The sequence below is a fragment of the Sminthopsis crassicaudata genome, chromosome 1 (assembly GCF_048593235.1).
Source record: "Sminthopsis crassicaudata isolate SCR6 chromosome 1, ASM4859323v1, whole genome shotgun sequence".
Taxonomy (NCBI): domain Eukaryota; kingdom Metazoa; phylum Chordata; class Mammalia; order Dasyuromorphia; family Dasyuridae; genus Sminthopsis; species Sminthopsis crassicaudata.
In genome coordinates, this window is record NC_133617.1 from 397,033,913 (window position 1) to 397,156,852 (window position 122,940).

General features: G+C 38.8%; 1 protein-coding gene and 2 long non-coding RNA genes across 8 annotated transcripts; 2 read left to right on the plus strand and 1 right to left on the minus strand.

Moving 5' to 3' along the window:
* Nucleotides 1-868: 868 nt before the first annotated feature.
* Nucleotides 869-18,924, minus strand: SRRM2 (serine/arginine repetitive matrix 2). 6 transcript variants are annotated; one of them, XM_074279877.1, is made up of 15 exons: nt 18,595-18,920; nt 14,671-14,941; nt 13,804-13,911; nt 13,298-13,462; nt 13,027-13,104; nt 12,566-12,625; nt 12,448-12,480; nt 12,217-12,267; nt 11,932-12,024; nt 11,018-11,234; nt 3,707-10,644; nt 2,521-2,811; nt 2,133-2,246; nt 1,871-1,981; nt 869-1,477 (listed from the first exon to the last, which is right to left on the minus strand). In XM_074279877.1, the coding sequence occupies exons 2-15, from the start codon at nt 14,910-14,912 to the stop codon at nt 1,468-1,470; spliced, it is 8,511 nt and encodes a 2,836-aa protein (XP_074135978.1). In that variant the 5' UTR covers nt 14,913-14,941; nt 18,595-18,920; the 3' UTR covers nt 869-1,467. The 6 variants fall into 6 exon arrangements, with proteins under 6 accessions (XP_074135978.1, XP_074135977.1, XP_074135976.1 ...); XM_074279876.1 differs by having other exon boundaries at nt 1,871-1,978; nt 12,566-12,628; XM_074279875.1 differs by having other exon boundaries at nt 12,566-12,628; nt 18,603-18,919.
* A 39,649-nt stretch (nt 18,925-58,573) lies between these two features.
* LOC141549878 (uncharacterized) lies at nt 58,574-104,001 on the plus strand. Its single transcript, XR_012484457.1, has 3 exons — nt 58,574-58,811; nt 86,262-86,337; nt 103,457-104,001. It is a non-coding gene; the product is annotated as an uncharacterized LOC141549878 (long non-coding RNA).
* On the plus strand, nt 58,875-64,673 carry LOC141549879 (uncharacterized). The gene is made up of 2 exons (XR_012484458.1): nt 58,875-63,680; nt 64,259-64,673. It is a non-coding gene; the product is annotated as an uncharacterized LOC141549879 (long non-coding RNA).
* Nucleotides 104,002-122,940: the final 18,939 nt, after the last annotated feature.

Below are 122,940 nucleotides of genomic sequence, written 5' to 3' on the forward strand. Positions count from 1 at the left end.
AAAAACAGCAATATTTTAGTTTTTCTATAATTCAATTTAAATTTAGATAATCTTTAACATCTTTAAGGTTTTTTCAACTTTAGTGTACTAATCTATTAGTACAGCATTATGTATAAATTATACATACATTAGGGGGTAGATATGCAAAGTTGTTCACTGATAAAATATGATCAAAAGGTACTACTCTAATACAGCTCTGATAGTGGAGAAGAGAGAAATCACCCCTACAGCACAAGCTAGGGAACCTTAATATTATCTCTCAGTTGTAGCTTCTTTCAAATGGGAATACAGTTAATATCAATATTCCACATTCACCTCACAGGATTTTTGTGCTTTTTTTTCCCTCAGACTTTTAATGACAAGTTAACAAAGCAGCTTAAATTACTTAACTGCCCTTATATTCAAAGCATAACCCAATTCCATCTAATCTTTTATAACATGGTCCAGAGTTTCAATTCTATTTTCCTAATAACAGCAGTCAATTCTTCCATGACAATCCTTCACAGTCACTGTCAAATTTTACCCTGTCATCCAAATTGACTGGACTATTGATAGCATCTTGCTTGTGGTTTACAAGTGCCTCCCAGAAGAAGGAAAAAGACAGGGGATGAGAAATCACCAAAAGCTATGACCAAAGGCTTGCCATTTCTCTCATTCAGTAGGGGTGGTGGATAGTAAGGATGGGAGGGGGAAACAAACTACCCAAAGTACTTCAAGAAAAATGCATCCCCTCTAGATGGGATATGTTAATCAGTTTGGAAGGGCTAGATAGTCTGGCTTCCCTCCCCCATATTCCTACCTTGCTGAATAACCCAGGTCTCCAGCCCTTTTACCTTCAACAGCAAATAAATAGACCCCCACACCCAGCTCCTGCATTTCTCATTTTTATTCGACAGAAAAAGTCGCTCTCGCTGTACAGATTAAAAAAAACCAAAATGCCTTTAAGAAACGTGAAGAAAAGTTGGGGGGAGGGGCCCATGGCCAATCTGGGTGGGGGGGGGGGCGGCACATGGAGCTAACCAACACATTCCAATTTAACCCTGCCCCCCCCCTCAGGGAGCTTGCCAATAATCCCCTTCACCCAAGTTGCAAACCATCAACCCCTGGTAAACTCAGGAGCCTGAGAGGGGTAAGAGGGCAGCTCCCTCCTGTCATCATGAACTCAAGGTTGGGGAACCCCAAAACTGTACCTTTCCCTACTCATACCCTCCCACCCCAAACCCCCCAAAACACGTGAACCAGGAAAAAACTCACAGAGATCAACATTTCACAGGAACAAAGAAAAAAAAAACAAATTAAAGGGGGGAGGGGAAGAAAGGGGACCTCCCCCCAAGACGCTGCCAAAGTTCAAAGGAGAGGGAGGCAGATGGGGGTCCCCATCCCCTGCGGCTCTGTTAGGGAGATAAGAGGGGTGGCTCCCTGTGGCTCCAGGACTTGGGGTGCGATGTGATTCCCCCAAAAAAGGAACTATGGAGACCTGAAAAAGAGAAATTAAAGATACTGAGTTAAAATCCCACTTTCCATTTATATTCACTATGCAAATATCAAAAGAAAAGATAAAAAGAAATAAGCATTACAGATATATACTAGAGAAAAAAGACATTCCACTGAGTCTAAGAACAAAGTTAGTTAGAAATATTAAAAAGAACCCTGGGCTGGGTTAGAGTTCAGAGTCAAGACATGTGCACTAGTCCCAAATCCACCACTAAACTCCATGACCCTTGATTAAGCAAATTCTTTTCCCATTCTGACTCATCTATAAAGTGAGTTAGACTAAGGTTTCTTCCAATCTGACAACCTTCAAGATAGTCACACTTCAAAAAGATTCACAATTCAAGAGAATCCTCCTATATTCCCCTTTTGTGCATACCTGGAGGAGCGATGACGGACAGGTCGAGGGCTGGGTGTTTCTCTCCTACGCTTGTGGCCTGGGGAGCGGCTATCCCCACGTGGGCCCCGTCGGGATCCCCGCTCACTGCTACTGTAACACAAAACGGTATATAAAATATGCCTGCTACCAGTTATCTCTATTAAGTCTTCCCAGCCTAGAGATCTGGGGTTGGGGAACAAAGGAGTCCAATGGCACACTGTTAGGAGAGGATTAAAAAAACAACAAAATAACAAATTCCTACCTATGCTGGTCCCGCGGAGAGGGCTGTGGCGAAGGGCGGCGGCGCTCAGCAGGTGAGTAGCTAAGGGAACGGGAATCCCTAAGGGAATCTATGGGCTTCCTGGGGCTTCGGGATCTAAGGGGGAATAGAGGAGTCATCCAAAGCCCCCTCCTCCCTAAGCCTTCTCTATCTTCTCTCTAGTCACCTCTATCATCTTAACCAGATGTTAGCCTGAATCTGGTTTCCCAGGTCAAATGGTATATTCATTAGGACATTAAAAAAAAAAAAAAATTGGAACCACAAGCAGCCCGACTCTAAATGTTCCCACTCATCCACAACCCCAAGACAGATTAGGCAAAGACCTGGAGTCCCAAGGTAGACTAAGCCTGAAAATCTAAGCAGTACTTACCTCCTCTCCCCAGGGGACGGCTTCTTAGGACTTGCAGGTTTGGGCAAAGCCTGGGGACCAGGCTTGGCAGGGGAGGGAGAAGAGGAGGAAGAAGAGGAAGATGAAGAAGAGGAGGAAGAGGAGGAAGAGGAAGAGGAGGAAGAAGAAGAGGAAGAGGAAGAAGAGGAAGATGAAGAAGATGAAGAGCTGGAGCTGGAGCTACTAGAGCGCCGTTTCCGCTTGGCTGGGGTAGGCTCCAGGGGGCGCCCCTCTCGGACAACCTCCTTGGGGGCTGGGGAGGGGCTAGGGACCCTGTGAGAAAAAGATTTTTTTGTCAGATAGAGAACTGCCCCAACCCCAACCCTACCTTATTTGGCCTAGAGGAATGGCAGTGGAGGGGTAACTGAATGGATTTCAGTCTCCCCAAGCATTTATTCTCTGAAGAACAGTAAACTGGTATCCTCCAACCTCTTCTAATAGAAGCACAAAGTTGGAGCACCACAGCACAACAGAAAAAAGGTTAAACCTCAAGATTTCCCTGACAGAGGAATCCAAGAACCTGGCTCAGGTGTGGAAGGCTGGGTTATCTCCTTCCTTGGAAAGAGGGAAGCCCCTGTGTGTATGGGCTGGGGGAGGGGCTGGCCTGCCTAGAGGCAGGGAGAGGGATAGGATGACCTCTGAAGATCCTTCCAGCCCAGGGAGTTCCTCTTGAGGTCTAACTGCCATCCCTCCTGCTGCAAATTTAAGTCCATTTCCTCTAGTTCTGTCCTCTGTAGAGATGGAAAACTATCATTACCCTCGAGAGAGTAAACCTTTGGAGACTTGTGTACCCCACCACCCCAGCTTGAAGGATCAAGTTTCCCACATCTCCACAGAGCCAAGACCCTCCTCCCTTGCATAGCTTACCCTCCCCTCTTAGGAAAATAAGAGATTTAGAGCTGGAAGGGACCTTAAAATGTCATCTAGTCCAACTTCATTTCAAATGAGGAAACAGGCCTAGGTAAATTGCTTTGGCCAAGATAGTTAAATAAGAGCCCCAAATTTTGAACCCAAGCTAACTAAATCCAGCACTCTCCAAGACTTTTTGCCCTTCCCAACATTATTTCCAGACTTTCAATGCAACCATTAAGTATATGATATATGAAAAATATGAAACTTTTAATAAGCTTCCTCCCCCATTCCGTCCAAAAGCCCAACTTTTTCTCACCTTTTCAGTGCCACCTCAGGTTGACATGGGAGGCTAGAGGCCTCTGAGTCGCTGGAGCTAGATCCAGAAGACGACGAGGAAGAGGAGGAGGAGGAGGAGGAAGAGGAGCTAGATGATGATGAGGATGAAGAAGAGCTCCTCCGCTCCTTGGCAGGCTGCAAGCTGGCCAGTGGGGAGGAAGGCAGCTGGGAGCCAGCTGCAGAAATTGGTTCTGCACCATCAGAGCAGGGTCCCCCAGGAGTAGGACCAGAGAGGGTGCCATTATGATCACCTGCAGGTGGCATGGTCTTTGCCACTGCAGTAGGGGGTAGGGGCTGAGATCCTCCTAAAGGATGGGTCTGGGTAGATAAGGAATGGAGTTGGTCTGAAACAGGTGGTAGGGGGGACCTAGCCCGATCCTGAGGTGGAGGGAGAACAGACTGAGAAGGAGCTAGGGTCATCCGAGAGGCAAGGGGAGGAGGAGGAGAGCCAGCACGCTCAGAAGCCATTCTAGATTGGCTCGGAGCAGAGGGTGGGGTTCTAGAGCCTGGGATTCCAGGTGGGGTTCTAGAACGGGCTCGCTCAAGATGGGGTGGTGAGGTTCTGCCACCAACTCTGTCATAGGCAGAGAGCGCCATCCTTGATGGGGTAAGGTTTGCCCCCGACAATGCCGGTGGCATTCTAGAGCCAGCAAGGCTCGCAGGTGCCAGACCTGGCGGTGTTCTGGAGCTCGCAAGGTTCACAGGTGCTGGAGCATGAGCAGTCCGAGGACCCACGAGGCCTGCAGATGCTGGGGCTTGTGGTGTTCTGGAACCTGCATAGTTTGCAGCAGTTGGTGGAGTACCTGAGCCTGCAAGACTCAAGGCTGCTAGAGCAGAAGGGGTTCTAGCTCCAGCCAGGTTCACAGCTGCTGTAGCGGCAGGTGTTCTGGGATCAGCAAGGTTCACAGCAGAGGGTGCCACTGGTGTTCTGGGGCTGGCTAGATTCATGGCTGCTGCAGCTGCAGGTGTTCTAGATTCAGCTAAGTTCACAGCTGGTGGCATAGCTGATGTTCTAGCTCCGGCAAGGGTCATGGCTGCTGCTGAAGCAGCAGGTATTCTACTAGCAAGGTTTGCAGCTGGAGCCGTTCTAAGGCTCATCAGGGGGACTGGGGCTGGAACTTGAGCCATTCTAGCAGCCAGGCTTGCAGCTGACATAGAGGGAGGTGGTCGAGCTGTGCCAAGGCTAATGGCTGTCAAGGCAAGGGCAATTCTAGATTGAGCATGGTTTTCTGCCACAGAAGGGGTTCTAGGGTGATCAGGAATTCTAGGACCAGGTCCATCAAGCATAGAGGCACCAGCTTGTTGCAGAACAGATAATGGTGTTCTAGAGCTACCTAAGGCCCCAGAAATGCCAGAGCATTCAAGCATTCCAGGGGGAGTCCTACAGCGGTCTAGAGGAGTTGGTGAGATGCTAGGACGACTGAAGCAACTCATTCTTGAGCTGTTAAGCGCTACAGGAGGAGTCCTGGAGCCAGAATGATTCCGGGTTGCTGGAGGAGTGGCAGATCGAGAACGATCAGAGGAACTTCCAGATGCAGAGCGCCGTCGAATGGCCGGAGGAGACCGTGTTAGGGAACGCTTGCTACGACCTCCTCGTGGAGTACGGGATCTAGAACGCCGACGGATAGCAGGTGGTGAACGAGTTCGAGAACGTTTTCGGGTTAACAGAGGCGTCCGGGACCTGGAGCGACGACGGATAACTGGAGGTGTTCGAGATCGAGATCGACGCCGAGTCACTGGAGAGGTCCGTGAACGGGACCTCCTTCGAGTCACTGGAGAAGTACGTGAACGAGACCTTCTACGAGTCACTGGAGATGTTCTGGACCTTGACCTTCTGCGAGTGATTGGTGAAGTTCTGCTTCGAGACCGCCTTCTAGTCACAGGAGGTGTTCTAGATCGGGACCGCCTTCTAGTCACAGGAGGTGTTCTAGATCGGGACCGCCTGCGATTTGCTGGTGTTCTGGATCTTGATCGGCGACGAGTTACTGGGGGTGTTCTGGAACGGGACCTTCTACGATTAACTGGTGATGCCCTAGACCTAGACCTTCGTCGAGTAACTGGGGAAGTCCTAGACCTTGATCTCCTACGACTAACTGGGGAGGTTCGAGATCTTGACCTCCTCCTTGTCACTGGAGGTGTCCTTGACCTAGACCGCCGATGAGTAGCTGGAGAAGCTCGAGACCGAGAGCGATTCCAAGGAGCTGGTGATGTTCGAGAACGAGAGCGTTTGCGGCTAGTAGGGGGTGTTCGAGAACGCCCCCGGCGACGCCGAGATGATGTCCGAGAACTCTCTTGTCGAGTGGGTGACCGAGAGTGATAACCAGAGCCTCCTCGCCGTCGACGAGTAAGACGAGATCTTGAACGACTCCGCTGCCTCCTCCTTGAAGTTGATTGAGATGAGCCAGATCTGTCTCGACGACGGGTTGTTCTAGTCTTCTCCCTTCTAGAGCGGGAACGGGAACGCTGGAGTCCTCGAGGTTTTGGTGATGGAGAACGGCCTCTTCTTGAAGCTGTCTTACCCCTTGGGGAGGAACCGGACCTTCGGCGACGTGAAGACCTTGACTTCTCAGCAGGTTCTGGGGATGAAATTGATGGGCTTCGGTGGCGTCTTGGAGGGGTCCTAGAGCGGGCTGCTGGAGAAGATGAAGCAGAGCGACTTCGACGTGAAAGTCTGGCTTTCCTAGTCAGCTCAGGTGATGACCTGGAACTACGCCGCCGAGGTGGTGTACGAGACTTTGCCTTAGGTTCTGGAGAAGATCTAGAACTTCTGCGAGGTGTTCTGGATTTTGGTTGGTGCTCTGGAGAAGACTCAGAACTGCTGCTCCCTGCAGGTGACTGTCCCCTCCCTTTACTGGCTGGAGATGAACCTGACCGGCTTCGCCTAAGGAGAGTCCGAGGTACAGCAGCTTTGGGTTCAGGAGAGGACTCTGAGCCACTCTGGCCCCTGGGTGAAGCTCTTGACTTATCATTGACTTCTGGAGAAGAAACAGACCTACTGCGTCTAGGAACTAGTCGAGGTTTGCTGTCAACTTCTGGAGATGACCCAGAACGACTCCTTTGTCTGACTGGAGTTTGAGTTGTACCTTTTGGTTCTGGAGAAGAATCAGATTCACTTCTTCCCTGGGGAGGTGTTCTGGGTTTCACATCAAGTTCTGGAGAAGAACCAGAGCTTTGTCTAAGTGGAGTTCTAGGAACTCCCTTGTGTTCTATGGAAGATTCCGACCCACTTCTCTCTCTTTGCGGTGTCAGACATTTGTTGTTTAGTTCTGGGGATGATCCAGAATGACTCCCTTTTCTGGTTGGTGTATCAAGCATTTTTGATTCTGGAGAGGAATCTGAACCACTCCTTCCCCTGGAAGGTGTTCTTGGTATATCTTTAATTCCTGGTGAAGAACCACAATGGCTCTGTCTTGAAGGACTACCCGACCCATCTTTCAGTCCTGGAGAAGACCCAGACCTGCTCCTCCTTGATGGGGTTCTTGGTATATCTTTGAGTTCTGGAGAAGACCCAGAACCACTTCTTCCTCTTAAGGGTGTATCTGGTGCACCATCAAATCCACAAGGTGACCGAGTAATACTCTGAATTGAAAACATTCTGGATTTCTCTACTTCAGGAGATGACTCAGAACTGCTGTGCCTAGGTGTTCTAGATTGTTCATTTATAGCAAGACATGGACCTGACCCAAGTTGATTTAAGGAAGAGACTGCTAAATCCTCATTGATTTCAGGAGATAAGGCAGGTTTTGTTTCTGTAATGTTTGTTCTGAGTTCTGAAGGAGATCCAGAACTATGCTGTTTGAATGCAGTATTATGTGTATCTTTATGTTCTGGAGACTGTGATACCACAGTCCAGGTTTGGGTCACGGCTGGAATATCTGCCACATCTAAAGATATCTGTGGCAAAACCTGTCCAAGAGGCACAGCAAGGGTTTCTTTTATTTCTGGCGACTCAGAAATGGTTCCAGCCATACCTTTAAGTTCTGGAGATAAATGAGGCAAGCTTTCATTAACTTGCATTTCATATTTCTCTACCACTTCTGCAGACACCTCAATCTGATGTGGCCTAGGTAGTACAGTCTCTCTCTCTCTGACTTCTGGAGATGATTCTGAGCCATTTCTTTCCCTTGGAGGGCTCTTAGTTATGTCTATGTGCATTGGTGAGGACTCAGGGCTACCCTGAACTGAAGGAGGTCTAGATTTATCCCTTGGTCCTGGAGATGTGTCAAAGAGACTTTGCTTAAGGGGTGAACTAGCTTTCTCTTTTGGTTCTGGAGAAGATCCAGAGCTACTGAGTCTTGGAGGAGATTTAGAGTCCATTCTGGCACATGGTGAAAACTCAGACCTGGAACTGCTTTGCTGTGGAGGTGGTGTTATAGATTTCATCTTAGGACTTGAAGATTCTGTTCTCTGTCTTGGAGTTATGGATGCCACTTCAGGACTGGGAGATATGGACCTAGACCGGCTGCCCCTAGGAGATATCTGGGATGTTCTCTTCAAAGATGGAGAAGATTCAGAGCAGGTAGGTTTTAACAATGTTCTGGATATCTCTTCAGGACTTGGTGAAAATGAATCTGACTCATGACCCAGTAGAGTTGGAGATTTTGCTTTTGGTTGTGGAGAGTTAGAGCCTGATCTACTCCTCCTTGATGGTGTTCTAGACTTCACTTTGGGACAAGGGGAGTGAGATCCAGAGTGACTTAGACTTGGTGAGGTTTTTGATTTACTCTGTGGACATGGTGAACTTGATCGAGAATGGCTTTGCCTTGGAGGAGTTTTAGATTTTGCTTTGGGACACGGTGAAGTGGACCCTGAGTGACTTTCTCTTGGTGGCGTTTTAGATTTTACTTTGGTATCAGGTGAAGATGACCGAGAATGGCTCTGGCTTGGAGGTGTTCTAGACTTCACCTTGGGACATGGAGATCTTGATTTGCTTTGCCTTGGTGGTGTTCTAGAAGTCACTCTACTAGGGCTTGGAGAAGAAGAAGCAGAATGGCTATGCCTTGGTGAAGTTCTAGATTTCAAACTAGGACGTGGGGATGATCCAGACCTGCTACGTCTTGGAGATGTCCTAGATTTCACCTTTAGGTGGGGAGAAGAACCAGAACGACTGCGTCTCGATGGAGTCCTAGACTTTATCTCGGGTCCAGGAAAAGAACCAGAGCGGCTGCGTCTTGATTCCCCTTTGGCATGAGTAGAAGACCCAGATCTGCTTCGCCTTGGGGGTGTCCTAGATCTTGCATTTGTCATAGGACTTGATCCAGAATTCTGTTTGGGTGGAGTTCCTGATTTTCCTTTGGGGAGCGGAGAAGAACCTGACCGACTTCGTCTTGTTGGTGTCCTGGATTTCCGTTTTGGACATGGAGAAGATCCAGAACGACTTCGCCGTGGTGGAGATCTAGATTTCTGCTTTGGGGGTGATGATCCAGACCGACTTCGCCGGGGTGTGGTCCTAGATTTAACTTGAGGACGTGGAGAAGAACCAGACCTACTTCGCCTAGGAGGAGTTCTGGATTTTGCTTTAGGACGGGGAGATGATCCTGACCGGCTTCGTCTGGGTGGTGTTCTAGATTTAAGTTTAGGACGTGGAGAAGAGCCAGAGCGGCTTCGCCTCAAGGCTAGATGAGATTTTGCTTTGGGCCTTGGTGAAGAAAGAGAACGGCTACGCCTCAAGGAAACACGAGACTTTTTCATTTCTGGACTAGAATTAGATCTGCTCCTTCTCTGGGATGTTCTTGACTTATTTTTCCTCTCTGATGATGAGCCAGACCGGCCCCTTCTTTGTGGTGTCCTAGAATGAGATCTTCCACGTCGGACTGGGGTTCTAGTACGCGATCTCCCTCGTCTGGCTGGGGTTCTGGAACGGGATCGTCCACGTCTTGCTGGGGTCCTAGAACGAGATCTACCTCGCCTGGCAGGGGTCCTGGAACGGGATCTGCCACCTCGTCTAGCTGGAGTCCTAGAACGAGACCTTCCACCTCGTCTAGCTGGTGTTCTGGAACGGGACCTGCCACCTCGCCTGGCTGGTGACCTGGTGCGAGATCTCCTTCGTACTGGTGATCTGGTGCGAGATCTTCGTCTAGCAGGTGTTCTGGAACGAGACCTACCACGACGAGCTGGAGTTCTAGAACGAGACCTCCGTCTGGCAGGTGTCCTGGAGCGAGACCTCCGTCTGACAGGTGTTCTAGAGCGAGATCTACCTCTCCGAGCTGGTGTTCTAGAGCGAGACCTTCCCCTAGTAGCTGGGGATCTAGAGCGTGATCTGCCTCGCCTTGCTGCTGACCTGGACCTTCCTCGTCTCTGAGCATTTCTGCTCCTAGACCAGCCAGGCCGTTGAGGAGACCTAGAGCGGCCACGCCTCTGAGGACTTCTAGATCGCCCCCATCGCTGTGGAGACCGTGACCTACGCCACTGTGGGGTCCTGGATCGAGAACGGCCCCTCTTGTTAGGGGTTCGGGACCGTGATCGTCCCCTTCGGGTAGTGGCAGGGCTGCGAGACCTCCCCATCCTACGGGTGGGGGTGTGAGATCTTGATTTGTCCCGTTTTGCACGTCCCCGTGACCTGCTGCTCTTGGTTGTGGGGGAAGGAGAAAGCTCCCGGCGAGGGGCAGGAGCTGGTGCAGGTTTGGGGGGACTTTCAGGTGAGGAACTGCCATGTCGGGGAGCTTTGGCTGGTTGAGGAGATGCTGGGCAGCTTTCTGAGGAAGAGGATCGGGTAGGTTTCTCAGGAGACTTAGGGGGCGAGTGGCCCCGGGATGGGGAGGGTTCAGCTGAGGGCTTCACTGGTTCCTGACTCTGGGGAGTTGCTGCAGGGGGTTCCGGGGAACTGCGATTTCGCTCAGCAAGGAGCGGGGTAGGGGCAGGTCGATCTAGGCCTGTGTTGCTCCTCTCCGGGGAGGGGCTAGTTCGGGTTGCAGATTTCTGGGATTAGAAGAAAAAGTAGGGATGGGAATGCATAAACACCAAAATTTCAGAACATGCTTTATGAAGAAACCTTTTTTTCCTACTGTCCCAAGTACCCCTAACTAGTGATTTCTCTCCTGTAAGTTTTAACTATGTATAAAATATGAAAAAATAAAGCACATAAAAATTACATTTTAAAGTATTACTTTTATTCAATCCTAGCTCATTAGCTCTTGCTTCTTAATTTTCATCTAGTCTTGATCCCCAATAATTTTCATTTTACATGCCCAACACAAACTTAAGAACTCAAAATTTCTCATTTCTTGCAATTGTTCCTGTATACATTTCCTAAGTACTAAAACTTCAATCATAATTTTACTTATGGACTTACCTCCCTCTTGTCTTTGTCTTTTTCTTTATCTTTGTCCTCATGAGGACTGCTGGATCGTTGGATTGGAGGTGGCAGCTCAGGGCTGTGAGTCCGCTCTGTGCTGATGGCTGCAGATTCCCTCAATGGAGCATCTCCCTCTCCATGACGACGAGAAGTAGGAGAGGAACTGCGATGAGTCAAGGTGGTTGTACGGGGTTTAGTTGCAGCACTTCTAGACCTATGTATGGAATTTGGGGAAGGGGAGAAAATGGAGAATCAGCTAGTGGGAGAAGAGAAGGCCCCCTCCCCATCTCCCTCTTCATCTACCCATAATTCTTTGACCATATTACCTATTTTAAAGTTTTTTCCTAATCTTTTCATTGTTCTAACCAATTTAAACTACATTCAAACTGGGAAAAAATTCTTCCCTGCCTTATACCAACTCCTTGTTTCCCAATACAATCCCTCCCTTGGACCCTGGCCATACCACCCAGGCCATACCCACCACCTGGGAATGGCTTCCCCATACCCTCCACCCATTCCACTCCCTACCCCCCAACTCATTTCATAACTCACCTTAGAGCCCACCTCCTCCAGGAAGCCTTCCCTGTTTAAGCAGTCCAGGGTAAGGATTCCTTCCTCCCCCAGGGAATTGCTGACAAACCACCACCCCCCCTAGCCTGGCAGTCCATATACATCAGAACAAAAAAAATAAAATAAAACAAAATAAAATAACAAAATAAAAACAACAAAAAGAGAAGGGGTATGTATATGTCTGTCCATCCTGTCGCTTTAGCCTGTCAGCTCCTAGAGGGCAGGGACCGTGTCTTCGGAATGCTCTGTGCAGCGCCTAGCACACCGTGGGCGCTCAATAAATATTAAATTAATTAACCCATTAGACCCATTCCCTCCCTTCCTCTTGGATCACCTCTTACCGACTGCGGGAGGTGTCAGAAGATGAAGCAGAGTCAGCTGAGGTTGAACGATGACCCCGGCGGCTCTTTGGAGCAGGTGATGCACTTCGGGACCTGAAAGAGAAAGGAATATGAGTAGGACCATGTTTTCTATAGTGGTACTTTGGCTCTGGACCTCTCAAATGAGTTTTCTTCCTTCCACCAACACCACCACTAGCCACAAGTGTTCTTACTTTTTTCTGTCAAGTATGAGGAACCAAATACTATTGTTCCCCAAAACTCTTTCCTCTCAGATCATCAACTCACCGTTTCCGTTTCTTGTCCTTGGATTTGCGTTTGCTCTTTGGAGTGGGTGATCTGAGAATGCAAATGGAGAAATTAATAGGAAAGCAAAAAATAAAAATGAGAACACATATCTGAAAACAGTTGACTGAAAGTCTAAAGAGTCAATGAATCTAAAGAACATAAGGGAAAATAAAGCCCTGAACATGCCCATGCCGCCACCAGTTACCCCTACAAGAAAAGGGGAGCTCTCACCTATGCTTCCGTTTCTTGGACTCAGACTCTGACCTTTAAGTAGAAACATAAAAATTAATATCTGTTTCCCAAGATTTTTTCAAGGCCCCCAATCAAATCAAATACTCAGGCTTCATACCTGTGTTTCTTCTTCTTTGAACTCTTTTTCCTCTCCCTTCGAGGAGAGCTACTCTCTGACCTGCTAAAGATGTATTCAGAAGCACAGTCATTGGATGGGTCACACACCAATATTTTGCAATGATCTCCATTCACATTACCCCCCAAAAGATACTCTTTCAATGATTCCTAAACTACACGTACCTTTTTAATTTTCAATAAGAAGAGACAAAGAAAAACCCCTGAAATATTTTCTTCAGGAGATAAATACAAACAGGTCTCTGATAACCTACCAATTAGCTCTAGCTGGAAAAAAACACCCATCTCTTACAGGAGAAATTCAAATACAGCTCTCTGATGCACACGGCATCAACAAACATCTTTTCCATCAGAATTGAAGGTCACTAATAACCACACTCAAATTCACAGCAATAAACAATCCTTGATTATCCCTAAAAAGACACCTTTCCCAACATAACTCACCGGCCTCTGTCTTTCTTCTTTTTCTTCTTCTTTTGTTTTGGGGTAGGAGATCGTGAACTACTAGACTCCCGAACGAGACTAGAAAATAAAGTAAAATTGTTAACAAGGTCAGCTGCCTGGGACACTTGTATTCCAAGAGAAAAACAGCCTTTTACATCAAAAGGCAATCATTTCAGAAAAAGACATTTAAGGGAAACTAATACAGGAAACCTGGACTTAAAAGAGAAAGAAACAGACAGAAATGGAATCTGACACATCCATGTGTGAGTACCTGTAAGGTTTAGGAGGTTCTTGGGCTGGTTGCTTGGCCTCTCGAGCTCTACGCTGAGGGTCAAAGGAGCTACCATCGACATAGGAGTCACTGATACCAAAAGCAGCACGGAGCCGCTCATTCTTTTTCTCATTTAACTCTGCCAGCTGGTGAGTCTCAGTTACCCTGCAGAGAAAGAGAATCAGGGTCAAAGGTTGTACTGAAGCAAAGCTGGGACTGGGAGCTTAGGGAGATTGGGAACAAAGGGCAAAGGGGGAGAAAAAGCGCCACAGTGTATGCAAAAGGGAGCTAAAATAAGATAAATATAGCAATAGAAAGACTAAAGAACAAGGTACTCTTCAATATGCAAAGGATAATATAAGTAGAATCTTAGTAGGTATAGAAAGTAGGACCATTAGAAGACTTTGGAAAGATTACAGTGGAGTACAAAAGAAAGCAGAGATGGAAATGAAAACAAGCATAGTAGTCTAATGGCTGGAGAGATCAAAGAGGGACAAAACACTCACACAGGCCGCTGTGTGGAGGTTTCCTCCTTGCCCCCAGGGTTCACATCCTTTTCCAGCAACATGAGTCTGAAGGTTGCGACTTTCTCTTGAATCTGTTGTTCCTCGTACCTGTAGCACAAACTCCCCAGATTAGAGGTCAACATGATATCTCCCCTTGGTCCTATACCATATTCCCTTTTGTCTTCCGAAAGGATCTGAATTCCCCTCATATACACACTCTTTTTTATCCATTCACACAAACCTTTCATTCTCTGCCACCCAAAAGACCCAGGCTCTCCAATTTTCCATCTAACTATACCAGCCCTCTAACTTTCTCATCTGTGTGCTTATCCTTAATCACATTATCTTTTCACCACCCAGCTCCAAATTTTATCTATTCTGTCCCTCTTTTCCCTTTACAATTCTGTCATGTCAGTGCTTCATTCAACCCCAGTCCCTTTCACTTTATTTTTAAATCATTCCTGCCTCTGTAGTACCTTAGCTACCCTAAGATTTGTTCCAATTCCTATCGCTTATCCCTATCTGCTTTCTTATACTGCTTTATTTAAAGCAACACGTGCCTGTCCTTCCTTTTCTCTTGTTATATTTTATCCCCCACAAATTCTTCCTAATAACAAATTAGGAAATTCTCAGTTCCCCACCCTATTTATCTTCTCTCTGCTTCCATAACAGCACAACTATTCTACCATCTTCCCAAGTTTTCACTTAACTCCTCCCATTTCTTGCTTTTTTCTATTTCCCCAACTTCTCTTTCCATCTTTTTCCAACCAATCCTAAACTTCCTGCATTTTAACTTCAATCTCACTCCCAGCTCCCTCCTACTCTTCAATCACTCAGTCCTCAGCTCTCCCCAAGCCCTCCCCTCACCCCTGCTCTTCCATCATCTCTTCCAGCTCGAGGCATCGCAGCTCCACGCGCCGCTTGCGCTCGTGGTCCAGGATGTCAGGGTTAGGCCGCTTCACCAGGGCAGCCTCTAGGCGCCGCAGTTCTTCCTCGCCCTTGTAGTCAGGCCGCTCGCCCCTCCGACCCCGCACCAGGGACAGGTTGCGCTGGACGTAGCCGTTGGTGCCGCTGCCCCGGGGCGTCGGCAGCCCGATCCCGTTGTACATGGCCCCGTGCCCAGGGGGCACCACCGCTCCTGAAGGTGAGCGGGGAGACATGGGTCAGGCCCCTTATCCCATACTAACCACCACCCTCACAAATCCCTGTTTCTTTCTTTATAATAGACATACAAGAACCATCACCAAAGCGCTACTCTTCTGCCTTTTCCCCCCAAATCAGCCTTTCCTTGGTCCTTCTTACATCATCTCTTTTCCCCAAACTTTCATCATACTGAAACAGAATCCCCCAACCCCCCTTTCTCTTATATTTTCAATAGATCTGATCCCCTTCCAGACTACCCATTTCTGTCCTATTCCTTCACAAGTCAGAGACTCATTCTTCTTATCTTATCAGTCCTTGTTGCTTCTCTGGTCTCAGTACCCACAACTATCACTAACTTCAAACCTTTTGTTAGGTGATTGTGGCCTCCAGAAGAGGGCACCACATACACAAAAGCATAAATTTCAGAGGCACAAAAACTTCCCACCTCAAGACATCAGGGGGCCTTCAAAAATGTAAGCTGAGGCCTAAACAGGGATTCACAACACATAAGGTTATCTTTTAATAGGGCTGATGATTCTAGAAAAATCACAGACTAAACCATTATTGAGTAAACTCTAATGCTGTGTAGTCCCAGACAAGAACTAGAGGCTAACACCTGTATGAAATATAGTACTAGAATAAGTACTGTTCTTCCAGAAAATGTCAGCCTCTTACCACTAGTCATTTTCACATTCTTAGCCTTCTACTGCCTCCAATAGGACATATTTATGAAACCAAATACTTGCAATTTCTTATTCTTAATTTCCTTCACATGGAATCCTATCTATGACTTAGAAAAACATACTTTTCAAAAACCCAAAAACATTTTCCCCAAAGTACCAATGACCTTAATTTCTTTTCTATATTAATCTCATCCCTTCTTAATCAGCAGGTCATCTTTTCTCTATTCATTCCCTCAAAATATCCCCAGTCTTTCCAGTCCCTCACTTCGAAGAGTATTTAAATCCTATAATTACTTATTCAAATCATCTACTGTCCCCTACCTTTTACTTCCCCCTCAAAGTCCTGACCTATCATACTGTTCCTTTCTCTGGCAAAATGTTCTACCACCGTTTCCCTGTCTAAAACTGTGACATTCCCCCTCCCTCACAATGTTTACCTATATACACCCTGTTCCTTTCTCCCACTTTTCCAAAATGTTCTAAAGAGAGAAAAGATCAGAAAAGAGAAATTCCTAAGTGGAAAATGAAGGTATAGCCTCAAAAAAAAGTAAGAAGAAAAGACTAGTGGAGAAGCAAGGGAACTAAGTAAAACCATACATAATATATGCAAGAACAGAAATTTAGGAAAAACTGGGAAGAAAAAAGGTAAAGGATAATATGTATGAAAGACTATCCCAAGAGGAAGGACCTTTTCCATTAATTCTACTTACTCTGAAAAAGAGGTCTACAAGAGCCTGGGTTTTTCTTGCCCAAAGGTCTTTTTAAAAAGGACAAAAAGTAAAACCAGAGCAAAGAAAAAAGGGGCAAGCAATGGGAGAAACAAAGTAAATGAAAATAGAAGGAAACAGGAAAATCTTAAGTGAAAAGTTTCCTTAGTAGTCCAGAATCCCACCTTGTTATCTTCTCATGTCTCTTTCCTCATTCCTCAAAATCCCAAACATCCCCCCCCCCCTGTACTAAAATTTTTACTTCCTTCCCAAGATCCTGGAATGTTGTGTTTTTTCCCCTTCAAATTATTCAACCTATTCACTCACCCACACTTCCATACCACTTCACCCAAACTCCCTTCCAATCCCCTACTGAGAGAAAATCAAGTGACTTCATTTCAGGCAACAGTGGAGACTGGGAAAGGGAAAACTGTTAGGAAGCCCTTGGGGGTGGGGGCATCTAAAGCAGTGTGTTCAGCAAAGGCTGGGAGGGTGTAAGAAAAGATGAAAGGGTCAGAGGCAGTAGGAGTATGGGGAGAGAAGAGACATGCAGGAAAAAATATGAATCTAAAGAGTCAGGAATTATGTGGGCATTTATGGAAAAAAGTAAGAAAACCACAAAGGAAAAAAATTTCAGAAATAACAATTCAAAAGTAACAATAAACGACTAAGTGAAAGGGATCCACAAATAAAAGACTAACTAAAAGCAAAGATTATCAGAATACCATAAAGGAGGCCTGGATAAAGGACATATAAATTGGCTTTATAACTAAAGAAAAACCTGTTAAAGTTGGGAAAAGTCACTTATTTCTGACTGATCAGAACAGTAATATGAACTTAGAAATGCCCAAAGAATCATGCTAGACAAGTAACAATTCATCTAATCCAACCCCACACTCCACACTTTATAGTTGGGGAAAACAAATGGAAAGAAGTGACTTGCTCAAGGTCATACAACTGATCACAGGAAGCAATGTTTCCCAATTCCCCACTAAGGAGACTCCTTTGTCATTCCTATTCCCAGGGACATAATGATTCACATGAGATTATAAGCTCCTTGAGGGCAGAGACTTTTGCCTTCTTTAATATCTCTCCAGGTTTAGCACACAGCCTGGCACACAGTAGCTGATTATCAAAAAATATTATAAAGGGGTAATGGACAGACTACAGGAAAATCCTGAAATCAGGAGGACCTGAATCCAAACCCTCCTTAAAACACTTAACCCCAATTGCCTAGCCAAAAAAAAAAAAGTGGCAGCCCAGATTTGGTCTAGCCAGCCACGAAAAAGAGGGAATAGATCTAATCTTCACACGTGGCTATACGGAGTACATATTTCTTTTTAACATTTCTATCAGTTCATAGCAGAGACTTTCCTGTTCAAATTTTTAAGAAACCTTTTGGGAATTCCCAGTATAAAAGGCACATCCACCAACAGCTAACCATACACGTTTTTGGCAATTTTGAGCAGAAAGGAGAGAAATCCTCTAATATGACAGATGGGGAAAATTGAGTAATATTATTGGGTAAGATTAGGGACCACTAAAAAACATAAGAACAGAAAAAGGAACAAGAAGCTGACGGAGGAACTAGATAGAAAACACAATTAGCCCTGGGAAAAAGACTATATAGAGAAGGTAGTGTGGGAGGGAGTCAAGGACCTAAGGGGAGGTAGAAAGGGTTATAATTCACGGTGGATGAAACAGCTGAGTAGTAAAAATTAGCAGGGAGGGGAGCGTCAGAGTTGGCCTACTAGAGAGTACCCAGCTCCCCCACCGGAAGGTGCAGGGGAGCAGTAATTTTTTTTCATTTTGGAAGGAAAGGGTTTGGCCACAGGTCGAGTCACAAGCATATACAGTTCTCCAATTCTCCACAACTGGCACGTGGAACGGGGGGGGGGGGGGGGGGGGGGAAGAAGCGCGCACCCTTCTCTCGAGTCTCGGTCACCACACACACACACACACACACACACACACACACACACACACACACACACACATCCCCTCCCCCGCGCGCGCGAGACCGCGTTCGGTTGGCGACGCGCGCCGCAGCCGAAGAGGGGGAGGGAAAAGGAGTACGCGCGCCAGGGTCAGCTACGAGGAAAGAGGGAAGTGGGAAGAAAATAGGATATTGGAAAAGAGTAAGGAAGGAATAAGCGCGAGGCAGCGAGCGCGCGTGCGCGTATGCGGCCTGGTCGGTTCTCCTCGCGCCGGGGCCACCGCGCGGCCGCCCCTCCCCCCACCGCCCGGCTCTCTCTCACCCGCTCACCCGCCGCCGCCGACTCCTCCTCCGCCTCCGCCCGCCGGGCCGGGGGGGGAGGGGGGGAATTCTTCCGCGACTGCTTTGCGGGGTCCTGAGTCCTCCGGGACCTGGAGTTGCTGCCTTGCCTTGCCTCCTCTTCTACCTTGCCACAGCCGCCACCGCCTCCTCGCTTCCTCGGGGGCCGCAGCGGGCTCCGACTGCGCCACTCGCACCCCGCCTGGGCCGCGCTGCACGTCAGCACGACTAACAGAGGACGTCAGCACGCACGTACGTCGCGGGGATCGCCGGGAAGCGTAGTGTGAGACGCACTCTTCCTACGCTCTTTACACGGTTTCTTCGCGCAGTCGCAAGCCTCCGGTCTTTCTTTCTTTATTTAACCCCCCCCACACACACACACACACACCCCCGCAAGCTTTCGCATCGCGATGCCTTGAGGGAAGTGTAGTCCCATGAGCATGTACGTCTGCTTAATGCCGCCAGGAACTCACTGCGACTCCGTCATGCACCACGAGTTTGGGCGGGGGGTGGGGTTCGGGGAGTAAGAAAAGCAGCGGAAATGTATTCTGGAGACTGGCCACTGGGGGAAAGAGTGTTGTATTAACGCCACATCAATAGGATGCCCATAAGGCTTTGAGAAGCCCTAAACCACAGTTCCTCGATTCCCGAGGGAATTCTGGGAGTCGTAGTTTATCAGGGAAAGGAAACTTGTATCTTAGTATCACCCCAAGAGCAGGGATATGGGGGGGATGGGTTTTACCAATTTGTCTGTCGCCATCTTGAGAGGCGATGGCCCGACTCTCATTGACCCTTACCCATAATTCACTTGTGTGAAATGTTTATGGGAATAGTCTAGAAACATATCCAGGGTGGACTTGATGAAAATCATGGAAAACAAGCAGGTTTAAAACATGATTTTCTATAGCAGTCCATATAATTAGGGAAATTTCCCCAGTGGCCCATAGAATTTAGATAAACAGCCCCCAGCTGCTAAACCCAATAGTTATCTGTATATCTTTTAGACAGCCTCGTGCAGTACATAAAATCCTCACTTTTAACACTTGTTGTGTGACCTTGAGCGAGTCATTTCTAGTGTTAGCCTCATTCTCTAAAGTATAAAATGTGAGTGATAATACCTCCAAGCTTCCATTTAAAGTCCTATTTTATGCCACATCAAACATCACCCTAGTTTCTCCAAAGGCACAAAGCAGTCTGGCATATCCCAATAAGACATAAAAGTGTTGAGTAAAGTATAGGTGAGTGTCCTTTGCAGACCAGTCTAGCTGCCTTCACAAACACCTGTCACATAGAAATTGATTGATTTTTGGCCACAGGAACTCTGGTAATCCATGTCTGGAATTTATTAAAAGTTATGATCTGCTTCAATAAAAACGCTATCCACACAAAATTAAAGCTCCTTGATCCTACTACAGGCATCAAAAAGCCAGTGTGAGTAATCTTAAAGTGATATTGAAATATGAGTTATTTCACAGTACAAAAACATAATGGAAGTGCTACTGTTATGTAGGAATTAATTTTTAAATATATTCCAAAGGGAGAAATAATGGAAAAGGACAGGGATGGTATCATTCCCAGAAAAGATGATCAGGAAACATCAGCAACTATTCAATGGACATTTATTAGGTGCCTACTATGTGCAAAGTACTGTACTAGGTGCTAAGGATACAAGGACAAAAATTAAATTATTTTCCTATCTCTATAAAAATTTTATGAGATTGATCCACAGACATTTAGAGAGGGTCCTTAATTTAAAAAAAAATTACAAAGAAACAATGAAGCTTTCTTGAGCAATTTTATACAATAGATTTCATCTTCACAGTCATGCAATTAATTGAAAGGGACAGAGAATTCAAGATCCCAAAAAAGCATTAGATTCAGTCTTCTAAAAAAGAATGCTCCCAGTACCTGTTAAGATCATATGAATCTTTAACAAATACCATCTCTAAGTATCACTATCAAATAAGTAATAAAACAGAGTAGTATTTGTTCACTACTCTTAGTAAGGAGATTCTGTACAGAGTCTAGAAAGGGTATTCCCTATAGATGCCAAATTCCTACAGATGCCATTGCATGGAGATAAAATTGTGCTGGAGTAGATAATATTTGGGTTGATCTGCATAACATAGGTTAGAAGTCAAAGGTGAAAAAGAGGACAGAAAGTATTCCAAGCGGGGAGCAAAGGTGATATATAGAGGGTAAGAAAGGATATCCAGTTTGAAGAGAAGTAAGATTATAAAGAACTGAAAGAATCTGAGTTGGAAGAAAACTTAGAAAAATTTTAAAATATCCTTTCCCATTTTACAGATGAGTAAAATAAGACTAAAAGATATTTAAGTGACTCATCCAAAGTCACAAAGTTATTAAATGGCAAGGCTAGGTTTCAAACTCAGGTTTCCTAATTTCAAATCCAACAGCAAATTCATCCACCATGTTATCATACTACATAAGACTGAAAAGGTAGTAGTAAAAGCCTGATATATTCAAGACTTCTGACTCTATGACTTTCAATAAAAAAAACACTTTTCTGGATTCTGAAGTCCTTGAGACCAGGAATTGTGTCTTAAATTTATCTCTGTAGAAAAGCCTGTACTTATTAATTACAGTGCCCTCTACATGACAGGGCTTAATAAATGTTTGTTGAATTGAAAGTTCAACTGGGAATGAGAAAGTCTTCAGGGATATATTCTAACCATAAATTCAAAAATACCTTGTCACTAATTAAACCCCCTGAAATTTTTTCACATCAAAGGTTTTGTCACAAAAGACATACTCAATAGACACCATCATAGTGTATTGTTGTACCTTAGTAATCACATACTTAGGTTATAACTCCCTCAAACTCTTCAAGAACTGTGGTTTCATCAGTGTAGGGATCTAATCAATCAACAAGCATTTATTAAGATTCCATCAGACTTGATAATTCAACATCTCATGAGTACCCTCAGATGCTCTAACTAGAGAGCTGGAAAGCAGAGTAAATAGCTATGCCCAAAGCCTCCATTTAAAGAGAGCTCCCAAGCTAGCCATATCTTTATCTCCCATCAGCCTGGGTATCTTTCCCTCTACATAGTTTCCCACTCCTCTTTTCAGTTTCCTTTTGTGTGTTGTCTTCTTCCACTAGAGGAAGTTCCTTAAGGTTTATAAAAGCTCCTTCTTTTTTTGTTTTTATATCTTCAGCATTTAGCACAATGCCAGGTACATAGTAAGCATGTAATAAATATTTATTGACCAACTGATTTGCATTGCCCATTTCCAGACACTAGGTGACCAGTGCTAAGGATACAAAAGAAAAGAGAAATAGTCCCTACCCTCAAGATGTTTATATTATGAGAAGAGAAAAAACTACAAAGAGATATAGAAAATGCAAGATGTATTCAGATAGCTGTGAGAAAGGCTATTAAAATCTTAGGAAGTAGTGAGCAGACTGTTAAGATTAGATAGAAGTTTGAATTTTGGGTAATTAATATCTTTGACTTCATCCTTCACACTGGTTTACCATCTTTCTCTGGGCTACCCCTCAAATCCCCTATTTTTAGGTTGGATATCTAGAGAGATAACTATCCTAGAGGTTCAATGAGATCTGTACTTTTAAAACTACACCTCACCATCCTCCACTAGTATACTTACTTTTAATGACCGGCCAAAAGGTAACTTTAGCTCAAAGCAAAGGCCTATCTTGAGACAACATCAAAAGAACAATTGCAACAAACATTCCCTGGTAAACCTGAGGCTCAGTCTTCCACAGGTACACTTAGCTCCTTCTTCAATGGAAAGAGTGTGTACTCCACATAGAGTACCTTAATAAAGAGGCAAACACTTAAGGAACAAGGGTGGCCCAGGCAACTCATTGCTCCAGCACTGCAAGGTTTTTCTAACCTGTCCCTTCTGGAGTTTTCATCCTGTTTCCCTGGGAGTCAGCATCTCTCCTGGGCTCCCTGGGCTCTGCAGTTGAGTCTTCCACAGCCAGGTCTAATTCCTTCATCAGTGTACAGCTCATACCCCTCAAAGTTCTCTATTTTCATATCTGTCTATCTAGGCCTGCTCTTGCTGAGTTCGGTGTCTCCTACAAAAATGTAGTTCTGATATAAAACACCATAGCCAGTATGGAGGAGGACGATGAGAGAGATCCCCTCTACACAATGAGACACAATGGCGTCTCAAGAGCTGATTTCCTTCTATAGCTGTCTCTCTTCTCTACTGCCAGAGATTACCCTCCTGATAGTTTCTATGCCTCAACTCAATCTCTAGAGATTATAGCTTGCTTTTTAATGGGCCACCAGGGGGCAATGCTTTGGTCAGTCTATGGCCAACTGCCTTCCAATACTATAATTGACTTAAGAACTTCACACTTCAAAAAAGATAGGGTAGTACAAACATTTCTTTGCCCTTCATTTAAGACATTAACACTTTGTTGTCTTTGCTCTCCATCTGTATATTCAATAATTTCATGTTCCAATCTGGGGGAAAAGCAATTATTCATTCAAAGGTCTTCCTTTATTCCCACACACATACTAGTAACACAAACCAAGGACATTAGAATACCCTATGGAACATCAGCAAGTTCTGTTGACCTAGTTTGTTGGAAATTCTCTAAAAAGTTGGGATATAACATTATAATATAATGTAATACCAACATACATTAGCATTATATCATTTAGTTGTATTACACAGGGAGAAGGCCAAGAATGGGAGTTTTTTGTTATCATTAGTGAGTTTATTAACAGGAAGTAAAGACTTCCTGTTAATGAATTAAAGGAAAAACATTAAGTACTTATGTGTCAAACACTGGAATGCAAAATGAATAACATTCCCACTTCTCTCAAGGAACTCAATTCTAGTTCAGCTACAGGGAGGATGCAAAGGCTTGAAGATCCTAAGGGTTCAGTGGCAAGAAGGATGTCATGGCCCACAAGTCCTTAGGATCCATCAAGGCCCATTAGCAAACATTTGTATCAGCCTTTGGGCATCCTACAAGTAACCAGAATAACCATTTATCAGTCAGTTTCATAGAACCCCAGACTTCGGTGATTTCATCACACCCATTCTATATCACACATCCTATAATACCGTATAGGTGATGCAAGCTTAAAATGTGTTCCTCTGCTCTGTGTGTGTGTGTGTTTTGAGAAGAAGGAAGGCTGTTTGTTATATGTGTTCAAACAAGCAGAGATAATTGTCAGTTTAGAAAGATTTATGCCTTTGCTACTAGATTCTGCTAAGTGGTTAATTAACCTTCTAACTCTGTTAGGTTAAAAACTGTAAGATCATCAACAAATATTTATACTTTCACAGGTAAGATGAGGAAGTTGACCTTGATAATCTCTAAAGTATTTTCTAGCTCTAAATCTATGATTCTACAATAATAATAATAGTAATAATAATAATTGCTAGCATTTACATAGCTCTCTAAGGTAACAAGCAATTTGCATATCTTATGAGATTTAATCCTCACAACAGTCTTGTGAGGTAAGTGCTATTATTGACTCCATTTTATAAGAAACTGAGCCAGAGAGATTAAGAAACTTGCCCAAAATCACAAAAATAGTAACTGAGGCCAGAAATTGAACTCAGGTCTTTCTGCCTCCCAAATCTAATGTTGTAGCCACTTAGCTGCATATAATTCTACTAGAACTTGTACTATCCCTCCACATTAGGAAAGAGGTACAAAGATGGACAGGGAACTCTCCTAATTCCCAGTTTTATGGGTTTCAAATATTCCAAAAACACAAGTGACAATCCCATATTATTACAATGATGGCAGTTAAATTACCTGGGGGAACCTAGTTTTTAATTACTGAAGGCATGAGGAGTTGAGCTTTGGTGACTTTTGAGCTAGTCAGGATGTTACAACCAACCATCCCAGCAGGGAAGCCCCAAGGTGCCTGGGATATCAGCTCAAACAGGACTTTGAAGTTGTAGGCTTTATAGGAAAAAAGCTAAACTATAAATCCTTCTTCTCCTCATAGGCTGAGGCAGTATGGGCAGAAAATTATGTCTCTCTCCTATTGTGGAGCATGTTTGTATATTTGTTTTCACAGCTCTGAAATGAATGTTTCTTTGTGAAAGTTAATATACTATTAGTAGGTAAAAGAAATTGGCAGACTACTGGGTCTGTATCCCAAGGAAATCATAAAGGAAGGAAAAGAATCCATATGTGCAAAAATGTTTATAGCAGCTCTTTTTGTGGAGGCAGAGAACTGGAAAATGAGTAGATGCCCATCAGTTGGGAAATGGCTGAACAAGTTGTAGTATAGGTAATGGAATATTATTGTTCTATAAAAAATTATGAAGTCCTAGAAAGACCTGGAAAAATTTACATGAACTGATGCTCAGTGAAACGAGTAGAACCAGGAATACATTGTACACAGTAACAGCAAGAACATGCAATGATCAACAGTTAAAGACTTGGTTCTTCTCAGTGATTCAGTGATCTAAGACAATCCCAATAAACTTTGGATAGAAAATGACCTCTGCATCAAGAAAGAGAACTATGGAGACCGAATGTAAATCAACACATGCTATGTTCACTTCTTTTTTCTGTTTTATTTTTCTCTCCCATGATTTATCACTTTTGTTCTGATTTTTCTCTCCCAACATGATTCATAAAGAAATGTGTATTAAAAAGTTAATATACATATATAAGTGAACTGGGAGGAAAACTGTTCCCTTTACTGAAGCTGTGTTCCCTTTAAGATTATCACTCTCAAATTGTATTTCCTTTTGATCTGTGATTCCTTTTGGAGTCTCAGCCCCCCTTCCATATGGAAGGCATGGTCCCCCCAGATATGTTATCTTTCTAGGATGCCAGAGCCTTTGATTCAATTAGAAATCCTGGTCAAAAGGTACCTCTTTGAAGTATTGTTAATTCCAATAGGTTTGGGCTAGAAACTGATAGGCATATAACCTGGGAACCTGAGTCCTAAAGTCTCAAGACTGCTTTTAAAGGGCAGTTTCTGGACTCACTCCTTGCAGAGGCCCAAGCAATTTGTTAGAACCCTCTGCCCGCTGAGAAGGCTTTCTCTTCTCAGTGCCAGAATCCATTTCCCTACTAGGCCCTTGCCACTATAGAAGTCAGTCTCCTATCCAACAATAAACTTTCATTTCTGCCATTAATAATTCGGCGTAAGTGAATTCTTTTACTTTAAACCTGCAGCCAAGCTAATGGGGATTTTAACTTTTTTATTGCCACTAACTTCATCACCACTGGGAATTGAGGGGATACAAACTTCATCATAACCAGAAAATAATAAAAGAAATTGGCAGGACTGAAGGCCCTCTATACTTTAGTGAATACCATCAATAGAGAGTAGAGCCAATGGCAGAAAGTCTGGATACTTATTTAAAGGTCTAAAGAACCCTGGGAGAGCAGTGAGATATAACCTCAAATGCTTCTCTAATAATGGAGGGCTAAAAGTAAATGTTAGACTAGTGTTAAACACCTGTGATGTCATATAGCACTTTGTTTTACAATTCTATAATGTACTTAGTATATGTAATATTGTGGAATAGCAGTTCTCTATTGTATCTCCTCTTTTTTTTAAAATACTAGATTTGAAGAAACTGTCATCTAGAGAATTCAAAATGTTCCTTCCTCAATATAAGATGTTCAAAAGACTGGGTCCAGGGGCAGCTAGGTGGCGCAGTGGATAGAGCACCAGCCTTGAATTCAGGAGGACCAGAGTTCAAATCTGATCTCAGACATTTAACACTTCCTAGCTGTGTGACCCTGAGCAAGTCACTTAACCCCAGCCGCAGGGGGAAAAAAAAAAAAAAAAAAAAAAAAAAGACTGGGTCCAAAAATTCTTCACTCAGGCTCCATTTCATGTTCTTCTGCTATTCCCAGCGGTGGGTGGTTAGGAAGAAATTCGCCTTGCCACAGTTCTTCAAGGGAAGAAGGTGAAGAGATAGTCCTCAAAAATTACAGCTTCCTGAAGAACTCAGTTCTTCTTCTAGAATTAACTTCTAAAAGCTGACTTGAGTCTGCTCTTCATGCTGACTTATTCCTTGGGGCCAAGCTGCTCTTTAAAGGCCCAAAGCATGGTTGGGCAGTTGTCCTCATCCAATGGCCAATGCTCTATTATGTTATCATATTGTTTAGAAAGTACCTTTATGGGGGGCAGCTAGGTGGTGCAGTGGATAAAGCACCAGCCCTGAAGTCAGAAGGATCTGAGTTCAAATTTGACCTCAGACACTTAATGCTTCCTGGCTGTGTGACCCTGGGTAAGTCACTTAACCCCAATTGTCTTAGCAAAAAAAAAAAAAAAAAAAAAAAAGAAAGGAAAGAAAGCAAGCACCTTTATGTTCTATTAAAGAAGTGATTAGGAAACCTCTCCGTTTGGACAGGAGCTGCTTTGCTCTACCTTATCTATATCTGTATCATATATGCTCTATATATGTACATGTGTGTATTGTGTGTATATGTATAAACTGTGTACAAATGTGTGCACATGTGTGTGTCTTATGTCATCTATGTATATGTTCAACATATCAATGGCATTTATTAAATGCCTATATTATATACAAGGTAAATATACTGGACTTTAGTTTCCTTTTTTTTTTTTTTTTTTTTTTTTTTGCCCATCAACATATTTATTTATTTTTTTTATTTTATTTTATTTTATAATTATAACATTTTTTGACAGTACATATGCATGGGTAATTTTTTACAACATTATCCCTTGCACTTACTTCTATTCAGATTTTTTCCCTTCCTCCCCCAACCCCCTCCCCCTGATGGCAAGCAGTCTTATATATGTTAAATATATTACAGTATAATTTAGATACAATATATGTGTGTAGAACCGAATTTTTTGTTGCACAGGAAGAATTGGATTCAGAAGGTAAAAATAACAGTTTACATTCATTTCCCAGTCCTTTTCTGGATGTAGCTGGTTCTGTCCATCATTAATCAATTGGAATTGGATTAGCTCTTCTCTATGTTGAAGAAATCCACTTCCATCAGCATACATCCTCGTACAGTATCATTGTTGAAGTGTATAATGATCTTCTGGTTCTGCTCGTTTCACTCAGCATCAGTTGATGTAAGTCTCTCCAAGCCTCTCTGTATTTCTCCTGTTGGTCATTTCTTATAGAACAGTAATATTCCATAACATTCATATACCATAGTTTACCCAACCATTCTCCAATTGATGGACATCCATTCATCTTCCAGCTTCTAGCCACTATGAAAAGGGCTGCCACAAACATTTTGGCACATACAGGACCCTTTCCCTTCTCTAGTAGTTCCTTGGGGTATAAGCCCAGTAGTAGTATGGCTGGGTCAAAGGGTATGCACATTTTGATAACTTTTTGGGCATAATTCCAGATTGCTCTCCAGAATGGTTGGATTCTTTCACAACTCCACCAACAATGCATCAGTTGGACTTTAGTTTCCTATCTATAAACCATTTATCTATATACAGAGCAGTAAGACTAACTTCAAAGTCCCTCTAATTCTTAATCTATGTAGATTCAACAGTCCATAGGCCAACCTGTACCTAAAGAGGAATCCTCTCTACAAAATCTCCATTAAGCTTTCACATGAAGACCTTCAATGAGGTCTGACCTTTTAAGGTAGTATACTTTAAGACTATACCTGCTTCCCCAGAATTTCCAATTTTTGCCCCTATAAATCAAAAACATAAAACAAAATGAAAGGATCGAACTAGGTGATCACTAAATTACCTTCCAATGCTAAGCTTTATTATTTTACTCCAGGCAGAAGAATTTCTAAAGATATGAACTCTATAGCCAGAAAAATTCTTAGAGATTCCTAGGTAATAACCTTTCCTGATACTAGTTTAGCCCACTTGCAACTCAGAATCCCAGAGAAAGTCTGTATGTTGTCTTTCTACATCCTCACAGTTTCTATGCCAAGTTCCAGATGGAGTTTTCAGTCTTAATCTTTCACCAGCAAGCTCATTCATCTCCATGCAAGGAATTTTTTTTTCCCTGAGGCAATTGAGTTGCCCAGGGTCACACAGCCAGGAAGTGTTAAGTGTCAGAGGCCACATTTGAACCCAGGTCCTCCTGATTTCAAAGCTGATACTCTATCAACTACATCAACTAGCTGCCCCCAAGGGATATTTTTTTAAAACCTCATATTTTTCTCTATAAAGAAAAAAAAAAGGTTGATTTTTCCTAAAGCACATCGATTGGGAACTGTTGCTTATTACCCATGGGAGAGCGGGAAGGAACAGAATAGTAAAAAAAAAAATCCCCATTCCTTTTTGAAAGGATGCTTATAAGATTTTCAGGCTTGAAGAATTACACCTAAAAGTTAAGATAGAAAAGACAGCAGAATAAGTTTTTCCTCGAGCAAGGTTGCTCTTATTCTGCATATCTCAAGCTACAGCCTGAGATAGCCTTAGTCATAGATTTAAGATAATTCTAAAATGAGCTGCTGATTTGCAGAAAGAAATGGGTAAATTCAAGCATATTTTCTTAATCAGTAAATATTAAGTATAGAATTACAGAACAGTGTCACAACCAACTATCTCTCAAAACTATGCAAAGCTCTATATACTTAAGTCCTACTTTAAGAAACCCTCATGTAAAAATCACTCATTAAGTATTAATGGTATAATAGTATAAAGGTACATATTAAGTACCTACTATATTCTAGCTTCTGTAATAAATGAACAAAACTAAAGCAGTTCCTGCCCTCAAAGGAGTTTATATTCTACTGAGAAAATAACATATACCCATATAACTAAATACAAATTATAGCATAGAAAATGAACCTGATTAGCATAGAAAATTCCTTCTACTAATACAAATTGGATCTTCTCTACAATTTACAATAGCAAAGAGTTGTGTAGAGCACTGAGAAGTTTCATGACTAGACAAGGCCACATAGTAAATATCAAAATCAAGGACTTGAACTCAAGTCTTCTTGGCTCCTTAATACAAGGCAAAGTAAGTGTGTGTGTCTGTGAGTGTGTGTGTGTGTGTGTGTGTTTATAGAATGAATCCAATGTAATTTGAGGTGGCTGCACTAGCTTTGGAGATTAGGAAAATGCTTGCATAAGAGATGCCACATATACGAAGCTTTAAAGGGACTTTAAAATGCAGAGGTGAGGAGAGAGTTATTCCGGACATGGAATGGGAAGCCTATGTAAAGGCACAATGGCAAGAGAATCAATGCTGCATATACAAAAAACAAGATGCAAGTTTGACTGGAATGTAGTTTGCAACAAAAAACTTGACCGACAGGTCACAAAACAGGAAAGGGAGGCTGCAGTTAAGTTGTGAAGGGTTTGAAATGTCAAACCAAGGATTTAACATTTTATCTGGGGGTAACAGGGAGCCATTAGCACTCCTGAGCAGGGGAGTCATATGATCACATAGCACAGTGACAGCTGTTTGGAGGGTCTTTGAGAAAGGGAAGAAACTTGAGGCATGGAGATCAACAAGACTACTGCAGTAGCCCAGGCAAATTTCTACTTGGTATTATTCATCCCACCAAGTTACAAATGGAATTGCTAACTCATCTTTATCTGATGATTGGATAAATGTTCAAAGCATACTTGAGATTGGTTAAAATGAGCCCCTCAAAAACTGGATGAGATCTTCCCATCTAAAACTGAATTTGTACTGGTCCCAAAGGTGTAGAATATTGCACCAGTCCTTATTTTTTTTTTTTTAAGAAACTCATCTGCTTGGGACTCAGGAATACAACTTTAGGAAACCAGACTCTAATGAGAAATGGAATAGCCCATTTTTTTCATTCTTTTTGACTTAATAAACCTCTTGTCCTAGCACCCTGGGGGGAAAGAAATATTTAAAGCTGAGGTTTAGAAAATGCAAATCAAAACAACAGGTTTCTCTTAGTAGATGGGCAAAGTTGGCACACACTAATAAAGAGAAAATGACAAATACTAGACAAGCTGTGAGAAAACAGACACTGTCAGTAGAGTTTTAAACTGGTCCAATTCTTCTGGAAAGCAATTTAGAAGCATGCCCAAAGTTATTAAACTATACATACTATATGACTACATACCACTACTAGATCTATATCTCAAAGACATCAAAGAAAAAAAAGATCTTTCTATATATATATATATATATATATATATATATATTAATTATCGTTTTTATTTACCAGACATATGCATGGGTAATTTTACAACAATGACAATTGCCAAACCTTTTGTTCCAATTTTTCCCCACCTTCCCCCCCCCCAAGATGGCAGGTTGACCAATACATGTTAAATATGTTAAAGTATAAGTTAAATACAATATAATGTATACATGTCCAAACAGTTGTTTTGCTGCACAAAAAGAATCAGACTTTGAAATAGTGTACAATTAGCTTGTGAAGGAAATCCAAAATGCAGGTGACAAAAATAGAGGAATTGGGAATTCTATGTAGTGGTTCATAGTCATCTCCCAGAGTTCTTTCGATGGGTGTAGCTGGTTCAGTTCATTACTGCTCTATTGAAACTGATTTGGTTCATCTCATTGTTGGAAAGAGCCACGTCCATCAGAATTGATCATCATACAGCATTGTTGTTGAAGTGTATAGTGATCTCCTGGTTCTGCTCATTTCACTCAGCATCAGTTGATTTAAGTCTCTCCAGGCCTTTCTGAAATCATCCTGTTGGTCTTTTCTTACAGAACAATAATATTCCATAATATTCATATACCACAATTTATTCAGCCATTCTCCAATTGATGGGCATCCGTTCAGTTTCCAGTTTCTGGCCACTACAAAGAGGGCTGCCACAAACATTCTTGCACATACAGGTCCCTTTCCTTTCTTTAAAATCTCTTTGGGATATAAGCCCAGTAGTAACACTGCTAAGTCAAAAGGTATGAACAGTTTGATAACTCTTTGAGCATAGTTCCCAATCTCTCTCCAGAATGGCTGGATGTATTCACAATTCCACCAACAATGTATTAGTGTCCCTGTTTTCCCACATTCCCTCCAACATTGCACATTATCTTTCCCTGTCATTCTAGCCAATCTGACAGGTATGTAGTGGTAAGATCTTTATATTTAAAAAATTACAGAAGTTTTTGTTGTGGTGGTTTTGTTTGTTTTTTTACAGTGACAAAGAATTGGAAAGTAGGGGGATATCAATTAAATAGGGAATGGCCCAACTAGCTAGGTTTTATGAATATGATAGAATACTATGAAGAAATTATGAAGGAGATAATTTTAGAAAAATCTGAGACTTATATAAACTGAAATATAATGAAATGAGACGAACCAGAAGAATATATACATAATAATAGCAACAGGCACATTTCTGAAACATTTAAGAACTCTTATGGAGGCAATGAGTAATTATCATTCTAGGGGAGTGATGAAACAAGCTACCTACCTCCTATCAAAAGAGGTAAGATTCCCCCAAATGTGTCATATTGAAAAGTATTCAATGTACAATATGAATCATACATAATATTATTTCCTCTACACAAAAAAGTGCCAAAACACTAAAAATGCTCTCACATAGGAATATACTAATAAAAGTTCTTACAACACAATTAAATTTCATCTACATTAGTAACACTTTCTTAAATTTAAACAACTAAAAAAAACCCAATCAATCTCTAATTTGCAGAGTTTGCAGATTTCTAAGGTAGAAATGCTTACAATGAAAATATAACAATCAATTCTCAGGGCTGGCTCCATTATATCACACATACCTCTTTTTTATATGAGGCAATCAGGGTTAGGTGACTTGGCCAGGGACACACAGCTAGTACGAGTCAGGTGTCAGGCTGCATTTGAACTCAGATCCTCCTAATTCATGGTGCCACCTGGTTACCCCCACATCATTTCTTCACACAGGTGACAGTATTTCAATTCTACCTTTAACTTCCCTTATGGGATTATTGTAAGAAAAGAACTTGGCAAACTGAAAAGGCCTGATTATTATATTTATCCAAGGGCAAAAGGGGGAGGGAGATGATTTCTTTGTTATTGAGGGCTTTCCATATACTTTCTGGTTTCTTTTTCTAGGAGAGAAGTCAACAACAGTGGCTCAAAGGCTTCATGTGTTTATTTTAGCTATAATAAGTTATATGTAGCATGTGTCAATTCAGTAACCAAATATGAGTTACTTAATATAAACAATAAATCATTTATCTTGGAAGTATTTCTAACTGTTAGAGATGTCTAATATTAACTATGTTAATAATAGAATATTTTAAACTATATTTTGTTAACTAACTTCAATAGTTAAAACAAGGGGTGAATTTATCTGTGTGAACATTCCCTCTGTTGGCAGAGACCACAAACTTTCTATGATGGCTATGGCCAATAAAAATTATTACATGGTGGCAACAAGCCTCTCCAATCTTATCATGGTGATCCTTAGACAAGAAATGCACCATCCATTCCAAGGTCAGTACTTAGCAACTTAGTTAATACTTAGCTGAGTTTGAACTCTAATAGCAAAGCATTTGAAAACCCAAAGTCAGTGCTGCATCAGGATGAGGTGTCAGAACAGAATAGAGCACCAGCCCTGAAGTCAAATTTGACCTCAGAAACTTAACACTTCCTGGCCATGTGACCCTGGGCAAGTCACATAACCCCAATTGCTTCAGGGAAGAAAAAAAAGCACCATAAGCATTAAATAATAAAAATATTTAAACCATTATAATTGAGGTTAATGTAAAATCTGTCATCAATTTTTAAATATATATTTTAAATAATGAATATATTAAAATGTACATGTATATGTGTATAAAAATGGATATGTGAACATACATATAAATTCAGCTTTAAAAATTATATTCTAACCTTAAAAGATTGCTGATGACCAGGTTTATCACTTTACTCCAATATGAGAGAATTTCCTCATAAGATTCTATTTAGTTGATATATCTTAGAAACACAGTACCAATAATCAGTTTGGCCCTGGATTAAAGCACAAGATCTAATCCTGTTTTCACAGGTTTATTGAGTCCTAAACAGTTTTAACTATCATGTACTTTAGTACACTGTCCTTGAACTTTTGGGGCTTAAAACCATTGATACATACATACTATTAGATCAAGCTAAAAAGGGAAATTAAAATAACCAGAGCACAGAATATCAGAGCTAGAAGCAACTTTAGAATGTTAGAGCTGGAAGGAATTTTAGGTAGCCAGAGGAAACCTTCAGGAAAATCTACTCTAACCCTCTCATTTTACAGGTGAGTAAACAAAGGCCCAAAGAAAAAAAAGTCATTTGTGGCACTATGGCCTACAATAGTCATAAGTATGGCTAGAAGCAGTTTAAAATATAATTGGGAAATATTTAACAAAGTTTTTTAAAATGCATAATTCATCATAGATAATATTACTATTTAAAACTAAATCTATATCTAGCCTTCAAGGCTTTTTATATAGGGATGTATGTAATCCCTTTATAAAACCTTCTTTCAAGAAAACTCACCCAATCTCTCTAAGTATGATACAACTAGCACAACCTTGAACCCAGAATTCTTGACTCCTAACACAGGATTCTTTCTACCAGACCACATTTATTCTAATTCTTGTGGTTATTCCATCCCTGATTCCATTATGCAAAAGCCAGTTGAGTTGTCATTTTAGCACCATTTCTTTTTTTTTCCCCCCTGAGGCTGGGGTTAAGTGACTTGCCCAGGGTCACACAGCTAGGAAGTGTTAAGTGTCTGAGACCAGATTTGAACTGGGGTCCTCCTGAATTCAGGGCTGGTGTTCTATTCACTGCGCCACCTAGCTGCCCCAGCACCATTTCTGATGTCTGGAGAATGTTTCTTAGTTGTCTGCCTCTTCTCTGACAAGTGGTTTCAATAGCTCTGTATTAAAACACATAGAATATTCTCTTTTCATTTTCTTCCGATTTTTCTATCAGTGAGCTATGTCCCTCCCCCTTCCCTCCAACTACCATCTCATATGGAATTTTAAAAAATTACATTTTTAGTTATGACTTTTTTTTAAAAGCAAGTCTTTTTTCCCCAATGTATCCTTTTCCTTCCTTGATCCCAACATCATCCCTTATAATAAACATTTTTAAAAGAGAGGAGGAAAACTGCAACAAAATTAACCAACATATTGTTAAATCTGACTGCAATATTCTACATTCAGAACTGTTCCTACCCTCATATCTCTTCTTTGGGGTAAAACTTAATACTTGTGATTTCAACATTCAGTTTCAGTTTTTTCAATTTACATTTTCCTAGTTCTATTTACTTCTCATTGTATCAGTTCCTATGAATCTTCCAGTGCTTCTCTGCACTCATGTTTCTAATGCAGCTTTAAAAATTATTAATATAAATAATAATATAATAAAATATAAAACAATATAAATATTTTCTATATGACATAAAATGTTATAAGTATATTAAATGTAATATAAATTAACATAGATAGTATAAAATATAATAAACAAATATTAATAAAAGATTATTATATACTAAATGATCAGTCATTTCTCCCCCTTTTCCTTTTCTCTATTTTTACAATATTCACTATTTCTTACAGTATAATAGTATTTATTAAATTATTATATATAATTTATATCCACCTAGCTCAAATATCCTCCAGCTTGAGATATTATATCTCGCATAGATTCAAGACCTTACAATACATATATGCACTTGTTTTACTAACTCTTCTTGATGTCTTTTTGTTTTTAAATCATATCTGTTTCCTATTATACCAACCTCCCTTACTTAGCAAATCTTTCCTTGTTAAAAAAAAAAAAAAATTTTTAAAGCAGACTAACATATCAATTTTTTCTAAGGGTCATGTATCATATTCAGTATCTGTAATCCCCCCCATATCTTCAATGAGAAAGGGAGGTACAATGCTGTGTTACCTTGGCCATGTCACTTAACCCCAATTACCTCAGAAAAAAAAAGAAAAAGGGAAGTGCATCTTCTCATTACTTCTTGGTGTAAAGCTTGGTCTGAATGCGCATGTTAAAGACAACTTTACTAATTCTCCTTCCCCCTCCCCATATGTTAGTGCCTTTCTTCCCAAATTACTTTTTATTTATTTTGTCTATAACTTGCACATAATTAAATAGGTATATAACCTGCCTTTCAAGGCACAACAGTGATAGGATGCCTAGTAATAAGCATATAGATATATAGAGATGTATATGACAGGTATGGGTTTGTATCGAAGTCTAAGAAGAGAAAGATGCTCAAAGTTTCAGAGGAATTAACATTTTTCACCATGAGTTGGAGAAAATTTTGGGAACACTTGTTTTTTCCCCAGTAAAACTAAACAAGACAGAAATATTGATGACAATATAGTTGTGTTATGAAGAATTCTTTCCAGTTAGGTAAGATAAGCCCTCACAGACATTATCCTCTAATTGGCCCCTTCACTGCTACTCCAATGAAGTATCTCTCTCTAGTATATAAAGCAGAAAGCCCTTCTGGCTCCCTCAAGTAAGATGCTGCTATACATTAACTATGCTAGTTAGCTCTTATCCTCTCCACTGAGCATTCCTCCAATCCCCTTTTTGTTCTAACTTATCTTCTCTGATACACAGAATTTTTTTTTTTTTTTTAAGCATGCTATTTTTGGCAAGAGGAGGTAAGATTAGATAGTCCAGAAAGAAGACAAGAGATTCACTCAGTGCTCAGTTGGCAAGAAAGATCTAGGACTAAAGTAGAACAATGAGCTTTCTTCCACATGAGCATCAGCCACATTCCCCATTGAGTTTTAAGCCAGTCTAAAGTAACAGATGAGAGATAAAGGAAGAACAGATAGAACACTATAATCAAACCCTGTATTCATCTCTAGATACAATGTTAGAAGTTGTTCAGCAAAAGAGAGAGACAGACAGGAAGGCAAAAGAGAAATTATGCTGACTTCCCCTGGGTTCTTCTGTCCCTGGAACTCAACCTTATTTACTCCAAATGAGCCATGAAAGCCTCACTGCAAAGAGATCCTAAACCTCTATTACACATTTATACCATCTCCCTCTGGAATAGAATGTTAAGTCTTTAAAAGCAGAAACTGTCTGGTCATTGTATTTTTATCCGAAGCCCCTAATTCAGTGCCCAACAATGGTGTTTCATTAATACCAGATTGACTTAGTCCAGAATAGCAAAAAAGGTACAGCAAGGGGTTGTGTGAGAAGAGATGAGAAAGGTAGGCTGATGCTTGATTCAGTAGAGTTTTCAATACAGGATGAGAGATTTCATCCAACATTTAATTAATGCCTATGATGTGCAGCTGTTGGGCACAGGAGGGATATTCCATGAGAATGAGAAGCCAGTGAAGGTTGGCACTATACATAAGGAAGATTAACCTAGCAGGTTGTGAAAGATGGATCAGAAGAGGAAGAGATTAGAAGCAGTAAGGTAATTTTGGGAGGTTTTTTCAGTCAAGTGAGAAGCTATCAATAAGTATTTATTAAGCACCTGCATTGGAGGAGGAAATGAAGACCTGAACAGAGGAAGAAGTAATGAGGATGAATCACATCTCTGGAATCTGTCTGCTCCTACTCCGTTTAGATTCAGAAGCACAGAACTTGCTGGATTTAAGCATCTTTTCAGGGCAGGATTTTCTAACCTTAATTTTGAACATCAAGGGAGGAGAGCAAATTAGCTATTTTGTGTGGGTGTGTAACCCTAGGCTGGAACATTGCCACTACCTCCTTCCTTTGGCTTTATAAGAATTCCTATCACATGATTTCAGAGAAGTTCCCTAGACAGCTACATCAGAAAGGTTAGGAGCAGCCCCCAAACTTAACCCTGTCCTAACCCAATCCATTCCCCTTTGTCCAATTGTTGAAGAGAGAGACAAAGACAGGAACCTCAGAACCCTTATTGGAGGGGCTTGGACCAAAAGAATCAAGAATTATTATGTAGGGGTCCAAGGCCAAGGAACCAGATGATTGAACTGTAATTAAAAGGGAATGGGAATGTGAGAGAGCTAGAAACTAAGAAGAAATTAGATGGGTTCTGAGAAAATAGTGGAGCTTGGAGGGCAATATTTCTGCCTATTAACCAGCTGTATAACTATATAACTTTCTTTGTACCTTAGTTTCTTCCTCTGTAAATGAGAAGTAAGGAGTCAGGAGTCATTGATGTAAATAGGCTAGGGTATAGTTTTACTTGTAGAAAGAAGGTGGTAGATATCAGAATAAGGCATCTTGAACACAGATTGTTAATATTGTTTACTTGTCTTTAAATATATAAAGATATGGATATATATTTAATAGATCTGAGGTAAATAATAAGTACTTTAATATTTGGCAGTTTAGTCTTAATCTTGTAGTAATAGAGTAATCTATTTAAATGTGAACAATTTTAAAATTCTTATATGCATGTTTTCACATCCGTTATTTTGTTTGGTCAAATCTGTGATGCAGAAGAGGGCAGGGAAGATCATGACCATTGTACAAGTCCAGAAGGGCCAAGGTCATGAGGTCACATAGTTGAACCTCCAAAGTTTTCTTATTCACTTAGCTCAGACATAGTAAACTCAGCTCTTCCCATAGCATCCTCTGAGAATCCTTGTTTGTTTCTATGTTATAAAGACTGCTCTATTTCAAGTTCAAAAACCTAAGTTCAAATCCTGACTCTGGTCCTTATTCCCTGTGTAACTAAGGACAAGTCATTTATTTTTACTTTCTGGTGCCCAGTTTTACCTGTAAAATGAGGGAGTTGAATTGAATAACCCTCTTCCCCACTCCCCATCTCTTTTTAAATGTACAGTACTTTGCTTCCATAATACTTCTCAGGTTCCTTCTATCTTCTGGGGCTCATTGTGTCTAAAGGAATTCTTGATTTGGGCCTTGCCCTAGTCAATAAGGCAAACTCAAGAAATATGGCAAAAGTAGTTTATAAATATACCAAGTTAGCAAACAATCAGGGTACAGCTTGTCCCAATTACAAACAGGGCAGGGCTTTTATAGACAAGAACAAACAACTTCCATACACAGGCAAAAAAATGATGATTGTTACTCATATTATAAAAAAATAGGTTTGAAGTTTTCCCCCCAAGTACACATGTGCAAGTGTACTTTTAGACTGCCATTTTCTACAGGCTGTTTGAGCAAGTTCCCAAAGTTCAAGCAAGGTTTAACCGTGAAGTCCCTTAAGCTAACTTTGATCAACTGGAACTTAATTTTCTCCTGAAAAATGTCATTACCCTTCCAAAGGCTGGGTTCTCCCATCATTCACGGGGAGATACAGACCAGGAAGGGACATTAGCTTTTTGTTGCTCTCCTCACACCCTGACACTGTAACCATCTCTCTTCCTTATATAATCCCTCCAGTGATGAAACAAAATGAGGTTCTTGACTTTTTTTAACTTTCTAAAATCAGCTTATTCATAATTTTTATAGAATAATAATATTCCATTATCTTCATATATTATAACTTATTCAGCTATTCCTCAATTGATAGGATATTCATTGTATATAGCAACCTTTTTCTCACTTTCATACTATAGGAAAAACCTGGAAAGATTTACATGAACTGATACTGAGAGAAACAAGCAGAACCAGGAATACATTGTACACAAGTAACAACAAGAATGTGCAGTGATCAACTATGAAAGCCTTGATTCTTCTCAGTGGTCCAGTGATCCAAAGCAATCCCAATAAACTTTAGACAAAATTCCATTTGCATCCAGAAAAAGAATGATGGAAAATGAATGTAAATCAACACATGCTGTGTTCACTTCTTTTTTCGATTTTTTTCCTCTCCCATGGTTTTTCCCTTTTGCTCTGATTTTTCTCTGCCAACATGATTCATAAAGCAATGTATATTAAAAATAAATTTTTTAAAAAGCTTGACAGAAATGTGGTATACATACACATCCATATGTACATGCGCATATGCACACATATACAAATTTGGCTGTACTAACCTATAATCCAATTTTCAAACAAATAATCAGGGAAAATATTTAGTAAAAAACAATAAATGTATACTCCTTACTCCTTAGGGATTGTTGTTATTATTCATTTACTTGTGTCTGCCTCTTTGTGACTCCATGGACCACAGCACACCAGCCTTTCAATCTTCCACTCTCAGTCTAAATTACATTCCTTGTTTCTATGACACTATCTATACATCTCATTCTCATCTATCCACTTTTCCCTTTGCCTTCATTCTTTTCTAACTTCAGTGTCTTTTCCCCTGAGTTCTCTTGATGTGGCAAAAGTATTTGAGTTTCAGCTTCAGAATTTGATTTCCCAGTTAACAGGCTGAATGAATTTCTTTAGGGATTTACTTATTTCCATAAAGGAGGGAAAAGGACCCACCTGTGCAAAAATGTTTGTAGCAGCTCTTCTTGTGGTAGCAAAGATTTGGAAAATGAGTAGATGCCATTCATTGGGGAATGGCTGAATAAATCGTGGTATATAATGGTAGTGGAATATTATTGTTCTATTAAAAAATGATGAACAATGGACAGAACCAGCTACATCCAGAAAAGGAACACTGGGAAATGAATGTAAACTGTTATTTTTACCTTCTGAATCCAATTCTTCCTGTGCAACAAAAAAATTCGGTTTTACACACATATATTGTATCTAAATTATACTGTAATATATTTAACATATATAAGACTGCTTGCCATCTGGGGGAGGGCGTTGGGGGAGGAAGGGAAAAAAATCTGAATAGAAGTAAGTGCAAGGGATAATGTTGTAAAAAATTACCCATGCATATGTACTGTCAAAAAATGTTATAATTATAAAATAAAATAAAAAATTAAAAAAAAAAAAAAATGAAGAACAAGCTGATTTTAGAAAGGCCTGGAAAGATTTTCATGAACTGATACTCAATGAAACAGGCAAAACCAGGAATACATTGTACAGAAAGCAGCAAGAATGTGTGATCAACTATGAAAGACTTGGTTCTTCTCAGTAGTTCAATGATCTAAGGAAGTTCCAATAAACTTTGGATTGAAAATGCCATCTGCATCCAGAAAAAGAACTATAAAGAGTGAATGTAAATCAACACACCTATGTTTACTTTTTTCTGTTTTTTCCTCTCCCGTGGTTTTTCCCTTTTGCTCTCATTTTTCTCTCTCAACATGATTCATAAAGCAATGTGTATTTAAAAAATTTAATTTAAAAGGTATTCACATATTTCTTGCTGTCCAAAGGACTCTCAAAAGTTTTCTCTAGCAATCTTTGGGAAGTGGAAAGTTAAAGGGAGAGATTCTTTGAGGATTGTTAGATCTCTTAGTAAGAGTGTTTTCCAGTAAGGATTACTTTTGCACATTTAGGTTTGGAAGCACAGAAGTGAAACTTTAGACCCTGCTTTGATCTTCTGGTTTCTCACTAGGGTTGTCTCCAATTCTAGCACTCTTATTTGGCTATTCTATATGGGTGCTTCTGTTCTCCCTGTGCTCAATATATATGATCCAATAACTCTGGTCTGCAGTCTTCCTCAAGATACTCCATTTACTTGCTGGTGGAGTTGCGAAAGAATCCAGCCATTCTGGAGAGCAATCTGGAATTATGCCCAAAAAGTTATCAAACTGTGCATACCCTTTGACCCAGCAGCGCGCTACTACTGGGATTATATCCCAAGGAAATACTAAAAAGCGGAAAGAGACATATATGTGCCAAAATGTTTGTGGCAGCTCTTTTTGTTGTAGCTAGAAACTGGAAGATGAATGGATGTCCATCATTTGGAGAATGGTTGGGTAAATTGTGGTATATGAAGGTTATGGAATATTATTGCTCTGTAAGAAATGACCAGCAGGAGGAATAGAGAGAGGCCTGGAGAGACTTAAATCAACTGATGCTGAGTGAAATGAGCAGAACCAGAAGATCACTGTACACCTCAACAACAATACTGTATGAGGATGTATTCTGATGGAAGTGGAAATCTTCAACATAAAGAAGATCCAACTCACTTCCAGCTGATCAATGATGGACAGAAACAACTACACCCAGAGAAGGAACACTGAGAAATGAATGTAAATTGTTAGCACTAATATCTGTCTGCCCAGGTTGCATGTACCTTCGGATTCTAATGTTTATTGTGCAACAAGAAAATGATATTCACACACATGTATTGTACCTAGACTATATTGTAACACATGTAAAATGTATGGGATTGCCTGTCATCGGGGGGAGGGAATAGAGGGAAGGGGGGTAATTTGGAAAAATGAATACAAGGGATAATATTATTAAAATATATATATATATATATTTTATATATAATTTATATATATATATATAATTTATATAAATAATTTTATAATATATAAATAATAAATAAAATATATATAATTTATATAAATAATTTAAAAAAAAATACAGATTAAAAAAAAAAAAAAAAGATACTCCATTTACTCATTTAACCTATTTTCACGATCCATTCCATTTCAGGAATTCTCTCCCTCCTCATTCTAGCCTCCTGTTTTCCTTCAAGCCCCGGCTAAAACCCTTCTTCTGAAAGAAACCTTTCCCAAACCTTCCCCTTAATATTGTGATTTCCGTCATTTAACTATTTCCAATTTTCCTTTATTATGTGTCCATAGTTGCTTTCCTGTTGTCCCTCACTAAATTGTGAGTTCCTTGAGAATAGGAATTTTGTATTCCCAGTGCTTAGCACATCATCCAGCACATAGTAGGTGCTTAATAAAAAAATGTTGACTTATCTCTTACCTTACTTCCTCCAGCCCACTTACCTTAATATTCCACAACGATGAAATGACTTTCTCCCAATCTCTCATTTGGTCTCATCTATTTTTTTCCAGAAAAAAAGAAAAAGGGCATCAAAATTAAGACCAAGTGTCACAGCAAGGGCCCCTGGGAAAATGTGCGGTGTATTGGAGTGGTTCCTCTTTGCTGTGGGAATGTGTATTATTTCTGTTCATTTATTTATCCAAAAAAAAAAAAAAACTATTGTGTGCACCTATATCTCACCCCTGCGTTCTGCCTGGGTTCATGGGCCACCTCCCTCCCTTCCCTAACTTTATCAGTTCGAAACAATTTCTCCCAGCTCCGAACTCCTTAGTCAGGATGTTCCTGACTCACTTGACAGGACATATAATGATCTTTCCCTATGTGTCTATCTCACCTGCCCAGGTGTATGATAAACTCTGAAAATGTCAGTGTCTTATTGATGCCTGATACAAGGCTGGCCTTGCCCCTCCCCCCAGCTCTCTGTTTATTGAGAAAGGACTTCTTCACGTCTTTTGCCAGAATGCTACCCAGGGAAAAGTGGGACGTTTAACCACGACCTTCCCCGGCGCCCTTAGGCGTCCTCGCACCTTCCGGTCATTGCATCTTTGCATACCCCTCAGGGTCTGTACGGGAGGGGTGATGGACAGCTAACTGAGCCTGGAGAGGAACCTGGACCCTTCGATTCTGGGGGAGATCTACAGAGTACAGCACACGTGGCTACTGCACCTGGGGAAAGACCTAGCCGAAACCGATCCGTCTGGGCGGCCTGGCCCCAGACCCGGCGAGTTCCAGGGTCCCACGCGCCTGCCCAGGACTCTTCCCAGTCTCACGCCTCCTACCCCTCCCCGACCCGGAGAGGGTCAACCGCTCGCCAGGCCCCGCCCCTACCAGATTGCGTTCACTCCTTCCCCTCCCGCTCTGCTTCTACGCAGGCGCTCTAGTGAGGGCTCCGAATCCTGGCCTAGAGGCCAAAGCTCTGGAGGGCTGCGCCTGGGCTGACACCTAGACACCGGAGAGCGGGCTTCCGGGTGTCCCCCGACACAGGAAAAAGCCCCTCGTTAAATATTAACGCCCTGGAAAATGAACTTTAAGCAGCAAGTTTCCCCAAAATTTTTACTTGAATTGTTCATTTTCTTTTCTGGATTTACCGAATACCAGACTAAATTCATACTAAAAATCCATACATAAGTAATGGGTCCTCTTAATTTTTCCAGAATTATTTATATTTCTAGAAAATGATGTATTGATCAAGATAAATCTCATAATCTCCAAAATTTCTGACTCTGAGGTTACTTCGGAGCTTTAAGAGTAAGGGGTCACTGTGAGTCCTCGAGATCTCTGTAAGGTCTTCTTTGCTAGGAGAGATCAGGAAGTTTTCAGGGCAGCCTCAGACAGGTTTCTGTCCAATTCAGAAAAGTCAGATTTCGGTTTGTGTCGCGGCCCGTGAATTCTGCTTCCTTTGCAGTGGGCAGACTCAGTGATTCTGAGCCTCGGGCCACCTCCGAGCCGCTCTGGAGACGCAGATAAAAAGCTGCGGGTTCTGTTTCTGGGACCTAGGAATTCTGTGAGTCAGTGTTGAAAGGAATAGGCTCTTTTATATCTTGGTTAAAGGAAGAGTTTGTGCCGTAACTGGAGACATCCGAGGGATAGATCACCATAGGGTGGCGGGGGTAAGAGGGAAGGGGACTCTGGCCGCGTCCACTCTCACAACTGGGGCAGCACTGACGCCGCCCATACCTCCGACCACCAGCCCCGGACCAGACCCGCGCTCCCATAGCAGGGCCGGCAGGAAGTTGGGGGAGGGGGTCTCAGAGAACTCTGGGTGTGATCGTAGCCCGGACATGGCAGGAAAAGGGAGTCCATGAGCGTGTTACGAAAGTCCGCTCCCAGCTCTTAAAGCATTAACTATCCTGAATTCCCCGGGAAAGATTCCTAGATCCATTTTCAGTCTGCGCTTCAATGCACGCAAAGTAACCTGAACAAGTCCAGATATTTTTGACAAGGAGAGGGGAGAGCTCTCTTTGGCCATTCTATCCGGTTTTCCCTTTCCATATGACGGGAAGTGACAATATAAAACTTTGGGTATAGAAGATTCAGAATACCCAGGAAAGCTTGGGAGACTCTCCCTGGAATTGCAGGGCCTCTGGAGGATCAAAGATCAAAAAGACTATAGTGTGTGCACATAAACACACAAGTACTTCCCAGACTTATCCAGGGCTTTCAGCCTTGAGAGAATTTTTTTCTAAGAAAAGGGAATGGCAATGTCATCATCCCCCTTCACTGGAAAGCTGGAGCTGAGATTCCCTTACTGAGCGGGTCCGTGAAAACGGCCCGAGGAGAACACATCGAGCACAATCTGCAGCCTATGGCTGCTGCAATGAACAAAATCCAGCCTATAGTTCATCAGTTCTCTCCTTTCCTAGAGCTCATTTTAATTCCTCTATTTTTTTTTTTTTTAATTTCCTGTTGTCCCTCAGAATGGTGGGAAAGACTGAATTGGGAAAGAAAAGAAAACTTGAATTCTGACTGCATCTCCTTGTTATAATGTCTCTACATTTTTAGCACCTTTAATAAGGAACATGACCATTATCAATGAGTTTGTTTTATTCTCTTTAATCTAGGCTGTGAGAATGAGAGAGGGAGCTAGTCCACAGAAGAATGAAAAAAGCTAACTGTTCAAAGTCAAAGATAGAGGTTTGCTTTAGGGAGTATATTTTTCAGATCAATTTAAATTATCTTTGAACCTAGAGAGAACATTGATATTCAGAAAAAGCTCAGAGTGTGGTGTTGTCTCTAAGTGTTCCTTTCTGAAGGCCTAGAATTTGGGACATTTCTGCATCACACAAGAAAAGGTACAGGATAAAAGTGTGCCTAAATCAGAGACAACCTACACCAAAAAGGCTAGTCCTGACAATAGCAGGGTTTTCTGGACTATAATAAAACCTGGGTATTTAATCTCAAATGGCAAGTTCTTTAGGTATGCTTCATCCCTGCCTCTATCCTCAGTCCCTGAAAAAGCTTGGTACTCAAGGCCACGGATTAGGTAATGGCAGTTCCTTTTCCCACTTCTGTACCAAACTGGTTTCAACTGGAACAAAGTTATCAGTTCTGTAGCTTATTCCCAAGAGCCTAGGTGTAGCCATTTTGCTAGCACTAGCCAGGCAATTTAATCAAGCCAACAAGCTTTTTAATTTAATTAATTTTATTTCCAAACCCCACTACACACACAGAGTACCTCATGAAAAGATAAGAAAAGCAGTCCATTACAAATCATATACAGCTATGCAAAAGAGATTCCTGCATTTGCTATGTCTGAAAAGAAAAGAAAATATATTTCAATATAGACTCAAGAGTCCATCAGTTCTGTCTCTGGAGATAGATAGTATGTTTCATCTAAAGTCCTTTGGAATAAGCATTTTTCTTTTCTTTTTTTTTTTTTAATTTTATAATTATAATTTTTTTGACAGTACATATGCATAGATAATTTTTTACAGCATTATCCCTAGTACTCCCTTCTGTTCTGAATTTTCCCCTCCTTCCCTCTACCCCCTCCCCTAGATGGCAGGCATTCTCATACATGTTAAATATATTATAGTATATGCTAGATATGTGTGCAGAAACGAATTTCTTGTTGCATAGGAAGAATTGGATTCAGAAGGTAAAGATAACCTGGGAAGAAAAACAAAAATGCAAACAGTTTATATTCATTTCCCAGTGTTCCTTCTCTGGGTGTAGCTGATTCTGTCCATCATTGATTAATTGGAATTGGATTAGCTCTTCTCTATGTTGAAGACATCCACTTCCATCAGAATATATCCTCATACAGTATTGTTATTGAAGTGTATAATGATCTCCTAGTTCTGCTCGTTTCACTCGGCATCAGTTGATGTAAGTCTCTCCAGGCCTCTCTGTATTCCTCCTGTTGGTCATTTCTTACAGAGCAATAATATTCCATAACCTTCATATACCACAATTTACCCAACCATTCTCCAACTGATGGACATCCATTCATCTTCCAGTTTCTAGCTACAACAAAAAGGGCTGCCACAAACATTTTGGCACATACAGGTCCCTTTCCCTTTTTTAGTATTTCTTTGGGATATAAGCTGAGTAGTAGCACTGCTGGATCAAAAGGTATTCACAGTTTGATAACTTTTTGGGCATAATGGAATAAGCATTTTTCAAATACATACCATGGGCCAGTCAATATGGTAAGCAATAAGCAAGAGCCATTGCCATCAAGGAGTTCACAGAGCAATGTAGGAACCCCTTACAAACAACTATACTAATAAGATGTATACAAGAAAAGTTGGTAATAATCACAACCAGAAGATATTGACATTAAAGTAGACTGGAGACATTTTTTCCCTTAGCTTTCAACATTCATTTTTGTAAGATTTTGTGTTCCAAATTTTTTCTCCCTCCCCAAGAGAGCAAGCAATCTGATACAGGTACAATACTTTTAAACATATTTCCATATTTGTCACGCTGTACAAGAGAAAACAAACCAAAGGAGAAAAATACCACAAGAAAGTAAGAGCAAATTAGCAACCAAACAAACAAAAACTATATAAATACTATTCTTCTATCCATATTCTGTCTCCATAGTTGTCTCTCTAGATGGAGATGGTATTTTCCCTCCCGAGTCTATTGGAATTGTCTTGGATCACTGCATAGCTGAGAAGAACTAACTCTATCATAGATAATCATCACACAATCTTGCTGTTACTATTTATAATGTTCTCCTGGTTCTGCTCACTTCACTCAACATCAGTTCATATAAATCCAAGTTTTTCTGAAATCAGCCTGCTCATCATTTCTTATAGAATAATACATTTAATATTGCATTTATATACTATAACTTATTCAGCCATTCCCCAATTGATGGGCTACTCCAAATATTCTTGTGCCTACATATCCTTTTCTTTCTTTTATGATCTCTTTGGGATACAGACTCAGTAGTGAGGCTGCTGATTCAAAAGGTATACACAATTTTATAATCCTTTGGACATAGTTCCAAACTGCTCTCCAGAATGGTTGGATAAGTTCACAATTCCACCAACAGTGCATTAATTTTGGGAAAGACTTCTTACAGAAGGTGGGATTTTATCTGAGATTTGAAGGAAGACAAGTAATTTACAAAACAAGTTTCAGGCATAAGAGACAAACAGTAAACATGTTTGTAGTTAGGAAATAGAACTTTGTGCAAGGAATAGCAAGTGAACCAGAATCCCTGGATCATAGGGTATGTGGAAAAGAGGAGTAAGGTATAAGAATATTGAAAAGGTAGGAAGGGGTCAGGTTAGAAAGGGCTTGGAATATTAAACAGAGGACTTTATATTTAATTTTTGAGGCAGGGAACCATTGGAATTTTTTAAATAGGGGAATGACATGGTCAGACCTTCACATTAGAAAGTAGACTTTGATAGATGAATGGAAGATAGGGAGGCTGACCAGGAGATTATTGCAACATTCCAGGTGGGAAGTGATGGTGGTCTACACCAGGATGGTGTGAGGGCCAAAGAGGCATATAAGAGATATTTCAAAGGCAGAATTATTAAGATTTGGCAACTGATTAAATAATAGGGAATAAGAGAGAATGAGGAGTGAAGGCTGACAACCAAGTTGAAATCATAGGTGACTGGGAGGATGGTAAAATAATAGTTTAATTGTAAACATTAAATATAAGATGTCAAAATTTTCAATATGCAATTAGAAATGTGAGATTAGAGGTCAGCAGTAAATTAGGGCTGGATAGGTAGATCTGAGAATCATCAGCATATATATGACCATTGAATTCATGAAAACTAATGAGATCAAAAGGTGAAATTGTATCAGAAAATGGAAGGACCTAGGACAGAACCTTGTGAGATAACTTAAGGTTAGGAAGGGTTACTTGGATGAAAATCCATCAAAGGTCAAGAGAGAATGAGAAGGAGCTATCAGACAGTAAGAGAACTAGATTAGAGAACTAAGTCACAGGAACCTAGAGGGAAGAAAGTACAATATCAGAGAGAAGTTAGATGACAGTGTCAAAGACTGCAAAGAAGTCAAGAAGGATGAGGATTAAGAAAGGGGCCATTTAAAAAAAAAAAAAAGAAGAAAAGAAAAGATCTTTAGTTTTGATAACTAAAAGATCATTGGTAGTTTTATTAGAGAGAATAGTTTGGGGTTGAATGATGAAGTTAGAGCTGGATTGTAGAGAGTTAAAAAGAGAATGAGAGGAAAGGAAAGGAGGCACTAAATGTAGATAATCTCAAAGAATTCAACCATCAAAGAGAGAAATATGAAACAGTAGCTATGGAGGATGTTCAGATAAAGGAAGGGTTTTTTGACAACCAGGGAGACTCCTGCCATGTTTGTAAACAGTGGGAAAATAGCCAAGGAAAAAGTGAGAAAGCCAGCATAATAAAGGGGACAACAATCTACCGGAGAAAAAGAGATGGAATAGAATAATTTACACATGTAAAGGTGTTTGCCTTGGCAAGTAGAAGGCCACCTGTTCATGTGAGAGAGGGGTGAAGGATGAAATATTGGGAGAAGGTGTTTTTTCCTAATTAGAAAGATATAGAAGAGGAAATTCTCAGCCAGTGGTAGAATTTCTTGGGAAGATTTGTATTTGTATAAATTGTCTAGCATACTATAAAGACTGTTTCCTTTTATTCCTAAAACCCAGCAGAGGTGATTGCCTCTTTCTCCCCAATTTATAATTATAGCAACTGATATGTTACAAAAGATCCTTCATTATTCTCCCTTGTTTAAAAATTTGAATCAGTCTGAAAACATTCCAATTTCAGATTTTTGTTCTCTTCAACAAATTGCTGAGTTTGAAGATCTTAAAGTGTAGATCTGGAAACAAAGGTAACAAATAATCCTTGCCCCTCACCAATTACTGTTGTGCAAAAGAAAGCGCATTTCTAACACATGTAAGAGATAGTATTTTACTATTCACAAAAAGGAAGATAGGAAAGCATCTTCACAACTGTTATACTATCACATCATTCAGATTTGAATTGGGATTTGAAAACTATTCCCATTTCCATCTCCATCTAGACATTACAAAATCTTTTAATAAATCTCTTTTGGAAATGTTAAATATTGAACACAGATTGTCTTTTCCAATCGTCAATATGCACACTTAGTTATCACATAATCATTCATCTGGAGAAGCATTCATTGGCTACTAAATAAAGAAATTGAAATGGGTAAGAGAAATTATTTAAGTTTCCCTTTTTATTTTTAAATTCCTCAAACACAGAAAGCTCTGGTTCCAAACTCTCATTCTTTCAGTGAATGGCCTAATTTAATAATAACATGCTTGTTATTTTCCTAATGTTGAACACTTGAAGTCCTAGTACAGATCCAAATTGGTCATAATGAATACATTTATATATTTAGTATAGACTCTAATCTTTTTTTTTAAACCAGTATTTTATTTACTTTTTAATCAATATTCATTAGTGATTTTGGGTTATAGTTCTCTTTTTCTTTATCATGACTTTGGGAAACAAAACCAAGCTTGTGTCATAGATTTTCTTCTTTCCATATTTTTGAAAAGTTTAGCATAGATTGTTCATTAAATGTTAAATATAATTTATTTGTATATTGATACACATAAGAGTTCATTTGTGGTTTCCTCATGTTATTCATTCTAAGATTGTGTTATTTAACCTCCCTATTTCCTATAATTGTTTACTTTAGTATTAAATTTTTGCAAAGATAAATTTCATTTAAATTTTCAATGTTTTACCAGATAATTCAATATGGTAGCTTTTATAAATCTTGTGATTTCCTTCTTGTTTATTTCTTGGTTGAGTTTACCAAATTGACCAAGAATGTTCAAGTTCCTCGGAATTATATATGATAAACTAAATAAGCAGAACCAGGAATACATTGTTCACAATAACAGCAAGAATATGCGATGATCAATTATGAAAGACTTGGTTCTTCTCAAGAGTTCAATGTTTCAAAGCAATCTCAATAGACTTTGGACAGAAAATGCCATCTGCATCCAGAAAAAGAACTAAGGAGACTGAATGTAAATCAATACATGCTATATTCACTTCTTTTTTCTGTTTTTTTTAATCTATCCCATGGTTTTTCCATTTTGTTCTGATTTCCCCAACATGATTCATAAAGCAAAGTGTGTTTAAAATGAACTAATTTCTAAAAAGAATTATATATATATATGTGTGTGTGTTTTGATTGCTATATTACTCAATACTAATATCAATATTGTTCCATTACATCTAAGGTGCCTCTTGTTATCTTTAGTATGCTCAGTTTTTCGAAATAGCTAACTTTGGGGCATTGGTCAATTTTCCTTACTTTTCAAGATATATTTCAGCTTTTTTAATACTTATGCTCACTGAGATAAATGATATACTTCATAAAGATGCTTTTTTATTTTGTACTTAGAAAAATCTAGCCCCTACGAGTGTGGATTCGATCCTTTAGGCTCTGCTCTACTACCATTCTCAATAAAATTCTTTCTAGTTGCCATCACATTTCTTCTCTTGGACCTAGAAATTGCTTTCCTTTTACCAGTCCCAAGGGCCATTCAACTCCCAACAACTGGAACTTTGCTCATTTTATCATTCTCCCTAATTATCCTACTCACAGGTGGTTTAGCATATGAATAGTTTCAAAAAGGTCTTGAATGAACCACATAGGTTTTTAATCTAAGTAAGATAATTGATTTCCACTCAATAAATCATGGTTCTACCCCATGAATACCTCATGCTTCCTGTTAACTTAAATCTGATAGTGGCTTTCCTGTTAGCCCTCATAGGAGTCCTAATTTATCGATTTCACCTAATATCAACCCTCTTATGCTTATTCATTTCAAACTTTAAAATAACATTCCCATGTGCAGAGTATAACACAAAAAGAAGATTCAATATGAAACATGAATCTCCATTTCAGTTTACTTTAAAAAAAAAAAAGGCATTTATGTACTAAATGCTATACTGTTGTCTTTAAAACTATTCTGCTTTTCTGAGCTTCCTTCCGATTTTCTTTTATTCTTTTGCTGTGCACATATTTTTTGGTTTCTTTACCCTGCAATAGAGAAGGCCACACACATACATACATATATAGATGTATAAATGTATACATAATATATATATATATATATACACATACATACTTTAACTTATCAGTTTTCTTGTCTAGAGATAGCCTCTTCCTCCATAAAATGCAAAATAACTAAGACAATATCTCACACCTACCAGATTAACTAAGAAAATGATAAATGTGGGAAGGAATGTGAGAAAAGTGGGACACTAAAGTATTGTTAAGGAGTTATGAACTGATCTAACCATTCTGGAGAGCAATATGGAACTATGCCAAAAGGGCTATAAAGTTGTGCATACTCATTGATCCAGAACTATCACTAGGTCTTTATCCCAAAAAGGTTACAAAAAAGGGAAAAAGACTTATTTATACAAAAATATTTATAACAGCTCTTTTTCTGGTGCAAAGAATTAGTAATTAAGGTGATGTCCATCAAATGGGGAATAACTTAACAAGTTATGGTATAAGATTGTGATGGAATATTATTGTGCTATGAGAAATGATGAGCTGGATGATTTCAGAAAAATCTGGTAAGACACAAACTGATGCAGAGAGAAGTGAGCAGAACTAGGAGAACATTGTATACAGTAACTGCAATATTATATGATGATTAACTGTGAATAACACAACCAACATGTATCATTTTCTTCTACAAGTTAGCCAATCTGGTAGATGTAGGGCAGTACCTCATATTTGTTTTAAATTGTATTTCTCTAATCAATAGTGATTTAAAACATTTTTTCAAATGAGTATAGATTGCTTTAATTTCTTCATCTGAAATCTGTCTGTTCATATTCTTTGACTATTTATCAATTGGGGAATGACTTGTATTTTTATAAATCTGACTCAGTTCTCTATACACTTTAGTGTTTCTTAATCAGAAACACTAGCTGTAAAAATTTTCCTAGCTTTCTACTTCTTTTCTAATCTCAGCTGCCTTGTTTGTCACTGGTACTTCAAAATTGGAGAAAGAATAAGAGTGTGAGAAGGCAAGGGTAAAGGGGAAGAGAACTGGAGATGATCCTAGAGAGGAACAAGGGCTAAAGTTGAGTCTGGGAGAAAAAATAATTGAAATCTAGTGACCTAGGAAGATCATAGAAACAAAAATGTATGGTCCTATGGATGGAAAAGACTGAAGAAAAGGCTCCCTTGCTTGCCTCTTGTTCTACCCTTCTCTCTTTACACTTCACCATGGGCATGTTTCCCTCTGTCAGCAATATCTAGATTGGCATAAAGTAACACACATGTTCTCTTGCTTTGGTGCAGAGTCAGATAACCTTCTCTAAGTGTTTTAGAAGTTTTCTAACGCTGAGAAGGACAGGGCATACCAAGAAGTCATACTTCTATGGAATTTTTATTGTTATTGTTGTTCAGTCACATAAGTTGTATCTGACTTTGCGACCCCATTTAGGGATTGTTTTTGTTTTGTTTTGTTTTTTGACAAAGATACTACAGTGGTTTGCCATTTCCTTGTCCAGCTCATTTTGCAGATGAGGAAACTGAGGAAAACACAGAGGCAGAGGCAAACTTGGGGAGTAAATGCCATTACATTTTACACTTGAGGAAACTGAGGTAAACAGATTAAGTGACTTTCCTACTGTCATGCAGCTAGTAAATGTCTGAGACTGGATTTGAAATCAGTTCTTTCTGATTCCAGGCCCAGTGTTCTATCCACTGCCACTCAGTTGTCTCTCCTGTGTGAAGTATTATCTACTTTAGAAAAAGGCAAAATTTCAAGCATCATTATATGTGTTGAGAAGGGAGGTCTACAGCACAGATTCCTCACCTGTAAAATGAGAAGATAGGCCAGGATAATCTCTAAGTTCTCTTTAAGTCAGTCATTTGATGATCTCTGGTCTAAAGGCTTATAAATTCTAATATTCTATGAGTTATTGGTTTTTGGTAAGTAAATTCTGACCCTTTAAGTGCTAAACTATGAAATAGACTAGCAGAATGCAAAGAGAAGAGGCCCAAAGGCAACAAATTTTTTTTGGGGGGGAGCCAACAGAATTTTGTTTTGGTTCCCAACTTTGCTAAAATCTTGCTGTGCAGCTTCAAAGAAGCCATTTTCTTCTCTGTGAGCCTCCGTTTCTTCATATGTAAAAGGGGATAATTCAATAAAATAATCTCCAAGATCCTTTTCAACTTTGTTTTCCAAAACATTCAAATTTTAACTAGTTCGCATGGACCCACACTTAACACCACATACTAAGATAAGATCAAAATGGGTCCATGATTTAGACATAAAGAACGAGATCATAAATAAATTAGAGGAACATAGGATAGTTTACCCCTCAGACTTGTGGAAGAGGAAGGAATTTGTAACCAAAGGCGAACTAGAGATCATTATTGATCACAAAATAGAAAATTTTGATTACATCAAATTAAAAAGCTTTTGTACAAACAAAACTAATGCAAACAAGATTAGAAGGGAAGTAACAAATTGGGAAAACATTTTTATAGTTAAAGGTTCTGATAAAGGCCTCATCTCCAAAATATACAGAAAATTGACTCTAATTTATAAGAAATCAAGCCATTCTCCAATTGATAAATGGTCAAAGGATATGAACAGATGATGAAATTGGAATTCTTTTCACTCATATGAAAGAGTGTTCCAAATCACTATTGATCAGAGAAATGCAAATTAAGACAACTCTGAGATACCACTACACACCTGTCAGATTGGCTAAGATGACAGGAACAAATAATGATGAATGTTGGAGGGGATGTGGGAAAACTGGGACATTAATACATTGTTGGTGGAGTTGTGAAAGAACCCAACCATTCTGGAGAGCAATCTGGAACTATGCCCAAAAAGTTATCAAACTGTGCATACCCTTTGATACAGCAGTGCTACTACTGGGCTTATATCCCAAGGAAATACTAAAGAAGGGAAAGGGACCTGTATGTGCCAAAATGTTTGTGGCAGCCCTTTTTGTAGCGGCTAGAAACTGGAAAATGAATGGATGTCCATCAATTGGAGAATGGTTGGGTAAATTATGGTATATGAATGTTATGGAATATTATTGCTCTGTAAGAAATGACCAGCAGGATGAATACAGAGAGGCTTGGAAAGACTTACATGAACTAATGCTGAGTGAAATGAGCAGAACTAGGAGATCATTATACAGTTCAACAACAATACTATATGAGGATGTATTCTGATGGAAGTGGATATCTTCAACAAAGAGAAGAGTTAATTCAATTCCAATTGATCAATGATGGACAGAATCAGCTACACCCAGAGAAGAAACACTGGGAAATGCAACAACAACAACAACAACAAAATTCGGTTCTGCACATATATATTGTACCTAGGATATACTATAACATATTTAATATGTATGGGAATGCCTGCCATCTAGGGGAGGGGGTGGAGGAAAGGAGGGGAAAATTCAGAACAGAAGGGAGTACAAGGGATAATGTTGTAAAAAATTACCTATACATATGTACTATCAAAAAATGTTATAATTATAAAATTAATTTTTAAAAAATTTAACTAGTTCAAAGAAGCCAGAGATTTCTGTGGATTTTATAGAAAAGAAGACAATCAAATCCAGAATGGATGTGGTAGGGATTAGGAGGTCATTGGAAGTTTTAAGCAAGGTAATGAAAGAGTCAACGCTTAGAATATGAAAACATAACAATGAAAACAGTTTTAAAGGAAATGTGCTACAGTTATTCAACAGAAGAGACTATAGAAATATTCCCCTGATTTAATTTAATTCCTCAATTGTTCCTCAACCTATGGGCCTGGCTTGTAGTCCTCAAATACTAGCCCTCTGTCCCAGTTCTTTGAGACTTTCCTAAACCTTGCATATTCAATCTGCTTCATGCAGCTTTACTTAGACTGTATCCTTCAACCTAAAATAACCCTTCTTTTCTTCCCTTATCTAAACCAATCATCTCTCAAGGCCCCATTTGTTTCACCTGTTTCATGAACCCTTCTCCAATTTCTCCAGCCCACCTGGATCTCTCCCTTCTCTGATTTCCAATTGCACTTAAAATCATGTCATGCAATTCCAATGATCTTATGATGATGAGAGCCACCTACATTCAGAGAGAGATCTGTAGGAACTGATTGTAGATCACAACATAGCATTTTCACTTCTTTTGTTGCTGTTTGCTTGAATTTTATTTTCTCTCTCATATTTTTTCCTTTTTGATCTGATTTTCCTTTTGCAGCAAGATAATCATTTAAATACCAATGCCTATACTGGATTTACATATATATATATTTTATCATATTTAACATATATTGAATTACTTGCCATCTAGGGGAGGGGGAGGGAAGGAGAGGGAAATTAACGCACAAGGTTTGCAAGGGTCAATGGTAAAAAATTATCCTTGCATATGTTTTGAAAATAAAAAGCTTCAATTTAAAAAAATAATAAAATCATGGCACATCAGAGCTGAAAGAAACCTACTCAGGAACACTAAAGTTCCAAGATCTGCTCATCTTCTAATGGATTGAAGATTGGACTTTTTGTCTCCTTGACTCTTTATATTCCTTAAAAGATTCTTGATATACCTTAAAAAACTTTGTTCCTCACAACTCGAGGTGCTCTGGACAATGTCAGCAGGCTCTCTGTGAGAAAATATTGATACTATTATATGGCTTGAAATGTTGGGGAGGAGGAAGGATTTGGGAATTTTAAAAAACCCAAACTGATTCCAGGACCACCATGTTTGTGGCTTTACTCATTCTGCCCAGGATTTGAAAGCTTCAGCCATAAAAAACACTGAGAGCCTTTTCACAGTCCCTTCCTCATAGGCTTTACACTACAATTCTAGAATTCCCTGTGCTCAAATACCACATATCCATTCAGATCACACACACACACACACACACACACACACACACACACACACACACACACACACACACATTTCATATTGAATCTTTGACCCCTCTTCCCCCCCACACCCTCTATCATCTACATGCTCCTTTATCTTTTGCCATGCCTTCTCATAGCAGATGTTCTGATTTATATCTAACCAAATTTCTAACAAAACCCAAGGTATTTGAGTACAGCTATATATTAAACAACAACAACAACAACAACAACAAATAACTATGGTTCCAGAGAGAATGCAGATATAAATCTTTTGTACCTGTGTAAGGGATTTACTGAGTGTGCCAGAGCTGCTAGGGAAAGAAGTAGAGATGGTTCCAGAGACTCCTCAGGGGAGATCTATGTGGATAGAGAAATTGCAGTTATAAAAGGGAATCTGGTTTCTCAGCATGACCCTAAAAACTGCTAGAATGGCCCTCCTGGAGGAGATCAGGCCTTCTCTTGTGGTTTGAGCTGAAATCTATTCTCAGCCCAAGGTAAAGAATTTTTTTTGGTAGATTTTTGTACATTTTATCTTGGTAGATTTCTTTGTACATTCTAATCTACATAACTTTAATTTCTGTTTGATATTTGCTTGGATGAACAGATTTATTATTTTTGAAAATGTTGTCTTTTGAAGGTGTTTATGAAACTAACATGGTGAGTCTAAACTAAGGGCTACCTCTCCTTTTAAGAATAACATGAGAAGCAGCTTTCCTTCTGAACCACTCTTACACTTCTAGATTACTAATATTTGAGGGGGCAGAGACATATAATTCTAGTCCAACAATCTTCTTGGAGATAGGGAGGAAATAGCAGATATCTATCTACATATCTTCTGTTCCCTTTCAGGTGGAAATCGCAGGTTCCCTCTTGGAGAAGGATGGGCCAAACTTCGAGATTTTTTAAATTAATCAATTTCTTTAATTAATTATGCCAGTGAACTGCTTTTTTATGTTTAGACAGTCTGTGTAGATATATACACAGACATCCGTATGTTACAGGAAGCATGCATATTTTGTACATATAAGCCATCTTCAAATATTTTCTGACAAACACACTATAGTATTTTTTCATGCTATGTTAATTGATACAGCTGGGCGTAGGTGACAATCCAATTTTTTTTTCATTAATCAAACACAAATGCATACATAGAATTCGGGGAAAGAGCACAATCTGGACAAAAACAATGTGTACTGTGACAAGGCCAGAGAGCCTCCCCTGAGTATCACTGAATATGATATACTCATGTATAGCCAAGAACCAGAGGTAGAAAGCATTTTGGAAAGCGTTTTAGTTGAAGGATATTGGAAGCAGAAAGAAGGTGGATTCTGTCCTTGGAATATAAAATAGTCCACCTAGAGAGAGGAAATAGATGAGGAATCTGGGAAGCAGATCTTTTTTGCACACAGGCAATGATACACAAGTTCTGGGGGACTTGTTATTTGGGTATCTGGGAGCTCTTGTCCTTTTCCCAAAACACTGATTTCTTTTGCTTTATTTCAGTTTTCCAAAAGTGGAAGAACTGAGAGAAATGTCTCTTTTCATCGGATACTGATCAAAAGGAAGGACTGACTGCTGGGGTAGAAATGATAGGAAGGAATCTTGGGGGAAGTGACTACCTACAACTTGTAGTTTGTGATAAAAGGGAGGAAAGCAAGGCATAATCTGACACACACCACTAAGTGTGGCAGGGGTAATATATGTAATTGAATATATAGGTAAAGCCAGATTGTGAAAGGCCTTAAAAGCTAAAGGGAAGTGAAGGAGCTTACGAAACCACAGGCCTTTTGAAGTAGGTTTAGACCAGTTAACTTGAGATGGAGGTACTGTTACTCTCCAGCAGAAATTTTGTGGGCCGGACGAGGCTAATTTGACAAGTGTCTGAGCACGACTGGCCCGGTGCTAGGACTAGCCTCTGTTGCACGAGGCTTCCTCACTCCCACCTCGGGCCTCCAGCTCTCGGGATGGGGGAGGGTAAAAGCCGTGGGGCTCCAGGCCCGGGAGTTAGAAGCAGTTTCGCTTTTGATATATTCAATGTTGTCCTTATACTACGTTACATAAAGCCTTGAGACTTCAGGAGAGCTTTTTTTTGTTTAAATAAAGACAAATACAGCAGCCCTCTGTGCCTGTGGTTTTAAGAAAGACGCTCGATAATGTGTACATTTTGATTACTGCCCCATTAGGAATATGTAATCCAAGCTTTTGGTTTTTTAAATTAATAAGGATAATGTTGAGTCTCGGTGTTTGCATGAATTTCTGAGAAGATGATTTGATTTTCCTTCATAGTACTGTAATTTTTCTTTTATCTGCATCGTGCTAGATGAATTCCTTAAATAATGTTTGTAAAAACTGCAAAGGAAAAAAAAAAGCGAGTGTTCTACACGCTAACCCAGGGAGGCAGCGGAGGAGCGGTGGGGGAAGGGCGCAGGAGAGACAGGCTGCGTCCGGATGGAGAGGGAGGGGCGCTGCCTCCGGCCTAGGTTAGCGGGGTAGCCGGGCCCGGTAGTTCCGCGAAGATGGAACTACGCACCTCTCGCGACCCTAGCAGCCGAGAGGTTCTAGGCACGCGGACTGCACTTCAGACACACCCACACTTGGAGCCGCGAAATTGGGACTGGGGGGGAGCAGCAGAGGCCAGGAGGGGACGGGCCACCGAGTGACTGACATTCTCAGGGGCCAATGAGCAGCATGGTGAGTGTCTAGCTAGGGTGGGCAGCGCTTGAGTGGGGGTTGGGGGTAGGGGTGAGACTCGAATGCGTGGCTATTTTAATTCTTTTGGTTCCTTAGCCCGCTGAGATTAAGCGCTTTGCTGCTGAGTTGTGGCAGGAGGGGGCGTGGTCGGTGAAGAGGGCGGAGCAGGCGGGGAGGAGTGGGAAATATGAATGCGTTCCCTGGAGCCGCGAAGAAAACCCCGCGTTTCACAGGAACGGGAGCCCCAGAATGCGCAGGGAGGCCGGAGCGGGGAATTCAGGGAAGGGGAAAGGGGCAGAAGTCGGAAAGGTAGGGAGTTGGGAAGGAGGGGCAGGAGGTAGGCCGCCTCCCTCAGGGGGCAGCCAATGCCTGCCCTCCTTGGGGTCAGGTGATGTGTTGCTAGGCAGATTTTCCTTAGATTTAGCCGTCGGAGAGTCGGTTTTACTTCTCTGTTCTTTCTTTTCCTTTCCCAATTCTTTGATCTCGGGAATAAGACAAACTCCGACAAAGAAGTGTTCTCTTGAGGGGCGGAGGGCTGAGGAAGGTCATGTGAGCCCCCAGGAACTGCTAGCTGATGAGGGGGAGGGGAGACAGTTTTCTTAATTGCGCCTGCGCTGGCATGCAAGCCCAGAATGTCATTGCCCCTGACGACGTTGACTAGGGCGCTTGGGCTCGGGGCCAGTCGATGGCTCTGACAAGCTAGGGCTCCCCCTGCCGATCCTCAACTCTTAGTCCCAGGTCGTCTTCGCCTCCTGTGGTGCTTGACTAGGAGGAAATGTTGGGAATTCTGTGCAGTGTCCGATTCCCAGGCAACACAAACCAGCTCTGTCTGCCACAGGGCAGCCTTTGTCTGGTCTTTCAGTTTACATACCTGCTCTGGGCCCGCCCATCCTCTGCTGCCTCTGGCAACAAACAAACATCCAGACCCGAAGCTGAACCCTTAGGCATCGAGAAAATCGACTCATTGAAAGCTGATTGTTTCTACTTTAAACGGATAGAGTTTAAACTCCTTTTTTCCATTATTTTTTAACATGCATAGCTCAAAGTTTGTCGGGTTCTATGTTTAAAGGTTGAAGATATGTTACCAACAGTAAAAATTTAAATCCTGGGACAATTATCAAAAAAGATTGGGAAAAACCGCAGAAAGACCCTCAAGTCCCAAAAATTGATATTTAAATTGTAAAGGGATATGCAATGTCAAGGATTATTATGATTAGGCAGTTAGGTGGTACAGTGGATAGAGCACCAGCCCTGAAGTCAGGAGGACCCGAGTTTACATCTGCTCTCAGACACTTAGCACTTCCTAGCTGTGTGACCCTGGGCAAGTCACTTAACCCCAGCCTCAGGGAAAAAAAAAAAAAAAAGATTATTATGATTTATTCCCTGGATGCCCTGGTTCTTAGTCTATAGGGATTGCCTTGGACAAAGTTAGTGCCTATGGTCTTTTTCCTTTTGTGTGGGATGAGACCCCGGCTCAAATAAATCAAAGGAGATTTCTCAAGGCAAGGGCAGAATTTTATTATGATCCCTCAAGAAAGGGCATCTCCCTCCTCACAAGCAGTTAGGAAGGAGAGGTGAGGCCCAGGTAACAGACAAAAATTATAGAGGGGCCTGGGCTAACACCCCCTATAGGCTGGGTCTTTGCCCTCATTAGGCAGGGCAAATGACCTCACATTCTAAGTGAGTACAACCTTCCACCCAACCACATCTTTAGGATTGCTAAATTACCTTACGTGGGAGTTTCAATGCCAAGGTGCCCCAACAGTCTCAAAGAAAAAGTCCCACTCCTTGTAAACTATGTGATTTCTGGGGAAAGAAACCTGGCTCTGGGGCAGAGCCTACCTGCGCTCAGTCTTCAGAACACTTGTGAGACGGCTTTCACAGTTCACTTCATTCACTTTGATAGATTTAAAAATTAAAGGAAGGTCTCTTGGCCAAATTTCTGGCATCATAAGTAGCTTTGCCTCTCATAAGTTAGCAAATAGTTAATAGTTTTGGTGCCCAGGCTGTGTTTGGGGGTCTTGAAAAGGGAACAAGCAAGATAGGCTAGGGAATTAGAATATACCTCATTTATCACATTTATTTCATTTGGACCAGACCTTGGTTATGTGAGCTCTTCTTCCCTCTTTCAGAGTTCCCACCCTTTCTCTAGACCAGTGGTCCTCAACTTTTTAAACAGGGGCCAGTTCCCTGTCCCTCAGACTGTGGGAGGGCCCGACTATAGTAAAAACAAAACTTCACACTGTCTCTGCCCCTCAGCCCATTTGCCATAACCTGGCGGGCCGCATCTGCCTCGGGCCATAGTGTGAGAACCCTGTCTAGATACTATCCTACCTTGGTCTTTCAACCATAAGATTCAATATTTCTCTGATTCTACCTTTAGGGTTCCAGGTTTTCCTCACTAACCGCTTTTTACATCATCTTCTAGGAGACAAAATGTCTTTGGAACTTGTTTATAAAATCAGTTTCTTTGTGTATGACTCTTTTTTTTCTACAAGAATGAAGCATCCATAGGAGACAAATAGAGTGCAAATGCTGGGCCATGCAGAACATTCCTATAGGGGCATATTGATCTCTAAATTTGAGAGAGTTACCATGATGGATAAGGGGCCATTATCTTGTTCCTTTCATAGAAAATCTGTCAGCAATGAGAGACTAGGAAGAGATCACCAAATATGGTTCTAAGGAAACAGGCAGCCAGTCCTCAGAGCTCATGGGGTTCTTGCTACAAAGTCTTTGGCTATTCTTTATCTATGCAGATGCTTAGTCCTGAAGGTTGGGAACATCTAGAGTATATAGACAAGAAGAAGGTACAAGTGACTCCAGCTGAATTCCCAAGGTCTAGGTGACAGGTAAGCTTTTTCTTTTCCCTGATTTTGGTCACAAGTCATGTATCCTATCAGACATAGAGCTGAGCATTCCCAAATGGCAGATGGATCCCTTCTCTATAAGAGACTCTATATTGAGTTGGCCCTGCAATGCCATTTCAAGAGTTTTACATAAATTAGCATAGTATGGTTTACCCTATTGACCTGTTTCCTTAACAGCATTAGGAGTTATATTCCAGTATAGCTGAATAGCTTAGTCATTAGGGATACACATAAACAATTCAAAACAGTTGATCAAACAAAATGTTATTTCTCTTTCATCTCAGTTCTTCCATGAATAGCATTTGTTTGTTCGGTGATAACTTTAAAAAAGATAAAACTTTTTAATACTTGGCAAAATGTATTCTTCTGGAGGTCATATAGTCACTCATATCTTAAGCTTTCATATACTTCACATTCTGGTCATTCGGTGGAAACGGTCAACAAAAATTATTAAGCATCCGTTTTGTGAAGAGCCTTGCACTAGATATTGAAAGAGATAGAATTTGGATAAGGTCATTACCTTCCTGGACCTTGCAGTTTAACAGGAGGATATGCATAAAGAAATAACTGAGGTGCATAACAAAGTATCATATAAAGCCTGAAGGAATCACAGGTTAATTATACACTATTTCAAAGTCCGATTCTTTTTGTACAGCAAAACAACTGTTTGGACATGTATACGTATATTGTATTTAACTTATTGGTCAACCTGCCATCTGGGAGAGGGGGTGGGGAGAAGGAGGGGAAAAACTAGAACAAAAGGTTTTGCAATTGTCAATGCTGAAAAACTACCCATGCATATATCTTGTAAATGAAAAGCTAATAAAAAAAAAAACAAAAAAAACCGAACCCTGAAGAAAAAGTAGTTGTTGTCAACTGATATGAGGAATCTATGGAAGAAGCAGAATTTGATTTGATTTTAAAGATTTTAATCAGTGAATGAAAGTAAGAAACTCATTCAAATTTGCCATTCCCTCAAAATGTCATCTTATACCATTCATCCTTTGTATTCTTAAATTATTAGATTACTTTTTTATTTTTTACTTTAGATTGCTCTTTAGTCTTGTATTTTCTCATTGCCTCCTCACTTTTTAACCCATTTCTTCTGTTCTCCTAAGTCTACTGAAATTCCTTTCTTAAAGTTCAACAGTGATCTAATGGCTAAATCTTTTTTTGTTGTTGTTGCCCTTATACAAAATTTTTTTTTTATTTTTTAATTTCTTCAACATTAACCTTTGCAAAACCTTGTGTTGCAATTTTCCCCCCTTTCTCCAACCCCTTCCCTAGATGGCAAGTAGTCTAATATATAGTAAATATGGTAGAAATATATGTTAAATCCAATATATGCATATATATTTATACAATTATCTTGCTGCACAAGAAAAATCAAATCATACCAGAAAAAAAAAGAGAAAAAAAATGCAAACAAAAAGAGTAAAAATGCTGTGTTATGAGCCACACTTAATCCCCCCATAGTTCTCTCTCTGTATACAGATGGCTCTCTCCATTACAAGTGTATTGGCCAGAATCACTTTGTTGAAAAGAGCCAAGCGTATTACAGTTGTACATCAAATCCTTTGACACCAAGAGGAGTGTCATTGGGGGGAAAAGTACAGTTAAATTTGTCTAACTGTTGTATTCTAGAAAATTTTAGGTAGAGACTCCACAACTTTTTTAAAAACTCAGTTATATTGTATATCACAATAAGACTATACTATAATCAATTCTGATGGATGTCACTCTCTTCAATGATGATGATTTAGCTCACTTCCAATGATCTTGTGATGAAGAGAGTCATTAGAGAGAACTGTAAAACCAGAAAGAGAACTGTAGGAACTGAGTGTGGACCACAATATAGCATTGTTACTCTTTTTGTTGTTGTTTGCTTGCATTTTGTTGTCTTTCTCAGTTTTTTTTTTCTTTCTTGATCTGATTTTTCTTGTGCAGCAAGGTAACTATGTAAATATATTGGATTTAACATGTATTTTAGCATTAACAGGTATTGGATTACCTGCTATCTAGGGGAGGAGAGAGGAAAGGAGGGGAAAATTTGGAACACAAGGTTTTGCAAGGATCAATGTTGAAAAATTACCCATATATGTTTTGTAAATAAAAATCTTTAATTAAAAAGAGAGAGAGAGAGAAAGAGAGAGAGAACCATCTACAACCAGAAAGAGGACTCTGGGAACTGAATGTGGACCACAATATAGCATTGTCACTCTTTTTGTAGTTGTTTGCTTACATTTTGTTTTCTTTCTCATTTTTTTCCCTTTTTGATCTGATTTTTCTTGTGCATACATATATTGGATTTAACATATTTTACCATGTTTAACATATATTAGGTTACTTACCATCTAGGAGATGGGGTTGGGAAAAGGGGGGAAATTTGGAACACAAAGTTTTGTAAGGGTCAGTGTTGAAAAATTATCCATGCATATGTTTTGAAAATTAAAATCTCTAATAAAATTTTTAAAAATTAATTGTTATTTCTGAAAATACATGCAAAGATAGTTTTCTTACAAAACCTTGTTCCATGTTTTTCTCCTTCCTCCCTTACCTCTCCCCTTTCCTAGATAGCAAGTAATCCAATATAGGTCAAACATGTACATTTCTTCTAAACTTATTTCCACATTTATCATGTTACACAAGAACAATGGGTGCTGATTTCAGGGAATAGTTAGTGGTCCAGTTTGGTTTGCTGTATAATATATAAGGGTATATATTAGGAAGAACTTAGAAAACAAAGCTAAAACTGTGTATTTTAGGCAATTTGGAGCTATTCTTTAGATCTGTTCCTTAGGAAGATTATTTTGGCAACTATATGAAGAAAGGATTGGAGAAGGAAGTGGAGATAGGGAAGCCATTTAGGAAACTATTACATTAACCCTGATCAGTGATGATGAGTTTGAAATTGTAGCTGGAGAGAAAGGGACCCATTTAAGAGTTAATGTCAATAAGTGAGCAACTGATTGGAAATGGGAAAAAGAATAAAGAATTAATAAGGACTAAGGATTCCAACATGGGTTCCTAGGAGAACACAGAAATAGGAAAATGTAAAGGAAGGAATGTGCTGAGGATTCAGGTTCAGTATTATTCATGTTGAATTTCAGGTGCTGGCAGACCTGGTAGAAATGTTAAGCAGACTCTGGGTCCTGATGTCCAGGAAAGAAGATGAGTGTGTAGGGGGTGTTCAAAGGACAGTGAGGCAGTTTGGCATGTGACAAAGCTGGAAAGGTTGTGGCATCAAATCGTGGGATGTCTTGTTCTGGCAAAGAAATGTGAATTTTACTTAATATTTGGGAGTCATGGAGAATTCTTTAGTGACATGAACAAATCTTTGCATAAGGCAGATTAGTTTCACTGGAGCTTAAAGAATGAATTAGAAAAGGAAAAGAATGAAAATTATGTTATCTATTGAAATAGTTCAGATTACTGAAGCTATATCAGGGTAGTGGTTGTGGGAACAAAGAGGAGAAGGATATGAGATATATTGCTGGGGTAGAATCAATAGGCTTAGGTAACCAGCTGGGAATAAGAGAAAAAAGAGCAAAAGGTAATTCCAATTTTCAAAGATGAGAGATTGAACGAATTTTACTGCCAGTAAGTAGAATCAGAAGTAAGGGAAGAGATTTAGAGGAAAAGTTTTGGTTTCTCATATAGTAAGTTTGAGGTGCTGCTAGGACACCCAAATAGAAATGTCCTGTTAACAGTTTCATTTCTGGGACTTGAAAGGAGAAATACTGAATCCCAAAGAGATTATAAAAAGGAAAAGGGACCCACATGTGCAAAAATGTGCAGTGGCCAGAAACTGGAAACTGAGTGGATGCCCATCAATTGGAGAATGGCTGAATAAGTTGTACTATATGAATGTTATGGAATAAAGTTGTACTATGTGAATGTTATGGAATATTATTGTTCTGTAAGAAATGACCAGCAGGATGATTTCAGAAAGGCCTGGAGAGACTTACATGAAGTGATGCTAAGTGAAGTGAGTAGAACCAGGAGATCATTGTACAAAATTATATAATGATCAACTGTGATAGATTTGGCTCTTTTCAACAATGAAGTGATTCAGGCCAGTTCCAATGATCTTGTGATAGAGAGAGCCATCTGCACCCAGAGAGAGGACTGTGGGGACTGGGTATAGATCACAACATAGTATTTTCATCTTGTTGTTTGCTTGCTTTTTGCTTTTTTTTTTTCTTATTTTCCCCTCATTTTTGATCTGATTTTTCTTGTGCAGCTTGATAAGTGTGGAAATATGTTTAGAAGAATTGCACATATTTAACCTATATTATTTGTTGTCTAGGGGAGAGGGTTGAAGGGGAGGGGAGGGAGAGCAATTCAGAACACAGGTTTTGCAAGAGTGGATATTGAAAGCTATCTTTGTATGTTATTTTGAAAATAAAAGGCTATTTAAAAAAAAAAAAAGAAAGAAAAGAAAGGAGACACCATGATTAAAGAGAGAGACTAGGGAGTCACCTCTGCATTAGCATAGCTAATGTTGTAGGAGTAGATATGATTGTGAAGGGAGAGCAAAAACTGGCAGGGGCAGAAACTTGGGGGACACTCCCTTTAAGGAATTTGAAAGAGGATAAGAAGGCTAGGAAGAAACCAGAAAAGGAGGAATTAGAGATAAAATATTCAGAAGAAGGGAAGAGAGAATACTCCAGAGGAATGGATAGTAAGTGTCATAAGGGGAAAGAAAAGGAAAGGGAAAAATGCCTTTGGAGATAGTTCTGAGAAAGTAACTGGTGACTTTGAAGAGAGCAGTTTCAGTAGAATGGAAATGAAACAAAAGTTCAAGTGTTTTAGGGTAGAGTAAATTATTGAGTATTGGAGACATTGGGTGTTGATAACTCTCTCAAAATATATGGTAGTGAAGAAAAAAGAGTGAGTCAAAAGAAAGGGTTTTGGTTTTATTCTTTTTCTTAGAATAAGAGATGTCTGAATGTGTTTGTAGGCAGTTAAAAAGAAGCCAATGATAAGAAAGTAATTGAAGATACAAGAGACAATAGGAATGATTGCTGAAATGAGGTCCTAGGTGAGGGAGAGAAAGAAGAACAAGGTTATAGATGGAGGGATCAGTTTTAGTAAGAAGATAAAGAAGGCAAGGAGAGTATTGATAGTATATTAAAATTTGGAGGAGGGGAGTTGAGGGAACTTCATTTGTATGATTTCAATCTTTTCAAGTGAAGTAAGAATTATCTGGGAAGATTTAATCTGAGGACAGAAACTCAGAAATTGTTCTGGGCAAGACGTCTTCAGATCTTTGAATGTGATTTGGATAAGAATTTGGGATGACCCATTTGTATTTTGAGTATTCAAGAAGCAGAGCTTATTGAACTTTTTCCACTTATATAAAATAGATAAACAAATCAAACATTTATTGATAATATACCATAATTTTACAACCCTCACGTTCAATTATGAGACTTGAGATGGGGTTACAACCTACAGTCTTCTAAGAAACTGGGATTTAGAGTACAAGGATTAAGTTTGAGATTGTGTTCCAGGATTTGGTTCTTCTTGGAGAGGAAATGTAGAAAGAGGCCAACACAGTAGCCTAATAAATATTGGTTACATAAGTAAAAAAGATACAAGGAATTCCTTCAAATCCTAAAAACTTCACTGATAAAAAGGAGCTTTGAAAAGCCAGGTATTAACAGATCATTCACATAAACCTAATTTATAACCTTTGAATCTGGATTTGGGGCATATAAACTATAAACTCAGCACTGACTCTTAAACATCTCATGCCCAGAGAACTGGGGTATTATCAGGATATGGGGCCACACTGGGCCTTCTCTCTTTATGGCCTATGCTCAGAGTAGCTTATCATTTTAGTAGTAGGATCCTTCAACCCTCCACCCTTCCTCAGGCATGGATTTGGTGATGAGTTGGTAGATATTAAAAAATATTAAAAGATTCAGATCTAAAAATGATGTTATCCATCTTCAGAGAAACAGAATAAAAATATGTGTGTATATCTCTGTATTTGTATGGATCTATGTATATGTATATACATATGTGTTTGTTTTTATGTATGTATATGTAAATATATCTGTGATTAACTGTAGCCTGTTTGGGGGAAGAAAAGAAAAAAAAGAATAAAGTAAAAAGTGCACAGTACAGAACAAAAGAAAACCTACAGAGAAGCAAAAAGTTTAGAATACAATGTGTAGAATTTATTATATATACTTTCTTGAAGTGGAAATTTATTGTTTCTGATTTGAATCGTCTTATGTTCTGCTGTGCATATAACAATGATTTTTTATTTTTATATTTTGTATCTAAGCTTTAAATAAGTACACTTTTTAAAAAAGACATGGATATGATTACCCAAGGGTAATTCATGGCTTAACATTATTTGTTACACTCTTATTGGTTCCATGTGTTCAGAATTCCCAAGGACTTTCCTCATGTATGACTGCTTTCTCTGTAAGAAAAAGGAACCCCCGGGGGCAGGATCTGCTAGAAGTACTTGATTATGCTTAGTATGAGTAGAAAAGCCTAGTCATGAAGGACAAGGATAATTGTGATGAAGGCGCACTCCAGATATGGAGGACTTGGCATCCAGTTGGAATTGAGAGACATTTGCTTAGACACTTAGGAGAAAGTGAAGGATCCCTTCAGTGTAAAGTGTAAAACTATGTTTAGTTGTAGAGGGCTGGAACTCTGGAGAAGTATACTTGAAATAATGTGTTAACTCAGTGGAATTGATGAGATGATGATTCTCTAGTTCACATATATACGTAATACTTAGTATGATGATGTAATGTTCTCTAGTTCACACATATTCAATGTGCTATAATGATGTAATTGTACTAAGGCAGATAAGGGCTGAGAAGGACTGGAAATGAGAAATTCCATTTTTGACCAGTCTCATGGTGGCTCTCCTGCCTTCATCACTTCTCCACCAAAAAGACCAAGGCCTGTCCAAAGGACCTCCAAGAAAGCTAGCCTGAACGTTACATTTAGTTATTTGGATGTGAAGCACTGGAGAGCATGTACCAGGACTTTCTGGGGGTCAAGGGACAAGGACAAAGGAAGTCAGCCACAGCCTCTGAAAAAACATATCAAGATAGAGGCAGTTAAGTGTACTTTCTTTTTAAGTCTGGCAAAGAAATATTTGTAAAACTCTGCCTCCCCAAAAACATTTTTGGGGAGACACTTCAAATAGGAGACTTGAGTAGCTTGTATGCAGTCAGCTAGATGGTATGGGGATAGAACACTAGTCTTGGAATCAGGATGACCTGAGTTCAAATCTCTGCCTCAGATTTTTATTAATTATGTGATCACAGCCTCTGTACCTCCATCTTGTCACTGTTGATTTATTCCTATTCCTGTTCTCAGCTCCTTCCCTTGTATAATTTGTTAAAGGTGACAAGGAACTTGATTGCCTTTTTCCTCAAATTCTTACCAAGAAATCTTCTAGTTTCACAGCAAGACTGTTGTGAGGCCAGGTCACCTCTCACAAGAAAAGAATAATTCCATTCAATGAATGTTCATTAGCACTAACTGTGCTTGTGTGCCCTGTATCCAGGTTGCATGAGATCTGTGGGCACATAAGTTACATGGGCACAGCCTTCAGAAGGACAGTGTGTATTGGGGGAAGCAGTTTATGCATACACAAACAACTTTTCGTTGGTTATTCAGTAGTTTCTGCCATGTCTGATTCTTCATGATCCTGCTTGGAGTTTTCTTGGCAGAGATTCTGAAGTGATTTGCCATTTCTTCCTCTAGCTCATTTTACACATGAGGAAACTGAGGCACACAGAGTTAAGTGACTTGCTCAGGGTTACACAGCTAGTAAGGGTCTAAGGCCAGATTTAAACTCAGGAAGAAGTATTACTCTCCATTGTGCCACCTCACTGTCTATACACAAATAACTACAATGCAATATAAAACAAAACAAGGATATGAGAGAAGACCTAAGCGCCATGTGCTGTCTTAGGGATAAGTGGTATTGACTAGGAGGCGGGAAGTTGGGAAGAGAGTCTGAAGCAAGTGATGTTTGAATTAAGTTTTAAAATATAGGTAGGAGTTTAGTTCCACAGACAGGAAGGGGTGGGAGGGGAATTTCAGTCATAAAGAGCAGTATGAACATAGGAACAGGGGCAAGGAAGATGTGTAAGGATCTGCACACTAGGGATATACTGACAGGATTTAGATGAAACAACCCCCAAAAGGCAAGGTGTCATAGTGGGCAGGGCCTAGGATGCCAAGCTGAAGAATTTGAAGAAGTTCCTCGAAGCTAATTTTAGATCAGGCTCTGATTGGAGAGCTAGTGAAGGATTTTTTTTTAACAGAAGAGTATATATACATTTATATGCATATAAATAGATGTATGCATAATAAAGATCCATGGTGATGTCAAGAAGGATAAATTGGAGGGAGAGGAATCCAGAAAAAGTCAGATCATTTAGGATTTTGTTGTAGCAGTCCAGTGAGTTACTAGGTTGGTGACAATCAAAATAAAGAGGCAGCGGCAGATGCAAGGCATATTGTGGAAGTGGAACCAACAGGTCTTGTTAACTGATTTGTGAAAGACAGGGAAGAGTCACAAAAAACACAAAGATTTCCCACCTAGAAGATAAGTTTAATTGATGTTACTGAATACATCAATGAAGTCAGAAAGAGAAAGATTGTAAATAAAATGTAAACTATTGAAAAATCTCATGTGCATCTATAAGCAGAGTATCCCAAAAGTCTTCTTGAAGTCTTAAACTATTAAAAGCTTATTTTTAAAAAATAGTTTATTTTTTAAACTCTATGCTATTAGAGCTTAAAGCTGCAGAAAAACTTTTGAGACACAGTGTAAAGTTTTTCCTTGCATCAAGCCTAAATTTTCCTCTCTAAATTTCAAACACCATTCTTAGTTCTGTCCTTGAGGCCAATGAAAATGAATCTAGTCCTTCTTCCATTCCCCTCAGGTACTTGATGATAACTGTTATCATCTGTTATAACTTCCCCTGAAGCCTTCCTATCTCCCCATCTTGAGGTTTAATATACTCTTTTTCTTTTAAACTCCAGGAGTTTTTAACCTGGGGCTCATAAACTTTTTTCATAAAATATTTTGATAAATATATTTTAATATAATTCATTTCCTGTGTAATCTTATATATTTTATTTTATACATTTAATAACATTATTCTGAGAATATGTCCATAGGCTTTACCAGGCTTAGAAGAGAGTCCATGGCACAAGAAAGTTTAAGATCCCCTGCTTTAATTGATCCTCATGTAGCAGAATCTCTAAGCCCTTCATCAGCCTGGTTGCCTTTTTTTGGATACTTGCCTGCTTATCAGTGTTCTTCTTAAAATATGATGCTTAGGTCTATATATATTGTTGATATGATTGACAAATGAGAATTTGATAACTATGTGGTAAGACACTGAATTTGACTGGATACAGAAATGTGCTAAAGCAATAAGTTTGTCAATGTGTAATATTAAAAAAAATTCTTTTTTCTTGTCATCTTAGTAACAATCAACAAAAATAAACATCAAAATATAAAAGTAAAAGTATGAAAAAACAGGCCTGTTATTTATAGTTTTTAAAGTATTTATTTACAATTAACAAAAAAAAGTCTTGTTTCTCTGTCTCATTTTGAACTTTTAAAGAAAGAGACCCTTTCTAACAAAAGAGAATTCAAGAGGCTGAGTATTTATTTCCTAGTTGTACACACTGCCACAATCTACTTTTGGGGTTCTTACTTACACAGTCTAGCTTGAAGTTCCTGTATGACAGAAAGCTCATCCTTTGTTCTATTTAACTGTGCTGCTTAAATTTTCCTCCATTTAAGGAATTCCTGAAAAATTGTTAGAAGGGCAGGTACAACTCCTACAAGAAGCAAAAAGCCGTGGTACACAGTTTACTGGGAGTGCCATAACCATGTCCAATGTTGTGAACTCATATAGCAAGGGCTTATTGAGAACAAAAGGTACTGTTTATGATGAGGGAACATTGCCATTCTCTAGAGTTAGAGGATTTTGGCTGCCAGGAAAACAAGAAAAATCATCAGTTCCACAAAAAGCAATACAATTTTAGAAGAGAGAAGAGGATTTATTTAGGAGCATTGATAATTTGTTGTCTTCTCAGATACTGTGCATTGAAGCCTTTTCCAGGATCCTACAAGGGAAATGACCAATGGACAAGGGCCTCAGCCATAGCCTCAGTCCCTGGAAAAGCATTCTATTAAGTATTACAAGGTGGAGACAGGTGAGATCACTTTTTCCCTGAATAAAATATACATTTGTAGAGTATGGTTCCTCTTGGGCACCAGCCTGATTGTGCACTCACTTTCCTCCCTTCCCCTGCCCCTTAAATAATAACTTTCTAAGGGAATCAGGGTTGTTCCCATGTTAATTTAGCTGATATAAGATGATATGATGTTGCAGGATTGCTCTTAGGTCCTGATTCTAGGACAGTGGAAAACCATAAAGCTACAATAACTAATTATGACATAGAGTTGCAGTCCTAGCTCAACTGAGCTAAAAATGGAGGACCCATACTATGCCCCTTCCACAATCTCAACTTTTTTCTCTTCCATTAGCTTTTTCTATTTCCTCTTCTTTTTCCTTCCTTTCTATCTCCTCTCTCTTTAGAAAGAACTAAGTTCTGAGACAGCTTTTCTCATCCTCGCTACAGGCTTTTATTAGGATACAAATGAAACCTTTCTTTCCCTTATATTTTAAAGTCAGGCAATGTACAGTTGATGTTAAAATTTGAAGGAACATTATCTAGCCCTACTCATTCATTTTAAAGAAAAGAAAACTGAGACGTAGAGAAGGGAAATGACCATTCAATTTTGTGTAGAAATGAGTTCAGTCCAGTTCTCCCCTCTTTCACACTTCTCCAATATTATGGTAAATTTACCAAAAGGCCATGACCTGAAAAAGCCTGCTCTGGTGGGTGGCACATTGAACCAGAAGCCAAGTGTTGCTAGCACCATTGAATTGCATGATCTTGGGCAAGTTATTTCACCCTTCTGAGTAATCTACTCCATTTGTAAAATAGAAATAGTACCATAGGGATGTCATAAGGATATTTATTTCAGTAATTCCAAAATAAATGACTTTAATCTTAAAACTTTTTTTTCACTAGCATAGATCACAACCCTCTGCACTTTAGTAAATGCTCTTCATGTTGCTTTGGCCAAAAAATAATAATTTTTAGCCAACCCAATGATAAGTCTGAATTTAGCTAAGCTGGTCCTTGGATTGTGACAGATTGAAGTCCAGTCTTGGTTCACTGGCTTAGCTATCAAGAGCCCAAGTTCATCCCCCAACCTCCCTAGAGTGAGGTCTTGGAGGACTAGTGGAAGAGAAAGAAAAGAGTACAGAAACACATACTACATAGTAATGATAGTAACATTTGCCTAAAGCTATAAGGTTTACAAAGTTCCAGTGGAGAATCCATTTTGTTTGATCATGAATATTAGTTCTTTTGTTTATTTATTTATTTATTTGAAGAAACAGAATAAGCAAAAAAAAAAAAAAAACCAACAACAACAGAAATGCAATACAAACCAAAGGAGAACATTATCATGTCCCCAGCAAATCAGGGAGTATTCAAAATTTGTAACAACAAATACCAGTTTAAGAAAGTATACGTATTAGTAGAAGAAATTCTATTCATGAGTGTCCATCATTTCTTTACTTCTTTGTAAATTGCTCTTTTGTTCTCTGCTGTGCACCTTATTTACTTTATTGTTTTTTTTCCTCCTTTTATTCCCCCCTCCACTCCCCTGCCCCAGGCTATAGTTAAGAAAGGACAGACACACACAGAGAAACACACAAAAGGAGATACCTTTCATTCTCTTGACCATATGTACACATATATTTATGCATAAATAGATGCACACACATAGGTCTTTCATCTTTTCAAGTTGAATCTGGAGGACCCCTGTTCTGCCCCAAGTCTTCTTAATTTTTCACCAATAGATGTTTGCCCTGAAGTACAAATTTCTCCTGTTTGTGAGGGAAATTGGGAGAGCTTGAAATTTACCAACCTACTCCACTATCTTCCCAGAATCCTTTGCATATTTGTTACAAAGACTGTTTTTCTTTTCTCTTGTAGATGAGGGAAGAGGAAAAAGAGAAGGGAGGAAAAATAAAATGAAGTGAAAAATGTATAAAGTCTTTCCTTCATAAGATATAATTATCTTGGACATGTTGAGGACAAATAAGTGCATTTAGAGATAGAAAGCAAAGTAAATGATGCATGCAGTCTCATAAGCTTATGAGCTATGGCTTCCCCTTAACTGTAATCATACTAATTAAGCTTTCTTAGCAGTTTTATTACCCATGGAATTCCTAAGGTTAAGGGCAAGTTCCTGGTAAATGGTCCCTTTTTCTACAAGAAGGAAAAAGCCCTGGAGACCAGAGTCTATGGAAGGGCAGAACCTATGCTCTTTATGGATGCAGAGATCAAGGCCAATAAGAGGGTAACTAATGAAGGAAGCACTGCATGCTCCAGACCTAGAGGACATGGCAGCCATAAGGAAACAAGAGTAAAGCATTAGGATGGTTCTACAGGAAGCAACAGACAGTACTTAGAAAGAATAAATACTTGCTCCAAGGTGGAGATTGGGTCCTACCTGTCTGGATGCCCAGCTCCATGTCACTCACAAAGACTATCCAGGGAGGTCCAGCTGACAGTTTTTTTTTTTTTTTTTTAAAGGGGGACTTCCATTTGAAATCCCAGTACTTACCAAAGACTCCACTTAAGAACAAGAACAAGAAAACTAGAACATGAGTTCATTCTTTTTTGTGACTGATGAAGACCAAATACAAAATGTACATATCATAGACACTTACTAAATTCTATGTGAAGGGTATTATGCTTAATCCTGGAGGAAATATAAAATTTAGCTATGGGTCAAATTGAGGAATTTACTCTTAGGTGTCTGGGAGGGGCGAAAGTCACAAATGTGGATAACTCATGTAATAATATATGCTAAGTGCATTAGAGAATGACAATATTCTCCGTGGCCCTGACTCTGGGTGGGACAATGTTAGAGAAGACCTCTTCAGCCTCCTCAGTTCATGTAACCACGTGCATCTTCTTTCTACCTCAGCCACACAAATAATGATACCCTGGAACCTCATTTTCACCCAGGAATGTTTTGCTTGTTTGAGGTTTGTTTGGTTGTTTTTGGTTTTGTTTTTTGCTAGGCAATTGCAGTTAAGTGCCTTGCTCAGGCAAATTAAGTGTCTGAAGCTAGATTTGAACTCAAGTCCTCCAGACTCCAGTCCTTGTGCTCCATCCACTGTACCACCTCACTATCCTCACCTCCATGATCCCCAGCCCTGAAGTTGCTTTTTGGACATAACCTGTTGTTCCATTTCTCCCTGAATCTTTTTGTATGAAGCCTATAACTTGTCCTCACTACAGCCTCCATTCTTTCCATCCGCTTTTTCAGACCCTAGCTCCTACTCTGGCCTCGCCTCCCTCCCTTGAAAACCTGTAGTTGACCAGTTTAACCTGGTACAGCCCTCACCTGGGTTACTCTCACCATCCGAACTTGGCTGTCCCTCCTTCATTCTCAGCAGAATAGCTCTTCGTTAGGATGCCACAGAGCACTACTCTAGGTTTTCAGGCCACCTCCCGGGTTACCCTCCCACTCTGAAGAAGACCTCATGTCAGTCTTTCCTAAGAGCACTGAGGCCACCTATCAAGAGTTCCCTCTTCCAACTCTAGACCTCAATTCCCTTCAACATCCTCTCCTTGCCCTTTACTTCCATCTGTAAGATATAGTGGTTTTTCCCCCAAGCCACCTCTACTTGAGCCCTTGTCCCATTTTCTCTTCCAAAATCTTTCCCCTTCAGTTGTACTCTCTTTCTTTGTAACCGCTAGGCTCTCTTTTTCTGCTGGCTCCTTATCTGTTTTCCACAAATTCACTGTTGAAAAGAGCCAAGTTCATCACAGTTGATCATATAATCTAATTGTTATTGTGTATGATGAATATTCTCTTGGTTCTGCTTACTTCACTCAGCATCATTTCATGTAAGACTTTCCAGGTTTTTCTGAAATCCAGCCTGCTCAACATTTCTTATAGAACAATAATATTCTATTACCTGTATATACCATAACTTACTCAGCCATTCTCCAGTTGATGGGAATCTATTAATTTCCAATTCTTTGCTACCACAAAAAGGGCTGCTACAAACATTTTTGCACATGTGGGTCCTTTTCCCTTTTTTATGTTCTCTTTAGTATACATGCCCAATAGTGAGACTACTAGATCAAAGAGTATGCACAGTTATAGCCCGTTTAGGCATAAGAACTCATTATCTTTCTCCCAGAATCTTTTTCTTTTCCAAACTTCCTTGTTTCGGTGGAGAGAACCACAAACCCTCCAAGCACCCAGTGTGCAAACTTAGTCATGTATTATCAAAGGCCCAGACTTGTCCATTCTAACTCCACTCCTTCCCACACAGCTCTTTGTCTCCAGTTATAGGACCACCACCCCAGATCAGGCACTCATTACTCATTGATTGCTGAAGCCTTCTAACTGCTTCAATTCTTGCTCCTGTCAAATTGAAATTTCTTTTTGAAAAGGTTATTTATTTAGTATATTTTTTCCTAGTTACATGTAAAAACAATTTTTAACATTTTTTTTTAAACTTTTGATTTCCAAATTCTTTCCCTCCTTCTACTTCCCCTCATTAAGAAGGTATACAATTTGCTATAGGTTATATATAAGTCATGAAAATATTTCCAGATTATATACTGAATTTCTTAAAGTACAGTTTGGATTATTTCTTTTTCCTTGCTCTGTGAACTGTTCCTTTAACCCAGGCAACCAAGTTGTTGTTGTTTTGACTAACTGTTTTTAAAAGATTTTGCGGCTAGGCTACTGTCTGAAAAAGATTCTGTTTTTAGCAGCGTTAGTACCCCTGTCATGGCTTAGAGCCAATATTATGGTATATAAACTTTCTTTTCCCATCCTAATAGCTAATTATTTACTTATGCTATTTGGTCTGCCTGTTTTGGCAAAATAAAGCTTTGACTTATATAGAGAATCCTGCACAAGTGTTCTCACTCTGACTGAACCAATTTGTTCTTGGACAAGAGTACGATTAAATGTTTTTTATTCTCCCTTACCCTCTCCACTCTAGGCAGATTGGTCTACTTGCCTGAACAAGACAGTCTGTTTTCTGCCTCTTTTCTTTTGCACAGGCTGTCCCCCCACTAGAATGTATACTTCTTAAGAATGTAGACTGTTTATATATATATTTGGCTCAGTATTCCTAATATCTTCCCATAACAGAGTAGACATTTAAATGCTTGAAGATAAAAGGAAAGTTAGAATGGGTCCAAGTTATAAGGATCCTTGAATATTAAGGAGAGGAGGTTGAACCTTCTAGGGAAGCAAAGGGGTGCCAATAATTAGCCTTGGAAAGAGAAATAGCATAACCAGATCTATAAAAAAGAAATAGAAACTCTTCCTGCTGGCCATAGATTTGAGCCTCTATCTTTAGCAGAAGTGCTATCTTCTTTCAAGAGAACTTTTTGAGTTTGAGACCAATTCATATTTATTTCCCTTTGAGGTTTCATATGTAGGCATTTTGCCATTGTAGACCTCTTCTAAGTTTGTATTCTGATCTTCCCTGTTGCCACAGTAGCTTTCTATGGCCAGGGCTCTTTTGGGGTTTTTTGCTCATTTTTAAAAGTTGAGCTCTGCTCCTAGCACTCAGGGGATTCTGTCCCAAGCTTCTTTTGCTGGAAGACAGAGATCTGGCCTTTGGCTTTCTGTGCTGGAGCCTGAAGTGCTGGCAGCTTGCCCACTGCACTGGGGGGCCCTTCTTAGTTGCACCTGTTTTGCCTTCTGCTGAAAGGCCACATGTGTAATATAGTGGAAAGCCCTTGGGGTGACCAAGGATATGTAGTATTCTAGGGCCTTGGCCAAATTATTTTGATTTCTGTGTCTCTGTTTCCTCACCTGTAAAAGAGATATAATAAGCCTGTACTGTCTACATCACAACATTGTTGTGAGGAAAATGCTTTGTAAAGTGTAAGCAAGAATGGTGGTTACTATTCTAGCCAGCAGAGCCTGAGTCCCTCTCCTTGCTATGGCAACAGTTGTCCCCTAAGGCCTAGTATTAGGACAATATTATATAGGACTGGGGCAGTAACAGTCCTGGTGGACAGGATAACACTTTTATATATATAGGAACTAAAGGCAGTTTTAGGTGTGGAAGGAAAGGGAGAGGAGTACAGTCCTGAGTGAAGCTTTTCATTCTGACAAAAAAGTAGGATGGTAGAGAATAAGTCAAGTCTAGAGCAAAAGAAGTGATCATCATAATCCCTTTTTGTCAGATCATACATGGAGTATTGTGTGCAACATGAGGTTTCTAATATTTTAGAAAGAAGTTGAGAAAATGTCCAGAGAAGGATAAGCAGCAGCATAGAGTGAGTGGGCGCTAGAGTTCCATTGAACTATCCAGTTTTAAACTGGATGAGAAAAGACTTAGATCTGGGAGGAGATGATGACTATGGAAGTGTAATTAGATTTTGGTAGGGGGAGGGGGAGAAAGCCCTAAAGAGCAGAAAATTTAGATTTGATGTAAAGAAAATTTTCTTAATAATTAGATTTATCCAAAAGTGGAAGGACCTACTTCTGGTGATAAAACGCTCCCTATTGTTGAAGTTGGGAAGAGGACCCCAAACTTTGGGGTCATAGACTGATGTTGCAAGGTGTCTCAAAAGAATTTGCAGTCTTGAACCCATTTCCTAGTCAAGGGGCAAAGTTTATTGTAATTGCATTGCCGTTACAAGCAGGCTAAATTCCAAAAGAAATTAGCAAAGTCCTAAGAGAGAGGAGACCCCTTTATCCAACTTTCTATCATTGATATTATAATTCTATAGCCCAAAGAGTGGTCTCCAGATTTTCATTTTTACTGACCAGATTATCAGTCAGCAATGAATTGAGCGGTGGTCTATTCAGAATCAGACAGATTGTTATTCTTAAATTGGGAGTGTGGAAGACCCTGAGGATTATTGACTGATTGTTAGAATAGAAGTCCCCCTTAAAATCAGGGGTCCTCAAATGCTATATTACATCACTATCACTGGTGGTCTTCAAGTAGCAACGTGTGATCACTTGTCAGAAATTTTATAGAGGAGTTTCCTATTTGGGTACAGATTTGACAAAATGACCTCTGAGAGCCCTCTCAGTTCTGAGATTCTGGGATTGAGGATCTAAGACATGAAGATAGAAGTTAGGTTTTAGGGTGAGTTCCAAGTGTTGTAGTCATGGTGTTCTATGAGAAGCTCTCTGAGGGTAGAAGAGTTGAAGGGATATGGAGATTCTGGGAAGAAGGAGTCAGTTACCCTCATACCACTAAGACATAGTAGGGTGGTTATCCCTTTTAGTCTAAGAATTAGAAATCTGGTCTGAATAATGAGATGACAGTGAGAGTGAGCCACATGGTACCAGAGCCATAAGGACAAAACTAGATAAAATAAAGGATAAAAAGGAAAATTCTTGAATCTGAAACAAAATCATGCTATGTTCAAGGCACAAAAATGAAACTCCATTCCCCCTTTAATCTGGTCCACGGTCCTATTCATATCAGTACTCACTTCTTTCCCAGTTAGCTACAAATAATTCTCTTGAGAGTCACCTCCTAGGAACTCAGAATTCTCAGTTTGGAAGACATGGCAAAGCAGAAAAACTTGGGGGTTGAGGGCCATCTAAGATGGGTAGAGTAAAATAGAAATATAATGTGGGAACCTTGAGACAAGATGTCTGCATTCTGGGGGAAGAGGAGGATCATGATAATGAGGGAAAGGAAAGGGGGAAACGCCATTTTTCGGCGCATAGATAATCCCATAAGGTGCAGTGTCTCCTGTAAAATGAATTTACAGGCCCGAAAACATAGATTGATAAATAAAAAGGTTTATTGTAGGAATTTGAAAGTAAAGTTCAGTTAGAGAGACGCCAGGGCCAGAGGTGGCCGCTGGACGGGCAGGAACCCCTACATGGCTGGAAGGATACCATGTGTTGGCTGGGAGGGCTCCTGCAAAGAGGGCATTCCTGCTCACCTCTTTTATACTCAAAAGATGATGGGCGGTACCCCTAAGTTCTCCGCGATTTTTTCAGTTAGCTCAGATCAGGTGAGGGCTGGGGGAAGCTGAGCTGAGAGTGGGGGCTGGGCCCGGATATTCAAAGGGTACATTTGACCAAGATTTGTGAATCAAGGTCAACCTGGTTTGGGCAATTAGAAAGGAATCTTAAAGGGACTTCAACCCCCATCAATGATAAAGTCAGGCCAGTGATAGGACATCTAGCTTTAAGTAAAGGGATCAGGAATGGGGAGCAAGATTCTAGCATATATTCAAATTGTCAGAGTTGCTATGGGAAAACAGACATATTGATACACTGCTGGTGGAAAGTGGTTTAACTATTCTGGATTTCATTCTGGAATTAGGCAAAATCAATGACAACTTGTGTCTATCCCCTTTGACCCAGCAGTTCTACTAGGCTTATATCTTAATGAAGTAATGAAAAAGTATTAAGTTCTTACTATGTGACAAGCACTATATTAAGAACTGGGTATACAAATAGAAAAATAAGACAGTCCTTGCTTTCAAAGGGCTCATATTCTAATTGAGAGAGTAAACAAATAAGGGAAGGGTTAGATAGAAGTAAGTCAGGACAGAAATAAAGATCCACTATATACCAAAATATTAATAGTGCTGCTTGTTAGCAAAAACTGGAAGTAAGTTGTGCTTTCACTTGAGGAGTAGATGAAAATTGTCTAATATATGTTGTGCATTAATAAATGACAAATATGAAGAATTTAGAGAAATATGGGATTGCTTATGTAATAGAGAAATAGAGCCAAAACAAGAGAATAATAGATGTAATGTTATCACACTGTAAATAAGAGATCACCAAAAGAAGTTGAATCCTGAATAATTGAAAAACTAATGAAGGTTGTGGAGAAGGCAGAATGAAATAAACTTCTTCCTTTATGGAAGAGAGGTGGAAGACTTCTAGGACAGAATATTTCATATATTGCCAGATACGATATTGGATCGTTTACTCATTGTTTTTCTTTGTCAAATGGGAGAGTTCAGTCTGGAAGATTGGAATAGGAAATGACTGATGTAAATACAAAAGATAGCATTCATTTAAATCTTTCCCTTTGCTTTTCCCTGTTCATTATATTCATTGTTTCTTACTGCACAATAGAATTAACATTAAAGGTGTACCTTAAACATTTGGCCACTCCCTGATTGATGGGCACCTACTTGGTCTCCAGCTCTTTGCTACTTACAAAAAGTCCTGCTATAAATATTTGGAGGCCTTTCTATCATTATTCCATGTATATATAAATACTATTGAAATATAAGGTGTATTTTAAAATAAGGAACATTGAATGGTTTTATTTGCAAAAATAACAGAATCTAGTAGTTTCAATTTTTCTGTATTTGATAATAAAAATAAATAAAATAACAAAGAAAAAATTAATTTTTATTTTGAGATATAACATGGTTGTTCAAAAATTGGCTTTTGATGAGCTTGGATTAGAAGATCTTGCCAAGATTGCATCTTGTCACTTATGAAGGAATTTTGTGAGAATGAAAGCAGAAAGCCAGAAAAATTTTCTCTGTGTTTAAAGGCAGAACATCCAAAATTAGAAAGCAAACTAATCAATTTTTAAAAATAAAAAAGCCTAAAGGGCAATGTCAACATAGTTCTTTAAGAATGTTTGTTAATCACCATTGATCAGAGAAATGCAAATTAAGACAACTGAGATACCACTACACACCTGTCAGATTGGCTAAGGTGACAGGAACAAATAATGATGAATGTTGGAGGGGATGTGGGAAAACTGGGACACTGATGCATTGTTGGTGGAGTTGTGAAAGAATCCAACCATTCTGGAGAGCAATCTGGAACTATGCCTAAAAAGTTATCAAACTGTGCATACCCTTTGATCCAGCAGTGCTACTACTGGGCTTATATCCCAAGGAAATAAAGAAGGGAAAGGGACCTGTATGTGCCAAAATGTTTGTGGCAGCCCTTTTGTGGTGGCTAGAAACTAGAAAATGAATGGATGCCCATCAATTGGAGAATGGTTGGGTAAATTATGGTATATGAATGTTATAGAATATTATTGTTTTGTAAGAAATGACCAACAGGATGAATATAGAGAGGCTTGGAGAGACTTACATCAACTGATTCTGAGTGAAACGAGCAGAACTAAGAGATCATTTTACACTTGATATAACAATGATACTGTATGAGGATGTATTCTGATGGAAGTGGATATCTTCAACATAGAGAAGAGCTAATCCAATTCCAATTGATCAATGATGGACAGAATCAGCTACACCCAGAAAAGGAACACTGGGAAATGAGTGTAAACTGTTAGCATTTTTTTGTTTTTCTCCCCAGATTATTTTTACCTTCGAATCCAATTCTTCCTTTGCAACAACAACAACAAAATTCGGTTCTGCACATATATATTGTACCTAGGATATACTATAACATATTTAATATGTATGGGAATGCCTGCTATCTAGGGGAGGGGGTGGAGGGAAGGAGGGGAAAAATTCGGAACAGAAGGGAGTACAAGGGATAATGTTGTAAAAAAATTACCTATGCATATGTACTGTCAAAAAAATGTTATAATTATAAAATTAATTTAAAAAAAAAAGAAAGAAAGAAAGGGAGAAGGATGGTGTGGAGAAAAAAAAATCTTTACAAAGAAAAATTCCTGCTTAAAGCTTCTTATTTGTTTTGCTAAATGCTAAATTTGTAAATGCTAAATGAAGGTGATAAAAATCTAAGTAAAAGAAATTTTTTCCCTTCTGCCTCTTAAATTCATAAGAAGTTAGTAAGAAAAAACAAACATACCAGTTAATTTCAAATTATTATGGTTATTACAATCTCATTGCACTCCAAGGAGTGTGTGGGGTCCTAAGCAAGAAGTAAGGAAAACCTGGAACAAAAGAGGGAGTTCCAAGTAGTATGGTCCTTTCCCTATTTGAGGCAAGGACTTTCAGAATGAAAGCTAATTGAGTGTCCCAGCCCTTAGCCTCTACCCAGAGCTGCCCAGCTCAAACTTTCTAGAAGTCCTAAATCACAAAATTACTTGATTAAGAAGCTTACAATATCCACCCTACCCCTGCCCCTGGGATTTTCCTTTTTTTTTGAATCCTGACTCTTTCCATTTTTCAAACTCAAAACAGCTACATTCCTCTCATCCCTCAAGAATGTATATTCTAGAACTCGAGAGGAAATATTTTTAGAAATCATGAGGATTAGGATACACAATCTCAGATATATGTGTATGAATGTGTGTGTATATGTATCTTTCAATATAATTTCTTAATAAGTCATAAATGTAGATTATGTGCATACTTTGTAATGCCAGAGAAACTGAAGCAAGGCAGAGATTGGTATTTAATCTTTTAATGTGGAGAATTTTAGGCTAGCAACCAGAATGGGACTCTTGTCCTAAAATCATTCCAGCCTGTAGGAAGTGAGGCAGAGAACTCATATAGGGTTTTAGCTAACTGGGGTTTGCAAACAGAATACATAACCTGAGTATACAATCTTATAGGCAAAACAAAGGCAGGTAAAGGTGAGAACACTGGGTGGGCAGACAAGCCATAATTCCAGGAAAGGAGTTCTAACAGGATAGGGGTTAAGATAAGAAGGTTGAGGGCAGGAGGGGTGGCCAGGGGCAATACTCAAATGGAGGGGGAATTATCCTAGTAAGGTTTGACATAATGCACCTGGAGTTTATGACAAAATGGTATGTAAAGTGGCCAGAGCTTCAAGATTTTTTCTGACTCAATTCTCCTAGTCCTAATGGCTTACTTTGATAGTAAGGTTAGTCTAAACTATCTTGTGTGCTTCCTTCCAAAAGCCTACTCTAAATAATGGATCACTTTATTAATTCACCAACAGGGAAATCTTACAGATGTTACCCCCCTAACCTCAAATAAAGGCAGCTGAGTGGTTTGGAGTTAGGAAAATCCACTTTCTTTGTTCCAATCTAGCCTGTGACCCTGGGCAAATAAGTTTAACCCTGTTTGCCTCTATTCCTCATCTGTACTAGAAAAGGAAATGGCAAACCATTCCAATATCCCTGCCAAGAAAACCCCTAATGGGATTATGAAGAGTTGGATATGACTAAAAGAACATCAAATAATATACTTAACAATATACTCTAAGCCCTGATATCTAAGGAGAATATTTTTTTGATTGAATTAGTCACTCAAATGTGTGAACTAGCTGTGAATGTTTCTTAGACTCCTTTCTTAAATCAGTTGTCCAGTCAAGTGCACAATTTAGATCAAAGAACCCAGTTAATTAAATTGGGAAGGAATGAAATGTTTTTAGCCTGGATAGAATCAGATGATAAAATGAATTAGGACTGTTGAAAGGATTAGCTCACTTCCTTGACTACTTAGAGAAGATTCCAGCAAAGAGTTGCTAAAATTAAGCTCCAGCTGAGAGTTAATCTTTGGAGGAGGTAGACAGACCCTTGTACCTGTAACCAGAGGAGGTGGAGGAGTCCAGAGAGAGTGTGATACTTCCCCCTTCCTCCATCTCAGACACCCGTCAGACTGTGTCATCTGAGAGCCTGGACTATGTTTCCAGCCAGAAACCAAGATAAAACAAGCTATACACACTGAGGAAATGGTCTCTTAAGATAGAGAGACCTACAGCTTCAGGATTCTAGTAGGGCCTAGGAAAGTACCCTCCAAAGAATAAAAGAACTTCTATCCAAACAAGATTCACTCTGATACAGTAAATAGCTAATTTTAACCTTAGGAAAATTATGATTCCTAAGGTTTTTGTGGATTTTGTCCTCTTCCAGTTTATTTTGTTTTTGTTTCCTCTTGTTTTGGGTAGGATGGGGAGAAGCAATTGGGGCTAAGTGACTTGTTCAGGGTCACGTAGCTAAATCTGAGGTCAGATTTAGAATCAGGTCTTTCTGATTCCAGGGCTAGTGCCCTATCCCCTGTGCCATCTAGTTGACCCAGGAAATTTATTTTAGACAAAAAAATTAGTACAATTTTTTTTGTCTCAATATTTTATTTTTCCAATTAAGATAGTTTTCAACATTCATTTTTGTAAGATTGTGAATTCTATATTTATTCTGCCTTCCTCTCTCCCTCCTCAAAACAGGAAGCCATTTGATATAGGTTATATGTGTAGAATCATTTAAAACATATTTCCCTATTAGTTATATTGAGAAAGAACAGACAAAAGGAGAAATCCAAAAAAGAAAGAAAAAAGCAAATAAACAAATCCTCCCCAAAAGGTGAAAATACTATGCTTCAATCAGTCTCCATAGTTCACTTTTTGGATGTGGATGGTATTTTCCATCCAAAGTTTATGGAAATTGTTATTAAAAAAAAAAATTGTCTTAGATTATAACATTGCTGAGAACTAAATCCATCACAGTTGATCATCACATAATTTTGCTATTTCTATGTACAATGTTCACCTGGTTCTGTTTAATTCACCAATATAACTTCATGTTAAGTCTTTCCAGTCTTTTTTGAAATCAGCTTGCTCATCATTTCTTATAGATCAATGATATTTCATTACATTCATATACCATAATTTATTCAGTCATTCTCCAACTGATGGGCAGCCACTCAGTTTCCAGTTTTTTGCCACCACAAAATTAGCTGCTACAAATATTTTTGCACATGTGAGTCCCTTTCCCTCCTTTAAGATCTTTGAGATAAGACTCAGTAGTGACACTACTGAATCAAAGTGTATACAGAGTTTTATAGCCCTTTTGAGTATAATCCCAAATTACTGTGAGTTCAATTTCTATCCTTCAGAGTCCCCACTTAGGAAATTTTATTAACATTTTGGTAGTCTGGACTTTCTAACTCTAAATTTATATCTGTTTTTAGTTAATCCATAGCTTCTTTCTTGCATGTGTTTTAGTTTTGATTTTTTATTTAATTTTTTAATCCTTTTATTCATGTCTTTGTGGTTTAGACAACATTCAGTTTACTAGAAATATTTGAAATATTGAAAAACAAGGGATTATCTCATAGCACCTGTATAAAGCACATGGAAGGAAACTTGAAGGTTCCTGTGGTCTTCAGTTTCCCTTTTCTGTCACTTGGCCATCCTGCCTTTCCTTATCACGAGCATGTTAAAATGCTCTCATCTGATCATTACTGCTGCAACTTCCTAATCACAGCAAATAATTGGATGATTTTTTTTCCCCTCTAAAGCTGGGGTTAAGTGACTTGCCCAGAGTCACACAGCTAGGAAGTGTTAAGTGTCTGAGACCAGATTTGAACTCGGGTCCTCCTGACTTCAGAGCTGGTACTCTATTCACTGCACCACCTAGCTGCCCAGCATCACTGCACTTTATAAAATGGTTTTCAAAAACATTCACACTTAGTTTAATGCCTATGATTTGAATGTAAGTGAGGGAGGGCTGTACAAAGTCACCAGCCTTACTTTTTCTTCCTGAACCATTTAGGTGCAGGGACAAGATATAGATCGAAATGACTGGAGATTGCCCTCACTTAAATCTAACTTGCATGTGTCACCTCCCTTATGTTACAGTCTTCTTCTGAAAATGAAGAATGAACAACTCTGAGTAGTAATAGGAGCTGCCCTACTGGGGACCCAACTGGAACTGGTGAGCAGTACAGCTCTTCATGATTATATTACTGAAACTCCTCTAATATCTATTGGTCATGAAGGGTGATGAAAGGTGTGAAACAGTGCTTCTGACTAGGGCTTAATTCTAACATGGAAGAAACAGGATGGGTTCTAAAAGACAGACATCTCCTGGTTTCTGTAGCTGCTGAGATTTTTGGAAGCTGCTCTCTGGGTTTGGAATACCTCACATGCTAATTACCACTGTGACTCTTGTCTGGTTTTTAGCCAGGGTCTCACTTTTGCAATTTTTTGGTGTCATTGCTACCCCAGGGTCTCGACTTCTACTGTATTGATCTCCAGGGTCAATTCCAGTTCTGCACTTTCACTGTAGGTCATTACATTAGAAAATAGTGACTACTGCTTATAAAGTCCAACTAGCACCTGTCCGTCTCTGTGTTCTTTATTTCTGAAGAGAATGACTGATAAGTCTTTCAAAGCACAAAGGAAGGAAGGGGAGATCCTATTGGATGGCTCATCTTATTCTAAGCATATGTTCAGTAAAGTACTGATTTTTCTTGATGAGAGAGAAGAGGAAAATATGGTGATTGTCATTAGCACTCTATAGTCTTCTTTCTGTATCCCATATACCATTACTTGGGGCATTGGGACAGAATAATAATTTAAGGGAGAGGGCATAGCATAAACCAATTACATTAATGGGGATGTTTTGTTTTTTTAGTGATAAAATAATTTTTAAAAGGTTTAGATACATTTTATTCTGTTTATTGAACATTTTAATAAATATATGCACATTTCAGATCTAGATCCCCCAAAATAGACATGTACTTCATAGACCAATAACATGAAATATGTGTAGAACTTGGCTTTGAGAGAGACTTAGGTAAATCCAGCCTCTATGATAGGAGCAATATCCTAAGACCCTATCCCATGTAGGTCAGACTAGTTTTTTTTTTTACTTTAGAGTCAAGCCATCCATAAGATTTAATTGCCTAAGGGGAGCAAAGCCTTGTACTATTGATGATACTCCTGATGGGCTAAAGGCATAAGAACTCATTGGGCTCCTTCCTCAGGCTTTTGACCAGAAGACCAGTTTGACCAGCATCGATAACAGGAAATCTGGGTTCAATTAAAACAATCCTGTCTTCTGCCTGGATATACTTTCTCTGCCCTGAATATCCTGTTTCTGTTCTTAATATCCTAATGCTATGGCTCAGAAAATATGCCTTTGTAACTGTCAGATATTGTCATTGTCTCATTTTGTTCTAATCTTGAACCTGAGATGGTAGACTAGCATGAGTCAGGCCTGCTACATAACTTCTTGTCCCAGGGGAGACTTTTGAGGACTGAGAAAATGATTCATGGAAAAAAAGGAGGCTGAAGAGCAAATTCTGAGATTTCATTCTGGAATCAATGATATTTTTTACAACAAGATCAGAAGTTGGTGTGATGGAATTATGTACTTACTGTTCTTTATTTTTCTACTCTTTATTTTCTCAACTTCTCTCATCCTTGGATATGGAATTCCATTGGGAAGATAGTCATTATCAGGAAACTAATCAATATGAGCAGTGGGTATCCTAGGGACATTGGCATGTCTGGACTGACTCAGGCAGCTGGAGCAGATACTTTACCATCAGAGTCTGATGAGAACTCAGAATAACTTCAAATCTTGCTTTTGGTTATCAACAAGAAAACCTTAACTCCTTTGAAATTCCTTCAATTCATGAATCTGAACCAGAGGAATAAAAGACAGGAATTTTAATCCTGTTATTAAAAACTATGTGATTAGACAACCTAGTAAATAGCTGAAATCCGTAGGTGTACTTTAGTGCAAAATACCCTTAAAAGGTTAATGTGAAAAATACTCCTTTAGCATTGTTTGAATTCTCAATATTTGAAGTCATAGTTTACATGGGACAGACTGATGATGAGATTGACCTAATTCTCTGAGAATATTCTCAATCTTGGGCATCACCCCACCCAACAAAGAGACTTTACTTCTGATTAAAGTATCAATAAGAATCTAATCTAGGTAAATTCTAGCCACTAAAAACCAAAAAAGCTTTAGCCGTTGACACAATCCTTCTTCCACCTCCCACAATTGTTCAACTTGAGTGATTTGAGTGGAGATACCTTTGTCCAGATAGCTGGAGATGCCAATCTCATGATCCATTCATGGTTCTCAGTAGAAGGAGCTGAAGACTTTTGGTCCACTTCCTTATTAATTTGTTTACCCCCCCCCCCTTACTAATAGTTCACCAATTCACTCTGCCTATCAGAGGTGTCTTATTTTCCAAAGGTATTTAAGCAATTAGTAATCTCCACAGACCATTAATTTATTGATTATTTGTCAGCCTACATAATAAGTTGATTATTAATTTCCCAGGAAAAAAAGAAGTTATAGTTCATATTTAAAATGTGGGAATAGTTACAATTTAGTGGAAATAAGCAATGAAAATTTTAAACTTAAGTTTTTTAAAACCATTCATTAATATAGTAAAGGTTAAGAAAATTTATTATGAATATGTTATAGAAAGCAAAATTTTAAAAAATTAAATTATAATATAATAGCTAAATTTAAACCTAAGCTGATGATGTGAAAAAACATTATCATCATTTAAGATATTCTAGCTTTGAATAGAGCAGTAATGAACTGAACCAGTTATACCCAGCAAAAGAACTCTAAGAGATGACTATGAGCCACTACATAGAATTCCCAATCCCTCTATTTTTGTCCACCTGAATTTTTTATTTCCTTCATAAGCTAATTGTACTATTTCAAAGTCCGATTCTTTTTGCACAGCAAAATAACTGTTTGGACATGTATATATATATTGCATTTTACATATACTTTAACATATTTAACATATATTGGTCAACCTGACATGTGGGGAAAGGGACAGGGGGAGGGAAAAGTTGGAACAAAAAGGCTTTGCAATTGTCAATGCTGAAAAATCACCCATGCATATATCTTGTAAATAAAAAACTATAATTAAAAAAAAAGAAAAAGAAATAAAAATAAAATTGATATTAAAAAAAAAAGATATTTTAGCTTTGAACTTTCTACTTTTTTTAAATCTTCATACAAACAGACATTGTTAGGTACACAGAACTTTATCCACATCTTGAGAAATTTCCATGCTCCCATTCGTATAATGAATCAAGTACAACTGGATAACTTAGCACATTATTTAAAATCAGTAATGCTTTAAATCCAATATTGTTATTCTCTCAATATTTTTCCTTAAGTAGGCTAAAGTAACTTGAAAATCAGGCTTTAGGTGGGAAGGTAGGAACCAAAACATTAATCCCCATGCTTTCTTATTTGACTATCTAAAACTAGAAACAATCAGTGGTTGACTCTCAGAGTACAAGGATTTCTTAGTTTTTTTCTTTCTTAGAAATGTAAGTTCTGGGGGAGAGGATTCTGGGAAGATGAAGGAGTAGGTCAGAAAAGTTTTGGGTTCTCCAAATTTCCTCCACCAAAAAAGACAGAACATCACCTCAGAGCAACAGATATAAACACAAGGAAAAGGAGTTGTCCTGCCAAGTTATTTGGAGAAGACCCCAGTACAGATCTGACCTTGGGTCTGGCCCAAGTGAAGTGCAAACACCTCCAGGCCAGCTCTGTAGAATCAATAAATCCCAGGGGCAGCTGGTTTGGGAGACTATCTTAGAAACTTGGATCTCATCCCAATTTGGGGTCTTAATGGTTGAGTGGAAATTGAATGACCTTTCACTATCAAGATATGTCAAGCACTGTTGTGTTTGTAGGAAGGTGTAAACACACACTGGATGAGTGCAGTAGTGAGGGTCAGGGATCCTGTTGGCTGTGGGCACTTGTAGGGGAGCAGAATCCCTGGTTTTAGTTCTGGGGCAGAGAGAACAGCTGTAGTTTGAAGCTATCAAAGACCCTGTACAGAGCAAGTTCATTTTGGGGACAGTGAGGCTGGGGACTCTAGCCATGATTTAGGATTAGAAAGGAGAGCACAAGTATGGGCCCCAAAATAGACTTCAGAAAATAACACTAAAAAGTACCTAAATTTTGGGGCATTATTCCCTGTCTCAGGATTACAATTGATTGATTATACAATAACTGCTAAAATTAATGTTTTATTTATTAATAACAAATTATTTTTAATAAATAAATTGACTTTATTTTAAATAACTTAAAATTTTGTTTTATTTATTTATACTAAATTAAATAAAAATTAATCACAAATAATAAATGAAATAAAACAATAAATAAAAATGAGAAAACAAGGGAGAAAGAATTCAACATATTGAGGGATAAAGAAAATCTAGGTTTGTATTTAGAGGAAGATAATGGAGCTCCAGAAACCATCCCTTTTTCAATAAGAAACATCAAATGGTCACGTCAAAAAAAAAAAATTCTTGGAAGGACTTAAAAGGGAGTTTAAAAATCCAAGATCAAGGAAAAATTAGGGAAAAAAAATAAGAGCAATCTAAGAAAATTATGAAAAGAAAGCCAACTAGAAAAAGAAAATAAAAAACTTAAGAAGGAAAATAATTCCATGAAAATTAAAATTGGACAAGGTGCAGCTGATGGTATCTAAGACACTAAGAAAATCAAAAGAAATGTAAGTTTAGGAAGCTATTTCGTCCATGTTAAACATTTGTTCATCAGTGTACCCCATCTTCAAATGTTTTCTTCAAAATATCAGCATACTTAGCTGCTGCATCTTTATCTCTTTTTCCCTTTTTTGGTAATTTCAACATTATGTGATTAAACTTGATTTTTAAAGTGATTGAACCAACCACTACTTGCACTAAATTTCTTTATTAATAATTTCCTTTCCATTTTCTTTCATTGCCTTAAGTAAATGTTAATCTTTTCTCTGAATGGCTGCTAATCAATTAAAGACCATCAGACAGAGATCTCCAATTAAATCATAGACTTTTTCCAGAGTTTGGGAATCTCCTGGAAGGGATCTGGACTACCCTCCTCAAAGATCTATTTCAATGGAGGATAATTTGACCAAAATCTTCAATTGAATAAAGTCACTTAACTTGGGAGGGGCTTGTCTGGGAAAGATATACTTTTCCCAGCGTTTGGGAGTATGGGGGGGAGGGGCAAAGATTACATCATTTTCCCCAAAAAGATCTCAAATTACATTAGTTCCATTTGAGGTTTTCATGGCAAAGACATTGGTGTGGTTTGGCACTTCTCCAGCTTGTTTTATAGATGAGGAAACTGAGATAAAGTTAATTGACTTGCTCAGGGTCACAGAATAAATTAGGTCAGATTTTGAACTTGTCTTCCTAATTTCAGAGCTGGCATTCTATTCACTAAGCCATCTAGCTATTCCATGTAGCTAAACAAGGATCCATATCTATCACTGTAACATTTCCATTCCTTACAGTTGTTAGTTAGTAAGCCACAAAAAGCTGGTACAATGCTATCCTCTTTTATTTTTCCTCCACATTTTATAATATTTTATACCTTAGATTCAGGAATCCTGACATCTAATTTCTGCCATTCTATTACATCAAGTTTTTTTCTTCACATAATAATATGCCTCTTATCCGTAAGTTGTTCATGCTCCTTGCTCCTCTAGAATTTACTTTGTATTTTACATGTTTAAGAGTTTAAATTTTGGTCATGGGGCCATGGGTGGCTCATATTGCAGTAATATTGGGTATCTGGAATCTCTTAAATTTCATAGATTGAGATTTCCCCCTTTGTGGAAAGTTTGTTATCTGTCTGTAATTACTCATTTATCTATGTGTATTTCCCTCAATAAGTAAGTAAGCTCCTTGAAGGCTAGGGAGGTTTAGAGGTTGGGTTGTTTTTTGTTGTTCTGTTCTGTTTGTTTTTTAAATCTCCAGCACTCAAAATGGCTCTAAGTTTTACTGTAGGAATATGTAACAAACCATTGAGAGTAGCCCCAGGGAAATCCCAAATTCCTGGGACAGAATGCCCCCTTGTGTCCAGAACACTCTAGGCCTAAACTGCTTGGGTAGACCCCATTGCTCCCACGAAAAGAATGACACTTCTTTTTTCTTTGCAATCAAAGAAACTCTCTTGGACTGTGGGGCAGAAAAAAAATACTCCTAGGCTGAAACCTTAAGCTTATCTTTTTATCACAGCAATAAAATTGCTTTGAACTTGGGTATTTAAAGCAGCATCTGCACTGCCTGAGAAACTGAGCAAGATAGAGATTAGAGAACAATTCAATAATTTATTAAATGGGAGAGACTTACTGGGACCAAATGGATCCATGGTTTGGTTTGGTCCCAGGGCTAAAGGATACTATCATTTCAAAGGATCTAGCAAGATTCTTTTATAGGGTTACAAGAACAATGACATAATGGGGGAGGTACCTGGATGGGGATGACCTAATGGGGGGAGGCACCTAAGATGAGGATGACATAATGGAGGCAGGCTTAATGGAGGGAGATACTGGAGAGGTTCCTGATATTCTAAAGATGTCCAAGATGGATAAAGATCTTTATCCCATCAAACATTATGAAGGAATGACTACAGCCTAAGGTCTAAGAGAGGGAATGGTTATAACCTGAGGCAGAGTAACTGAATAGGATAATTAAGGAAACTGGGTTAGGAGATTAAAAGGGAACTGTGGCACTACACAATCTCCCCCTTTCTGTGATGCTAGGAAGTGTGGATGTAATGCTGGAGAAACTGAGGCAAGATAGAGATTAGAGAGTATTTAATATTTCATTTGAAAGGAAGAGATTTACTGGGATTAAATGGATCCGTGGTTTGGTCCCAGGGCTGAATGAGACTATTGTGTCCAAGAACCCAGCAAACAATGTGAGTTTACAGATTCTCACCTCAAAGGGCAAAAGTGACTCAATGGACCAAGTCAAGGTGGTGAGAACTGACAGGGTGGGGGAAGGCACTGGAGATGGGGATATCTGATAATTGGGATTACTGAATGGGGAGAGGCACCCAACATTCTGATAAGTTGGAATAGGGAGAGGCAACCAACATTCTGATGATGTCTAAGATAGGAGGTCTTTCTCTTTACCTGGATCATTATGATTAGGAGGGAGGGGTGTTGTTGCAGGATTGACCAGAATAATTAGGCATTGAGGCCAAACTATTCAAGGAAACCAAGGCAGGACAATTAGGGAAACTGAGTCAGGATAATAAAAGAGAACTGTGGCACAACATGGGAAGAAAGAAAGGAAGGAGAAAGTAGTAGCAAAAGGGGAGGTTGCACCCAAAGCCTATCCCTGTAGGTGATGACAGGTATGGTATGGAAGGTTACTTCTTTCCAGAAGAGAGGAAATAATGAAAGAGCTCCATTGAGTCACTTTTGTCCTTCACAGTCATGCTTGCTAATTACAACCCAGGGTTCTTTGGGATTGTTTATTTGCTCTGCTATTTTCCTTCTATGTAATATGAATTTATCAATACATAATATTTAGTGAAGTCATAAAATCTCAAGAGGCTCCAGACCAGACTGATCTTTAACCATCAGACTAGAGGTGAGAATCTGTAACCTATAAAAATCTGTGTATTCAATTATTGACATTTTCTCCAACCTTTATTCCAAAATACTTACATTCCCTTTATTCCAAAATAAAGATCAAAATAATTGAGAATGATTATAACTTTATTTAGAAAAAGCCAGATTTAAAATAATAATAAAATAACAAGGAGTGACTTAAAAGAAAACACATTTTTGGTCAAAAAAGGGAGGATGAAGAAGAGAAAAGAGATGATTTACTAGATATGTGTGGTTTTTTTTTGAAAAATTATTCCCATCATTCCCTGGAAGGATTTTTATGAACTAAGGGAAGCTATGAACAATGCTTATCTCAATCCCCATCAAAAGTGTGCTTCACCCCTGCTGCTTTGGAGAGACAAGATGAACAGACAAGAAAAGGCATGCTAGAACACAGAGTAACATGATATAATGAAAAGAGGCTCGAATGACAATGACAATCAGAAGACTTAGATTCAGAACCTGTTTCTTCATCTATAAAATGGGGATAATAATGTTCACATTATTTGTCTCACTAAGGTGTTGTGGGATCAAAATGATGTAAAGATGTAACCTCAATAAAGGTTAGAGTTATAAGTGTCAACTATTCTCTCTCTCTCTCTCTCTCTCTCTCTCTCTCTCTCTCTCTCTCTCCTCTTTTCTCCCTCCCTCCCTCCCTCTACCTTTTTTTTTTTTTTTTCTTTCTCTAGGCAATTGGGTTAAATGACTTGCCTAAGGTCCAAGATCTGCCTAAAGTGTCCATTATTTGAACTTGGGTCTTCCTGACTCCAGGGCCAGTGCTCTATGCCTTGGGGCATCTAGCTGCCCCCTTCCTCCAGCTATTATTGATGAAAGGGCAGCAATTAGAATAGTGCAGTAGTGCTAGCCCTAATGTCAGAAAGGCTCATCTTTCTGAATTAAAATTTGAGCTCAGACACTAATAAAGCTGGACAAGTCATTTATCCTTGTTTGCCTCAACTCCTCATCCAGGAGAAGGAAATGGCAAACCACTCAGTATCTTTGCTTGAAAATCCCAAATGGAGTCATGAAGAATTGGACATGACTGAAAATTCCCAAATAAGAGTTATTGATGATAATTTTGATTATATTAAGTTAAAATTTTTTTGTACAAACAAAAGTAATGCGGACAAGATTAAAAGGGAAGCAATAAACTGGGAAAACATTTTTACATCCAATGGATCTGATAAAAACCTCATTTCTTGTGCCACAGTTCCATTTTATTGTCTTGACTCAGTTTCCCTAAATCATTTTGCCCCAAGGGTTCCCCTAAATTGTCCTGCTTCAGTTTCCCCAACTGTTCTGCCTCACTTTCCCCTGGTTGCAACCCCCCCCTTTTTGGCTCATTAGAACTGAAATAATTAGGGCTGTGGAGATCTAACATTCCAGAAGATAAGACTCCACATGTCCTATGTCAGATACCTAATTGGCATCCTCTAAGTCCAGACTTTTAGGCTGTAGTTGGACACCTCCTTAACTCCCAATTTGTTAGAATTTATGGTCCTACTCCCAGTCTGTCAGAACCAGATTGATAGTCCCTTTCCTAGAGATTCCTGCTTATGAGAGTTTGGACCCTACCTCCCCTACCACCACCATTGTTTAGCTACCAGAGCTTGGAGATCCATATATATATATGTCATTGAGAACTCAAATTTGCTGCTGGATGCTTTGGACATCAGCCCTGGGGGCAATATGCCCCCAGCACAATCTATTCCTCTCAGAAGTCCAAGTAAAATATTAAAAACTCTCTAATCTCCTGAATTCAGGGCTGGTGCTCTATCCACTGCGCCACCTAGCTGCCCCCAAAACTCTAATCTCTATCTTGCCTCAGTTTCTCTGACATTACATTCTAAAATATATAGAGAACTGACACAAATTCTCCAATTGATAAATGGTCAAAAGATATGAACAATTTTTAGATGAAGAAACTGAAACCATTTGTAGCCACCTGAAAAGGTGCTCCAAATCACTGTTGATCAGAGAAATGCAAATTAAGACAACTCTGAGATATCACTACACACCTGTCAGATTGGCTAGAATGATAGGGATATGAGAAAACTGGGACACTGAAACATTGTTGGTGGAATTGTGAACACGTTCAGCCATTCTGGAGAATGATTTGGAATTGTGCTCAAAAAGTTATCAAACTGTGCATACCCTTTGTTCCAGCAGTGTTACTACTGGGATTATATTCCAAAGAGATTTTAAAGAAGGGAAAGGGACCTGTATGTGCAAGAATGTTTGTGGCAGCCCTCTTTGTAGTGACCAGAAACTGGAAACTGAGTGGATGCCCATCAATTGGAGAATGGCTGAATAAATTATGATATATGAATATTATGGAATATTATTGTTCTATAAGAAATGACCAGCAGGAAGATTTAAGAAAGGCCTGGAGAGACTTACATAAACTGATGCTAAGTGAAGTGAATAGAACCAAGAGAACATTGTACACAGCAACATCAATATTATACAATGATCAATTCTGATGGATATGGCTCTCTTCAGCATTGAGATGATTCAAACCAGTTCTACTTGTTCAGTGATGAAGAGAGCCAGCTACACCCAGAGAAAGAACCATGAGAACAGAGTGTGGAACACAACATAGCATTCTCACTCTCTCTGTTGTAATTTGCTTGCATTTTGTTGTTTTTTGTTGTTGTTGTTGTTTTTTGTTTTTCTTTTCCTTCTTTCTTGATCTGATTTTTCTTGTGCAACAGGATAACTGTATAAATTTGTATACACATATTGGATCTAACATGTATTTCAACATATTTAACATGTATTGGACTACCTGCCAGATAGGGGAGGAGGTGGGAGGGAAGGAGAGGAAAATTTGGAATAATAGGTTATGCAAGGGTCAGTGTTGGAAAAATTATCCATGCATGTGCTTTGTAAATAAAAAAAGAAAAATAATTATTGATGAAAGACAAATGTTTCATATGAGAAGCATAAACAAATACTAAAATGACTTAGAGGAAGGAGAGGTCGGTTTGGGATGGGCAACAAAGGCTGCTTGGTGGAGGTGGAATTTGAGCTGGGCCTTGAGGGAGAACTTGCCAGAGATTTAGTGAGATTTACTTGCTTGCAACCTCCTTTTTCTAGAGGATGATTTAGCCCATTCACTCCCCAGCCAGGTGACACAGATACCACAGTCCTGTCCTTTCTGATAAGAGCCAAAGAGGGATCTGTTTCAGCCTCCCTCACAGACCTCGGATCTCTCCAAGATGCCAAGATTCCTCTATTATTAACACTCACTCGATAACATGTTGATATTGCACAGCAACAAAGTTTCCTAGAGTCTGATCACCGACGTTACCAAATTCCACTTTCTCATCTCAGCCTGAACATAGCTCACTTGCCCCTGTGGATTGGCACTGGTTCATTGTCAGGGAGGGAGTGGAGGTTCTATCCACTCGGAGTCTCTGCCTATACCTGAGCAAATGTTTTAGGCTTATCTCTCTGGTGATAAAGGGACATGAAAACCCACACCTTTTTGTTTGTTTCTGATCTTTGGGACTGGAACTGCCAGCATTTGACTTTGATCTCTGCTCTTGTGATCTCCTTGTATTACTCAGGATCACTTCAGGGTAATAAAAACACTAATGTTAATGGCTCGTATATTAAATGTAATGTTTATAGCTTACAAAAACAATAATAGTGATAATGGCTTCACATAATAAATGTGATATTTACAGTTTACAACAATAAAATGCAAGTTATTATCTTTACTTTTCAGCTGGGGGAATTGAAGCTCACAGAGTTGAAGTAATTGGTTCATCCTAAGTGACACCAGGTCGTCTAACCCCAAGTTCAGTTCAGTTTCCTTTCCACTGTTCCATGGTAAAAAGTAGAAAAATGTAAGAGTGAATGGAGTCTCTTTCTTGCTGTGTACTCACTATCATAAGTGCCTGAAATTCCTCCATTTATAGAGCCATTTCTTTTTGAAAAAAGCTTTCCTTTTCAGTTTCAATGCAGATATATCGGAAGGTAATAATACCTTAAAGCCCATTTCTAGCTAACACCCACAAGAGGATTAGTTAATTGCCAGTTGGGAATAAGGAAGTCAATTCAGTGAATATTTATTAATTATCTTTAGGCACATGGGGACAAAGATGAATAATAGCATTTTTCTAAAAAAATTCACAATCAGGTTGAAGGTTAAGACAACATTATAATAGCTAGAATATATACTAAAGATATTTTAAGCTGCTTTAGGAGAGGTCAAAACAGAAAGTGGTAAGAGATTGGCAAAAAGGGATTACTTGAAATGGGGAAACTTTATGGAGGAGGTAGAATTTGGGCAGGATTTTGAGAGAAGTGGGGAGTTCAACAAGTAGGGAGTTGAGGATACTCTGTACACATGAGGGCAGATAGCATGGATCAGAGAGGTTATTCCAGTTTGATTGCAGTTTAAATTACTCAGAAAAAAAAAAAAAAAAAAAAAAAACATTAGAAAGGTAATTTAGAGACAGATGCTGTGAAGCCATAAATGCCAGTGTAAGGAGTTCATGTTTTGATCCTTTGGAATGCACTAGGGATCCACTGAAGGTTTTTGAGAACAGGAATGAGGTGATCAGAACAGTCTATTAGAAGATTATTTAAACATGGATATGTAAAGGAGGGAATAGAGAGTGGAAAAAAGATTGGAGGCTGCAAAACTAATTTATAGAAAGTTATAACTGGAAGCCTGGCCAAGAGGTAATAAGAACCTCAACTACAGTGAGCCCTCTGAATGGAGAGGAGATTGAACTGGATATACTGATGAGAACTGAATGAGGGGTAGGCCTGGAGATAGGAAGAAATGAGGGGATATGTCTGAGTAAAAGGTGATTATGATTTGGAGCACAAGTGTCTGGGAGAGAAGTTTTGATCAAAGGCAGGTCTTGCCGCTTCTGTTGTTTGAGGAAGAGGGGGCCAATGGCACAGATGGTGAGGAATGTGGCAAGTTCAGTTTAGATGTTGAGTTTGAAATGCTGGTGAGACATCCATGTGAAGATGAAGAACTGGGATTAGGAAATGTGTGACTGATGTTCAAGGGAGAAAATGGGTAGAGCTATAAATATGGGAGTTAGCTGCATAGATAATGAGGCCCAGGACTGTCTTAAGGAAGAGAAGGAAGGAGGAAAAAGCAGAGGAAGCAAATTGAGAGCAAGCCAAGGGAGTCCTGGGACCCACTTTACCTGCTCAGATGATTTGGTTTAGGTTGATCTTGGTAATTGTGGCCAAGACAGATCTTTCACTGGCCTTAAAAAATATGTCAAAGATCCAGTATTTGGCACACATGTACTTCATCTATGCTGCTGAATTATTATATACCTTAAAGCCTAGGGTGATGATAATCTGAGGACTGCTGGCAGATTGTTGATGTAATGTTCTCTGTTGAGGTTTTCTTGGGGTCTCTGGGAGCAGCTGTCGTTTCAGTTCAGTAATCACCACACCAGTAGCCAGGGGTTAAAATACAAATCCTTTATTATCTCCTTCAAAGTCTTGTCTCCTTTCCTGGGGTCCGATTAGCTTTCTTAGAGGCCTATCTCTCTTCTTGGTTCCTAGAGCTTGAGCTCTTGCCTCCTTCTCTGCCCTTTGAATTTCTCCAAATCCAAAGTTTGTGTCCACAAAGGTGGACAATGGAATGAATCGGTCTCAGCTCCAAGAGCTTCTAGTGTGCTTGTCTCTTTCGGCCCTGAGAGCTTCTCCCTTATATGCTCCACACAGAGTATACATCAATCATTATATCATAGGAAATCATTATTTGATGTAGGATTAAATCAATGCTAAACTAGATTTAACCATTGTTTCCTCAATTCTACTTAGTACCTTGTTTCAAGTTCTGGTCCATAACATCTTGTAGGATTAAATCAATCATACTGAATCATGCTAAATTAGATAACTATTGTCTCTTCAATTCCACTGACTTAGTACCTGGTAAGAATCCTTTGTTTCAAGTTCAGAGTTCTGGCCCCATAACACCTTTCTCTACTTCAGTTCAAGCACAAGCAGTCAGAATGATTTAATGTGGAACTCTGATTATTCCTCACCTGAATATCCTCAGTGGTTCCCCACTGACTCTCCAAGCTTGGGGTGGGGTGGAGATTTGTAACATAATAGAGCTATGCTTAGCTGCAAAACTAACCTCACCTAGAGAAATGATGTCCTCTGCCCAATTGTAATGATAGAGATGATGAAAATCTGACTTTGAAAATTTTCATATTCCCCAACTAGAATGTATAACCTTCTTGAGCACAGGTAATAGTTCCATATTGGCAAGATCAAGGATCACAGTGGACCTTTCAGGGATGATAAAGAATCCTTGGGTAGCCCATTAACAAGCGTAGGTTGTTTGGGGTTCTTGTAATCTTGAAAAAGCAACTTTTAACCAAGTTTTGGAACACCATGTAAGGGAGATGGAGAGGCCTCAGTAATATCAAGCAGTTTTTGCAACAGAAATCAAGAAGAGAGAAGGCACATATGAGGGGAAGAATGTTAGTGCTGAGACCATATTGAAGTGGAAGTTGTGGCAACTGTGGGGAGTGAAATCCAGCCAAGAGTTTCTTTGCATAGATTTTCCAAAGCATCTAAATCTAAATTCATTTCTTAATCATAGCCACTCACAGCTTGCTTGAACAAGGTGAGAAGGGGAAAGTGACCTAAACTGAGACACACTGAAACCTTTTCTACCTTGTTGGAACGTTTGTCTTCTTTTCTTTCACTTGATAGTGCTAATAAATTATAAAGTCATTATCGGTAGTTTTCTCTAAGCCCATAAATTTGTGGTTCAAGCTTGGAAGAGGGAAAGTCATCCCATGGAATAAGATGAAAATTTCCCTGGTTTTACTCGAGGGTAGAGCTTGAGTCAAGAGTTTGCAAGTTTGGTAATTTCTGAAAATATCCCAATACATACCCATTAATCTTGAACTCAAAATGAGAATTTTTAAATAAATATTTTTCAGTTTACATTTTTTTTTTACCATTGTTCATCTCCTCCCCCTCCCCAAGTGGAAGAATACTCTCATAAAAAATATTGACAAACAAAACAAATTCCTACATCAGCCATATCTAAAATTTACATCTCATTCTGTATATTGACTCTGTCCTTATGAATCATGTTGGTTAAGAAAAATCAGAACAAAAGTGAAAAACCACAAGAGAAAAAAACAGAAAAGGGGGGAAAAGTGAAAATAGAATATGTTGATTTATATTCAGTGTCCATATTTCTCTCTCTGGATGTGAATGGTATTTTCCATTCAAAGTTTATTAGGATTTCCTTGGATCACTGAACTGTTGAGAATTACCAAGTCTGTCATTGATGACAAACTTGTTATTGCTGTGTACAGTGTTTTCCTGGTTCTGCTTCTTTTTTTAGCATCAGTTCATGCAAATCTTTCCAGGCCTTTCTAAAAATCAGCCCATTCATCAATTTTTATAGAACAATATTCCATTACTTTTATATTCCATAACTTGTTCAGCCATTCTTCAATTAATGAGCATCTACTTATTTTCCAATTCTTTGCTACCACAGTAGAGTTGTTACAAACATTTTTGCACATGTGGGTCCTTTTTGCCCCTTTATGATTTCCTGGATCAAAGGTATGCACAGTTTTATAGCCCAAATTGCTCTCCAGAATGATTGGATCATTCCACAATTCCACCAACAATGTATCAGTGTCTCCGTTTTCCCACATCCCCTCCAACATTCATCATTATCTTTTTAAGGTTAGCCAACCGGAGAGATGTGGTGGTACCTCAGAGTTGTTTTAATCTCTAATCTATAGTGATTTGGAGTATTTTTTTAAATATGATTATAGATGGCCTTAATTTTTTCACCAAAAGTTGTCTGTTCAGATCCTTTGACCACTTAGCAGTGGGGAATGACTTGTACTTATGTAATTTCTTTTGGCAAAATAGTGTTTTATTATTATTCATATATCATAATATGTTCATCCATTCTTCATTCTTCTTCCCCTTAGTTTTCAGTTCTTTGTACGGCAGAAAGAGCTGCTCTAGGTGTGTTTGTATGTGTAGATCCTGTCCTCTTTGTGATCTGGAGTCAGAGAATGAGTAAGGGACGGCAGGATTTGCTATGGTTGGCCCCACTTCACCTTTTAGGTGCCCCACATACCCCATCATTCTGCAAGAAATATAGTCAAAGTAATCAAAGTCCTTTACGTGCGTCATCTTCCACTAGACTGTACTGTTGCCCTCACAACCTTTCTATCTCACCACGAAGCACACAGTGTTGGCTGAATTTAATCGCGTCTCTTGTGTTATTTGACTCCAGGCAAGGCAGGAATTATGTAATCCCTGTTTTACAAGTGAGGAATGACACACAGGAATCCCTAGAGAGGTCCCAAGATCAGACAAGGGCAGAACGGGAACAGAACCCGGCTTTCCTGGCCACCTGTCACAGCATTAAGAAGTAACTTGGGGAGAGCCTCACGCCTCACTGACAGGTTCTCCGTGCTAGAAGGGCCGGCAGGCAGGAGATGGCTCCCGGTGTCTCTTCTGGTTAGGACCGCTACTTCCCCCCTTTTTCTCCTCTGGGCCTCTCCTACCGATGGGTGTGAGCGCACGCCTGCGGGGGAGGTAGTTTTACATGGATTTCACCTGGTTAGGAGCGGGGGCGGGAGGGAGCTGGGGGCCAGTACTTATCAGGTAATTCCCACCCTTGAGCGTCCATTCTTGGTCACCCTACAAGGATTTTCTCCCCCGATAGGTCAGTCACAACCGTTCCCTGGCCCTCAGACCCCGGGGCGGAGCTGGGGCCGATTCCCGGGCTGGCGGTTGGGAGAGGCGGAGCACGGTCATTCTTTGGGCTGGATGCAGGAGAATGATGCAGGGGGCAGGGAGGCCAGCGCAGGAGTTCTGCGGTCCTCCCGGGTCGGGAGTGTGCCATCCTGGCCACGCCCTTCCTCGAGCTCTTCCAAGTGTCTCCAACTTCTCGCATCATTTCTCCCCGGCCCCCATCTCCTACTACCCACCTCTGCCCACTTCCGGTCCCTGTCTTGGCGACAGGAGCTCTTATCTCTGCTGCCACCTTGTGGCACAGAACGAACACCATCCACTGCTGTCTTCCTTTCTCCCGGAGTTTGCCTGGTTCCTCCTGACCCTGGGACTGGACGTGGGTCTTGGAGGAGGGGGGGGGGGGGGGAAGAGGGTTGTGGTCCGGAGAACAGGGTGCGTCCCCTTGTAGGAGAAGGAAAGCAGGGGCCAAGGAGGCTTGTCTCAGATTGAACAGGATGAACAATCAGGGGGCGCCTGGCTGTGATGGGGGGAGAGGGTGAGGCGGACGTCATCTTGGCAGGAGGAGAACAGGGCAGGTGGGAGCTGCTGAGGATGGGAGCGAGAGGAGGGGCGGTGGGGCCCCGGGCTAATTCTGCCTGGCGCTGGGCTTCAGAGGTTGGGGATTCAGTTAACAGAATCACAGAAATCTCGTAGTTGGAAAGAATCAGTTTGAGGGTCTGCAAAGATGGAGCGCTCCCTCCTGTGGCCCCGCAGCACGCCCTGCGTGCAGGGACTGAGGCGGTCCTACACGGAGTTCAGAGCATGGATGTGGATTCCAGTATCCCAATCTGCGTACTGCTTGAGGAACGGCTTTCCGTTACCTCACACTCTCACAGAGCTGCCCTTGTCTCATTCCCTGCCTAGGGAGGAATCACGAACTGCGGGAACCTCCGGCTGCCGAGGGATGCCGGGAGCGTGCTCCACGCCTGGCTTGGCCCGACTTCGCGCTCACCATCCTGCTGCTGCTGCTGACCCCGTTGTGACTGTTCGCTCAAACACCAAGGATGTGCAAGAACATTTGTAGCAGCTCTATTTGTGGTAGCAAAGATTGGGAAAGCGCAGAGCGCCCACCAATCGGGACATCACAACTTACACAAACGAACGGAATACCTTTTTATTGTAATGAATGGTCGAAGGGATGGTTTTTGGGGAAACCCAGGAAGACTTGTATGAACTGATACAGAGTAAAGTGAGCAGAACCACGATGATGTATACAAATCACAACAATGTCGTAAAGACTTAGGAATTCTGATTAATATGATGGCCAACCACAATTCTAGAGAACTTAATTCGCCTCGTGATGGAAAGGTGATAGATTCAGGATACAAATTGAGACCTTTTTGGGTTTTTTTTTTGTTTGTTTTTGTTTTTTTTTTACGTGACCAATGAATTTATTTTGCTTGACTATACATGGTTGTAACAGAGATTTTGTTTTTCTTTCTCACTTGGGGATGGGGGGGTGTTAGGAGGGAGAAGAGGCGGATTTTTGTTGACTGGAAAAATAGAAAATTATTTTTAAAAAGCTAATTGATGTTAAATAGAACTGGGGTGCTGATCACTGGAAGATAACAGCGGGGTAACACTCAGAACGTTACTTGAGTCACTGTTTATAGAGGAAGATATCCCAACCCTTTGGAAGTTCTTCCTAGAAAGAATCCTGGAGGGGGAGCTGTAACTGGTGTTAAGAGGGGCCTGGGGTGGGAAACAAGCATTTATTTCGGAGCTGCGCTAAGTGCTTTAAAGAGGACCTCGCTTAATTGTCAGCACCACTATGAGGTAGATACTTTTGTTATCCTCATTGATAGATGAGGAGTTGAGGCAGGTTGAGGTAAATGATCCAAGAATCACACATCTGGTGTCTTAGGCCAGATTTTAACTCAAATCTAGGTTCAGCATTCTATTCACTACGCTGCCCGCCCCTCCCCCAAATCTTAAATGTGGCCAGTGCCTTCCTCCTATGACGCACTCTCCATCCTCCTACCATCTTGGTTCCGCTCCGCTGGTGTACACTCCAACTTGTTAATATTGTTTCTAAACTGCAGCATCTAGAACTGTACATAGTAGCCCGTTTATGGTCTGCCAAGGCAAAGATGGGAAGGGACAAGGGAAGAAGCATTTATATAGCACCTACTATATGCCCAGCAATAGAAAGCCTTCCAACCTTGAGGAGGAAGTCCATCATTTGGGGGAGGGGGTGGAGAGAGAGGGATAAAATTTACCTATCTGAAATAAGTAAAAAAAAAAAAAGATAAATTAATGATGAATGTTAGACTAATGCTGCATGAGGTCAGAGCCAGGATATATAATTTGAGTAGGTTTTCCTCCTATTCCCACCTGTGACCCCCTCTCTCCAACCTCTTTTATTCTCATGGCCCTTCCTGGACTGTGCCCCATTTCACAGGCCATGTCCACTTCTTGCTTTTTGTTTACTCATTTCTGGCTTCTGATTCCTTGTTCCTGGTTACATTTCTTGCCATTGTTCCCTTGTCATTTCCCTTCTTCCATTTATATTGATAACAGGAGTGTTTCTTTCTTTTTTTATTATAGCTTTTTATTTACAAAACACATGCATGGGTTCTTCCATTTATATTGATAACAGGAGTGTTTCTTTCTTTTTTTATTATAGCTTTTTATTTACAAAACACATGCATGGGTAATTTTTCAAATTGACCCTTGCAAAAACTTCTGTTCCAACTTTTCCCCTCTTTCCCCCCCACCCCCTCTCCTAGTCCAATACATGTTAAATCTGTTAAAGTATATGTTAAATACAATATATGTATACATGTTTGTACAGTTATCTTGCTGCACAAGAAAAATCAGACTTAGAAAGAAGGTTAAAAATAATCTGAGAGGGAAAACAAGAATGCAAGCAAACAATAACAAAGAGTGTAAATGTTATGTTGTGGTCCACACTCATTTCCCAGAGTTCTTTCGATGGGTGTAGCTGGTTTTATTCATTACTGATCAATTGGAACTGATTTGGTTCATCTCATTGTTGAAGAGGGTCACATCCATCAGAATTGATCATCATATAGTAGTGTTGCTGTGTACAATGTCCATGTTGGTCTACTTGGGTTCAATGTCCATGCCTGGGCTCCATATTCATGTCCTAAGCCCAGTTTCTAGTGCCTTGTCTATAGTACTATTTAAATGATAATTGCACTATATTAGCTTTGACTCTTATTTAGTTCTGTCGCTCAGGGAGCTGAGTTCTGTGTCGTTTTTCTCCTGAGCTAGGACCCCCATGTATAAAAATTCCTGAGTTTCAGGTGTGTCCCTCGGGGTCAGTTGGTCAGCAAGTATTTATTAAGTGCTTACTATGTTCGAGTCACCCTGTACATTCTGTCAATATTCCGGTCATAGAATTCTTGCCTGTCCTTCTTGATCTAAAAACAGTATCTATATTCCAGGTAGTTTTTCTGTGTGGTAGAAACAATATTTGATGTATAGGCTAGCGTTATTAAATAGTACTGAAATCATCTTCAAGAGTTAGTTGGCTAAGGAGACCAAGGTTTGGGCCATTAACATGAAATGTGCAAAAATCAGGTTATGAGAAGGCAAAAGTTACTTTCACTCAGGCATGACCAATGACAATATGGTTAGCACAAAGGCAGAACAATTGTGATCAAATGAATCCATGTTGTATCTTTGCTAAGTATGCTTTGCCATAACTAAGTAAAATTTCCTTTGTTAGCTAAGGTGACCTATGAGAGTGTCATTTTCTTTTAATTTTGAACCTGAAAAACCAGACTGTCCCTAACCAGATATAACCTACAACAATATTGTGTCTTATTCTAATAGATCTGGATTCTATGTTCATTCCACTTTTATATACAGGGTTTATATACAGATCTTGATTCCATATCTAATCTCCTGGCCTAGGCTATATGTTTAATTTCTGCCCAACTCCTTACTTTAGCCAAGAAGGGACCAAGGCAAAATTATGATATCATTAAAGTGTAATTCCTTTGTTCTCTGTTGGGACCCTAGATCTCTTAGAATCAGCTGGAATCAGGATAATCAAAAGTCTTTATTCTAGGTCTTTTGCAGTTGTGGTCAGGGGATTAGATCTAACAATCTTTACACCTCCTTCCTCCCTCCCCCCTTCTCCCTCCCTCCCTCCTTCCCTCCCCCCCCACCGCCAGGAGAATGCCTCAATTTCCTTCTCCTACTCCACCCACTCATGTCACTTCCCCTTCTTTGTCCACACCCACCGATCCAGCCAGCCCCAAATAGTTGGGAAGGGTCCCGTCAAACATGTTAATAGAAATTGTCCAATTGGCAATTAGTCTCATGTGCTCCATTATCCAAGTGCATTTGCTCAGTTCTAGCCCTTTACTGTTCTCCCTGTTACCTCTCCCATATTTTATGTCCTTTAAATCTTCTAGTGCATTCTTGATGCATCCTTCTTGTCTACCCAGAACCTCCTACTATCACCCTAATTCAAACCTCCTGGGCCTTATTCCTAGACTAGACAAAGTTCAGACTTATGATTCTCTCAGTTCAGTTCATTTTATTGAGTTATTACTGTTTCCTCAACCCTGTATTAAACATTAATATATTTACATCATATTATATGTATTAATTGATATTCATATAAATATTAAGTAAGGCCTGACTGGGATAGTGGAAGACATGTGGTCTTCACTCAAAAGGGAGTCGAAGTGTCATCAAAGAGATTGGACTTATCCTTAGGAGAAGTTTGCCCCTAAACCCTGAGATAAGAGTCCTGGCTTTGAATCCTGATTTTGACAATTACTTACTTGCTATACAATATTTTTCTTTTAATTTTTAAATAGTATTTTATTTTCCAAATACATGTAAAGATAGTTTTCAACATTTGTTTTTGTAAGCTTTTGTGTTACAAAATGTTCTCCCTTTCTCCTTTACTTTTCTCTCTTTTCCCCAGAACAGCAAGTAATCTGATTTAGGTTAAATATGTGAAATTCTTTTAAACGCATTTTCATATTTGTCATGTTGTCTTATAATCTTAATCACTTAAGAAGAAACTGAGTCTCAGTTTCCTCATCTATAAAATGATGAAGTTGATCCTTATTGTCTCTCATATTCCTATAATATGGAATGTTGGGGGAACCCCTGGAAAGTTATTGAAGAGACATTCTTTTAGGCAAGATTAATTCAACAAGGTCCTGCAGAAGATACAAAAGTTAGCTAGGACCTTATCCCTGCCTTCATGGAGCTTACATTCTCATTTTACTTGAAATGAATGCTCTTCACACAAATACAGTTTTTGTTTCACAGGGACAGTATTGCTGGAACTAGGGGCTATGGTTTCTATGGAATGCTATCTGCCACCAGATGGCACTTGAAGCATGAGATATCTTATTGTACATATACCAACTACATATGTGTGGAAAGAAACTGGCTTTTCTTAGTGCCCCTGAACTCTAGTATTAAATATAGGGGAATGAGTTATTTTTTCTTCTTTTTTCTTTTATTGGAAAAACAAAAGAAAAACAAAAGAAAAACAGAAAAGGAAAACAAAACAGAACATTCAGTTGTCTAGCAGAATATCACGAGGATTCAAAATACATAACAATAAATTTCCTGTTCAAGAAAGTATATATAATAGTAAAAGAAATTATATTTATGAGTGTCCATCTTTTCTTTGCTTCCTTGTAGGTTATACTTTTGTTCTCTGCTGCACACTTTTTTTACTTTATTATTTTCCCCTCTTTCATCCCATCACCACTCCCAAACAGAATATTAGTAAAGCAAATATATTTATATATGATTGGTTCTTGTCCTTTGTTCTTGGAGTTCTTTTCCTTAACTCATAATTCTCTTGACTTATATTCTCGGCCTCTTGGACTCCTTGATGTTGCTTTCTTCTCAGTCATCTCCCCCAAAGAACTCACGAGACCTTTCATACTTTACTACAATGGATACAAAAGGACAGCATTAACATTTTTGGCTCAAACCACCATGGCTGTATGAACTGCACTTCTGATCCTCTTACTCCCTAGTGCCTGAAATTCCACTGCACCTTTCATAGAATGTCTCCTTTAGAAAGGACATTCAAAGTCACCCAGTCTAGCCTCCTTATATTACTGAGGAGAAAAGTGAGGGACAGAAAGAGAAAGTGTCAATATCAGTGATATCACATAAGTAGCTAGTCTTAATCCAGCTCTCACTTATAATGTCAAGATAGGTTCCCGACAACATCTTCCTGGTAAAGTGTTTGGGGACATGAGGATGTAGAGCGTGTTTTTCTATTGCTCTAGTTTAGTTTCCCTCTCCCCCCATCCCATGCTTTCTCCCAGACTATTGATATAAATTAGTCAATCAGATTTAATTCACTTTGGCCGCTAGAGGGCACTGGCCCTGGAGTTAGGAGGACCTGAGTTCAAATGTGGCCTCAAATACTTAACACTTGGCTTACTAGTGTGACCCTGAGTAAATTACTTAACCCCTTTGCAAAAAATCCCAAAAACATATTTAATTCACTTTCTAAAAAATGTTTAATTTTTTATTATTATTTAACTATACTTTATTATAAGGAAACTTTATTTGGGGAAAGAATGGTCAGGGAAATCAATATGAAAAAAGAATATATTTTATAAAATGTACTTTTTCTTAAAAGAACACAGCTGCCTCACATGTTTTTAAAGCAAGTATCAAATTAATGCCCATCATGGTACAGGGAGAATTAGCAGTTTTATTTGCTCAACTACTGTGTGGCAACTTTGAAATACATCATGAGAAAATTAAAAAAAAAACAAAAAACTGTTCTAGGTGAACTCTTGTAATAATACTGAGCAGAAACTTTACATCTGGTCTCCTATCCATGACTTCTATTCTCATCAAAACTGTAGTATGTAAATTAGCCTACCAATTAATTTGCATTTATCAGATATCTGCTATGTTTTTGATATATTTTATTAAATGGCTAATGAATGGTAATGAAGGGCAACACCTCTGACAGAGTGTTGAATTTAAAGAATTGACTTAAAGCCTGTTTCTCAAACTTTTTAGCTATGTAATCCTGAGGAACTCTCTTAACCACTCTTGATTTCAGGTTTTTCATCTTAAAATGGGAATAATAATTCCTACATTATATTCACCCCATAGAATTGTGAAAAACACATGTAACAATGCACAAAAATTATTAATTTGCTTTTAGAAAAGGGTATTCACTAACGTGATATAATAATAATTGGAATAAAACATCTTTCCCCAAAGTTATTGACATACTTCCCCATAAATACTTACAAAGTTCAGGGAAAAGTTGATTTAAACTTAAGAGAGCACATGATGTAAAGAGGTAAGTAAGTTCAGCTTTTGCTACTGTAGTCTTCATAATGTTCTTAGAAAAGTAGCTTTTCTGATAGGTTTCTTTGTAGAATCATAATTAGATGTTTCCTTAGCATATCTAGTTTGTCTACCACTCCTGATGTGGATACTATTCTAAGACTTTGCTAAGACTAGGACTTTGATGGGGAAATCTGAAAGTCTCCCAAAGGTCACAAGGGTGGCGGGGAGGATACCTAGTCCCAAACTGAAGTTGTTCTTTTCCCCTGCCAAATGATTCTGTCTTCTCTCTATCATAGGGCACTCAAAACCCTTGGATTCTGAATTAGTTCTTCATTTTATACAAGCCCCAGAAAGTATGTTCAAATCCCTTGGCCAAGCCATACAGACTTACCTGTCACACCTAGGTAGGTATATGGCCCTTGTTCATACTTAATGAACAATTATAGATATGTTCTTAACTGATATTTTTATCAAGGCTTATCATCTTGACACTCTAAATTGGATGAGATGACTTTATCAAAGTAGTTTTTATCCAGGTTTCTGAGGACTCCTCGTTTAATGTTTTTTCAACTATCCCAAGCACCATGTGCTGGCAAAAGGAAAACCCTGAGTCTCTTAATCTGATTATATGCTGTGCCAGCCTTTAATTGTGTGTGTGTGTGTGTGTGTGTGTGTGTGTGTGTGTGTGTGTGTGTTAAGGAGTATTGCCAAGTTGGAGGGAAGGGCAAAGGTAAATAAAGTATTATAAGGGTGTGTTAGGTTGGTTGGGGGACAGGAAAGTTGGAGATAAGGAATTGTTCTCATATACTGCAAGAACCTTGGATATTTATAGAATGTATAGTGCAAGAAGTCCTCTAATGCCTTGGAAGGCTAAATGCCAGCAACAACAATGCCAAAGTGTGCTTGGATGCAACTATGGCAACCCCAACATTGTTCCAGTTACAGTCTTGTGTCCTTATTAAGTCTCTCTTTGGATTCAAAAAGGCAGTCCGGGTCCTGGAAAATTATTAAAATTCCAGAAACTTTCTTTTCTAATCTGTTCACCACCCACTGCAGTCTGAATGGGGGAACATTTCTTCTCTTTTTAAGCTAGCTTCCCCTATCTCAATCTTGAATTGCTAGCTTAAAGGCAATTATAAATGATCATATATTTTATTTTTGGTTTTGGATTTTTTGAAAGTATAAATATGAGTGCCAAATGTACATTTAAGTTTAAATTATAAATTATATATATAAATTTATATGTTTACATAAAAGTTTATGTATAAAGGTTTATATAACATTTTTACATAAAGTTTATTTATATAAAATTTACATTAGAATATATTGATGTATAATTTATTTAAAATTATATACAAATATATATATATAAATTATAAAATTTATATGAATTATAAATTAAAGTTTAAATTATAAATTTAAATGCAGTGAAAATTAAAAATATGAATAAGATTTTATAAAGCACATTATTTGAACATATATATATGGGTTCCCTTTTAACTGTTAAGGAGGTTTGATAGAAAGACCCTGAGGCTGTGTATCAGAACTGCTTAAATTTTGAGTCTGGCCCTGCCACTAATAATTATAAGTAAACAGGTTTTTGCTGGCAAAATATAGCACCAAAGTATTCAGGCTTTGCTGCTGAAAGATATACTTAATAAAAAAACAGGAATTTGGGCTAGCTGGGTGAACACTAACCTTGTTTCCTTTATCTACCTTTTAGTCTGGCTCAAATTCATTTACAGGTAAGCCAGATCTAAGGATTTCATAAGATTTTATGAGCCCTAAACTAGATAATTATCTGTAATTGAAGGATTTGATCTTCAGCCCATTCATAGGGGTCATAAAGGAAAGACCTGACCTTAGTCTAGGAGCATACAATCTGACTTTTGTTAGGTGGGTGTGGGGGCTAACAGTTTTAATCACTATGCCCTATAGAACTGAAACTGATGTGTCTGAACTGGCCCTGTAGAAATGAGCATGTCAACAAGGAGCAAGCCTAGTGAAAGCAGTGCAATAAAATTACCAGAAAACATTAGGAGTCCTACAGCTTCAGAAATATGAGTTATCCCTCCTTCTATATTTCCACAAATTCCTTATACTTCTCATTCTTTCTACTAATGGCACATGTGTTTGTGTGATAATGTGCCCTACATTTATAAAGGAAATATTTTGTTGCATATTTTCTTATTAAATATTGTATTTTATCAAATACCTTTTGCTTCACACTAATTGTGTTCTCTGAGTAATTAGGAAGGAAAAAACATATCAGTGGAGGCTAATGAGCTTTGGAGTTTATGGAACCACAGAGTACCTTGAACATGAGTCATCAAAGTCCAGTGTCAAAGTCCAAATTCAAGATTACTGGTGATGGTCTAGAATGCAGTGAATGACCTCAATGTCTGACCATACTCTAAGTACCTCACAACACCTGCTTCAGCCATCATCATAGGCTTTGGGACAAATTGCTCCCATCTGCCTATTCCAATAAAGAAGTCTTCACATGCTTGGGGTAGACATCCCCCAACTCACCAATGGGTTTGAGAGTTGTCAATTACCCTCAACCTGATGTAGCTCATCTACTGAGACAATTTGCCAGGGTGGAAGTCCAGTACCAGAAAGACACCAAAGATGGATGAGCAGCTTGGCAAGACCTCACATTGAGGTGCTGATTTTCCTTGAATACCCATTTACCCCTAGGTAGTAGGTAATAACAATAGCTTACATTTAATTCATTAACTCTTTCAAAAATACATGTGTATTAATATTTCCTACCAGAAAGAAAAGGAAGAAAAATGAGTTCTGCAAAACTAGCTAATATATCAAAAGATTAAGATGATAGAAGCTAACCTAAAGAAAAAAGAAATTTCTCCAGTTCAGGCTGGGGGTGGTGGTGTACAGATTAGAAAGAGGTATTAGAATTTTAATAATTTTCTAGGACATTACCTGGACTGCCTTTTTTGAACCCAAAGAGGGACTTAACAAGGACACAAGATTGTATCTGGAACAATGTTGGAGTTGCCGTAGGCACACCTTTGGCATTGTTGGTTTTGGCTTTTAGCCTTCCAAGCTATTAGGGAACTTCTAGCACTGAACATTCTAAACATATATAAGGCTCTTGAAATATATGAGAACACCTCCTTAGCCATAGCCTTTCTCCCTCAAACTGAAACAACGTTAATCAAAAGACACCATTTGAATGAAGATTGACATAGGATGTACTCAGACTAAGAAATTAGGACTTGCCTTTTGCCAGCACAGCACTTTTGCTAGGAGTGGTCAGAAATTTTCTTTTCTTTAGTTTCTTCCATAGAACTATGTCTCAGTTATGTGAGTATTGCATCCTTCATGAGTACAAATTACAATCCCCCAAGCCTTGTCACAATTATTGCCTGGTTCTTACCCTCAAGAGAGGAACCATTTTTTTGATAACTTTATTTCAATATAATTGGTCTTTGTAATCTGATAAATTTTACTTTATGCATTTCTGTACCAATTGAGTTCTGTGACTGACCATTTGTTGTCCCTCATTCTCACTACATGACCATCTCATTTTTCTTTTTGGATCATCAATTTCCTCAAGGATTTCCCTAATGCCACTTCTTGTTTATGAGTCACCATTGGAAATATATAATGCCCTAATGTCTAAATATAGAATGCCCATCAGCTCAACATACATCTTTCCAACATCCTTTGACTTGCTGGTAACTTTGATTCCTCCAAGATTATGTTAGTTCTAAGATTAAGAACAGTAGGATAATCCTCAAAGAATATTCCCATTTTAAAAAAAAGATGAATCTGCACTGAGGGGCAGATGACAATTGTTGAAAGTACACAGTTTCCTAAATGTAATCCAACCTTCTCTCTTCCTACTCAATTCTGGGCCAATTCATTATGTGTCTATATTCCTGTCCCAAATGTACTTACTAATGCATTAAATCAATTAAATCTGGCTATACAACAATGTGTTTAGACAATGTGTTTTTCATCCATTTTTTTTTAAATACAGCCCAATTTATTTAAAGAAAACATGGGCTTGAACTGATGCTGAATGAAGCAAGTACAACCAGGAAAACTCTGTTCAACAATAGTAGGGTTCTGATTTTTCTCTCCCAACATGATTCATATCAAAATATGTAAAAACTGAATGTACATCTATAACTAAAATAAATTGTTTTACATATAACTGGGGAAAATAAAAATAATAAATATTTTAAAAACAAAACAAAACAAAAGGCTCAGGGCAGCTAGATGGCTTAGTGGATAGAGCACTAGTGTCAGGAAGACTTAAGTTTAATCTGACTTCTCTCAGACATTTATTTATTGGCTGTTTGATTCTGGGCAAGTTACTTAACCCCCATTACCAAAAAAAGAAAAGAAAAGAGAAATAGGAGAGGAGAGGAGAGGAAAAAGCAGAGAAAAGGAGAAAAAAAAGGAAAGGGGAAAGGGGAAAGGGAAGGAAGGGAATGGAATTAGAAAGGCCCTATAATATTCAGGGGCTTGTATACTCTGTTCATTAACATCTACGATCAGGAGCATCTACAAAATCCCTTCTCCATTTGGACTTCTTGCAAGACATCTTCCCATGACACTGGCAAGGATCTTTGGAATGTATACATCAATCTAATGTTTAAAATTAGAGGATTGTTGAGTGGAATTATTTCTGTTGCATTTCTCAAGGAATTTTGTATGATTTTAATATATGTAAAGAGTATATATAATCAGGGTTGTCAGGGTTGACAAGATTAAAGAAGGAGGTTTTAGCATTGAAAATGTGTCACTAAAGAAGGTATAGGCATACCTAATGACAGTACATTTGAGAAAGTTGTGCCCCTGATAATTTTTTTGGATAGTATAGCACTATTTCACTAGCTACTCAATGATACACAGGCCTAGTTCATTGAGGATGATTTATTGAATCATGACTAGTCATGTACCTGAATGACATTCCTGTAATTGACCTCTAAAAATGAAAACTCAATTACCCTTCTTTCATTCAGTAGTCAAGGAATGTATGAATCAGTTGTAGTATATAAATATGATGAGTACTTATGTGCAGTGAGAAATGAGGAAATGGATTATTTCCAAAAGTCATAGAAAGGATTATATGACCTGATGCAGAGTAAAGAGAGTAGAATTAGGATAAAAATTTTTAAATTTTTACTCAGTAGCATTTTATTTTTCTAAATACATGTAAAGATAGTTTCCAACATTCATTTATGTAAGATTTTATGTTCCAATTTTTTCTCCCTCCTACCTCACCTCCTCACTCCCCAAGACAGCAAGCAATGTGATATAGTTAAACATATACAATTCTTTTAAACATAACAATTTATTTTTAAAATTCAATTTTATTTTATTTGTAATTCCAGATGTCTCACTCCTCTACATCTTCCCATACCCATCAGGAAAGCAAGAAATACAAAACTCTTTACAAATATGAAGTCATACAAAACAAATCTAGGAGAATAATATACAAGACAACAACTTAAACAATTTTGGAAAGCTATAAGAACTATGACTAGTATAATGGCCATTCATGAATCCAAAGGACAAATGATGAAACATACTGTTCATTACAGAGGGATTATGGATTTAAGATGTAGAATGAGACATATGTGTGTGTAGGTTTGCACATCAATGGGAATTTAGTTCTTGGATTTCTGGTAACTTGCTCTATACTATACATATTTGACTATATATATATTTATTATAAGAACCATACATATTTATTGACTATACATATTATAAGAAATTTGGTTTTTTAATTTTTTATGGAATAGGGGTGGGAGAGAGAGAAAATAGATTTCCTTTCACAAGTAATATGTCACCAGGAGATCATTGTACATGACAACATCAATATTATATGATGATCAATTCTGATGAACAATGAGATGATTGATGCCAGTTTCTATGATTTTGTGTTGAAGAGAGCCATCTACATCCAGAGAGAGGACTGTAGGAATTGAATGTGGATCTTTTTGTTGTTTGCTTGCATGCATTTTTTACTCATTTACTTTCTCCTTTTTTATCTAATTTATTTTGTACAACAAAAGAATTGTACAAATTTGTTTATACATATTGGATTTAATATATATTGTAAAATGTTTAACATATGTTGAATTGCTTGCCATCTAAGGAGGAGGTGGTGAGAAGAGGGAGAAAATCTGAAACACAAGGCTATGCAAATGTCAGTGTTGTCAAATTATCTGTGCATATGCTTTGAAAATAAAAAAAAAACTTTATTAAAAAAACGAACAAGTAATATGTTAATTGGTTTTGGTTAACTGGTTTTTGTTTTTATTGCTGCAAGGGAAGACTCACTGAGGAGTGGGGGAAGAAGAGGGATCAGGAAGGATGTCCAGAAATGACTGTGATATAAAAACAAAAGTCATCAATAGAAGAAGGGAAGGCAAAGCAAAGAAAGAGAAAGGAAGGAAAGGAAAAGGGCAAGGGAAAGGAAGGGAAGGATAGAGGAAATATAGAGGTGGAGGGGGAACAGAGAAGAAACAAGGAGACACACAGACTGGTTACCTAGAGGGAACATTATGGGGCCCCATGGACTATTCAAGAAATCATGTGGTCCCATGGAGAGGGGGAACCACAGAGTTGACAATGGAATAATGGAAGCATTGACTGGACCTGGGCTTTTGGACATAACAGAAAGACCTCCTGAATACTGTAGAATTCCAGAACCAAGATTCCAGGACACAGGAATAATTTCATAGACAATTTTTAAATTCTAGACTAACTATGGGAATTCTAGGGCAGACCAAGAACCAGAGACAAAGAGCAGCAAATAGAGCCTCTATGTACAGAAAGAAAATAAAATTTTGCTTTTTATTAGCATTGTGAATTATATGGTCTAAACAGGACTGGGGGAGGGTTAACTTTCTAGTGTTTCCAAGCTCTTTCCCCATTTGGGGTGACTTTAACCACAAGGTAGTAAGAACTATAAGCAGAGAGGACTATCTTAGTCCCTTGGAGAGATGGGGCTTAACAGAGAGGGCAATGAAATCTGGTAGGTGTCCTTTGGGTTTTTCATTTTGCCATTAAAATTAAACTTGATGCACTATTAGTTTAAGAGTTTTTTTAATTTTAAAATTTTATTTATTTTTATATACATTGCTTTATAAATTACATTGGGAGAGAAAAATCAAAACAAAAGGGAAAAACCATGGGAGAGGGGGGAAAAAACAACAGAAAAAAGAAGTGAACATAGCATGTGTTGATTTGCATTCAATCTCCATAGTTCTTTTTCTGAATACAAATAGTACTTTCTCTCCAAAGTTTATTGAGATAGCCTTGGATAGTTTGAGAATTTTCATGGGAATTTAGGGCCCTTTCACCTTTTCTAGAAACATAGGCATAAACCAAATTCTGATGTTACCAGTGAAAACACTGTGTTGGTCATTAGCCAGAGAGACTGACCCATGAGTCCTAAAATTTAATCAAATTCTTTTAAATCATGGAATTCTGGGTCATAGGTTACATGTCTATCATTGAGGAACCACTGAAAAGCTACTACAGGGGCTAAAGGTACCATGTTCAACTCCCTGTCTTATGTCCCAGGCATGTGGTTTGAATAGGTTAAGTTTTGCCTCTAATGAGAGGGGTTAAAGGGCTCCCTTTCCAAACTCTCTTTGGTTTGTTAATCCCAATCTAACCCTCTAATCCAGTGGTATCCTGGAGCCATTTAGAGCAGCTCATCTAGTAAGTATATTTATACCTCAGAAATTAGCAAGTACTACAAATCTTGGCTTGATTTATTGTTTTGTAGATTATCTAGGTTTAAGAAAGTGATAGAAAAAAGTGCTAATAATGCAGATTGAAAATTTTAAATGGGTCTTTATACATTTCCCCTCCCCTTGGAAATCATTAACCAACACACCCTGCTCATTTCTTTTTTTTTTTTTTCTCCCTACCAACTGCCATAATGTTGCCCATAAGTTTACAGACCTACCCTTGCTTCTATCTCTATTGTGTCTACTCTTTCCTGAATTTAGGAAAGGGAAATTAGAGATTGCTACAACTTTGTGAGCTTTGAAAGGTCAGAAGAGCAAGTTACCAGAAGTCCAGGAACTAAAATCCATAGTGAAATTTGCTAGAAGTTAGGTGGTGAAGAGTGAAGTATTGAGTGATGGGTCCTCCTCCAGTAGCTATTTTACATTTGAAAGTGAATTTGTTCGAACCAGTAATAGCTAGAAACAAAGTTAGGTCTGAGCTCTCTCTCCCTAGGGACTGAGATTGTATATGTGGGGAAATGTTTATAACTACTGTCCTTGCTTTATCTTAGAAGCAAATATTCGTTTGTGAATGCTAATTAGTGTTCATTAAATTTGGTTTGGCAGCTGGCAATAGAGGAAATATTCCAGATTGGGGACTTGAGCCAACAGCATTAGAAAAGAAATATATCAATCCCTCAGAGGTACCTTAAGATCCCTGAGGAAGGGAGAAATATAGGCAGCTTTGCTCTGGGAGAGTGAGTCTAGAGTTATTAATGTTAAGGTTGGCAAAGGGAGACTCCGGTGTCATGAGGGATCTCAAAAGAATTTTCAGGCTTGAAACTATTTCCTTGTCAAAGGGCAAGATTCTATTGTAATTATGTCATTACAAGAGGACTAAACCCCAGAAAAGATTAGCAAAAAGCCAGGAGCCAGAGGATAAATTTATAGGAAAAAGAGAGACCAAAAGCTTCGTGTTACTTATTTGCTTATTTTATGGCTTACAAGTAGGTTTGAGGAGTGATCTCAGGAATTTGTCTGTCATTGACCAACAGATTATGTTTGGATTATATTTGCTAATTTTATGGATTACTGGTAGGTTTGAGGGGTGGTCTATTACCGGAACTCGTTCTTTACTGACCATCAAATTATCTACCTGAAGGTCATTAATGTTTGTAGGACTATTCTAAGGTCAGAGGACTTTTACAGACATTGACAGACAAGAACAATATTAGATCAAAGGGCTTCAGAGTCACTGCTGACTCCTCTATATCCTTACCACATTTTATTTTTTCCAATTACATGATCAATTATTTAATATTTGTTTTTTCAAATTTTGAGTTCCATATTCTCTTCCTCTCTCCCTCCCTCCCTCCCTCCCTTTCTCCTTCATTGAGAATTTTTGATAAATTTGATAAAGGTTATACATGTACAGTCATGAAAAATATATTTTCATAATAATCATGTTGTAAAAGAAAATATAGGCAATCCCCCCCCAACAAAAAAAAAAAAAAACCCAAGAAAAATAAAGTTGTTTTTAAGTACGTTCTAATTTACATTCAGATTTCATCAATTCTTTCTCTGGAGATGGATAGCATTTTTTCATTATTAGTCTTTTGGAATTGTCTTGGATCACTGTATTGCTGAGACTAGTTAAGTAAATCCTAGTTGATCATCAAACAATATTATTGTTGTGTATAATGTTTTTCTGTATTGCTACATTTTAAAATTTTATTTGTTATAAGAGATGATTCTTTGGGACAAGTAAGAGGAAGAATGGGAGGAAATCTAGATATTAGAAAAATATCTACTAAAATTTAATAAGAAGATATCTTCTACTAAAGAAAATTCTTTTTAAAAGGCTTCCTGTTCCCTTCTCATGTTTGTTTGTTTGTTTGTTTTTTATCCAGGACACCCTGGATAGTTGAGCAGATCATTTTTTAAGGATGACAGATTAGGTCCATGTGTCCATAGTCATTGTTCATTTCTTTTGAGGGAGAGTAATGATGTTATTCTTTATTTTTTCCCCATCTTTTGTTATCTTCCTTTTCCTTAAGATATGTTACAAAATGATTTCCCAGTACTTTCTTTGGATTGTTTTCAGCACAGATTTTCCCAGTATGTATCTGGTCATGACTATGTCCTCTTTTTTTAAAGTGCCATTGTAGTTTCCTTGTCTAGCATAGGAGGATCTTGAGCTGTTGGGGTTCACTGGTCACTGAGGATGAAAATAGACTACAGAAACATGTGTTCCACTTTATATCATTTGCTGTTCTCCTTTGAGATTACTTGAGGAAGCTGTAGTACAGCAGCATCTGGTGGGCAAAAAAAATTATTACACACACTCATTGGTTATTATGGAGATATTCATCCGGGATTCTTACATGAACTTGTTTTTTTGTTTTGTTTTGTTTTGTTTATTAATTTTTATAATTATAACATTTTCTTTGACAGTACATATTCATAGGTAATTTTTTTTTTTTTTTTACAACATTATCCCTTGTACTCCCTTCTGTTCCAAATTTTTTCCCCTCCTTCCCTCCACCCCTCCCCTAGATGGCAGGCATTCCCATACATATTAAATATTAAATATCTTATAGTATAATGAACTTGGTTTTTAAATATTTTGATAACTGTCCTTCAATATAATTGGCTTGTTTTGTAATTCTATATATTATATTTTATTTAGTTAAAATTATTCTAAGGAATTCATAGTCTTTAGGGATTCAAGACACCAAAATATTGGAGATCAATTGATCAATCCTAAACACCAGAGATTAAAAAAAGAAGAAAGAAGGAGAAGAGGACCCATTTGTGACAAAATGTTTATAATAGCTTTTTTCTATAACCTCAAAGAATTAGAAAATATCTCTTGAGAAATTATGGAATATGTAATAGAATACATACATGCCATAGGAAATTATGAGAAGGATGGCTTTAGAGATATCTAAGAAGATTCATGTGAATGGCTCAGAATGAAGTGAGCAAGACCCAGGAGGACAATCTATATCATAACAATAACTTTGAAAGACTTAAGAATTAGGATCCATGCAATGGCCAAACACCATGACTAATGATGAAGTTATTACCTCTGACAGGTCTGTAATGGACTCAAAAGGCAGAATAGCACATACATTTTCAGTCATAGTCAATGTGAGAATTTGTACTACTTTACTGTGCATATTTATACAAGGGATAAATAAAATAATATAGTTAACATAGTGAGAGCCTGCCACTTGGGCTTGAGGAAGACACACATGAGCTGACATGGGCAGATGGTGTTACAACACTTTGAGTGTCATTCATAGCCCATACCAGCATCACAAATGTAATTGGTACTCTATGAAAAAAATGTATATTTGAAGAAATAGAAATAACCCAAACCCGACACAAATAAAAATTCTTAATTGTTTCCTTTTTAAATTACATCTTTTGGATAGTATACCAATTCTCTAATCAATATATATTTTAAATAGTAAATGTAAAACTTTGCCCAAATTCACTGAAATTAAACTGGACTAGATAGAGATCAGCAACTCCACAAGATAAAAGGAACATCAGAACAAACTCAAAAATCTAAAACTCTCTCAGAAAATGTAAGTAAGATTTGGAGTTTCAAATTTTTCCCCTTTCTTCCCTTATCCCCCATCTCTTACCACCTGTTTGCTAGCAAGCAATCTGATATGGGTTATTTGTTTCCACAATATACATTATTGTATCTATCTCTGAAAACCAATCTTTCATATCTTTGGCAACACATGTGATACACAAAACTTGGACTATATTAAAAGAATGACACCATAACATAAAACATGATTGCTGCCAGCACTTTGATTCTGTGATTAATGTGATGCAAAGTTCAATTTTTTTTTTAATTAAAAAAACTCCAAATATCAGGATATGTACAAATGTTCAGGTCTTCTGTTCATTTCTCATAATGTATTCATGCATTGGGAGTATTCAGATTTCCTAGTCCCATATCAACTTTAACTTTGCCTTATAATTATAATCGAAAGGGTTTATCTAAATTCTTCAGTCTTTACCTTCCAACTGTTAGCTTACTGGCAAGAGTAAATAAGCCTGTGGGCATGAATTTTCCAAAATTGTAGCTCCCCCTCCTCCTAAAATGCTCATTAAGGTAATTGTGTATTGACTTGGCTTAGAGCAATAGTTTTTAACCAAAGGACTGTGGACGTTAAAAAATACATATTTATATTTTAATAACTGTGTTTAAATATAATTAATTCACTTATAATCCTAGATATTTTATTTTATGAAATTAAAAACATCATCCTATATAGTATAGGAATGTGTAACACAAATAAGTTAAGAACTTCTTTTTTGCATTTTAGAGATTTTTGTCAAGTTCTTTATAGAATTTTTCTTCTTACTCAACTTTTCCAGCATGTGTTGGGATGTATGTGGCAATTATCTTCACTGAGATTTTTTTGTGAACATATTGTAAGATTAGATGTTAACAAATCATGAAATTATATTTCTTAATGCCTTTGGGTACAAGATGAAACAAAATCTTTAATTTGCTTCTTGTAATAGTATCACTATGTACCAGGCCTCCTCATTCCATGCCATATGAATAAGACTTTTTTTTTTTTTTTTTTTTTTCTTCCTGAAAGGCAACAAAAAAGAAATAAACTGCCCTGGAACAGCTTCCTGGTCTCTGAACATGTTGACATGGCCTCATGTTTAAGTGCTTTAAAAGAGCCATCTACATGAGTCAGGACTCTTTCAGCTTGGCAAATATACTAAAACCTGAGAATTAGAATTAAAATACCCTGTCCTACAATCAGACCTATGTTTCTATTTGTGAGTGTAAAGACTGCAATTACCCAGTCTGAGTGCTGCAGTATCCTAGCTGAATATCCTGTTAGGGACTAAGTAAAGCTCCATTGTTAACTGCTGAGTGACCTAGTAGCGGTTTATTTTAAGCCAACATCCAATCTAAACTAAAAAGGGACTGGTCTGAGGCAAGCCCAACACTTATTCTTCTCCAGGGAAAACCTATGAATCAAACTTACATTTGTCTCTGGCTTTCTTTTGCATTCTGCTTTCACTAATCATAAAAATATCAATATTCATAGATTCAGTTCTTTCAATAACATGTCAATTTGTTCACAATCAATCAATAAACATTTATTTAGTGCTTATACAGGCACCCTGTTAAGCACTAATCAGCAATATAGGTTAGAGCATTTTTAGCTGAATTAATATTTACATATTAATTAAATTTTGCACTATTTTCTCTGCCTCTTTCCTATTACTATGGGGTCTTTCCCCCAATCATTTGTGAAAATGAAACAGGGTTTGTGAGATTGAGAACAGGATTTTGTT

What these genes read in the sequence shown, in the direction of transcription:
- SRRM2 (XM_074279875.1), bottom strand. Translation starts at nt 14,912, where the DNA reads ATGTACAACGGGATCGGGCTGCCGACGCCCCGGGGCAGCGGCACCAAC. An exon ending in ACCTCCACACAGCGGCCTGT is followed by an intron (nt 13,463 to 13,803) that starts GTGAGTGTTTTG and finishes CTTTCTCTGCAG; the next exon opens with GGTAACTGAGACTCACCAGC. An exon ending in GAACCTCCTAAACCTTACAG is followed by an intron (nt 13,105 to 13,297) that starts GTACTCACACAT and finishes TTTATTTTCTAG; the next exon opens with TCTCGTTCGGGAGTCTAGTA.